General features: G+C 39.4%; 8 protein-coding genes across 13 annotated transcripts; 3 read left to right on the forward strand and 5 right to left on the reverse strand.

Moving 5' to 3' along the window:
• Positions 1-340: 340 nt before the first annotated feature.
• On the reverse strand, positions 341-5,705 carry LOC105385047 (histone chaperone asf1). The gene is made up of 4 exons (XM_038116178.2): positions 5,628-5,705; positions 4,543-5,180; positions 2,943-3,095; positions 341-1,406 (listed from the first exon to the last, which is right to left on the reverse strand). Exons 2-3 carry the CDS (start codon positions 5,039-5,041, stop codon positions 2,944-2,946), a joined length of 651 nt encoding a protein of 216 aa, XP_037972106.1. The 5' UTR covers positions 5,042-5,180; positions 5,628-5,705; the 3' UTR covers positions 341-1,406; position 2,943.
• Positions 5,706-6,390: 685 nt separating this feature from the next.
• On the forward strand, positions 6,391-25,508 carry LOC105385048. The gene is made up of 13 exons (XM_048624277.1): positions 6,391-6,586; positions 8,551-8,693; positions 9,171-9,406; positions 10,291-10,461; positions 14,202-14,732; positions 14,944-15,755; positions 16,226-16,349; positions 17,836-17,927; positions 18,137-18,215; positions 20,143-20,260; positions 24,423-24,498; positions 24,904-25,033; positions 25,316-25,508. Exons 2-13 carry the CDS (start codon positions 8,580-8,582, stop codon positions 25,506-25,508), a joined length of 2,676 nt encoding a protein of 891 aa, XP_048480234.1. The 5' UTR covers positions 6,391-6,586; positions 8,551-8,579.
• A 955-nt stretch (positions 25,509-26,463) lies between these two features.
• Positions 26,464-28,589, reverse strand: LOC125489165. The gene is made up of 2 exons (XM_048624037.1): positions 27,903-28,589; positions 26,464-26,709 (listed from the first exon to the last, which is right to left on the reverse strand). Exons 1-2 carry the CDS (start codon positions 28,007-28,009, stop codon positions 26,493-26,495), a joined length of 324 nt encoding a protein of 107 aa, XP_048479994.1. The 5' UTR covers positions 28,010-28,589; the 3' UTR covers positions 26,464-26,492.
• A 7,152-nt stretch (positions 28,590-35,741) lies between these two features.
• Positions 35,742-72,531, reverse strand: LOC105385020 (monocarboxylate transporter 13). Of its 4 annotated transcripts, XM_048623858.1 has the most exons (10): positions 72,085-72,531; positions 54,343-54,648; positions 47,177-47,287; positions 46,358-46,501; positions 45,092-45,218; positions 44,590-44,687; positions 43,818-43,899; positions 43,127-43,253; positions 36,169-37,366; positions 35,742-36,050 (listed from the first exon to the last, which is right to left on the reverse strand). In XM_048623858.1, exons 2-9 carry the CDS (start codon positions 54,488-54,490, stop codon positions 36,212-36,214), a joined length of 1,992 nt encoding a protein of 663 aa, XP_048479815.1. In that variant the 5' UTR covers positions 54,491-54,648; positions 72,085-72,531; the 3' UTR covers positions 35,742-36,050; positions 36,169-36,211. The 4 variants fall into 4 exon arrangements, with proteins under 4 accessions (XP_048479815.1, XP_048479814.1, XP_048479817.1 ...); XM_048623857.1 differs by having other exon boundaries at positions 35,742-37,366; XM_048623859.1 differs by lacking the exons at positions 35,742-36,050; positions 36,169-37,366 and adding an exon at positions 39,115-40,812 and having other exon boundaries at positions 72,085-72,529.
• A 3,535-nt stretch (positions 72,532-76,066) lies between these two features.
• On the reverse strand, positions 76,067-80,526 carry LOC105384862 (ecdysone oxidase). The gene is made up of 5 exons (XM_011555153.3): positions 80,504-80,526; positions 79,262-79,506; positions 78,728-78,861; positions 77,784-77,947; positions 76,067-77,450 (listed from the first exon to the last, which is right to left on the reverse strand). The coding sequence occupies exons 2-5, from the start codon at positions 79,503-79,505 to the stop codon at positions 76,067-76,069; spliced, it is 1,926 nt and encodes a 641-aa protein (XP_011553455.3). The 5' UTR covers position 79,506; positions 80,504-80,526.
• Positions 80,527-88,267: 7,741 nt separating this feature from the next.
• LOC105384880 (ecdysone oxidase) lies at positions 88,268-94,100 on the forward strand. Of its 2 annotated transcripts, none has more exons than XM_048624239.1 (5): positions 88,268-88,432; positions 90,142-90,324; positions 90,857-90,990; positions 92,000-92,163; positions 92,696-94,100. In XM_048624239.1, exons 2-5 carry the CDS (start codon positions 90,150-90,152, stop codon positions 94,071-94,073), a joined length of 1,851 nt encoding a protein of 616 aa, XP_048480196.1. In that variant the 5' UTR covers positions 88,268-88,432; positions 90,142-90,149; the 3' UTR covers positions 94,074-94,100. The 2 variants fall into 2 exon arrangements, with proteins under 2 accessions (XP_048480196.1, XP_048480195.1); XM_048624238.1 differs by having other exon boundaries at positions 88,270-88,422.
• Positions 94,101-95,214: 1,114 nt separating this feature from the next.
• LOC105385051 (60S ribosomal protein L4) lies at positions 95,215-105,254 on the reverse strand. 2 transcript variants are annotated; one of them, XM_048624078.1, is made up of 12 exons: positions 105,100-105,254; positions 103,890-104,070; positions 102,993-103,074; positions 101,927-102,090; positions 100,852-100,976; positions 99,867-99,965; positions 99,005-99,043; positions 98,042-98,138; positions 96,902-97,037; positions 96,283-96,442; positions 95,754-95,786; positions 95,215-95,397 (listed from the first exon to the last, which is right to left on the reverse strand). In XM_048624078.1, exons 1-12 carry the CDS (start codon positions 105,100-105,102, stop codon positions 95,242-95,244), a joined length of 1,275 nt encoding a protein of 424 aa, XP_048480035.1. In that variant the 5' UTR covers positions 105,103-105,254; the 3' UTR covers positions 95,215-95,241. The 2 variants fall into 2 exon arrangements, with proteins under 2 accessions (XP_048480035.1, XP_048480034.1); XM_048624077.1 differs by lacking the exon at positions 98,042-98,138 and having other exon boundaries at positions 98,908-99,043.
• A 356-nt stretch (positions 105,255-105,610) lies between these two features.
• Positions 105,611-106,818, forward strand: LOC105385022. Its single transcript, XM_011555328.3, has one exon. It carries the CDS (start codon positions 105,759-105,761, stop codon positions 106,731-106,733), a length of 975 nt encoding a protein of 324 aa, XP_011553630.3. The 5' UTR covers positions 105,611-105,758; the 3' UTR covers positions 106,734-106,818.
• The last annotated feature ends 7,738 nt before the right edge of the window (positions 106,819-114,556 follow it).

A 114,556-nucleotide genomic window follows, 5' to 3' on the forward strand; every position in this document is an offset into this window, starting at 1 on the left:
GGAAATTGGCCTGACCTTTTCGTTTAGAAATAAATAAAGTGCATAGGTAATTAATTTTAGGTCAATACACAAGTATTAACAAATCGAACACAGGACCTACTGCGCCATAGTCAAAGAGTAAATGACTGGTTTTGCAAATATTACATGATGTGATGTCCTCCTCATCGTGATCCGATGACGGCGACCTCAGGGGCTAGTAGGACTTCTGCGGCGGTGGGCGCGGATGTGACTCGCGAAGCCCAGCTTCGTGGCAAAGGTCCGGTTACAACGATTGCAGAATAGTTCGCCACGGCCGTAGTAGGAACAATAAAAAACTTGTTTATAGGAAAATTAAAAAAAAACATGTTCTGTTAAAATTTTAATATTATTTTACTTAATGTTACAATCAAATTTGTCTAATTCATGATATGGTATCCAGACCAGCAAGTATGTAATAAATTAACTAAATCAAATAATGAAAAAGGGTAAAAAAAGGCATGGAGAACATTCTGTTACTTAGTTTACAACCCTATGAAAAAAACATGTTAAACTTATACACAATAATACACATTAATTTAGTCTTATAAATACAGAAAACTTAATGAGTTTACACACTTAATTTGTTATCTAACACGAAACCCACCCATTAAAAAATCAAGAATCGAAGAGAATATCATCCATGCTTTTTTAACACCACATCTGTCAAGAAACCAACATAATGAGATCACTCGGATCAGATACAACTCTTACTTGAAGTGTACAGGGACATTATTATGTCATAGGATGGTTACATAAAGAACTTGATTAGGTATGCGAACTGAGAGATTTAAAACCGGGAAATGCTCTAGCGCACTCGCAGAAAGATAAACAGCAGGTTACCGGTACGGGTAGATACAGGGAACCCAGTCTCTCTATGTAAGCACCCTAAGGTATGATTGATGACATACCCATCCCATACCTAGGTACTATATTTCACTGTACACTTCATTTGACTTGTTTTAATTACTTATTGTCTTCAAGTTTACACAAAATTTATACATGCAATTTGTAAAAATAATCAATCTTTGTTATGTAAAATCGTCCTTACTTAATGTTTACAAATAAATGGCTATGATATTTGTACTGGGCTCCATTTTAGTGTCAGATTAGTCAGTCTAGGTTTTGGCTAAAATTCTAACAACTTAAAACCTTAAAAAATCAGCCAATTACAGTACAACTATTGTAGCCATTCAACATCTTAACTAAAACTTATCATTTTACAGCATGGTACAGCCAAACTTAAAGTACAAACCTACAAATGTATATATACAAAATTTTCACAACATATTCAATAGCACTTTGTCTGTTAGTCACCACTCATATCGAGTTTTGTCTTCAACATTTATCTTCAGTCATGTTTCAGCACACTAAATACTTCTGTTGCTGCTCTGTAAAAGAAAAAAAGGGAGTTAGATAAACAAACTAAAACTTATTCTTAACAACAAGACTAAGCTTCAATTTCTCCCTAGTTGGTTAGATCTAGGGTTTCGTTCCCGTGCTCGCGGGAATTCCCGTTCCCGGGAATTCCCGGGAAATTTGTCCTTCCCGAAACCGGGAAAAAAATAGCATTCCCAATTCCCGGGTTTGATTTTAAATCGATTCTATGCTATATTTTTATCTTTATTTATCAGTTTCTCCTACCTTAAAGCAAAAAAAATGATCGGTAGGCTTGTCGTCTACGATCAGATACTCGGTTTTGTTGTAAATTATTGGAAAATCATACGTGTTATTGTTTTCGCGCAGCTGCATTGCAAAGATAAATGACTCATCTACATCACCTTATTTCACCTCTTCCTGATTCAATATTTTCATCTTTATTTATCTGTTGGTCCTACCGCCTACCTAAAAGCAAACAATTGATCGGCTTTTACATATGTGACCAAAGAGTATGTAAAAGCTAACGCCAGTATGACGCCTGTCATATTTTTTTTGATGTCCCCGTTTTGTGTCTGCGTTTATTTTTTACAGAATTACTAACGTATAGAAAAAACCAAAATAAGAAGTAGGTTGAGCGATAAATCGTTGCATAAATTAATTTTTCTAAAACATTACCTCAAGTGTAATTAATTTTCTATTTTAATTAAATGTCATAATAATATTATTTTCAAACTGTTAATAATTATAATACCTTTGTTATTGTTTAATTTACAATTAAGAAAAACAAATGATTTGGCATGTAAAACAAATCATTATAATTTTAGTTGTTATTGTTGTTAATTTATCTGACTGTTGCTTTTTTCTACCTATACGTTGTACAGAACAGGTTGTGATAAAAGTATATTTGATTTAATTGTAAGTGTTTTAATAGACTTTTAATAACCAAAAATAGCAAAACCAAGCATTTAAAATAAATTCCCGTTTCCCGGGAATTCCCGGGAAATCTTGAAAAAAAATCCCGTTTCCCGGGAACAGAAAAAGGTCGGGAAAAACGAAACCCTAGTTAGATCGTAACCAAGGAAAGGTTCATCAATTAAACGTTAATTCCATATTGAATTCTTGACAGATGTGTCAAAAGTCAAGCAATAATCCCTGGTTATGCTCTAACCCACTATGGAGAAATTGGAACTAAGACGAAAATGATGTAGTGGCAAAACTTGAAACAGTTTCATTATGTTTACTATTGATCTCTATGTTGTCACTGTGAAAAAGAATTATTTCTTACTAGCTGTTCCCGCAAGCTTTGCTTTGCCTTAAAGAGTTACCCATGGGAATTCCGGGATAAAAAGTAGCCTATGTTCTTTCTCAGGGTCTAGACCATATGTATACCAAATTTCATTCAAATCCATTGAGTAGTTTTGGCGTGAAAGAGTAACAGACAAACAGACAGATACAGTTACTTTCGCATTTATAATATTAGGATTTATTTCTTATTTAGCAGGTTTTTTATTAATCACACTATAAAAAAAATGACACAAAGGTCTTACCTCAGCATTCCATGGGAGCAATGGAGTTGGAGTTGTCTCCATAGCCGCTGAAGCTGCCCTGGAACTCCATGCCGCTGATCTGACTGTCCGCATTGAAGGATGCCCCGCATGAGTCATTGTTTGGCACTATTTCTCTTTCTATGTTTCCATCGCCTGAAATTTACAGTATTTTTATTAGTCTTGAACAAATGACCTTATACAATAATCATCATGACAACCCATCACATCCCCACTGCTGGGGCACAGGTATTTATGAAGGAAGAAAGGAATCTTTAAGGCTTTGTTCACCAAGCTAGCCTAGTGAAGGTTGTGGGTTGGTGAACCCCAAATCAAGCTAGCTTGTGCTGAGAGAGTTGTCAGGTAAGTGGGCAACCGACTGTCAGATGTTATCAAGCTGTGACTAGGCTTAACAACTGCTGTCAAAACTGCCACCAGGACCCATAACTGGTCTAAGGCCATCCTTCGGTCAGTGTGAAGGAAAGGGTGTGCGGGACTTAGAAAAATTTTCGATTTTTTTTTTTACTTTTAAATTTCGGTATTTTAATAATGGGGGGTTACTTATTATGTTAATACAAACATATTATGTCAAATAAACTTTTCTCTGGAATGCGTATTTTCGACTCAATTGACACTTTACTTTTAAACCACACCAGGGACTCTGACAAATTTTTGAATGTTTTCAAATTTTTACATATTTACTCTTTTATTGATGAGATATGATTAGTTACATCATTTTATGAAATATATGTGATATAAACTTTTCTCTGAGATTAGTAGTTTGCCTGTTATAATGTTTCAAAGTGTCGCAGGACTTTTTTTGTGATGTCAATAGAGTCGAAAATATGCATTCCAGAGAAAAGTTTATTTGACATTATATGTTTGTATTGACATAATACATAACCCCCCATTATTAAAATATCAAAATTAAAACATTTAAAAAAAATCGAAAATTTTGTCAGAGTCCCTGGGTCAGTTTTACCAGTAAAGTAGAAGAACATAGAAAAAAATTCGATTTTTTTTTAATGTTTTAATTTTGATATTTTAATAATGGGGGGTTATGTATTATGTCAATACAAACATATAATGTCAAATAAACTTTTCTCTGGAATGCATATTTTCGACTCTATTGACATCACAAAAAAAGTCCTGCGACACTTTGAAACATTATAACAGGCAAACTACTAATCTCAGAGAAAAGTTTATTTCACATATATTTCATAAAATGATGTAACTAATCATATCTCATCAATAAAAGAGTAAATATGTAAAAATTTGAAAACATTCAAAAATTTGTCAGAGTCCCTGGTGTGGTTTAAAAGTAAAGTGTCAATTGAGTCGAAAATACGCATTCCAGAGAAAAGTTTATTTGACATAATATGTTTGTATTAACATAATAAGTAACCCCCCATTATTAAAATACCGAAATTTAAAAGTAGAAAAAAAAATCGAAAATTTTTCTAAGTCCCGCACACCCTTTCCTTCACTCCAACCCATCCTTCCAGCAGTATAACAAAGGATTGCACTCACAGTCGTTACATAGTGCTTATGAAACCAAAGACTAAACTATTGCACAGTAGAACAAACAAAAGACTCCACTCACCCGAGTCAGCGGCCGCGGCCGCGTCAGGCTCCGCCCAGTTAATCTTGAACCTCGTCACACGCGGCTCCGACGCCAGAATATTCCTCACCACCTTGTCAAACTGTGGCTTCGCTGGAGGATTCTCTCTCAACTCTGGCTCAGTCTCACTGTACTCGTTATTTATGAAATAACCCACTCGGACGAACTCCTGGCCGCGGTAGGAACAGGTTAGCAAGACGACAGTGACGCCTAGAGCGTCATTTTCAGGTATACGGTTCACGTCAGGCGGCGGCGCTTGGAAGACGAACATGTGTCTACCCTCAGGGATTGGACCGACGTAAATTGTGTCTAAAACCTGGTCGTGCTCTTCTGTTTCCGCTGAGCCGACGTATATCATCCTCCATTCGAGGTCTTCTTTGAGTTCTTCTATGCATTCGAAGGTTAGCTCGAATTGGAACGGGTTGAGAAACGGACTCGGGTTGTCCAGAACGACGACGTTGGTTATGTGCACCTTCGCCATATTACGACGGTTTTACGCGTTCGATGTTAATATTCACTTGTAAAACGTGTTTCTAATGAGGTTTTTGATCAGTTGAGATCGTAATATTGGGAAATGAGAACGGAAAACGCTTTTTTGAAACGGAAAATTACGGCAGCGGCTGAAAAAGTGACAATTATTTTGGCGGTTGAAAGGTCACGTGATCAAAATATAGCGACGTTCATGTTGGAGGTAACTATTGAAGACTTTTTTTTTAAAACGTAAATGGGGAAAACAAATCCCATGGCCGCTGTGGTATAGAATGCATAATTCAAGAAATATTTACGCATAAAGTGAAAAATTTAAGGAAAATCTAATATCCAAAATCTAATAATCCAAATGTTTTCGAAAAAATAAGAATATATAATTATGCCAACATGAACGTAGTAAAACTTTGCTACATTAACGACATCTTGTGGAAACAATATAAACTAAAATGTTATCTGTGAGTACGAAACTCGGTGTAACTTTCTATTCGTCCTACATGCAATATGTAGGTATTAATAACTTCACTTATTAATTCGAGATAACAATTATGATATTTAAGAATTTATTTAGTAAGACTTACCTACAGAAATCCTCACAAAGTCTCAAAATCCGATAAGTTTCACTGACGAAGACTAAACGTCAAAACTGCTTATCATTTACTAGTGATGGGTATACATAGTATACAATAGTATAGTATTAAAAGTATAAATAATTTTATCGACGTTATCGATGATTGGTGCTGTCATTGCTGTCAAAACAAAATACATCTACTACATATTTCGACTAAAAGTGGACGATTTAGACAGCGCGTTAAAGGAGCGACACTCCATCACATTTAATTTGCATTTGCATAAATAAATAAATAAATAAATAAATTTTCAGTCAGCTATACAAATGTTGTAAAAACTCAGACTTAGTATGATTACAGATTACAATGATATTTATTAAATAAACCTTTTAGTTATACGTGTAGAATCAGTTACAAATGTTACTATATTTACAATCTACATTAAGAATATGAAAACATATTACAAAGGCACATCCCTAAATATCACACAGACTATGTTATGCGACAAAAACCTCAGAATAATAATGGTCTCTCGGTTCACTCGTAAATAAATATTTGCAGTGCAAAGTTTACACTGTTAAAAAACTGTAATTTTCAGTACATGTAAGAATCTTCTCGACGAGTTTCTTTCACCATTTCTTTTCTCCTTAATAACGGGGCCTTTGTGAAATGGTGGTAAAGTTATATTATGACGTGTTATGCGACTGGAAATATCTAACTAAATCCTTATTCGTAGGAAACAAAAAAATAAAAATGTCATCATAATAACATGGCGACGACATCCGACGATGCTTTGTGTTGTGTTTCGTTCGTTTTCGTAAAATTTGTGCAATAAATAAAGACTGATTTTCGCAATATTTAGCTAAATACCGTGACAACAAACCATGCCTATCGTGTGCACAGTTTCAGCTTAACACAACGACTGTGTTACAAGTGTTTTCGGTGCAAAACGGATAATCCAAGTAGTTAAGGTAAATATTAAGTAAAAAAGTGCAGTAATCCAGTGCAAATTCTTTGCTTATTAGCCGAATTACATCACTATAGAGTGTATCCAAGTAATGCAAGCAGGTGTTTCTACTAATTGTTGTTTTTTCGTTGCGAAAACTCGTTTTAAATCGGATACTATGTCACGATGCATTCCTAAGCCTATTTCGTTCTAATAAGGATGTTGCCAGCATTGTTGGTGGTTGACTCACAGCATTAATGTGTCGCTCGATTATTTTAATTAATGCCAGCCTCATACGCGCCGTTCATTCGATGTCCAAGACCTTAAAAGTGCCCCCAGAGTTAAGGATACAAAGTCAATGACCTATACAGGTAGCTTCAGTCAATTCTTTATCATGTTATTGTAAAGTTAAGTGTGCTGCCCTCCAGCCCATCATAGGGACTGTAAATGTAAGTCCACCTATTGGTATCATACATATTTTCTTGTCTAGTTACATATTGGATTAAATGATCTTGATAAATGTTTCGAGAACAGTGTCGGCGAAGCTGATAAAGTGGATTCCTTGTTTGTTCTAACATGCGATCAGTCGTTGGACCATAAGCAGTGTATTTCTATTCAAGTAATATTGAAAGCAATGATTCCATTGCATACAATGCTGAAAGGCGGACTTTTCCAAGCATTTTTCCTACTGCTCTGCAGTATCTTTTTTACTTTATCTCACTATAATTAGAGTAGTGGTCAAGCTTATATTAGTGTTACTTTTGGTTTCTATATTGGCATAGTAGTACCCACAGTGCCCACAGCAGTGGAAAAATGGCATAAGTACCTATATGGGCACTGGTTATGTAAGGTTGGGGGATTAGAGGTAGTTAAACACACAGTTTGTTAGGATATAAGAGTATTATGAGTATATAATTAGCTATTACAGGTTTTATAATGAACTAGCTGTTCTTCTCCTTAAAAAGTTTTCCGTGCAAATTCCGGGATAAAAAGTTTTTTTTTTGTAGGCACTGTAACATGCAATCGGTCTTGACTAGTCTTGAGTGACCATAAGCAGTTGTTTGGAGTGTTAATAAGGAGGGATAAAAAGTAGCCTATGTTCTTTCTCAGGGTCTAGACCAGGGATGCACAGACCGCGGCCCGCGGACAGCAAAAATAATACTCTTGTACATTCAAAAATATTTAATTCTAAAAAAAGTACTCAATCACGTGATGACATCGAAAGCGAATATACATATTTATTGTATTATACAGAAATAAGGTGGCTAAGTCGTGGATTGACACTGGAATGATTTCTTAATTTAATAAGTAGAAGAAATTGATTTTTTTCTGGCAGAAAAGAAAAGGGATGTCTAGGAAAAATAAAATCCTGATCAATGCAGTTAAAAATTATCGACATTTAATATGACCAAGATTTACGCAACAAATCCAACAAAAGAAAATTACTGAACTTTCATTAGGTACAAAGAGTTGGGTATAAACTCTGCTCTAAAAATGTGCTACCTTATTTGGATGTACCTATATGTGAAAAAACCTTTTCAATACTAAATCGATAAAAAAATCGAAACCGCATTGCAAACGGATGTTTGGAAGCAGTTTTACGAGTAAATTTAAGCCAAATTAAAAAAATATTGTAAGCACTATGCAGCGCCACGTTTCAAAATTAATCAATTCTTTTTCAGTTTTAATATTATTATCAATTCTTTATTGTCTTTAATTACCTATACTTCTGCGGCCCGCCATCAGTTCATATTTTGTCCGAGTGGCCCCTAGTCTTGATAAGTCTGTGCATCCCTGGTCTAGACCATATTTATACCAAATTTCATTCAAATCCATTCAGTACTTTTGGCGTGAAAGAGTAATAGACAGACAGACACAGTTATTTTTGCATTTTATAATATTAGTTAGGATTATACAGTGATTCTGTCTTACTCTACAGTTATTTGGCATTCACAAATTCTTGGTAACTTAGAATAACACTTCTTTCAGTAGCTGTGAACGCATGACGAACAGCCAACATGCCTCACCACAGTGTAGACGGTCCCGTTTACTACCGGGAGATCCAGAAGAATGCATACCTGAAGCGGATACCCAACGAGAGCACCAGCAAGCTGCGTCCGCTGAGCCATAAGGTATTCTATTGTATCCACTCTATTAGAATAGCCATAAGGTATGTTGTAATGTTAAAAGATTCATTTTATTTAAAGTATATTTGTTTATAAAAAAACTCTTCAGAAGGACCCATCTACTTTCCTTATCCGTAATTTTGCCAATATTGTCCACTTTTATAAATATCTTTATTTTAATATAAAAAACTAGATATCCTCTGCTACAATTTTTTATTTCATTCTTCATGAGTACATATTTCAGATTCTTCATTTATTCATAGTAAAGATTTCCATTATTTTTATTGTTACTTGTCAACATAACGCATCTACCAACATTTCCCAAAGGCTTGGTCGCTGAGGGAAAGGCATATTATTGTTATCCAATGAAAAATATGTTCACTTTGTTCCATACAAATTCATTTTGAAATGACAATAGAATACAATATGACTGTTTGCTATGCTATGCATTTAGAAATATAAATCCACATCCTATTCCCCCAGAAAGCACCACTCAAAGCGATGTGGACACAATTCTGCGTGCACAACGGCCGGATACCCTACCTGGAACAATATCCCTCCCCCGAGTGCCAGGACGCCCTCACACACCGCCCCTTGTGGCGCGCCTGCCTCACCAACGTGAGGCATGTGACTGCCAGTGTGACTCCTCATGTGGGGAAGGAGCACGACTTCTTTATACACACTGAGGAGGGGCCCTTGAGGATGCTGGCTCCGGATTGGTGAGTTTTTTTGTACTATTCCTGGTGGTGTTCTAAGCTTGGTTTACTATGTCTGCGTTTATACTACTCCTGCCGTTATGCTACGCCTAAGAAGTAAGTAACAATGTGGAAGATGTGAAAAATATTGACAGCTAGGATAACAACAAGTATAACTGTGACTATCTGCCATTTCCACATTGTTTATTTATCCATGAGAAAGCGCCACTAAAAGCGATGTGGACACAATTCTGCGTGCACAACGGCCGGATCCCGTACCTGGAACAATATCCCTCCCCCGAGTGCCAGGACGCTCTCACACACCGCCCCTTGTGGCGCGCCTGTCTCACCAACGTGAGGCACGTGACGGCCAGTGTGACTCCTCATGTGGGGAAGGAGCATGACTTCTTTATACATACGGAGGAGGGGCCGTTGAGGATGCTGGCGCCTGATTGGTGAGTTTTTTTGTTCTATACTTGGTGGTGTACTATGGCTATTGGCTGGTGTTATATTATGCCTGCTGTTATATTACGCCTGGCGTTATACTACGCCTGGTGTTATACTACTCCTGCCGTTATACTATGCCTAAGAAGTAAGTAACAATGTGAAAGGTGCGAAAAATATTGACAGAGCTACAATAACAGTGAATATGGCTATGTATCCGCTATTTCCACATTGTTTCTTTATCCATGGGTGTTTACTACTTATAGCATCTAACATTAGTTTTATTTTATACTGCGTAAAAAGGCAGCTTAGCCTGTGATCGTCAAAAAGGCATTGTCTACAGTATCTGTAGACAATGACTTTTTGACGCTCTGGGCAGCAACCTTTTGTGTTATTCTTTGTTTTGTATTGTAGTTTTTGTTGTTATTAGTGTATCTTAAAACTGTTTCTTTAAACATCCGCAGGCACTCAATGCAAGACTGGGTGACTTCTCTCCGGAGTAAACTGGTGGAACTCCAGATGCTTCAGTCTGGGGAGAACGTTTATTGCGGGGCTCCCGCCGGGGCCGTGCCGCGGGCGGCGGCGCGGGACCCCACCTCGCCGCTGCCGCCCACGCCGCCGCACCCGCCCCACAGGTAGGTACTGTAGACACTAGGGGGCACGAGGATAGATACTAAAGAGGGAAGGTGACCACATGATAGATACTAGAGGGCACTCGACGCCATGAAGAAAGTAACTAAAGGAGGCACGGGGGCACGATTTACATAGATACTAGAGGGGACACGTGATCCCACAAATAAGTTACTAGTGGGGGCACGGGGGCACGTGACCCCAGATACTAGTGGGGGCACGTGACCCCACAAAGAAAGTAACTAGAGGGGGCATGGGGCCACGTGACCCCAGGCAGTAGTGGGGGCACGGAATCCCACTATTTAAGTAACTAGAGGGGGCACGGGAGACAGTCGCCACTATAGACACTAGGGGTCACGAGAGCCATCCGCTTTATAGACACTAGGGTGGTATATACCATAGCGGAGTCAAGAACCCTCTATAGTAAACTGGTGGAACTCCAGATGCTTCAGTCTGGAGAGAATGTATACTGCGGGGCTCCCGCCGGGGCCGTGCCGCGGGCGGCGGCGCGGGACCCCACCTCGCCGCTGCCGCCCGCGCCGCCGCACCCGCCCCACAGGTAGGTACTGTAGACACTAGGGGATAATGTAACTAGAGGGTGCACGGGGCGGCACGATCATAGATTCTAAAGGGGGCACGTGACCCCACAAAGAAAGTAAGTAGACGGGGCACGTGACCCCAGAGTAGGTAACTTGAGGGGGCACGTGACCCCAGAATAGGTAACTAGAGGGGGCACGTGACCCCAGATACTAGAGGGGGCACGTGACCCCACATGACAGATACTAGAGGGGGCACGTGACCCCACAAAGAAAGTAACTAAAGGGGGCACGTGACCCCACAAAACAGTTATAGACACTAGGGGGGCACGGGGGCACCATTTTAGACACTAGGGAGGCACGAGCAGCATAGATACATTTATGTAGATACTTAAGACACTAGGGTTGTATATAGAGGAGTCATGATCCCTCTATACTATAGTAAGCTGGTGGAGCTCCAGATGCTTCAGTCCGGAGAGAACGTATACTGCGGGGCTCCCGCCGGGGCCGTGCCGCGGGCGGCGGCGCGGGACCCCACCTCGCCGCTGCCGCCCACGCCGCCGCACCCGCCAGCCAGGTAGGTACTATAGAGACTAGAGGCACGTGAAGCGACCAAGATAGTAACTAGAGGGGGCACGTGACCCCACCACAAAGTAACAAAAGGGGGCACGTGACCCCATAAAGTAACTAAAAGGAGCGAGGGGGCACGGTTTACATAGATACTAGAGGGGGCACGTGATCCCACAAATAAGTTACTAGTGGGGGCACGGGGGCACGTGACCCCAGATACTAGTGGGGGCACGTGACCCCTAAAAGATAGTTACTAGAGGGGGCACGTGAACCCAGATACTAGTGGGGGCACGTGACCCCAGATACTAGTGGGGGCACGTGACCCTACAAAGATAGTTACTAGAGGGGGCACGTGACCTCAGATACTAGTGGGGCACGTTACCCCATTATTCAAGTAACTAGAGGGGGCACGGGAGACACTCGCCGCTATAGACACTAGGAGGCACGGGGGCACGAGCATAGATATTAAGACACTAGGTGGGTATACTATAGCGGAGCCACGATCCCTCTATAGCTAGCTGGTAGAACTCCAGATGCTTCAGTCTGGGGAGAATGTGTACTGCGGGGCTCCCGCCGGGGCCGTGCCGCGGGCGGCGGCGCGGGACCCCACCTCGCCGCTGCCGCCCACGCCGCCGCACCCGCCCCACAGGTAGGAGACTAGCACAGATACACAACTAGAGGGGGCACGTGACCCCACATAACTGATACTAGAGGGGGCACGGGGGCACGTGACCCCACCAAGAGAGTTACTAGAGGGGGCACGTGACCCCATATAGATAGTAACTAAAGGGGCACGTGACCCCACAAAGAAAGTAACTAGAGGGGGCACGTGACCCCACAAATTGAGTAACTAGATGGGGCACGGGGGCGCGTGATCCCACCAAAAGTTACTTACGGGGGCACGTGACCCCACTAATTTAGTTGCTAGAGGGGACACGTGACCCCACTAATTTAGTTACTAGAGGGGGCACGTGACCCCACAAAAAGTTACCAGAGGTGGCATGGGAGACACTCGCCGCTATAGACACTATATAAGGGGCACGGGTGCTGTCGTATTAGACACTAGGGGGGTATAATGGGAGTCATGAATCCTCAATAGCTAGCTGGTGCAACTCCAGCTCCTCCAGTCCGGGGAGAATGTGTACTGCGGGGCTCCCGCCGGGGCCGTGCCGCGGGCGGCGGCGCGGGACCCCACCTCGCCGCTGCCGCCCACGCCGCCGCACCCGCCCCACAGGTAGGGACTGTAGACACTAGGGGAACGTGACCCCATAAATAAGTAACTTAAGGGGGCACGTGACCCATAAAAAGTAATTTAAGGGGGCACGTGACTCCACAAAGTAGATACTAGAGGGGGCACGGGATCCCACAAAGCAGTTACTAGAGGGGGCACGGGGGTAGACGCCGCTATAGACACTAGGGGGGCACGTGACCCTATAGACACTAGGGGGCACGAGTATAGAAACTAGACACTAGGGGAGTCATGTTGCATAGATACCTACTAGGAGGGCAACAGCTGCAAGAGCAGTCATGAGCCCTATATAGCAAGCTGGTGGAACTCCAGCTCCTCCAGTCCGGGGAGAATGTGTACTGCGGGGCTCCCGCCGGGGCCGTGCCGCGGGCGGCGGCGCGGGACCCCACCTCGCCGCTGCCGCCCACGCCGCCGCACCCGCCCCACAGGTAGGTACTTTAGTAACTAGAGGCGGCACGGGGGCACGTGACCCCACAAGGCAGGTACTAGAGGGGGCACGTGACCCCAGATACTAGTGGGGGCACGTGACCCCACAAGAAAAGTAATTAGAAGGGGCACAGGGGCACGTGACCCCTCCACCCAGATAATAGAGGGGGCACGTGACCCCACAAAGCAGTTACTAGAGGGGGCACGGGACCCCAGATAGAAAGTAACTATAGGAGGCACGTGACCCCACAAAGCAGTTACTAGAGGGGGCACGGGGGTAGACGCCGCTATAGACACTAAGGGGGCACGATTTTAGACACTAGGGGGCACGGGGGCACGAGCATATAGATACTAGACACTAGGGGAGTCATGTTGCATAGATACCTACTAGGAGGGCAGCAGCCGCATAGACACTAGTAGGGACGTATAAGCTGGTGGAACTTCAGCTCCTCCAGTCCGGACAGAGCGTTTACTGCGGGTGCCTGCAGGGGGGTGCCGCGGGGGGGGACCACCTTGCCACCGCCCGCGCCGCCGCACCCGCCCGCCAGGTAGCAGACAGTAGGAGGCACGGGGGCACACAAAGATAGTAACTAGATCCCTCCTCTAGTTACTGGTGACCTCACAGTGTAGATACTAAAAGGGGGCACGTGACCCCACAAATAAAGTAACTAGAGGGGGCACGCGGGCACAGGTGGCACGATATGCCACAAAACAGATACTAAAGGGGGCACGGGGAGCACGTGACCGCAAAAATTAAATACTAGAGGTGGCATGTGAAACTATGGATTTTATTTCACAAATCCAACAGGTACTTGGGGGATATATGGAGGGACCAGTGGACTTTACCAGCAAAAGTACTTATTGGATAAAAGCTCAAGAGGTCGCAAATAAATTATGAAGTGTAAATTAAATTACTTATCTCATTTACTCCATTATTACTAATTAAATGTTTTCTCATTTATAGAGTACCAGGCATAGAGATAATCACACCGCCATCACAGCTCGTCCAAAACACGCAACCGCCCTCTCCCCCTGTCGCCGAAACCACAGAACCAATCGAAAACAGTCCATCCGCAGCCGAACCAGCCAATCCTGAACCAACTGAAGACGAAGAACCAGTAGACATATCAGATTGGGACTCGGCATCCAACATAGTTATGCCCAGCACTAGTCAAGAGAAAAAGCCAACAGAATCGAATCAACCGAAGAAAAGTGTAGCGAAAATTTGCGGACAAAACATATGTTTGGATGACTCCATTTTGAAAAGACGTGATAGTGATTATAGTAGTCAATCGGAAGATAGAATCGACCGATTAGACGACTCAGTCGAGGAATCAGTGGTTGAATCGATCGATTCTAATGTTGAAGATGTGTTTGTGGATGCCGATAAGAAAGAGTGTAAAAGTGATTTTAAACAGACGCTTGTAGTGAATAGTGAGACTGAAAGAGTTGAAGAGGCTAGCGATGAGAGTAGTCATCATACTACTTGTAATAGGTAAGAGATTTTTTTAAGTATTAAATCATTATCATCATTATCAGACTGTAATCGTCCACTGCTGGACACAGGCCTCTCCCAAGAAGCGCCACAACACTCTAAAATCATGCTGTCAATCTTTAAAAACTATCTTTTAGACAGTATCATTCCAAAAATTGTATGACAGTCTATAAATGTTTTCATTATTAACCTATTTATGTCATTGTTCCAGTGAATTCCAAGGGACCAATATAACAGTAATACAAGTATCAAACAAGGGACCACCACACACGGCCATACCGATAATAGGACCGGAAACGGATGTGTTCAACTTCGACATAAAGCCGCCATCTTTGACCATAGACAGCGAGCAAAATGGCGAGAAATACGTCAACATAGTTAACACAGAGACTGATAGAAATACGGATAACAAATACGGAACGGTGTTCACGACAAACGAATCCGATTACGGACACTTGAGTTTGACAACAACTGTCAATTTGACAGGGTCTGACAGCGCAGATGTCAACCCAGAAGGAATATACGAGAGGCTATGTATGGCGACGACGTCGAACGAAAAACCGTCCCCATTGCCCGTAAGAAAACTGCAAACTACTGAAAAAGCTAGAAAATCTTCGTTACCAAATCTAGAATCTAATGGGTCCACTTCGACGTATGAATACTTGTATCCGGGTTCGAACGCCCCCGCGGCGCTGAGAAACGTCAATCTGACAGCTGTCAGCGTGACGTCTGCCAGCGTGACAGCTGTCAATTCGAGCCAAAATGTGATTCAAATAAACAGTCGTGTAGAAGCATCAACCACAGAGGTTCCTAGCGCTTCTAGAATCTTAAGTCCTCGGTTAAATAATAATAATAATAGTGCGAATGTATCAGTGAATCCAGTTGGTGGGAGGAATGTGAATCCTATTGTGAGGGGTGTAAGGGCGAATGTTGAACGGTCTCACAGTCAGAACGCTTATGATGTCAGATTGAGGGATAGACTGCCTCGACAGAATAGCAACCCAAAGACCAATGGAAAAAGTGGTAAGATTTTTTACATAATACTCTCAGATCAATTTATATAGATTGGTGGTGGCGTAATGGATAAGGCCTCGTCCTCTTAATCGAGAGGTCGTGGGTTCGAATCCTGGCCTGTACCAATGAATTCTTTCAATTGTGTTTTCAATTAAGGAGTTTAAGTACAATAATACCACATGCTCTTACGGTGATGGAAAACATCGTGAGGAACATGACAAGCTTTGCTTTGTAATACCCTGACTAGGTTTCACACTAGTATTTGAAATATGAAGAAGGTCAAAGTAAATAGGAAAGATAGGATTAATTTCCAGAAGTTGTAACTACTGCCTTCATTGTATGTCAAAAGTTTAATAGTATTAGCCACTAGAGGCGCCACTTTCTATGCAACTCTACTTTTACAGTTTTACATTACGCCTAATTAATACGGATTTTCATAGTTTAATTTTTATAAGCCTTAAAATCAATTTTGTCCACAGATAAGTCAGAGCCAGCGCCCCCCAAACCACTCTGGAAGCGAGGTCTGACGGAGTTCTCCCTACTCAGCCGTCTGCGCGGGCTCGGACAGGGAAAGAGAGCAGATAGCCCCACCAGGTGTGACAGGTTAGTTATATGCTTTATAAGTCAAACAGATAAAGAAACTATACGAATATGGCAATAGGCAAGAGACATGACAGGTCAGTTAAAGACACGTTTTAACCGACTTTGGGGTAAGTAGGCGGGTTACGCGTTGGTGTGTATGTAAAAACACATGTTTTATCATATCTCCAAAAGTAGTCATCAGAATTTGACGAATGAGGTATCATTAGAAGCGTCTTTATTATGCGCTGGTTATAGGCTATGCGTCATAACATTAAAATGACTTTGAATAATCAAAGGAAGCATAGATTTATTTAGGCTAGGCCACCGTAGTGGCGTCTTATAATGTCGATGATAGACACTAGAGCTATAGACTCCAAGCCGCTGTGGAGGCGCGGTCTGACGGAGTTCTCTCTGCTCAGCCGTCTGCGCGGGCTAGGACAGGGGAAGAGGGGGGATAGCCCCACCAGACATGACAGGTTAGTTAGAAAGAGAAAGAAAGTCGCTTTATAGTGCACGCAGGTAAAGAAATTGTAGGAAAATGGCGGCCGGTATGTATAGACAGACATGACAGGTTAGTTATAGTCACGTTTTAACCGACTTTGGGGCGCTAAGAAGGTGGGTTACGCATTTGTGAGTATGTAAAAACACATGTTTCATCATATCTGCAAAAGTAGTCATCAGAATCTGACAAATTAGGTGTTTTTGGAAGCGTCTTTATAGCGCGCTGGTTATAGATTATGCGGCATAACATTTGAATTAATACCAATATGACTCCATAGACCAATCAAAGAAAGTCTTATAGTTAGTTAGGCTTTATCAATATACATACATAGGTTTGTGCACTCTTGCTCGCGTCTCTATTCTTCATATAATGTCGATGATAGACACTAGAGCTATAGACTCCAAGCCGCTCTGGAAGCGAGGTCTCACGGAGTTCTCCCTGCTCAGCCGTCTGCGCGGGCTCGGACAGGGGAAGAGGGGAGATAGCCCCACCAGGCATGTATGTATATGACATAATATATTTATTATAAAGGGAAGAAAGAAAGATAACAAAAACTTATCGACGAAACGAATTCGGTTCAGCGAAACGAGGTAAACGCAAACATACATACGTCCCTATATACCTCAGAGCCTCCTTTTTTGAAGCCGGTTAAAAATGCATACAGACAACTTACTGCCGAACAAGGAAACTAAATGCAATAGTCCAGCCAGCAACCAAACCCAAAACTCTATCTCAAACTCTGTCTAACTCAAAGAGACTCACGATAACGCTTGCAAGCCTCTTATAAACTGACAGTTCGTTTTATGAATTCGAAGGTTAGACTATGCAGTAACAGCACTATAACGTAAAAACAAAAAAAAATACTAAAACCCTGAGTTTTTGGCGCCTCTCTTGAGGTTCGACTTGCAGAGATTCTATCTATTGTTAAAACAGGTTAGAAAGTTAGAAAATGACACTTTTTATTGAAAGTACCTTATTACAATGATATCATATTTGTCCCCACAGGAGCGCGACGACAGTGGTGAAGGTAGTTCGTCGCTCGCGGCCCGACGCGCGACAAGACAACATACGTAAGCGGAGCAACTCGCTCACTAACGGTATGTACGGTATATAAAGGAAGCGCCTAAATGAAAAGATAAATAGTTTATCTTGTCTTGTTATGTGTTTTAATAATCCCGTTGTATGCGTAAAAATATGTCAATATCACATATAAACTGTGGCAAAGCTAGCTAAATCACTCAAATGGTACCTAATAGTGCGAAATGGCTCCACACTCAGCATGTGCTCATAATGTGTTTATCCGCAGGCGTCCCTCCGACGATACTGAACGTGCCTCGAGAGGTCGCCAAGTCGCTGCTGTTCTTCGACTATGAGAACCAAGTGTGGTGAGTTATCTATAGTATATGTTGTCTCATATGCATATTGTACTTACATAAGTACACTTACATTTTAACAGATAGCTTTAAGAAAATATAAGAAAATAATTTTTTATTAATGTTTTAAACCTGTGTCCTCGATATACGTAAGCTCAGAAGTCAAGCAGAAGCTATAGATCAGTGTTTTTCAACCTTTTTCATGACGCGACCCCCCTGGTATTAAAAAATATTTCGCGACCCCCTTGACCCTTCGTTTTTTATTAACATGTAGGTATGTATAAAGAGGCCAATTTTTTTTTTGGGTTTTGTTTTATTGGCTACTATATAAAAAGTCCTAAATATAGTCAAAGTAGGAGTAAGTGAGGAAACCTGCATATCTAGATCTAGCACATCTAGATATGTGAACCCACCAACTCGCAGTGGACCAGCGTGGTGGGAAATGGTCCAAGCTTAGGAAGGCAGTTTAGACCTTGGGGATATGCACAAAAGTTCCACTCGAGAGAGCCAGGTGCAGGTACTTACACCCCCACAGAGAATAGAATAGAATAGAATAGAATAGTCAAAGTATCTTATTAGTTATGTTAAATACAGAGAGTTGCAAAAAGGGTATACTTACTAAGCCGAAACCTACATGTGCAATTGTGCATCATGGTGTATTTAAGCCCGAAAATGAAATCAGAATTTTATTTCAAAACTTGCGGAAAAAATACCCTTTTTGCAACACCCTGAATAATTCAATTCTGTTTTTGAGACAAGTGGAGTATGGGGCTCTGAGGCAAGGACACTTTTAAAAACACTCGGCCGACGCATAGTTTCGAGAGGCTATGACCCCCGCTCTGGCTCGTACCTTGCTCAAAGGATATCAGTTGCTATACAAAGTGGCAATGCTGCAAGTATAATGGGTACCTTTGAGCCAGGTACGATCCAGGGAGGGCTTTTATACTAATTTTGACGACGCATAGTGCTGATTAGCTATAAATATTTAATTTTGTATTTAATTTTATAAACCTAGATTTATGACGAAGCATGTTTTGAATAAATAAATTGTAATTCATTCTGTTATTATTATCAGCCTCGGGATTCACTTTGAAAAATCTGAGAAGAGTTGTTAATTTATACGTTATTTTGAAAACCATTATATTTTAATACATTTAATATTATTACTTATTATTTTCTGCACTCATTGGAAGCAAAAATGACCTGAACCAAAAAAACAATCTAAAAACCTTCTCTAATTTAATAATTTACGGTGAGAGGCAAGATGAAGTAAGAGTAGACTCGAGCTAATTGTATTCTTCTGTATGTAGGTATTAACAAAAGATTTCTCGGGAAAACTACAGATTTCGGCCAGATTTAGTAGTAGTTTGCTATAAAAATCCATGCTCGCAAGGATGGAGTAAAATGCTTATGATCGCTGATCTATCTAATAGAAATATTAATTAAATTAATCTTTATAGTATTTTTTCACTAAAGTACCCAGTTTTTTCGACCTCTGGCGACCCCCCTACAGAAGCTTCGCGACCCCCCAGGGGGTCGCGACCCACAGGTTGAAAAACACTGCTATAGATAGATCCTGCGAAGAGGTATCATAAAAAGCTACCGATAGATGGCAGTGTGAAGTGTATTATTAGTATGAGAATCCTATATCGCGGTATCGAAATATTTCATCAACTATGACAACTCGTCAACAACTTGATTTCAACCTTTTTCAAAAATGGTCTTAAAGAAAGCGATTTTCAGATTGCCTAACTTCGCAGACTGCGTTTTAGGAAGTCATCGACGACCAGCCTAATTTGACCTGTATACTTCATTATCATTTCATTTATTCAGTACCTTAAATAACATTTCACATAAGTTGTTCGTGTCAGTACCTACAGTCCTAAAAAATCTCCCTTAAGTTATCCCCACCCAATTCTCATCCTTCATTCCCACCCAGGCTAGCGACGAGTGGTCGTCTCTGCGGCGCGGGGGACCGTGTCGCCGCGGTGGCGGGCCGCAGACCCGCGCACGCCGCCCACGCTGGCGCCCTGGTCAATAGTTGTCCGCATAGAGTGGTGAGTATATACATGTACAATTATATATAATAAAGGACCATCGTTAGAAAAGCGATGCTAAAATCAGACACGCGGGGCTAACGCACGTTTATAGCCCAAAATTAAAAATGTCGAAATTCAAAATCCCGGAATCCAGAATATGGAAAGTAAGAATGCGCTACACGGGTTCGTTATCGACATTATATCGTGATTTGCCATAAATACGGCGCTGTGATTGAGTTATCAAACAAGTTAGTTATAGATACGAGTTTATAGACGTCGATAACGAACCCGTGTATCGACTGGGATATAAAATCTATGTCGATTAGACGTAGATAAACGTCATTATATCGCGATTCGCCATAAATATGGCACTGCGATTAATATAGAGCGCAATAAACGAGTTTATCGACGTCGATAACGAACCCGGGTACTTATCGACCGCTGGGAACAAACTAAAGCTAACTAGAGACGCTACCTATATCGTGGTTCACCATAGTTACATACTGAATGACTATTATAGTCAAAAACAAATGCGGTATTAAATTTCAAACACGTAGAAACAAACTAAACTAAAGCTAGAGACGCTAAATGGCGAAATTCAAAATCCCGGAATGCAAAATATGGAAAGTGAGAATGACTACAATCAAAAACAAACCAAACGCCTCTAATCACACGGGTTCATTATCGACGTAGATAAACGTCATTATATCGCGGTTCGCCATAATTACGGCTCTGTGATTGATACGACGTAGATAACGAACCCGTGTATCGACCGCTGGTAACAAACAAAAGGTAACTAGAGACGCTAGCTATATCGTACTTCACCATAATTACAAAATGAAAGACAAAACAATAGTAAAAAACAAAACAAATGCAGTTCAATCACGTAGAAACAAACTAAACTAAAGCTAGAGACACTAGCGGCAATCTTCGGGTAGGCTAAAATGCAGTATGTAGTAATTAAAAACCTGGTATAAACAAAACAAAAGCGTAAATAACACAAACACGTGGGAACAAATACTTGCTAGAGTGTAGCGTCGAGCGGCGTCTCTGCGGCGCGGGGGACCGTGTCGCCGCGGTGGCGGGCCGCAGACCCGCGCACGCCGCCCACGCTGGCGCCCTGGTCAATAGTTGTCCGCATAGAGTGGTGAGTACACACTGAGTGCTGTTGTATTGTACCTATACTTCGCTTCAAGTAGCGTCATGGTGTAAATATTGGGACAGACGACAGGGAATGACTATTTAGGTATAATCAAAAACAAAACAAATGCCGTTCGAATACCTGTTGCCGCTACACGGGATCATTATGACAATGAATACCGCTACACGGATTCGTTATCGACAATAATTATAGGGGTAGATAAACGTAATTATATCTCGATTCGCCATAATTACGGCGCTGTGAATGGTAGAGCGCGCATTAAACGAGTCTATCAACATCGAACCCGTTAGAAGAATAACCCAAAAATAAAAAATGTCGAAAATGAATTACTATTATAGTAATTAAAAACAAAAAATTCGGAATTACTACCACTTTAGTTCGTGTAAGTAACAAATGCGGTTCAAACACTTGCTAGAGTGTAGCGTCGAGCGGCGTCTCTGCGGCGCGGGGGACCGTGTCGCCGCGGTGGCGGGCCGCAGACCCGCGCACGCCGCCCACGCTGGCGCCCTGGTCAATAGTTGTCCGCATAGAGTGGTGAGTATATGGCTAATATACATAGTAAAGGATGGTGGATAGAGAAAAGCGATTCGAAAATGAGACACACGGGGCCAACGCACGATTAAAGCCCAAAATTCAAAATGTCGAAATTTAAATCCCGGAATCCAGAATATGAAAAGTGAGAATGGCTATTTATAATGAAAAACAAAACTAACGCCGTACAAATAGCTGCTGCTGCTACACGGGTTCGTTATCGACGTAGATAAACGTCATTATATCGCGATTTGTCATAAATACGGCGCTGTGATTAATACAACGTAGATAACGAACCCGTGTATCGACCGCTGGTAACAAACTAAAGCTAACTAGAGATGCTAGCTATATCGCGGTTCGCCATAATTACAGCGCTGTGATTAGCGGAGCGCGCATTAAATGAGTTTATCAACGTCGATAACAACCGCTGGGAACAAACTAAATCTAGCTATATCGTGCTTCGCCATAATTACAAACTGAATGACTATTATAGTCAATAACAAAACAAACGCGGTTCAAACACATAATAACAAACACTTGCTAGAGTGTAGCGTCGAGCGGCGTCTCTGCGGCGCGGGGGACCGTGTCGCCGCGGTGGCGGGCCGCAGACCCGCGCACGCCGCCCACGCTGGCGCCCTGGTCAATAGTTGTCCGCATAGAGTGGTGAGTATATAACATAAATAGAGAGTGCTGTTGTATAGTATACCTACGTCACTACAAATAGCGTCAAGGAGTAAATATTGGGACGAACGACAGAAAATGACTATTTACAATCAAAAATAAAAAAAATGCCGTACGAATAGCTTTTGCCGCTACACGGGTTCGTTATCGTTAGTTATCGTCGTAGATAAACGTCATTATATCGCGGTTCGCTATAATAACAGCGCTGCGATTGGTAGAGCGCGCATTAAACGAATTTATCGACATCGATAACGAACAAACTAAAGCTAACTAGAGACGCTAGCTTTATCTTAGTTCGCCATGCATGATTACAAAGTGAATATCTTCATACTATATTCAAAAACAAAACAAACGCAATTCAAACTCGCGCTAGAGTGTAGCGTCGAGCGGCGTCTCTGCGGCGCGGGGGACCGTGTCGCCGCGGTGGCGGGCCGCAGACCCGCGCACGCCGCCCACGCTGGCGCCCTGGTCAATAGTTGTCCGCATAGAGTGGTGAGTAGATATATGTACAATTATATATAATATACTAAAGAAAAGGGATGCGAAAATGAAAGCCCGAAATTCAAAATACCGGAATCCAGAATATGGAAAGTGAAAATGACTATTTATAATCAATAACAAAACAAACGCCGTTCGAATAGCAACTGCCTCTACACGGGTTCATTATAGACAGTTATCGACATAGATAAACGTCACTATATCGCGGTTCTCTATAATAACAGCGCTGCGATTGGTAAAGCGCGCAAAACGAATTTATCGATCGCTGGAAACAAACTAAAGCTAACTAGAGACGCTAGCTATATCTTAGTTCGCCATGCATAATTACAAAATAAATGACTATTATAGTAAAAAACAAAACAAACGCGCTTCAGACACGTGTTAACAAACACTTGCTAGAGTGTAGCTAGAGCGGCGTCTCCGCGGCGCGGGGGACCGTGTCGCCGCGGTGGCGGGCCGCAGACCCGCGCACGCCGCCCACGCTGGCGCCCTGGTCAATAGTTGTCCGCATAGAGTGGTGAGTAGATAATATATATACAATTATATATAATGAAAGATGGCGAGTAGAGAAAAACGATGCGAAAAACAGACAATCGCACGCTTAAATCCCAAAATGTCGAAATATCGAAATTTCCAGAATATAAGAATGACTATTTATAATCAAAATCAAAACAAATGCAGTTTGAATAGATGCTGCTGCTACACGGGTTCGTTATCGATGTAGATAAACGTCACTATATTGCGATTTGTCATAAGTACGGCGCTATGATTAATACGACGTCAATAACGAACCCGTGTATCGACCGCTGGTAACAAACTAAAGCTAACTAGAGACGCTATCTATATCGTGGTTCGCCATAATTACAAAATATAAATGACTACTCAAAAACAAAACAAACGCGGTTCAAACACTTGCTAGAGTGTAGCTAGAGCGGCGTCTCTGCGGCGCGGGGGACCGTGTCGCCGCGGGGGGGGGGGGGGGGGGGGACCGCGCACGCCGCCCGCTGGCGCACACCTGCCGTATAGAGTGCTGAGTAACTCGTAGATTGTATACAGGCTGTTGGGTTATGGTGCTAATTGGTATGAGGTTGCAGCAGATGACGCCTCAAATCAATCAAATTCAAATATTAACTTACATTGATTTGTGGGTTGTGAAAATATGACTAAATTGCTTAGGTTCCGTCTCTGAGAAGAAGAAAGTTTTCATCATCAGCCAACTGGTGGTCATATGCTGGACAATTGGACATATTATATCTTCAAAGCATCGCCACTACACTTGTGTTTAATGTAGTATTGTTTTGGTTTCAGATTGATATACTGGTGCACCGCGTCCCTCTCGCCAAGATATACGTGTTGAGGAAAGAGAGAGAAGACGAGAATTTAGGTGAGCTAATAAAAAATATTATTATTTTCCAAAGTGTATAACACGTTTTTGAACGTACAAAATACAAAAGTGTATACCAACTAATGAAACTGACTACTTCATATGCATGACTCTACTAAATTAAGTATAAATATAATCCATATCTATGGTGCCATCCGACAAACCAGACTATTTATCAATGGTGTGACTAAAATAAAATGAATTTAATCTTGCCGACGAAAAATTCACTGATAAAATGTAACTAAGGGCTTGTACATAAAACTGCGTTGCGACGTCGCATCGCAAAAACCTGCGACAGTAATCAAGCATTTGCCCTGAAGAACTGTCTAAAATAGTCGCAGATTTTTTCGATGCGACGTCGCAACCAAAACCCACACACGTTATTCATCTATATTTCCCCCCCAGGCATAAAGCTGCTACAAGACTGCACAGTATCGTCAGTGGCGCCCGCGTCGGCGGCCGCGCGTGCCGCCGTGCCGCGCGGCTGGAGCCTCACCGAGGTCAACCACACGCCGCTTAACCTGATCAAGGTATAGTAGTTGTGTTGTAGCGACATCTAGTGACAAAAATGGCAGTTTTCTAAGTGCGCGCACGAAATTTTCTGGGATTTTTATAAAGCGACCTAAATGTGCACCTTTAACAGCGCTGTATTTATGGCCAATCGCGGTACAGTGGCGTTTACAACGTCGATAACGGACCCGTGCAGCGATTAGAGCAATTAAAAATCCGCTAGGTTACAAAAAAATGCGTCTACTAATCGAACAGTGCTATATCTACCTATACACCAAGCATAGAGATTACGGCAATATTGCTCCAGTCATGTACAAGACTGCACAGTATTGTCAGTGGCGCCCGCGTCGGCGGCCGCGCGCGCCGCCGTGCCGCGCGGCTGGGGCCTCACCGAGGTCAACCACACGCCACTTAAAGGTGTGTCCAAACACGGCGTGCAAGGTGCGCGGCAGCTACGCGCGGCATTCGCGGGACACAAATTTGCCGCGCGCCTAGTTTAAACCTTCTGCGCGGCAGTGATGCGCGGCATGTCCGAGACACGCCGCGCTCTTTATTTCGTATTCAAACTACAATGGAAGCGGCCGCGTGTGTTGTTGCTGTGCTTATTATTCGTAAATTACGTAGAAGAAGGAATAAAAGAAAGTGTATTAAAAAAAGGCAGTGTTGGATGCGACCACTCTTTCAACAAAGGACAAAGAATCTGGAAGGGATCTTTTACGAAATCAACTACCGAACGCCACAGTTTTTAAGATTATCTTTGGAAGAATTCGAACACATACATACATTGGTAGAACCATTTATTAAAAAAATGGATACTCACTGGCGAACGGCAATAACGTCGAAGGAGAGACTTGCAATAACGTTACGTTATTTGGCTACAGGAGACTCCTATTCCAGCCTACAATACACGTTTCACGTATCAAAGCAAACAATATCAACAATAATTCCAGAAGTGTGCGATGCCATAGTGAGAGCTCTTAAGGACATGGTACAGGTAAATTATTATGAACTTTATTACTTATATTATTTTTATTATTTGGTGAAATATTTTAAACTACAGATTGTTAATTTATATTTTTTATTTATTTATTTTCATAATTAAGTAATAATTAAATACAACACAATCATCATACGTCAATCACAGTTGTTCTCAACTAATTCACAATATTAATCTACATCCGTGTCCAAATCGCGAATCAATTGTGTAAGGCCAGTACCCATGTTACTAGAAGATGATGAGTCATGATCGGTAAACTGTGAAGTGAAATATCCTCGTCTGTTTTCAGCGTTATATTCTTGTGTTGATGATTGATTGAGGAGCTCCATATCAGCTTCGTATAGTATAGTATTTATTGAATGTTTGACTCTCGTAAACATAGTGGCATCATATTTTCTAAGTTCGGCTGCTATGTGCATGCCAAAAGCAACGAAAGGATCATTACTACTGTCATTTTGTTTTCGCATTACTTCTAATGCTTCTTCTATCATTTGATTTTCAGCATCATACTCTGACTCTTGATATGTCCTCTTGTTAGCGGGCATTTCTTTTCTTGGCTTCTTGGTATTTGTATCTTGGTCTCGAGTGCCTTGTTCCGAAGTTCCTGGTTCCGAAGTTCCTGGTTCTGAAGTGCCTTGTTCTGAAATGCCTTGTACCGGAATAGCTTGTTCTGTATTACCCGGCTCTGAGGGTGAGCCACAATCCTGAAACAAAATAAATAAAACGTTATTAATTTTTTTTCAGCTACCAGTGGCAGAGCAAGATTGGAAAGCAGTATCTAAAGACTTCGAGGAAAAATGGAATTTTCCGCACACTATTGGGGCGTTAGATGGAAAACACATAAATATTCAAGCTCCTTTTCGTAGCGGCACTGAATATTTTAATTATAAAAAGTTCTTTAGTATCGTGCTATTAGCATTAGTAGACGCAAACTACAATTTTATGTATGTTAACATAGGAAGCCAAGGTCGAATTTCAGATGGAGGAGTTTATAAACATTCCGAATTGTATCGAAAGGTAGAAAATAATCAACTTAATGTACCAGCGCCAGAAATTTTACAAATACCCTACATAACTAAAATACCATATGTAATATTAGGAGATCAAGCTTTTGCATTAAGCACACATTTGATGACACCATTTGCAGGAATTCATCCAAAAGGGTCAAAAGAAAGGATTTTCAACTATAGACTATCAAGAGCACGCCGAGTAGTAGAAAATGCTTTTGGAATCATGTCGGCAAAATTTAGAGTATTGAGAAGTACAATGATTTTAAGCCCAAAATCAGCCAAAACCATAGTTCTAGCTACTGTTCACTTGCATAACTTTCTTCGCAGAGACTCTTTATTAAAAAAAACAAATGATTCGACGATTGAAACAGCTTCCTTTACTCCAAATCAATTTATTACCACTCCTTCTGATATTCGTATTTTTTTGTCAAGATATTTTATGACAAACGGATCAATTGATTGGCAAGAAAGATATTAAATATATGCAATTATACCTTAGGTTAAAAATGGCCAAAATTAATAAACAGCCTCTTAGCATTATTTGATCTCATAGATTTTGCAGTATGCGGGCTGTATGTATAATATGGCCGTTACATCTAAAGTAATATTAAAAAGAGGAAAGTTTTTTTTGTTTGTTACGATTTAACTCAAAACCTACTGGACCGATTTTGATTTTTTTTTACTATTACAAAGCTACATCTTCACTGAGTTACATTAGGTTATAATTTATAAAAAACAACCAGACCACGCGGGCGAAGCCGCTGGCGGAAAGCTCTAGTCTAAGCTATAGTCTTTTTTATTATTACTATATGACGTGTAAATTGTTGAATTTATGAATAAATGATTGAAATTGAAATAATAAAAATATAAAAAAAATAGGTACTTACCACTGCATCAATAGGGTTATTCCTGTCATGTAAAAAACTAAATGCTTCATAAGCAAACCATTTAGATTTATAGGCCTTGTTTCTACCTGCAACAGAAAAAAGAACATTATAACAACTAAAACATAAGCTGATTTTGTGTCTTATTAAAGAATTGAATTACGCATTTCATACATGTTGGATAATCGCGAGGGTAACTTGAAAATTAGATTTTTTGTTTGTTGAGATATCTTAACGATTATGGTGTCAAATAAAAGGTCTAGGTCTAAAACCATTTTATCAGTTTGAATCATGTAACTCGGTCCACGCGTTTAGAGATAATTAAGAATTAGTATAGTGAAAATGTAAACAGCCAGAGATTTATTAATAAGTACCTACTGTTATAAAATGTAATAAGATTAAACTTACCACAACCGGTGACATTACTTGTTTTTTCTCTGTTTCTCTCCCTTCTATAAGAACTCAAAAGACTTTTCATTTTCAATTTTAAAGCTGCTTTTGGTTGTACGAATGTTTTTGCTATTTCATCCCATAGATCTTCTCTCACATTATTATTGTGATATTCTTTACGTCTAGTGTCCCATAATGGACTATGGGAGCCATAAATTTCAATAAGACGAATTGCTGTTTCATTATCCATTTTATTTGATAAAATACGTCCGTCCACACACAACCACTGGCGAACCAACACTAACATCGTTCGCGGCGATCGTCGCGCGCGGCAGGTAGCTCGCGGCTGCCGCGCGCGGCAATCGTCCAATCATAGCGCGGCAAGCCGCGCGCGGCAGCCGCGCTCGAATGCCGCTTTATGTTTGGACACACCTTAATCTTATCAAGGTATAGTCTATGGCTAAATTAAACGGTCTATCTACAGCTGACGCTGCTCGATCTCATAAAGGTATGATTATTGTACTGTGGCGACATCTATCTTCGAGACTCACAAGCTTAGATACCGAAGATTAACGACAGATGGCGCGAAAGCGAGCAATCAATATGTGCTGAGTTAGCGCAAAGCGTGAATCGTAAGATGGCGACTCTGTCGCTTTATATAAAAACTTTAGACACATGCTAAACGCCTTATAAATCTGTCAAATATCGTTTTAAACACCCGTTGAACAAGGTTTTAATTTTGATGGTAATAGAATAGATTTAGACAGTGTTGCTTTTATCAAGCATGTAGACTAAGGTCATATAGTAGAGCCATGTCCTGTAGTGGTCAGTATGTCAGGTATATAAAACTCCTACAAGACTGCACAGTATCGTCAGTGTCCCCGGCGTCGGCGGCCGCGCGCGCCGCCGTCCCCCGCGGCTGGAGCCTCACCGAGGTCAACCACACGTCGCTTAACTTGATCAAGGTACAGTTAGTAGTATATAGTATTATAGCGACATCTAGTGACAAAAAAGGGCAGTTGCGAGACGATTTCTAAGCGCACACGGAATTCTCAGGCATTTTTTGCAAAGCGACCTAAATGTCCACCTTTTACAGCGCGGTATTTATGGCCAATCGCGATATAGTGGCGTTAATATACGTCGATAACGGAACCATGCAGTGGGACCTGAGGGCGCTATGGAAACTTGTCTCACCATTAGAGCAATTAAAAATGCGCTAGGTAACTATAAATTCGCTTCTTTTTACTATTCGAACGGTGCTACGTCTATATACTTACCAAGCGCGTAAAGGTTCGCTATATGGCAATATTCCTCCAGTCCAGTAGTGGTCAGTGTGTCAGGTATATAAAGCTACTACAAGACTGTACAGTATCGTCAGTGTCCCCCGCGTCGGCGGCCGCGCGCCTGGGGCCTCACCGAGGTCAACCACACGCCACTTAACCTGATCAAGGTATAGTAATACTATTATAGCGACATCTAGTGACATAAAAGAGCAGTTGTGACACGGTTTCTAAGTGCGCACGGAATTTTCAAGGTTTTTTTGCAAAGACTTCTAAATATCGTGTCGCAAATGCCATTCATCTTGATCAAGGTATGTGTTATTGTATATTATGGCTTTGCAAGAGCCTTATTAAGAAAATCATCGCTCTAAAAGCGATCTCGTACTAATAAAGCGAAATGTCAATAACAGTAAGATTAAAAGAAACTGCGCGAATGGAAGCAATTTAAAGTGCCGCTAGGTGGCGACTCTGTCGCTTTATATAAAAAATGCGTTTACTGTTCACTGTTCAAACAGTATTGCGTCTACCCATGTCCTGTAGTGGACAGTGTGTCAGGTATATAAAGCTGCTACAAAACTGCACAGTATTGAGTATCGTCAGTGGCGCCCGCGTCCCGCGCGGCTGGAGCCTCACCGAGGTCAACCACACGCCGCTTAATCTAATCAAGGTATAGTTGTTGTGTTGTGGCGACATCTAGTGACATTTAGTGACAACCTATGACATTTGCGACAAGAGTTCTAAGTGCGCACGGAATGCTAAGGGATTTTTTGGAAAGCGACCTAAATATCAACCAAATGTCGCGCTTCAAAAAGAACAATCACAAAAGAGCAAGCGCTGTACACTAAAATGTGCTGAAACGCACATCTGGGCAGTGTATCCATAGCAACGTGGCGAAAAATGCGTTTACTTTTGGCTATTCGAACATCGCTAGTGTTTATACATATACCAAGCGTGGGTATTATAGCAATACCCCTATACCTAGTGACCCCTGGACTGTGTATCAGTCAGTGTGTCAGGTATATAAAACTCCTACAAGACTGCACGGTATCGTCAGTGGCGCCTGCGTCGGCGGCCGCGCGCGCCGCCGTGCCGCGCGGCTGGAGCCTCACCGAGGTCAACCACACGCCGCTTAACCTGATCAAGGTATAGTAATACTATTAGTACTAGTATAGCGACATCTAGTGGCATCGAGCGAGAAAAAAATGCAGCTGTGAGAGGATTTCTAAGTGCGCGCACAGAATGTTTACTTTTTTTTGTCATGCGACCTAAAATATCTTGTCGCAAATGCGATTTTTGAAAGCGCGCGCAGGCTCTTAGTAGTTAAGATCCTGCGAATAGATTCCGTTAGATGGCGCGGAAGCAAGCAAAAAATGTATCACTAGGTGTCGCCTTACAAAAATGCGTTTTAATTGGAACAGTGTTACGTCTACCTATATACCAAGCGTGGAGATTACGGCAATATTGCTCCATGCCAGTAGTGGACAGTGTGTCAGGTATATAAAGCTGCTACAAGACTGCACAGTATCGAGTATGAGAAATGTATTAACCCACCCTATTTTCATCCCCAGGGTGGTCAAGAAGACCTCAATCGGCTGAGCGCCGGGTGCCGCGAGGTGACCCTGCTGCTGCAGCCAGCTCCTTTCGTGAGGAAGATACGGGCCGTCATCAAGGCCAATAAACACTGATAATGTGGGACCGTTAAGTATACAGGGTGTTGCAAAAAGGGTATACTAAGCCGAAACCTACATGAGCATGGTATCATCATAAATGAGAATTTCAAAATTCGCGACAAAAAAAAGTCATTTTCCATAGAAACTATCTTGGTCACGTGACTTGTTATACTGTTTCTTTTTGTGTGCAATAAAGAGTATTTTATCTTTATCTTATCTTATCTTATCTTATCTTTTTACCCTTTTTGCAACACCTGTATAATATGGAGTGCCCATTGTCAAGTTATTGTGACTTCTAATTCCCTACAATAAGGATCATCTTTTTGTTGTTGAATTATGTGACATCACATACATATTTTATTGCAAACAGACATGGTTTTTATATAAATAATGGCTGATAAATGCAAAATTAATAATCGAAAAGACTAATCCTTTATTCATAGAGAAGTTACAGAACGTTTTAACTAATAAACTGTTTCGTCCCTCTCCGACAAAGAACAAATTGTTCTTTGACAGAGAGGGACAAAACAGTTTACTAGTTAAAACATATTGTAACTTTTCTATGAATAAGGGGGTAATATTGTGACCAATATTCTCTTGTTTAATATAGCAGAATACATTTTATACACAATAGTTTTGTGGGTAGCATGCAATGGAGTACTAGATTATAAGATGATCATAATATTTTTGATCTTTTTGTCAAGGTTAGTGTTTTGGTAGACTGACTGTTCATATGGCACCTATTGTTAACTGTCCAATTTTGTATTTTAGTAAACTTTTTCTAAGACTAGTTATACATGAAAGTACCCCAGTGTTTATATGTATAGATTATTTTACAGTGTAATGTTTTCTTAAGGTGAAAAATCTTTTGTAATTTACTTATCGAAAATAATATAGATTAGATATACACGTAGAATAGTATCTGAATTAAAAATATAATTTTATCAAAAGGATCTCCAAAAAAAGAAAGAATCTTTAAAGTATTTTAATTTTAAATCGATATTTATTGGCAAAAAGTATATTTATAAATTATTTGATTTGATTTTTGTTTGATTAAGTACCTATATGTGATATAACTGTAAATATAACTTCACAATGACCACAATTTGTTTTAAGATGCACCAATGTATAAAGACTCTCTTTTATCTCAGACGACAGCATAGGCTAAAAAAAAACGGCAATAGATTTAAATGCGTTAAGATGTTTCGTACATACAAGCCACCCTAACTTTACATGTGCAAATGTCAAAGTTGTAAAATGTAGTAAGATAAAGTCTGTTTTTTTATCTCAGATACTAACGTGACAGATTCTGAACGGTTCATCAATAAACGATTGTCCCCAATTAAGTGATGTATCGTATCCGTATCTATTCGCGGGATTGTCAGACTGTTGATAAACCGTTCAGAATATATCAATTTAGTATCTGAGATTAAAAAACTGACTTTACCAGTTAAAAAGTAACTGTGCTACCACAAAAAACTTTAAACACTGTTTAGCTGGTGTTTAGAACGAAATTTGACAGATTTTGTAGGCGTTTGACAGCGCTAAACACCAGTTAAATACTGTCTAAGTTTTTGTGGTAAGGCCCTAAGGATTGTCGGACTCTAAGATACTTTTTATCCCAAAACTCCACGGGAATACTTGAAACTAATGTGAAGTTAGATGGAAACGTTTTTTTATATTTTAGTAAACAATTAGTCAAAACTAAAATACAAAATGAAACTCAATTAGATAGGTTCTTTTTATATACTTACATATCTCAATTTTGTGATGTATTTCTACTATTGTACATTTTGTATTGATTGAATAAACGATAGTTTTAAAATACTGTTTTTAATTGTAGTTAAATCTAACTTACTTATAGGAGAAAATAAGAAACGCATGTAGGTAAAGAATAAAATAATTTTATTAAGTATACAGATTGCAATTTTCTTGGTTAGATTTACAAATTTTACAGTTTACAAGGCAACAAGGCTTGCTTTTTTAAACCATATACATTTTCGGGATATAATATGCAAGCCAGATACACTCGCGGGCAATGAAAAAGTTTCAGTGACAGCACCAAATTACTCCTACACGGAAAATGTCATGATGAAATATCGAAGTAAGTACATTTAACAGCGCATCAGAATATTACCAACTAATAATACAGGGGGAGTCTTTCATAGCTGCATATCTGGAAGTATGTTACAGAGCTCTTCATTCTGAACGACTTTTGTTATACAGGTGTTGCAAAATTGGTATACTAAGCCGAAACCTACATGTGCAGCATGGTATATCTAAGCCCGAAACTGAAATCAGAATTTGGAAATTCATGAAAAAAAAAAAAAAAACCATAGTAAAAAGTCACGTGACCAACAAAGTTTCTATGGAAAATAAAATATTTTTTTTGCAAATTTTCAAATTCAGTTTCGGGCTTAAATATACCATGCTGCACATGTAGGCTTCGGCTTAGTATACCCTTTTTGCAACACCCCGTATAATGACCTTGGTATAACAAAAAAAATGCTTCTCTATACAAAAAGTGGTTGTCACTGTGTATGGGGAGTATATATTTTTTTTCGGGAATATCCCAAGGTCATCTTAACAAAAGTTGTTCAGAATGAAAAGCTCTGTGACATACTTCCGGATGTGCACCTATGAATGACTCACCCTGTTTTAATATTGAGTTCGAATATTAAATTCAATTTTGAAAAAATTGGTGCCATTTGTGTTCGGCATTTTGTGGGGTGAACTTTTTCATGAATTAAACCAAGAATCTACACATAAAATTTTAATACGTAGTATCTACGTAATTTAAGTAAAGACTAACATAAGTAGGCATTAAAGACTATAAATATCTACACTAAATGCATGTTGCAATAAAAATTACATTCCATAACTTAAATTAAGGTCCTATTTTATAAATTATTAAGTAAAAGAGTGTTTGTTTATAAATTCCCTAACATCATGGTATTTACGGAATATAAATATATTTTATTCATAGATTTTAATAAGGCATTGCTATTTAATTTAATTATAATATATAGTTTCTAACGAAATATGTTAGTAAAAACGATGGCACATCATTTTGTAAAATTGACTTATAAGCGTAAAGTTATAGTTACCATATTATTATTCGGGACAGCGAAACATGGGAAAAAAAATTGTTTTTAAATAACATCAATTACTGGTGAGTATAATATTTAACATGATTCTTACAACTAAAATACCCAATACCCAAAATTAAACTAACAATAATAAGTACATTTACATTGAACTATTAAGTTAAAAGATTGTTTGCAAAATAAATTCGACATTTACATTTTAATTTAATTATAAATTATGTACAGTCGTCGAAATATAATAGGCCCGTTTGGACAGCTACACAAATTTGCTATTTACTCTTGATTTACTTGATGAAATACATAATATAAAAAGACACATGATCTGGCTTATTTTTTAACGGCTGAAAGAAAAAAGAACTTTTGAAGCACCAAAAGTTACTTATTGTTTAGATTTTTTATTATTTAGATTTGACATAAGCTGGAGCTGTCATCCCATACATTTTCGAGCTGTCCAAACGGGCCTATTATATTTCGACGACTGTAATTACACTTACTATTAGAACTAAAGACATTCAAATTCATTTATAACAGTGAATTTTAAGTAAACAAATATTTCATAGATCATTCGTGTAAATTAAATAATTAGGTATAGGATCAAAATAAATGAATTAGGTACCTTTTTAAAATATTTTTACCGGGATCTAAAGACAAAGTAATCTCTGAATACTTAACTATAAGATAAGTAATTAATTTAGGGCTGATTTTTCAATAGTCAGATAAAAGTTATCTGAGGAATAATTCTGATGCTGCCGCGACTGAGTGTTTATATGACAGCTACAATTTTATACCTCAGATAACACTTTTCTGACTATTCAAAAATCAGCCCTTACTACAACTTTAATTAAGTACCTATAAATGAATAAGATCCATATGAGGTATTTTGGCGAAAGTGTACAGATTATCTTGTATAACCCGTGCGAATAAAGGTAAGCGTCCCACCTTTCGGAATCCGACGCATCCCATTCAGTATTCTTTGTATAGAAACTCACACAAGTGCCGAAGGAAAAATCCTGCCTCGCTATTATCCCCAAATACAATTCAAAAGATTCAAAATTTGTCATTTGCTCGTTTTCATTAATTTACCAGACATTAACAGCATATGTCAATCATTCGTAGGACTCATGCTAGATTTTACAAAAAATCATGTAAGTACAGCAACTATTTCCATATTGCTTCTTTATCAGCACGGGTATCCAATGAAAAATGTGTTTAGTTCAAGACATGCCCAACAGATGGCGTTTTATTAATAAGTAAATTTTTTTTTGCGAATGCTGCAAAAGATAAACCATCGGTTTTATTTATTCAAATTGAAGTATCTGAAAAATCAGCTTTGCTGTTAAACCTTTCAGTAAAAAAACGGCAAAATTAGAAGGCTATTAAAATTTAAGACTTCACAAGTCTTCAACTGCTAGCTTAGGTAACCATAGACAGCTTAAATAATAAATTACATAGATAACTAGTCTATTCTTTTAATCTCGGATACTAAATTTACAAGTGCAATAATGTCAAGCAAAACATTTTTGTACCAACTTTAATTCAATTTGACATTAATTTGCACTTGTCAATTTAGTATCCGAGATAAAACAATAGACTATGACAAACCCATCCCCACACGCAAACATACTCTATGGAAGATGTCCATACAAAAATACTTACGCCTACTCAAAGTCTGTTTTTTAACCTCAGATACCAAATTGAAAGATTCTACACGGTTCATCATCAACAATCTATTGTCCTGCGATTAAGTGACGTATCGTTCTATTGACGGGATAATCGACTGTTGATGAACCGTTCAGAATCTGTCAATTTAGTAAGTACATATCTGAGATTAAAAAACAGACCTTACTTACACAAATCTATTTATATTACGCTTTATTCTGCTCTCTTCTCTGCGCTTTCGCTCTCCTCCTATGTATTATCGGCACAAAACCCCACAAAGACGCGCCTCCCACTAAAATAAACCCGAGGGTTATAAACAAACTCTTATACGACTTAGCGTATTCGAACCAAAACCCACATATAGGCGGACCTATCAACTGTAGTATCCCATTCATAAACAACGAAATACCGTACGAAGACATAAGTCTTTCCGTCCCTAACATTTCTGTCATCACTAACGCTGTAACTCCCACATTGACACCGGACGCTATGCCAAATATGGAACAGAAAGCACTTATGGCTGAATAACTTGATACTAGAGGTATAGCAGCTAAACTTAGCCCGGATATCAAAAGACCTGTTATAAAAAAGTATCTTTTTGGGGTATCTACTACGTCAGAGAGCGCTGAACCTCCTATTCGCCCGATTAGGTCTAGTGCTGATATTATAGATAGCAAGTAAGCCCCCAAAGACTTATCAAAGCCCATTTCCTGAGCGTACGAAGGTACTAGAATAATAAAGTTGGTATACGATATAGCGCACGTGCAGTTCGATATCAAAATCACCAAATATATCGGATCTTTCAGCAGATTCACATCGAAATACTTACTAGGTTCCTTTTTCCCATCCTCATCCCTATTCTTCTTGCAACAACCACAACAGTACGTTATAGGGGCTAAACTATCCGTCACAGATTTTAACGAAAACTGGGACGCGAACTCACTAGGTTTCTCAAAAGCCGACAACGTCGAACCATGAAAAGGAGTCGACATATACTGAAAACTGGAGGCAGAAGGACTTCTCTTAGGTGTCTTAGGAACCCCTAATTTCTTGCCAAACGCTTCCGTAGAATTAACCCGACTCCCTTTGCCTTCGACTACAGATTCTAGGACTAAAGACGGCGTGCTTTGTTTATTAGAAATTCTGCTAGAATTATGTTGGAGGCCGTGTTTTGACGATGACGATATCTTCCTTATTCTTTCTGAATATTGTTTCTCGTCGTTCAAGTCTGAGTTAGACTTGTTTATAAGCATGGAGGGTGATCCGTTTTGCTGTTTTTCTGGCACTAAGTCTTCTGGTTTGACTATGCGTGGCGTCTCGTCGTAGTAGGTGGTCACTTCCTCTTCGGCAAATGGCTCCAACTGGAAATTTAAAGCAGTTTTCGGATCAGTTTTGGGGCATTTGTAATTGGGTTATGTTGTAATGATGACTACATAATACTCTGGATTACAGTCGTCGAAATACAAAAGGCCCGTTTGGACAGCTACACAAATTTGATGAAATACATAAAAAGATACATAATCTGGCTTATTATTTAACGGCCGAAGGAAAAAAGAACTTTTAAAGCACCAAAAGTTACTTATTGTTTAGATTTTTTATGATTTAGGTTTGACACCAGCTGTCATCCCATACATTTTGGAGCTGTCCAAACGGGCCTGTTATATTTCGACGAATGTAGGTATTAATATTACATGGATTTTCTATCTATTTTTTTCGCAGTATATGTAGTAATATAGGCACTCACTTAAGAAACAGTACCTACCATTTCGTATAGACTTTCAAGATCTATTTGTTCTTTGCCAGAGAGTGACAAAACAGTTCAATAGCTAAAACGTCCAACAACTTTTTTATGAAAATGCAAATTTTGGTTACGGAAATAAGACAAAAAAAAACAAGAAAAATACAGTAAGTATAACTATATTTTTATTAAAATTATTTACAAAGAAATGTCAAAGTCATAACATATTAGGTAAGTAATACAATTTAGTATGTAAAATAACACAAAAAAATACACAATTGTGGGTTTTAATGTTAAAAACACGGATATAGTTAGAAAATTATTTCAATAAGTAAAAAATATATATTAATTTATTTTAATAATTTTTTGTCGACCAAGGAATGATATAGGAATGATTTTTTAAACAAAAAAAATATATCACAAGGTATTTTGGAATTTGGTGTAGTGAGCTTAGAGTACAATTTGGCAAGTTTCAGTTAGTAATAAGTATAACATTGTTTAATACTTACGATTTATCAGAAAAAATGTGTAAACATTTATCACAAAATCATGATTTTTAATTTTTTTTTCATCAGTGTTAGCGTAAAATACATAAATTACAGACTAAAGAGTTATTGATTGGTAAATAGTGTAAAAACAATTCGAAAAAAAAACACTCAATGAATTTATTAAAAAAATATTTTCTAAATTGGAAGCCTCTTTATATGGCATAAATTATGCAACAATTTGCAGGCAAATCCTCTTGTTATACAGGGTGTTTCAAAAGTTCTATAAAAGCCAAAATGAAAACAAAAAAAACTGCTGGTGATCGTAAAATTTGACATGACCAGCAAAGTTTCTAAGAACATTTTTGAACACCCTATATATTCCCTCTCTAATGCAAAAATCCATACCTCGGTAGGTATGGAAAAAATATATTTAAAAAACTTAAGCCTACATAAGGCAAAATGTTAACTATCTAATAACTATAATAATATTTTTCATAATTGAAAGTAAAAATTTTGGTAACTATATTTGTACCTTACAGTAACTTACCGTCTAAAAAATTAAGAGAGTAAAAAATAAATTCTTTATTGTGCAAAAATACGTATTAAAATTTGCAATAAGTATAGTAAATTCTATCTAATTTAAGTCTTGGCGAATACACAATCGTATTATTGCTTTGTAGATAGTTCTAATAGGCACTAACTGTTATGTACAGGCTGTTGCAAAAAGGGGATACTAAACCGAAACCAACATGTGCAGCATGGTATATCTAAGCCCGAAACTGAAATCAGAATTTCAAAATTCGCGAAAAAAAAACTATCTCCATAGTAAAAAGTCATGTGACCAACAAAGTTTCTATGGAAAATGTTTTTTTTTTTTGCAAATTTTGAAATTCTGATTTCAGTTTCGGCTGCATGCACATGTAGGTTTCGGCTTAGTATACCATTTTTGCAACACCCTGTATACAGGGAGGAATTTTATTAGTGGTCCAATCAAATTAAAAAAAGTTGCACCGAAAAATTCCACCCTGCTTCATTAAAACTCTACAATTTCTTTTTTTTGCGTACAAAAAACCTATAAGAAATGTGCGTATACAAGGGGTGGAATTTCATCGTGAGACCTCCAAAAAGAGGCCAGATATATTTAATTAAAAAAAACATTTACAAGAAAATTTATTCGTAAATGTCAATTTATTTTTATCATAGAAAAAAATTGAATCCCTGAAATTGTACCCTAAAAGGTAAAGAATGAAGTCAACATTAAAAAATATGATATAAAGTGAAAAAAATATATTGAAAAACTACAGATGGGCATAAATTTTGGTGAAACACCTACAAACATATTGCCCAACCGTATTATTATACCTGCAAAGAGCTGCCAACCTCCAATGATGGAGAGGCACTTTAAGAAGAAGAAGATGTATTATCACCCTCAAACTTTCGCTTTTACTCCATTCTTTTCCGCTTCCTTTTTCTGTCTCTTCCACTTATTTATGAACGGCATAAACAGCCAAAGAGACGCACCGCCCAAAAATATGAACCCAAATGTCACGAACATACTCACAAAATTCTTATTTCTCTCAAACCAGAGGCCACAGATCGGTGGACCAACCAGCTGCAATAAACCGTTGACAAACAGACTTATACCATACGTGGACATCAGACGTTCTACCCCTAGGATTTCTGCCATAACTAGAGTGGTTACCCCGTTGTTTATGCCAGACGCTAGGCCGAACAACGCACAGCAAACACTTATAGCCATGTAGGAAGATAAAAACGGTAACACCACTAACGTTATACCAGAGAAAATTAACCCCCCAACAAAATATACAGGTTTGGGGACAAAATTTAAGTCGCATAACGCTGAACCGCCAATTCTGCCGACTAAGTCCAAAGCGGATACTGTACTTAGGAGCAACGCTCCTCTAGCTTTGTCGAAACCTACGTTTTGAGCGTGTGAAGGCAGGAGTATAATGAAATTGGTACACGATATAGCAACAGTACTGCTGGACAAAAGGATGACCAAATACGTTGGGTCTTTCAAAAGGGTAACATCGAAGAATTTGTTAGGCTCACTTTTTTCCGTCTTCCTCTTCTTTTTAATGCAAAAACAACAGTAGTAGACATCAGCCACACTATCAGTTATTGATTTTAGAGAGAATTGGGAAGCGAACTCGTTGGGTCTCTCAAAGGCAGATAGGGTTGACCCGTGGAACTGGGTCGATACATAATTGAAGCTAGATGTTGAGAAATTCCTCCTTGGGCCAGCGTAGCTGAGTTTCCTACCGAAACCCTCTTGGGAACCTAGTTTCCCAGCTATCGAAGCTGAACTATAAGTATTCTTAGGAACAGTCCTAGTATACGACAGCTTTCTTTTAGACATGTTGTGTCTCAACTGACTTTGGGACGACAAGGTTGGTATGCAGTTTTGACTGTTATTCAGTTGGGCAGAAGATGGAATTTTATCTGGCTTCGTTTCGGCATCTCCGTTCATTTTGTCGCTAGTGTTTATTCTGGGGATTTGCTGTTCCATCGCGATGGATTCTCCTGGTTCGTCTTCATTCTCTTCTAGCAAGATGTCGTCCTGTAGATGAAAAAAAAACGAGTGATGTAGCGAAATATAACGGTTGTTATCTATCAAAAAAGTTACTGTTTAATGAACTATTTTGTCACTCGCTGTCAAAGAACAAATTGTTCTCTGTCAGAGAGTGACAAAACAGTTCATTAGCTAAGGCATCCAGTAACTTTTTTATGAATAAGGGGGGAAATATTTAGCGTTTTTGCTAGTTACATATTGGTAACATTGTTGGAAAAATTTAATGTTAGTAATATCTTGAATAGTTTATTTCAAATAGAATTAGGCAAAAGGTCAAACTGTGGTATGATATCAACCAATACTGACACTTTTGCTCTCATGATGGCCTCCTCTATTGGTCATTATCATGCCTAAATTTAAACTGTCACAAGTTACCAAAATATAACTATTAATAACAATATTATTATAATTATTTGAGGAAACTACAAAATAAGCTATCGCCAACAAAAAACGCCCAAGTGATGTGTTAATAACGAGATATTCACAACCAAAAATAACATGATAATCACTTTTATTACTAAGCAACAATAACGGATATTAATAATAACGCGTTATCTAATTCTACTCATTTTTATACATAAAAATGCGTGTATTTTTGAAAATGAAACTATTGATAGTGACATATACTTAGTGCTTTTGTTAATATTGATGTAAGAAAAGTGATTATTTATTATTTAACTTGACTTTTATGTGATGTGTGTTATTAAAAGTGTGTTAGATATGAAAAAGCATTAATTTTATTAAAAAGTGAAAAATAACTTTATTTTTTCGTAATTTTTATTTAAAAAAAACTATTTTTATCAACCAAGGACAGAGAAATTTGGGTACAGGTTGTAACTAAAATAACAGCTTCGATACAGTTTGAAAACTGATTGCCATTATGTAAGTAGAATTTGCTATCGTTATTTTAGAAACACCCTGTATATAGCACAGCACAACAAAAATGTTAAGCCAATTTAGCCGATTCAGGTAAGTAAAGAAATGATGTCAGTTACGAATTTTGCCCCATAGATGGAATATGGTGGATTTAGTTCACATTTTCAATAAATATATAAGAAAATAAATATATTTTGAAATATATCTATTTGTAACTAAGAAAACACTCGCAAAAATTAAAGATATATAAAAGTAATTAAAGTAATTTATTTACTGAAAATGTGAACATAAATATATATATTTTTTTATATAATTTTGTATGTGTAAACAAACATGCAAACTACTACAAAAACAAAACAAAAAGACAAGAAAAAATATATGTAAATGAATTTGCTTACTGTATGGCTTCGTGTGACGTTTCATTTTCAAAAAAACAACAACACTTTTTTGTACAAAAATACTTTTTTTAACGTGTCTATTTCCACATAATTATTTTGTAGATAGCAATCTAGGCCAGTTATCTAACTTAGTCTATTTATAATGATAAAAAACACAAAAAATACTGTTGGGATTTTCGAATTTAATTATTATTACTCTGTAACTGTCAGTAAAAACATGAAAAAAAACATATTCGTTGAATTTCACTTTCTAGTTATTTTTAATAAAAAAATAATTGTATAAACGCATCTACCCGCATCTCTTAAAAAATAAAAATATTAGTCAAAAACATTTAAAACACCATTCTTCCGAATACATTATGGCTGCTCTGCCTTGAGCAGCGCAAACCACGTGAAACGTATTTAAATCTATTGTGGTCTGTAACTCTCTGGTCAAAGCAAGTGAGAAATAGATTTAAATAAGTTTAAATGTACTGAATAAGTCACCCAAGATTGTTTACCTTTTTGGGTCAAGTAAAAAAATGCACTAAAGAGCGGCAGAAACTTTATCAACTAAGTTTCGGAACTGGTTCCAGAACTTAAGCCGAAGCTTAAGCAGGACCTTAAGCAGGTAACCGAAGTTCCCCGTGAACAGAGGGCCTATCACCGGCTAACGTGGCAATTCGATACTACACAAACATATGGAAAAAAAACTGCCAACGTAGTCACTTTTGGAACTAACAAAGTGACAGTGGAAGATACGTAACGTAATCGGAGGTTAGAAATCTTGCAATCGCTGCACTGGTCCCGATCGTGGCTATAAATTAACTCGTATAGAACTGGTACCTGAGGCTGGTCTTCCTCATCATCAGGCCGCTTGTACTTACTCACATGGATCAGTTACGTCAAATTTGACAGGCGACCGATGCCGCTTACAGATTGTTATATCCCATTCCACGGGTAAAGACACCTGACACAAACAAAAACTACCCTTATTCCCCGTGGAACGGGATATAATTGCTATTGTTCGGTGGTGGTAACCCCCTCACCTGGGGCTGGTCCTCCTCATCACCAGTGTGCTTGTACTTCCTCACGAGGTGCTCCTCGACCGGCTGGAACAGCAGCGCCGCCGCCCACGTGTTCAGCATGATGCCGCCCAGGATCAGCACCGCGCCTCTGCGGGGTTAACAATAAGATATACAGGGTGTTGCAAAAAGGGTAAACTAAGCCGAAACCTACGTGTGCCAAGTAACAGTGCAGCATGTTATATTCATGAAAAATAAATCAAAATGACATTTTTTTTTCGGTCTTAGATATAACATGTTGACAACACATAATTTAATTTATTTACGGTCGTGATTCCAAATTTGCCATAGTCGGTTAGATCGTAACCGGGGAATGGTTCATGAATTATACGTCATCTCCATATTAAATTCTTGATAGATGTGTCAAAAGTCAGACCAATAATCCCTGGTTATTCTCTAACCCACTATGGCAAAATTGGCACTAAAAGCCCCATAACTTTTGAACGACTGATTTGATTTTGCTAAAATATGGCTAAGAACACTCGTAATAACATTACACATCATCCTAAAACCTAAACTAAACGAAAATCGGTTCAGCAGTTTGGGAACTACGCTAACACAGACAGAAACACACAAATACACAAACACGTTAAACTTATAACATCTCTCTTTTTCCGTCGAGGGTAAAATCGGCGGCGTTTCATACGTGACTCACTTGTATCCGTAGCTCTCGAGCAGTAGCCTCAGCACGGGCGGCAGGATGATGCTGCCAAATGCCGAGCCCGACATGCAGATACCTGGGGAGGGAAATATTGACAGTTCAGTATACGAAGTTAAGAATTTTATGTAAATAAATAAGGGCTGATTTTTCAATGGTCAGATAAATGTTATTTGAGGAATAAAATTGTTGCTGTCACTGTCTAATACTTACATTTAGAAGCTACAGAATCAGAATTTTTCCTCAGATAACTTTTATCTGACTATTGAAAAATCAGCCCTAAATAAAATAGTATCCTCTAGCGAAAATTAAATAAATAATAAATAAATATGTGGGGACATCTCACACACGGCCATCCGACCCCAAGCTAGGTAGAACCTGTGTTATGGGTGTCGGACAGCTGATACATCTACACAAATACATAGATAGATACATATTGAATATATAAACGACAACCAGACACAAGGCAAACACAAATGCTCATCACACAAATGTTTGCCCTGGGCGGGATTCGAACCCGCGGCCCTCAGCTTCAGAAGCAGCTTCACTACCGCCTTAGCTACGGTGCCGTCAATTATCATCAATATTTCTGAAGATACTCTAACATAGCACTAGGCTGGGTTATAAGTAGCGAATACAACGTACAGTGGCCAACTGGCCACCCCAGCGCAAACATTTTAATGCCACCCTCTCTTTTTCTGATTGTACAGACACACGAGTGTGTAAGTCACTACCGAAAGGGGTCCGCTATCTATCCAGCAGTACGTACCATTAGCTAATCCACGTAGTCGCACGAAGTACGACGTGACGATGTAGACTGTGGGGGGGAACGCGAGCCCCGCGCCCGCGCCCACCATCGCGCCGAAACTGGAATATGGAATTAATAGATTAGTAGTGAAAGAAGAATAATAAACAAATTATAAATAAATATGTGCGGACACCTCACACACGCCCATCCGACCCCTAATTAGGCAGAGCCTGCGATATGGGTGTCAGACAGCTGATATATCGACATAAATATAGAGATAGATACATAGGTATTACGTAAATATACAACAACCAGACAAATTTAATTCAAATTCAAGTTTTTTAATCGACGTAAAATGTTACAATTATTTTTCTTCTTCTTATCGTGTCAAAGACAAACCAACAAAGTTGCTAAATAATACGCCAGGGCTACGCGATTCAAGCGAACGCGACGCCAAACTTTTGCCACGTCTTGTAGTGCGCGTCTTGCGTCTCGTGCTAGACATACTCAATACATATCTCACCTGAAGTACAAATAGCTGATGGACTCGGCCCAGCTGCTGCAGATCATGCCGAAGGCAGCAAAAGAGCCTCCGAGGAGAGTCACCGTGCGGTACGACCAGCGCACCGACAGAATGGAAGAGAGGGGACCTGTGGAAGGGGAGGGGGGTGATTAGTAAAATTGGGGGAAATTATGAATACTATACAAATTCAAGCTAAGAAAGAAATAGTGTGTCGATGGTGCTCGGCTACTAGGATTTAACTCTTTGAGACACGATTTCTAAATACCGCCGTGCTCATATAATTTAGCGCACAGACATAACAATTATGAACTCATAGATACGTTGTAATATAAGTCAATGAGAAACATAATCTGCGCTTAAAAACATAGTAGTAACTACGCGCTTAGCTAGACTTAGGCATATTTATAGCTGTTTTCAATTAAGAGGTGTACAGAAACAGAAGTCTGATCGCAAGAGCGATGGTCTAAAATTTTAATAATATCAGCATTTGGTTGGGCTCTAATCGCAGTGTCCTTCTTCAAATCGTTAAAATTTTTAATTTAATTAGTTACAGATATAATGGGTTAAACAACTCCACCCACAACTTGGGGTTGTTAGAAGAATTATGACGTGAAAAAGTTCTCCATCGCGCTCGCTTTTGAGGCTGAGCGATGTGAGTGAGCGCGACATAAAACTTTTGTCACGTCTTACTTGCGACCCGTGCTAGCCCTTCAGACACTCACCAAGACTGCTGTACAGGAAGTAGCACAGCGCCACAATCCCCGAGCTGGCGGACGCGCTCGACTCGAACACATCGTTGAATTCCTTTCCGAATCTTGCTTGGCGAATTGGTGACCCCGACATGATATTATTATGAACTGTCACGAGTAGCCTTAAGGTCTAACTAACCCAATCAATTCACCCCTAACTTGGTGACCCCAACATGATATGACCCACACGAAGCACTAAGGTCCAGTTACCTAATATGTATGCATCAGCTCCAGAAGTGCTCATTTCCTCTCCGTTACTCCAAATTGGTGACCCCGACATGTACGGTCAGCTGCATAAGTTGTTATACACTTCTGTACCTTGTCAAACTGACGAACCGTCAATGCTTCAATGATTGTATAGGCGGTTTGTTAGATTGACAAGGTTCAAATGTGTGCTTATGCAGCTGACTATATACACGCGATCCTTTTTCATTTATTTTTTTATTAGCGAGCGCGACGGAGAACTTTTGTCACGTCTTACTTGCGACCCGTGCTAGACCTCCAGGTGGCTACTTACCAAGACTGCTGTACAGGAAGTAGCACAGCGCCACAATGCCCGAGCTGGCGGACGCGCTCGACTCGAACACATCGTTGAATTCCACCAGGAGAACGCCGAACGACTTGATCGTGCCGGGTATGAGGATGTTTACTAGGGTCGCTCCTGTGGGGAAAGAATGGGTTAGATTTGATGGCTGAGATGGAATAATTGGTGAGGTTTTCTGTGGGTTACTTTGGGCAAAATTTAGCAAAATTTGCAGTTTTTGGTAGGAGGGGCTAGTGAACACGAATGCTAATACCAATATAGTGGTATCGGTATAAAGGGGGAAAAAAGAAGAAATAGGGCGAAGCACCGAATATAGGTGTAACTTCGTGTAAAGTATTTATCACGTGCATCTTGGCCCAAGATTCTTGGGTTATATAACAACATTTATATTAGCACCAGACAACCAATAAAGTACCACTATTAACACTAGAGGGTAGTCATCATAATTTATTCTCTTGTCGAATCTTGGCGATTGGTGACCCCGACATGATAATAATACGCATCTGACGCCCTTTTTCAACCCTTATCACGTGAAATTAAGGTCTATAACAATCAATACACATCCACCTACAAGTAAAGCAACCCCAGATATAACTAATAAAGCATTACGACAAGAGAGAATCCATAATTTCCTCTTGGAAAATTGGTGACCCCGACATGATAAAAACACGCTACTGACGTTGCCTTCTGATCTTTAGTCCGTAGCACTAAGGTCTATCCCAATACACCTGTACCTTGGTGACCCCCACGTGATATGAACTAGGGTTCACTGTGTAACTAAGGTCCAGTTACCTACGAGTATGCACCAGCCCCAGCGCCCGTCAGGCGGCACCATCTCCCAGTCGCGCTCCGGGGCCGGCCCGATGGTGAAGCGCCCGCCACCGCCCTCCTCGGGCAGTTTCACTGGAAAGAGAGGGAGGATTGGTTAGGTATGTTGATAAATAATTCAGTATTTGAACAGGAAAAGGAGGAACTCATCGAAGTCTATTCTGAAAGCTCAAATTCTAATTCAAGTGCTGTTAAATTTGAAAAAATACAGGAGGAAACTGTGATTTACGGAGACATACATAAAGTCGAAATTTAAACAAATCTTTTAAGATTTTTACAGAACTAAAATTTGAATTTCCGCCTTCAGAACCGACATCAATGCGCCCCTTCTTCTGCCCCTTAATTTCTTTCTGATTTAGATGAAAAATTATCAAAAGTTGGTATTCAGTGAGCATTTCCATGGTCTGTTCTAATTCTAAGGGTAGTGTCGCTTGGGCTGGCTGTAGGCTTGGGTGAAATTTCATATAGGCTGTTGTTGTTGTGGAGCGAGATAGAAGTAAAGTCGGTTTATTTATCTCAGATACTAAATTGTTACATTCTAAACGGTTCATCAACACTGATACGTCACTTAATCGCAGGACAATCGACTGTTGATGAACCGTTCAGAACCTCTCAATTTAGAATCTCAGTAGACTGTAGTAGAGTATTTTGAGGAGTTCACAGCTGTTGCAAGGTTCCTTTGGAAAGATACAGCAGAAATTGTACAAAATAATGTTTTTTGTTGTGAAGTAAAGTGATTTGCAATTTATTAGTGTATGTTGTGTGTTGTAAAAGTGCATAGATACATATATTTTTTATGTATTTATATAGTTGGTTAGATGCTGCTATACAATAGTGCATATTCCATGGTGTGCAATCAAAATCCCATTTAATTCAGAATTTAGAAATATGTTATAGTCATTAGTCATAGCTGGACACGCCTTAAGACTATTCTCATACGTAGGTATATATTATTTACGAAGTTACGATGGCGATAATGTACAAATAACAATAGTAACTACGCAGTTTCATGTCGGCAATAAAACACCAAAACAATTCAGTCAAGCGCGATGATGCGACGAAATAACTTCGTTAGTACAGTCAACGAAAGAGATATGTAGGTATCCAACCCTAGGGATAACGGAATGATCCTTAAGAATACAAAAAGGTTGGAAGGAATAAAAAATAAATAATCATAGATATACGTATTTTTTAAGTAGTCAAACTATTTCCATTATTCATCATTATTTCCTCCCTATGCTTAATTAACAGGTATCTGTTATCAGATAACAATCTTTATTCACGACGGATAATATGAGACGGTAATAGTCACCACAGTTAAAAGATAATAAACTTAACCAAATTAATTCAATAGTTACATTTCTCATAAATTAGAGATTCTTCGAATCATCTATCTTCTTTTATCAGTCAGTATATTTAAATATGAAAAGCCTAAGGAGGGTGGACACTTGTCTCTTTTGCTGCCCGTACGTACGCACATGACGGTTTCGCGTGACCCACATTAATTAGTGGGTCATATGTTTGAAGAATTAGGATCGTGTGGCTGTTGTTTTTATGAAGACTTCATGATATTATTATTATCCACATCAACTCCTATAAGTACACTCACGAGCAATGAAATAGTTGCACTCACAAAAAGCCGACACCAAACAACCCCAATTTTTTCTAACACTTCATTTAAAATTTGAACAAAACATTTTTGTGTTTAGTTGGTAATATTCTGATGCTCCATTAAATGTACTTCAATGTTGAAGAAAGCGTTATAAAGCTAGCTTTTTCCGTTTACGAGTAAATGTATGTTTTTCTCAGTGGAATCTTTTCAATGCCCGTGACTGTAATTAACAAAACTACCAACAGTACATTATATCCTACCAATATTATAAAGGCGAAAGTTTGTGAGTATGTGTATGTGTGTACGTTTGTTACTTATTCACGTCCAAACGGCTGAACCGATTGTATTGAAATTTCGTGCGAAGTTAGCTGACACCCTGGTTTAACACATAGGATACTTTGCCGCCTATTGTGCTTACTCCTTTTGTAATTTAATGTATGTTGTGTGTTTTGTTCAATAAAGTTATATTGTATTGTATTGTATACTTTTTATCGCGGAATTCCCACGGGAAAACTTTTTAAGGCGAGGCGAAGCTGGAACAGTTAGTATATTACAAGCTAATTTCTCTTTGTCTCCTAAGTACTTGGAAACAAGCAGGAACTCACAAATAATTAAGTAACAAAACTACAAACAGTAAGTATACATAAATAATCCTAGCTTATATAATATTATAAATGCGAAAGTAACTGTGTCTGTCTGTCTGTCTGTTACTCTTTCACGCCAAAACCACTGAACGGATTTGAATGAAATTTGGTATACATATGGTCTAGACCACGAGAAAGAACATAGGCTACTTTTTATCCCGAAATACCCACGGGAAAACTTTTTAAGGCGAAGCGAAGCTCGCGGGGACTACTAGTTATGTACATAAATATGTGTCAGTGTGTGACTCCTGAAATATACAGCACACTCTGGCTCGGTGCCAGCCAGCATGGAGCTGGAATAGTGAGGAAAGATTACTGAAAAAGTGGTGGGTACTGGTGCGAGTCGAAATCACGAGATCACGATGTAAAGTTAAACTTAAAAGAGAGAGAGAGAGAGAGTCTTAGAGAAAGGTCATAATAATGCTATTGCTTTAGAATTGTTTAGTACAATTGTCCACTCTTTGATGATACACATCCTTACACCCTAAGGTTGTCTTGTAAAAATCACTTTAGCCTTTAGACAATACTGTTTCTCCGTGCATTTAGGACAATCCGTTTGGTGCGATACGTATCATACGTACGATATCGATAGGTCGATGCGTACCTTTAAGAGGTTTAATTGAAAAAGGAATAAATATGTATTACTAGCTGTTCCCGCGAGCTTCGCTTCGCCTTAAATAGTTTTCCCGTGGGAATTCCGGGGTAAAAAGTAGCCTATGTTCTTTCCCAGTGTCAACTATACCATATGTATACCAAATTTCATTCAAATCCGTTCAGTAGTTTTGGCGTGAAAGAGTAACAGACAGACAGAGAGACAGACAGACACAGTTACTTTCGCATTTATAATATTAGTTAGGATAGATAAGTACCTATGTGCTACTTTTCCACTCTCTAAAATTTGGTCTAAATAGTATTTCGATCACAATTATCTCAATTACAATTATTTCGTGAATGAGCGTTCCTTAAGCGCACACACCACTACGTCTGCGAATCAGGTTAAAAATGCGGCCAAGTGGGCCACTGTGTTGAAACTAATGCGTTTTACATTCCGACTTAATCAATTTATTGCTGAGAGACAACAATGGATGGAGATTTAGGAAACAGAACTTAGTTAGCATCAAAGTTGTCTGGAAGACTACTTTAAGCGTTTATAAAAATACCTAGCTAATTAGAGTGTAGCTAGTTTGGGGTATTATGCATAAATGTATATGTTTTGTTTGAAAATAGGAAATAAACGTTTTTTTTTTTTAAGAAATTGCCTTTATTGAAAAAACGCCTTCTGTACCTTTGTGTTAGAATAAGTTATATGATTGTATACACATAAGATAATGAAAATGAACATCAAACATAATGGGTTCCCGAAGGTGTAAGAGAGGTCAAGTTTCTTTTCAAGCGACTGTACTCCCTTCCCTGGCGAGGTAGACTAAGAGCCTGTTACATAATGTCTGGATAATGTTTTACCTGTTGGATAAAACACATGCTGTCACTGTCTAAAACATAATTACAGAGAGTGACGGCATGTCTGTTATCCTACAGGTAGCCATTATCCACACAATGTGAAACAGGCCCTAAGACTAAGATGAATTGTTGTACCCACTTATAAGCGATCTTTCATTTATCACAAATAAAATACAAAGAACATCACCGTCTATTTTCCTTTCCACTTTCTGTAACGTCTTCATAGTAACTTGATATATTTACGCTATTAGTTTCAAAGGATTACAGTCTGTAACAACGCCAGCACACAAAACACACTTTTTCACGAGCATTTGTTACAAAATACTGGTCAAAGAAAACAGGGATTCTTATTGGTTTGTACTGACAGCTACACGAATGTGCGAAAAAAGGGTGCTAATAGGTTTGACATGCGTATCTTTGTGTCTGTATGAATGATTTCAAAATGAAAGGATACGCCCCGCCCGTCAGAACATTTTGTCAAAAGAAAATGACACCCGCGCGCTGGCCCTAATTCCTACAAACTACGACAGATTTATGAGATTTTAGGTATCAACGCTAGTAATATATAACTCGATAGTCTGTATTCAATTTCCTTATTCCATCGTGTTTCATCTATATCGGCATAGCAGTTAAAAAATCCAACCCCCTTATTCATAGAAAAGTTACAATACGTTTTAACTAATCTCTGTCAAAGAAGAAATTGTTCTTTGTCGGAGAGGGACAAAGTTAAAACGTTCTGTAACTTCTCTATGAATAAGGGTGCAAAACTTTCCATGTTTTTTAAATAACTATATTTTCTTTGAATTTGACAAAATTACTCGTTAAGATACCTCTCACATGCAAAAACAGATATCATAGGTGGAACTTATAACACTTCTATTAGTTAGACGTTGAGCATTTGAGTATACATCTATTTAGTATGAACTTGCTAACTTATAGCAACTTATCACATAAATGTACCATCAAGGAAATCAATTTTCCTAAGATTACTTACAAAACAATATATCGTACGCAACTCTTCACGCGAGGTAGGTTTCAAGCGGTTCTAAGCCCTGATATGACGGCTGAATGGTAGTGTTTAGTGACCCTGACTGCTATGCCGAAGGTCCCGGGTTCGATTCCCGGCCGGGGCAGATATTTGTTTAAAGACAGATATTTGTATTCGGGTCTTGTGTAGATATATCAGCTGTCCGATACCCCTATTACAGGCTCTGCCTAGCTTGGGGTCGGATGGCCGTGTGCGAGATGTCCCTACATTTAAAAAAAATATCGATTCTCCGATGATACATTTAAATACTTATAGTAAAGTAAGGCGTTCTAGTAATACAGACTAACAAAACATTCCTCGACAGTACCTACTGAAATGTCAATCGTTGGTTAAACAATCCATACTGATTGTATGTAAACACTGCTTGTTTGTTTAGTAGCGTAGGTGATAGAACATGATCTAGGTTTGGCTTGTTGCTAAACACAGCCACTTGGGCACGCAAACAGTGCCTACTAGGGCACAGACATTATTTTTTTTTATTTTTTTTTTTCTTAACCTCTAGTGTCCCACTGCTGGGCATTATTTTAATAATAATGATAATATGTGGAGACATTTTGCACACGTCCATCCGACCCCAAGGCGGAGCATGGAAAAGGGGTATCGGACAGCTGATATCTACACAGATATAAAAATACAATAATAATCAAATAGGTACTCCCAAGACCCGAATACAAATATCTGCCCCGGCCGGGAATCGAACCCGGGACCTTTGGCATAGCAGTAAGGGTCACTAACCACTACACCAATCGGCCGTCTGGTTAGGTCTCTGGCCTAGGGTTTATCACCGTTGTGAAAAGATTAGCCAGTCAGAATAGTGTCAAACGCTGACTGCCCAGTGCACCTATAGCTAACTAATTTTGACAATGATTTTCGGATTCAAAATGTATTAAATCTAATGTTGACTTCTCGATAAGGCCCCAGCATCCAGGCGCCAGGCGTATATAAAGTTAATAAGTACCTAGTTCGATGACGGAGGTGACTCTTTCCTCCATCTTCTTCTTCTTCTTAAGTCCTTTAACTCCTAGTGGAGCATAGGGCCGCAACTACAGCTTTCCACTTCTGACGATCAGAGGCAGCAGCCACAACATCTGGCCAGCTCATGTTGATCGACTTGATCTCCTGGGCTAATGTCCTTATCCAAGTTATTCTTGGGCGCCCTATCCTTCTTTTTCCTTGCGGGGCAAACACACTAGGGCCTGCTTTGTGAGGCGAGAGTCCTCCTGCCGCAACGAATGACCTATCCAGCGCCATTTTCGATCGAGGATCTCTTTCCTCCATACACGGTGGAAATTATGAATGAAACGATATCGCGAAAGAACAACTGTGGACTACAGTCTTCGAAATGCCCGTTTGGGCAGCTACACAAATTAGCTATTTACTCTTGATTTACTTGATGAAATACATAAAAAGACACATAATATGGCTTGAAAAGAACTTTTAAAGCACCAAAAGTTACTTAATGTTTAGATTTTTTATGATTTAGTTTTGACACCAGCTGTTATTCCATACATTTTGGAGCTGTTCAAAAGGGCCTGTTATATTTCGACGACTAGCGACTGTAGTTATAATCACAATATAATTTCTAATAGAAACTCACCCCGCAATTTCTTATACTTTGCCATCAAACACTATTTCAAAACACACTTTTGTACGATAAACTTTACACAGAATAAAACTGCAATTAAATTCACATGATCTCGCAATAAGAGTAGCAAAACACTGGAGAAAGTTAGCTTAGTGCATTTTACACGATAGAAGAAGAATTCACATCTACCCTCAAATTAAATTGTTTTTTTCTACGTTAAAAGGCAAAGAGTCTTCGAGACAACAGCCAAGAGACAAGAAAATAAAAGTGAAAAGATGAGTAATGAATGCAAAATTTGGCAATAAGCCATTTTTGCTACCAGTACCCAGCAATACATGAAAGAAAGTTGACGAAATGCTTTGATCCAAATCATTGGACTGCATGGTGCTATTAGTGTGGTGATATACGTTTTCCGCTGGTGGGCAAATGAGTGTTGTCTTCCATAGTACATCAATATACAGGATGTTGAAAAGGAGGTAAACTAAGACGAAAAGTGTCACCTCACCAAAGCATTACTAATTGTGGACTAACTCCCAATGGTAAAATAGTAAGAAGTTACAGGCCCGACAGTTTTAGGTATAGTTTCTATGGATAACCAAATACATCAGTATATTACCAACTAAAAACGTAATTATTTTGTATAATTTTTAAATTAAATGTTATTAATTTTTAAAAATTCGGGCCATTTGGTGAGAGGAACTTTTTCATTGCTAGAATGTGTATTTATTTATTTCCGTATATTCTAAAGCCTATTTTAAAAGACGAATCAGACAAAACACTCACCTTTCTTCGACGCCTTGACAGCCACACCATCCTCCCTGTTAACCGCTGGCACGATCAGAGCATGGTTCTCTTGAAGAAGCTTCTCCTCAGCCTCATCCACACCATCTTTCTTCTCCCCCGCGCCGCCCGCCGTTGACGTCTCCGCCATTTTGAACTATCACACAAGATGGCCGCCGGAAACAAGATGGCGCATGCCGTTTCCGGACTTGGAATGTAATGCTTTTTTGGGTATTATCTATGTCTTCATAGTGTGTTGTAGAAAATATTTGTTTGTCAGTCTTTTCGGTTTGGTTGGCGTTGTGTTTTCTGTAACAATGGAAAAGTATGTTAGTTTCGAATGTTCATCATTCGAGCAGTGGTAGCTTAGTCATGCCAGAGATGCGGGTTCGAATCCCGGCGCTGTCATGTACCAATGACTTCTTTGGGATTTAAGTACATGTATACCATCGCTCTTAGGGTGAAGGGAAACTCCGTGATGAAACCTAACCTACAGAACCTAAAATCTTGAGAATATGAACAAAGGTTCCACTCGAGAGTGGCAGGTGCAGGTACTTACACCCACACAGAAAATATAATAGAATTGATCATTCTTGATAATGTCACATGTAAATGGCCCATAAATACTGAACAAGACAAGGTGATCATGATTGAGTAGAAATGCCCTCAAGTCAACCTTGCCGACTAGTCGCAAGTCGCAATGTCCGAGTTAACGACTTTACAAGCGACTTCAAGGAATTTTATAGAAAATCCAATCACAGCTGGGAGATAAAGATAAAATACTCTTTATTGCACACAAACAGAAACAGTTTCACAAACATAGAAAATATATAAATAGTACAAACGGCGGCCTTATTACTAAAAGTAATCTCTTCCAGACAACCACATAAATAGGAAATAGACAATATGAAAATGGGTAACGTGTGAAAACAAGAGATATGAATTTATAAACTGCATATTATAAACGATATGTAAAATAATAATACTTAAAGATAAAGATAAAGAAACATTTATTCGACACATAGACAGCAACAACAACAAAAAGAAAAATACAGACTTAAAGAAACTTACTTCAATCCTACATAGTATAGTATAAAGTACTTAACTGCCGGCTATTAAAGGTAAGCATCCTCCTATCGTTATCATACATATCGAACCAAACGGATTGACATAAATTTCATCATCATCATCAGCCAATAATCATCCACTGCTGGGCATAGGCCTCTCCCAAGCAGCGTCACTACACTCGGTACTCGGCCTTCCTCATCCAACCACTACCGGCTACCCGCCTAAGATCGTCAGTCCAGCGGGCAGGAGTCATAAATGTATGGAATGGCAATGCCGATGAAGTGGACGCACTTGTGTGAATTTCTATGTAGAGAATACTGAATGCGATGCGTCCGTTGCGTACGATGCCGCTTAGGCCCGGGTCTCCTATTACGCGCCGTAGGTCGCGTCCAGCGCCACGCCGTAGGCCGCGTCACGATGCTCATACATCTACGCGCCAACGTCGGCGTGTGAGGGAGACCGCATCAGTACATTTCTATAGTGAGCATCATGACGCGGCCTACGGCGTGACGCTGGACGCGATCTACGGCGTAAATAGGAGACCCGGGCCTTACTTGCTTGCGCCGTCAATCAAAGCCCTTATTCTACTAGTAAACAATTACATAAATTTACAGCCGTTTCAAGATAATTCACTATGTAAACAAGAAACTATAGATACATAGGTAATCTTATAATGTTGTGTGTTCAACAAGATAAGACCTAGATGCTATGTCTAGTATATTATCGCTTAATCGTTGGAATTACCTATGTATGTATATACAGTAGATGTATGTAGTAGTAATAAAGATGATATTGTGCCGAGTGAAGGACTCCTATGTTCCTTATCATAAGCTGTTCATACACTATCTTGTAGTCTATTAAGTTGTTTTGCTATGTACAGTCAGCTGCATAAGTAGCTATACACTTTTGTACCTTGTCAATCTGAAACCGCCTATCAATTCATTGAAATATTGAGGGTTCGTCAGTTTGACAAGGTACAAATGTGTACAGTTACTTATGCAGCTGACTGTACATAACGTACACGAAACTAGTCTGTCCGAGTGACGTATGACCCTTATACAGGGTGTTCTAAAGGGTGACGTAGCTGGGAAGGTACCCTTTGCTTTTGTGACCACCCCTATCAAGTATCACCCCCTGTCCAGCTAAGGAACCTTTTGGGACACCCTGTACATACATCCGGCGCACCCTGGGCAGTCAGATGATGGAACTAATGAAACTTAATTACAGAGAGAAATAAAATAATACTAATTGAAGAAACCGGCCTTGGATTTAACGAGTTCATCTAAAATAATTGATTGCTAAAACGAACACTTAGCTAGATTAGATCATCATCATCATCAGCCTATAGCAGTCCACTGCTGGACGTAGGCCTCTCCCAAAGCACGCCACTGGATGCGATCTTTAGTCTTCCGCATCCAATCATAATCAGCCACCTTTCGCAAGTCGTCAGGATCTAGCCGGAGGGACACACCACGGTGTTTGCCTACTCGCGGCCTCCACTCCAGAACACGTTTACCCCATCGGTCATCGGTTCTTCGACAGATGTGACCAGCCCACTGCCACTTAAGCTTACTAACTCGGTGAGCTATGTCGGTGACTTTAGTTCTCTGTTGGATTATTTCGTTCCGGATGCGATCTTTGAGAGACTCCAAGCATAGCTCTTTCTAGATTAGGTGCTGGATGTTAATTTTCTTGAGAGTTTTAAAGTGATATGCCTAATTTTATAATGACAACCTTTGGACCAATGAATAAAGTAAGTACGAAAACTTCTAACCCAACCCAACTAATTAAAAATAACAGCTCAATGGTAAATGTGGGATGTTAATAATTGTCGAGACATTTCTTCTGCACTGACAATCCATCTACTTATAGTGCGACAAACTTATCTGTTCCGGTGAGAGTGAACTAAATTGATCCATATCTCATTACTTACTATTGAATTGTATATTGTAAAAGATTAGATGGGTTCATTAACACCGCAAGAGCGAATTAACAATACGAGCAAACTTAAAATCTTATAGAATGAAGAAATATTAGACATTTATGTGAACTCTCACCGGAACAGATAAGTTTGTGGCACTGTAGTTCGTATTATAATTAGGGAATACAATCCCGGCCTTTATTTGGGATCCCGGGATTTCGGGACTGGATAAGGCAATCCCGGGATAGTCCCGGGATTTGGGTCACAAACAAAAACACGTCTAACGAATCATCGTTAATCGAAGTTTTTAGGTTTATTGGAGACACAGTATTTATAATTTAACTTTGTCAGACCATACTTAGTTAAACAAAAAATATACTTCTTAAAAAAACATAAACAATAGGCTACTTGACTCTTTGTTAAAGTAGGTGTAATATGATTAATAATTTATCTATTAGACCAAACAAAATACTATATAATTTTTTTGTATCTTGCAAATCGCAAAACTGTGACTTAAAAGTTCTACTTTTCATAAACAGAGGAAAACGGCAATATTTGTTTATAAATTATCACATCTGTGACGTCACAAGGGTAGAATAAATAATTTGATATTTAACTAATGACAACAAAGCCATGAGAATACCCTTACATACTAATTTACCCTTTATTGTCAATCCCGAAAATCCCGGGATTGGCAAATTCTAATCCCAAAAATTTCGGGACTGGAAAATGACCGGGTATGTATTCTCTAATTATAATACGTTGCTAGTTGCTACCATAGAATAACAAGTACAATGCTAGGCTCGTTATTCTATGGTTGCTACCTTCTACTAACACCGAAATATTTGGGGGTCTCATTTATTTTATATTACCACGATAAGATATCGTCTATCTGTCGTATAATGTGTTAGAAATCACGCGAATACGAGTGTTTATGATAAAATTGGTAGTGGGTACCATCCGCTTCTACGAGACATGACTGATAATGTCGATTTACATAACGATAAAGGTTTACTATTGTAGGTATATTGTATTCGTATATACACACACATATATTATGTAGTATTCATACTTGAAGTTATAGCTTTGTATGATCTCATCCATCCATATTCCTAGCGGTGCTTAGCAACAAACAACACCCATTACTTCACATTGACTACATAACCAGGTACCTATGTATAAGTGGGTACTGTATGTAATTATTAATTCTGTATTTATATTGAACGCGCTAAGAAGATGAGAAAATTTCATACATTTTACAGCGGGTATTTTCGAATTTCATCACAATTTACGACCCATCACGTCCCCACTGCTGGGGCATGGGTCTCCTTCCAATGAAGGAAGGGTTTAGGCCTAGTCCACCACGCTGGCCTAGTGCAGGTTGGTGGACACCAACAGAAACAAGCTAGTTCTGAGAGAGTTGCCGGGTAAGTGGGCAACCCGACTGTCAGATGTTTTCAAGCCGCCCGAAGGCCTCTGACTAGGCTCAACGACTGCTGCCGAAACAGCAACCGGGACTCACGGCTTAACGTGCCGTCCGACGGATTTACGGTAAAATTGTATTTATTTGATAGTCAACAGAGCGTGTATGTATGCGGAAAACGGTTCAAGTTCAAGGTTAGAATCGGTACGTTTTTCTATGAATAATAAATAAAATAATAATAAAGATAAGTATTGGAGCTTCTGTACTTACCTATTAGAGAGAGCTTAGATGTTTTTTTATTCAAAAGGTAAAAACTCATAATAATAACTTAAGTTCCAATTTCTCCACAGTCGGTTATCTAACCGCTGTAGGTTAGAATAAAAAGAATTAAAAATTTAAAGATTGGGTATTCAATTATACGTCATCTCCATGCAAAATTCTTGACAGATATGTCAAACAAGAGACAACCACTAATACCTGGTTGTGCTCTAACCGACTAAGTAGAAATTGGCACTAAAGATTCGCATTATTTTAAATTGTATGAGCGAATTCGTAGCGTAGATAACATATTCAAACCTAGGTTCAAAAAGGGTAGCAATAAAACGAGTGACTGTAAATTACAGTTCTAAGTGTCAAAATTAATTAATTTGGGTTATAGAATTACTAAGTGAGCGACTGACTGCGAGTGACGAGAAATCAACAGAACAGCAACTTACAAACATTAATTTGAGTTACTTAAAATACAAAATGAGCAGCTTCATAATATTTGAGCGACCTAATATTTGTTTGAGTGTCAACGTTACGTCCTGCATTTTTTTCAATATTTGGCAAATGTATTTTTTATACTGAGCGGCATTTTATCTTAAATGAAGTGTTTCGAATACAAAAACCACTTTGAAAATACACTAATGAGCAGAGTATAATGAGCTCACATTTTAAAAATAAAAATAATATGAAATAACTTTATTTTATTTATTTTATTATTGAAATATAATGGTGAGGAGCGGTGGTAGCTCAGTCGGGTAAGCGCCCGCTTCTCACGCAAGAGATGCAGGTTCGAATCCCGGCGATGACATGTACCAATGAGTTCTTTTAACTTAAGTACAATGTGTACCATCGCTCGTACCGTGAAGGAAAACATCGTGAGGAAACCTGCATATCTAGATCTAGCACATCTAGATATGTTTACCCACCAACCCGCGGTGGACCAGCGTGGTGGGAAATGGTCCAAGCTTAGGAAGGCAGTTTAGACCCTGGGGATATGCACAACGGTTCCACTCGAGAGAGCCAGGTGCAGATACTTATACCCCAACAGAGAATAGAATAGAATAGAAGGGTAATTAAATAAAACAATGTACTCCGTAAAAATAAAATAATATGCATGCATTTATTTCAATCAAATGAACAAAAAATAAAATAAGACGCTTCAGTCAACTAAAAAAAACTTCTTATTAATACTAAGAAACATTGATAGGTATGAGGAGCCCTACTACTCATCGTCACTGGTAAATAAGTGCGGGCTTGGACTTAAAAATCTGTAGTTTTCATTTAAAAAGCGTATCAAAATAAAAAACATAAGCCCTCAAATAGAATATCAGTAACCAATAATCATTAATAAAGCAGCATACAAAACTTTGCTCAAAGTGAACTTTTTAGTAGTTCGCTAAGTATAACCTCACTTAGAAAAATCGAATCTATCTTAATATTGAAGTTGCCCTCTTTGTATTTCCAGTCGCTCACTTAGTAATTAAGTCGCTCGGATATTTTTTTAATATCTGAAATGGATTTATCACAATCCACTTTTTGTAAGCTCGTTCTGGATTTTATTATAAGGGCAAACATTTGTGTGATGAGCATTTGTGTTTGCCTTGTGTCTGGTTGTCGTTTGTATCTATCTATGTATTTGTGTAGATGTATCAGCTGTCCGACACCCAAAACACAGGTTCTACCTAGCTTGGTGTCGGATGGCCGTGTGTGAGATGTCCCCACATATTTATTTATTTATTCTTGAATTTATTCATTGGTACAATGGTTTTCATTAGGTTGAACTTAAAACGGTTTGACAGTAAACAAAACGCGGACAGTTTTTGCTTTGTTTTTGTAGGTTCCACACCATCTAGTTCGTACATCGGTAATCTAAGTACCATGCTGTTGCTAAGTGAGCTCGTTATTCCGGTCCCAGGTTCGACGACCGGCTAATGCGGTTTTGTGAGCGATACGATTGTGAGATGGATAAAAATCATTATCGTACCGAATGAGGATTAAGATATTTCGCATTTTCAAGGTTGGCTGTTGATTTTGATTTTAATACCGAAATAGGTAAGTATTTTGAATCCCCGACGAAAAAGATTAGTGTTGAATGTTGGGGGGTTTTTAACGTTAGTTAGGTTATTATTATTATTATTTTAAACGTGCGTGGGTATTCTATTCTATTCTCTGTGGGGGTAACAGTACCTGCACCTGGCATGGAACCTTTGTGCATATCCCCAAGGTCTAAACTGCCTTCCTAAGCTTGGACCATTTTTCCCACTACGCTGGTCCACTGCGGGTTGGTGGGTTCACATATCTAGATGTGCTAAATATAGATATGCAGGTTTCCTCACGATGTTTTCCTTCACCGTAAGAGCGATGGTATACATTGTACTTAAATTCAGAAAAGAACTCATTGGTACATGTATTCCGGTCCCAGGTTCGACGACCGGCTAATGCGGTTTTGTGAGCGATACGATTGTGAGATGGATAAAAATCATTATCGTACCGAATGAGGATTAAGATATTTCGCATTTTCAAGGTTGGCTGTTGATTTTGATTTTAATACCGAAATAGGTAAGTATTTTGAATCCCCGACGAAAAAGATTAGTGTTGAATGTTGGGGGGTTTTTAACGTTAGTTAGGTTATTATTATTATTATTTTAAACGTGCGTGGGTATTCTATTCTATTCTCTGTGGGGGTAACAGTACCTGCACCTGGCATGGAACCTTTGTGCATATCCCCAAGGTCTAAACTGCCTTCCTAAGCTTGGACCATTTTTCCCACTACGCTGGTCCACTGCGGGTTGGTGGGTTCACATATCTAGATGTGCTAAATATAGATATGCAGGTTTCCTCACGATGTTTTCCTTCACCGTAAGAGCGATGGTATACATTGTACTTAAATTCAGAAAAGAACTCATTGGTACATGTCAGCGCCGGGATTCTGATTCAGATTCTGGCGTGAGAAGCGGGCGCTTACCCGATTGAGCTACCACCGCTCGTCTGAGCTACCACCGCTTGAACATTGGTATTACTGTGGTATTACTAAGCCGACAGGGGATGAATGTCATTCTGAGCAACTTTTCTTCATCAGTTCTACTTACGAGTTTGGAAAATGGCGAAAATAAATCGCTTCTCTATAGAAACTTTGTCTGTCACGTGACTTTTCATTATCTATTAAATTCTTTATTGCACAACGATACAATTTACGTGTACCTAATTAGCATTTTCTTCCAGTTAACCTTTGGTGTTGTGCAGTTTTCATTTCACTATGGACAAGCAAACATTTTACTCGAATTTCTAAAACTTGTACACCAAAATTTATTCAGAACGATCCCCTGAGTCACAACTTGTCAGCTTAGTATACCCATTTTGCAAGTGTTGCAAAAAGGGTATAAACCTACATGTGCAGCATGTTATATCAAAGCCCAACAATGAGATCAATATTTCAAAATTCGTGAAAATAAATTTTCATTTTCCATAGAAACTTTGTTGGTCACGTGGACTTTTTACTATGGAGAATATTATTTTTTTCGCGAATTTTGAAATTCTTAATACCATTTTTGCAACATCCTGTATACCTACGGTACGAAGAACGATGCGAACATGTGGAGTAGGATTATACACAATCGCATCAGAACTAAATGCGAAGATCAGCTCGAGGAAAGTCAGTTTGGTTTCCGCGCTGGCATGGGTACGAGAGAGGCTCAATTCGCACTCAACGTGCTAGTTCAAAAGTGTAGGGAAATACAGCAAACTGTGTTTCTTTGCTTTATAGACTACGAGAAAGCTTTCGACCGTGTACAACACGAGGTACTTATTAAACAACTCGTAGCTATCGGCCTAGACAGCAAAGACATACGCATCATCAGCAACCTATACTGGAGGCAATCAGCAACGGTATTGGTGGATGGAGAGGAAACAGGTGCCGTTGGTATTCAACGAGGTGTCCGTCAAGGATGCATCTTGTCCCCGTTGCTCTTCAATCTATACTCCGAAACAATCATACGAGAAGCACTGGAAGACGTGGAAGCAGGAGTCGTCGTCAACGGGCGCGTGGTCAACAACCTGCGTTACGCGGACGACACTGTCCTATTAGCATCCACCCAAGAAGGTCTCCAACAGATTGTAGACAGAGTTTACGAGTGCAGCAGAAGAGTTGGGTTGAACATGAATGTGTCCAAGACGAAGTTTATGGTAGTCGCGAATGAGCCCAAAACGACGACAGACTTACGCATAGGAGCGAACATCATTGAAAGAGTCGACAAATACAAGTATCTTGGGTCATGGCTGACGGACTCATGGGGGAGTGATACTGAAATACGAGTGCGTATCGAAATTGCCCGAGCGTCATTCATGAATCTGAAAAAAGTTCTGTGTTGTCGACAACTTTCTATAAAACTCCGTACCAAGATTCTGAAGTGCTACGTGTGGCCCATCGTCCTTTATGGGTGCGAGTCATGGACCATAAAGGAAAACTTCAAGAAAAAACTTGAAGCTTTCGAGATGTGGTGTTACCGACGCATGCTTCGAATCAGTTGGACCGATAAAGTCACCAATGTCGAAGTTTTGAAACGAATGCATAAGCAAGTGGAACTCGTGCGTACCATTAAGCAGCGCAAAGTAGCCTACTTAGGACACGTTTTGCGTAATAAACGATACCAGCTGCTACATACCATAATAATGGGCAAAGTGGAAGGAAAGAGAAGGCCTGGAAGGAGAAAATTGACGTGGCTGTGCAACATCAAAGAGTGGACCGGTGTAAAAACCGTGGAAGAATTATTTAAAACAGCCAGGAATAGAGAGCGCTGCAAAGAGCTGACTGCCAACCTTCAATGATGGAGAGGCACTATAAGAAGAAGTATACCTACCCATTTTGCAAGACCCTGTATATTTCGCTCAGGTACAAGACAATTTGTCACAGTATTTCTGGGCCTTGACGACCGCGCCGGCGTACCATATAAGTACATTTACATGCCTCACAATTATTGATAAGGTTTTTCCTTGACACGAAAGCAGCTAACGGTTACTTTGCTCTAGCTAGACATCTAGACGACATATAAATTTATTTGTAGACTAGCTGTTCCCGCGAGCTTCGCTTCGCCTTAACAAGTTTCTCCGTGGGAATTCCGGGATAAAAAATAGCCTATGTTCTTTCCCAGGGTTTCCTAGACCGTATGCATACCAAATTTCATTCAAATTCGTTCATTAGTTTTGGCGTGAAAGAGTAATAGACATACAGACCGACAGACACAGTTATTATTAATATTAGTTAGGATTTCTGCTTAGGACCAGTGTAATCTAGTGCAAGTGGCTAGGCTAGACGTGGATGTGAAAATTTTAGGATAACCTAAGCAACGCTACGGGGAGCTACGCTACCATAGGCAGACACACACACAGACAGATACACGGACACGTTAAACTTACAACACCCCTCTTTTTCCGCCGTGGGTTAAAACACCGCATGTGCCGCTGAATTCTTCATTCAACGAATTGAAAGATGACCGACAACTAAGATGCGTGTACGCATAATGATCATTGAAAATTACTATGAAATTTGTATCATCACGAGCCGACCTTATGCCGTACACGTAAGGTTCAATTTCACTCGACAAACTGAACATTCAACTTTGCTTTCGACCAATTGTGTGGTCTTACAAACGGTTCGCCTGTTCCGAATTGAGTGTTTTCTAACATGCTTTTGAAACTATTGCTTCTTTATAAATCGCTTCAAGCGATAAGGCCGCCTATTGAGTCATTTAATTTTTTCTTCCTGGCAACCTTTGGGTGGAGCAATAGGCAATACAATAACTGAAAGAATATTATTATGAGGAAGATGTACAAAATAATATCGTTGCAAATATATTCACATGATTAAGTACATCAATTTAAAAAGTTGAGTGCCCATAACAAAGAAACCTATCACCTATAAGACCTATCGCCTGTAAGAGATCGCTCTCAGCGATAAGGCCGCCTATTGTACATTAGTTCTAGTCTACATATAAGTATGTATGTTTTTTGTATGTCTGATTTATGTGGTGTTCAATAAAGCAATATTCTATTCTATTCTATCACCTAATTCAACAGGAAAAAATACATAAATAAATAAATTGTAAAAAGAATTGTATTTCTCAGAATAAGCAATTAAAACGAGATTACTCAAGCACGTTGTTTATTAGGCACAAAGTCTTGTAAACAGAATCGCACCGGAAAAACATGTGATGGCAGTGACACACCCACACACTGACTCACTACACTCACACTCATTTACAATCAGAATTTATGTCCAAAGAGTTTTATCTATGTAAAATTAATTGTTCATCCTAACTAATATTATAAATGCGAAAGTAACTGTGTCTGTCTGTCTGTTACTCTTTCACGCCAAAACTACAAAACGGATTTAAATGAAATTTGGTACACATATGGTTGAAACCCTGAGAAAGAACATAGGCTACTTTTTATCCCGGAATTCCCACGGGAAAGCTTTTTAAGGCGAAGCGAAGCTCGCGGAAACAGCTAGTACAACATACAGGGTGACCTTAGGTTAAAAGTAAACATCCGAAAGAGAGTGACATAACTTGTTATTCTAAACAACTTTTAAGACTTTAAAAACTCATGTACAGTTCTCCCATATTAATAATGCGCATGCAAATCTTCGCAAACTGTCGTATTCCCGGAAACACCCGAATCAGTGCCTTAAACAAAGCACTTGCATTTTGATCCTTGTTCGAAAGAAATAGTAGTCAATATCATGTGACACATAATCGAAAACAATTTGGGCGGTCGGTGGCTGTCACCGATCAGTCAAGGGTCTCAAGGTCAAGATCAATATTACTTTTGTGGAATTATAAAGAGCTGCAATTACACATCGTTCTTGTTATTTTTTTCAAATGTGAATTTAATTTCAATTTTAATTATTTTTGACGATGCCATATTATGAGGCACATTTAAGAATAAAATATGCGTCACATTGATAGACTTCACTTTGCCAATAAAGCCACACCCAAAAGACCAAGTTTGTAATTGTAATATTATTGTGAATGATCAGCGCTGTAAATACTTTTGAACTGAGATTTTAATGTAAACATTTTTATTAATGTGAAATAATCAGTGCTGTAAATACTTTTGAACTGAGATTTCAATTTTTTTATATAAACCTGTGTTTGAAATCCATTTCTCCTTATAATATAAACCTTGTGTTATTCAAACCTTCTTTCATCCATCTTTACATCAGCTTCAGTAAGACACTTGAAAAGTACCTACTGTAACATTTTCGAAGTAAATTTTAATATTATGGAATATTATGAATTATCGAATCAAATTTCGTTACTGATAAATCAATTATCTCTTTTAGCACCAATTACATAATTCTACTAAAATTTCATGAAGAAAATGCACTTAACCACTCTAAATACATAATAGTTTTCTAACGCTCGGGAATACGACCGTTGCCGAACAATGACGAAGATTTCTATGTGCATTATCAATTTTGGGGAACTGTACCTATTTTTTATTTCTTTATTGAAATTTTGGTCGGCACATGGTTTTTACTATAATATGAAGAGTAGATTATTATTTTCATTTGATAAGAATGACGACTTGAGTCACTAAGTCACTATTTGCAACCCAATTTCTGTATGAATTACCTACCTACCTATTCAGTAATCACCAGAGCTGGTTTTTTATCATCATAAAATAGTTTATCAACTCCTATTTACTCTTTACTTAACTTAACCACACTTAACCCGAATATTTTAACGTATTGATAATTAAATGGTGAGGCTTATCTACCTACTAGTGCTATTTTTAATATAGGTACCTAACATAGGTAATTATACTGTTATCGGGCACTGTCGCTTTGGTATCAAACTAAATCTAGGTGAAAAAAATTGGTATCTTGGTAAGTATAACAGTACCTACCTAATTAATACCTTATCTCGCAAAAATCTACTTTGATATTGATGTTACAGTGAATCCTATGTATGTGTAGATGTATATAAGAAATATTTTAACTCAGGGGTCCCCTTTGAAAAATATGATCTTTGTATAGGTATACCTAATGGACCCACGGCTTAGAAGGGTGGCCTGTAGTGGCTGGATGAGAAAAGTGGAGGACAGAGCATTGTCGTATAGCAGGCTGAGGATGATGATAGGTACCTAATGGCACATAAATAATTATGTAAAATTCTCACAAAAATGAATAAGTTCTCAATTTATCTGTGGGTTTTTAATGCTCATCTTGGGTTTCAGGATCCTGAATATTTATTTAATCCTTTATTGCACAAATATAAAAATAAGTGTACAAAGGGTGGACTTAATGCAACAAGCATTTTCTATCAGTCAAGCCACAGGAGGTGCAAGAAAATTTTAAATATAAGGTGTGCAAAAAGAAAACAATACTACAATATGTAGTACTTCACTATACATATTATTATGTGAGTAGCTCTAACCTTTAATTTTTATTCAATAACTAAAAAAACATTTATTTCAGAAAAACTGTGACCAACTGTGCTATGGAGAGAGCTATGCTTGGGGTTTCTCTGATGGATCGTATCAGAAATGAGGTTATCCGTCAGAGGACTAAGGTTACCGACATAGCTGTCAAAATATGCAAGCTGAAGTGGCAGTGGGCTGGTCATATCTGCCGAAGAACCGATAACCGTTGGGGTAGACGAGTTCTCGAGTGGAGACCACGAACAGGCAAACGCAGCGTGGGACGCCCTCCTGCCCGCTGGACTGACGACCTTAGGCGGGTGGCGGGTAGTGGTTGGATGAGGAAGGCCGAGGACCGAGTGTTGTGGCGCTCCTTGGGAGAGGCCTATGTCCAGTAGTGGATGATTATTGGCTGATGATGATGATGTGACCAACACTTCAAGCCCACTCACAAGCCAAAAAAAATATTATTAATTGCAATTTTTTCTCATAGGAAATTCTTAATTTGTAATCATTAGTTGGACAAGCTCCAAGTTTCAAAACTGAAATATGTGTGAGCTAAATATAATACACACATGGGGAAACCTAACCAATCTCTGCAGACACTCACTGTGATAGTTTCAGCTTTTTCCAGGGTTTGTCACTGCCACAGACCTATATATCTATCTATCTATCTATATATAGCTAATAAGCCACCCAAGCTCACGCCAGACAGCCAGTAGACAACCTAGGTTGCTCATGACTTCCCGGAGGGACCCCATAGATCCGAGGGTTTTTGATCATAGTGTCTCCTCGCCACTAGAATCCACAAATGCACTAATTTCTATGAGAACCGGGTATGCCAAAATTTGTATAGGAATTATTATACATATTTGACGCTGATAATGGCAGCTAGCCGGAACTAAATGTATGAACCAAAAGTGGTTCTACCTTTTTTGGCATAAGATTTATTTGCCTAATCTCGTATTGCATAGTAACGTTTGGTCAATGTCTCGTTACGCCGAAAATCGTATAGCATAAATCTCGTTTAGTAAAAAGTTATTTCGCATAACATTGTTTAGCCTAATAATGGTATTGCCAAATCATGAATAGCCTAATAATGCTATGGCATAGGTTTATACAAAGTAATAATATTCGTTTGGCTTTAACTTTGACGGAGCGTCTCCCTACATAGCGCAAACTGGTGCCTTCCCAACTAACACCGTAGCGTTAAAAAAACTCTCATATAACTTGTATAATGGTTCCATTCGAAAATTAAAGTGTTAAGACATAGCTGTATAAGAGTGTAGGAGAGTGCTCTAACTCACTTATAACCACGAAAGAGGCCCACGATTTTGAGAGTAAAGGCTTTAGAAAGTCTGTAAAACGGTGTCATTGAAGTGTTTAAGTTATAGAAAGCCTGTAGTACGGTGTCATTGAAGTGCTAAAGTTACTATAGAAGAGCGTTTAATCCCTCTCAGCTAGAACTTTTACCGGTATAGTTGTAGTTGTAGAATGGTTATTTGACTCCCTGACTCTTATTTGTTTGGTAAAAAAGGGTTAAGTGAGTATGTTACCGTTTTTCGAATACACTTTTACCATACAAGTTGTATGTCTTTGAAAATAATAGTGTCAACAGCAATCATACGCGATAGTATTAGAGTGACAGTATTGATCATTACTAAATAACAGTAAATATAATACCTATATTAACTTGACTTAACATGTTTTGTGAATTGAAAATAATATGCCATTGAAATTTTACTGTAATGTATACCATATTTCCCACCTCAATTTTAATGCGCTCCGAATTTATTAAGGATTTCAAATGAAACATAAGTAAATATAAAATAGACGACTTAATTTTGTATTTTTTTTTATCCTTGCTGTATGTCCATTAGTTTCATAAATCGATTATAAATCGATTGGCATGACTGGAATGACAAAATTCACATAAATAAGTAAGTATTTTAAAGCAAAATATTGTTTATCACAGCAATTTATAGGTTAGGTCGACAATGCAAATGGCGAACTTACATTTAAGACATATAGACTCACCTAAGCCATCTATTACACTTTTTGAAATAGAACACCCTTAGCCAAGGGTATTATGCAGTCTTAGTCGATCCGCACAGTCTTGCTTAACACCGTTACTTTTACAGTCTACTTGCATAACGCAATAAGCGTATGTTAAGTTAACCTTAAATATTAAAACTGCATTGTTGAGTTTTCCAACACTGTAAGAATCTTGTCTTACTGCACTCTTGACAAAATCTCTTTTATAACCAATTCCTGCAGCCTAAATTCAATATGACACCTAAAGGTTTATATGAGTATTAAAGGAAACCACTTAACAACCATAAGTGTTAACAGGTGTCAGTGAGCACTCTTGTATAGCTTTAGGTTCTAGAAACAGTTTAAACCTATAACATCTTAATTATAATTGCTTTGACTAATACCATTTTAACACTTAAACCTGCTGTTAACACTAATTTCATTTGTTAACTCATCTTTATCGCTTTATGTTAGAACTGAGATAATTATAACACAGTTATACAGGTTAAAGTTATAAAAATAGCTGTAACTGAGGGTAAAATGTTTGTTGGGTTGTATTGTTTCTGCTGTTTGGAAAACGCTCCGCTTTGGTTTTGATGAAAATGTGCACCTAACACGCTCCTCCTCGCTTTGCTCGTCGTCGCACCTATTTTTAGGTTTCGATCTCATGGGGTTTGTAATAATTATATTGGTCTTTAACTTTCGATTTTTTGATCATACAATATCGTGATTTTCGGGATGTAGGAGAAAAATACCACAATTTGTACATTTACTACATACTTAATATATTATTTATTAAGAAAACATTAGGAGAAACAAGATTATACATAGGTATAGACGAACATAAATTTGAGCAAACGAAACTTAGGTGTTTAAAGATTGTGCCTAAAGAGTTTTAGACGAAACGAGCCTTATGCCACATAAGTCTTGGCAAAGTGATGGTTCGGCCAAAAAAGTTTAGACCATACGAGTTATGCGAAATGAGTTTTGGTCAATAAAGATTATGCAAGATGAGCGGAACCCACCAAAAGTTTATCATATGATCAGAATTTTGACACATGCAGCACTCGGGGAATCTAGTCATATAGATCTGTGGGTTTACCAGTCAGATCAGGGTCAGCAGCTGAGATTCCAGGTGTGCCAATCAGTCATTATAACCTACAGTTTATAAAACAAGATGGTGTCACATACAATAACAAACCAAAAACTGTCCATATTTGGTTTACTGTCAAACCCTTTTAAGTTCAACCTAATGACAACCATTGAACCAATCAATAGTCACAAAACTTATAAACAAACTAATTCAAAATAAGAGCTCAGTGTCAGAAATGGGGTGTTATTTGTTCCATCTTGTTTGTATATTTTTAATCTAAGTTTGCATTAGTCAGTGGTGTGAATGCTTTATTAGATTGTGTCTGTTTTAAGTTATTAGCTGATATTAGCCTTCAAAGATAAGTCAATGTAAATGAGCAAAATAATGCCTGTAATTACATATTTAGTACCTTATTTTAACCACTCAATGGTAATTATAATTATACCTCAATGTTTGAATGTTTTTAATAAAAGGTAGAACTAAGAAAATGGATTCTAAAAATAAATGTAATGGACTTCTGACAATGTGTATTGTATAGTTCATTCTACATTGTATAGTCAACTGAACAGCACAAAAAGTTTAATCCTAAAAGACACTGATGAATGAGATACATCATCATCAGCCTATAGCAGTCAACTGCTGGATGTAGGCCTCTCCCAAAGCATGCCACTGGGTGCGATCTATAGCTTTAATGATATAGGTAAATATTGAATAATATGTATTTAATTGATACAGTCATATACCCACTATTTTATGTGCTATAACTCATCTTTAGATCATGAAAGTGTTTGCATTGTTGTGGGATTTTGAATTGTGTTTATTAACCCCTCACATCCCGAGATATCCGAGACAATTAAAAATCTATTAGGTATGTCTGGTTTACCAATGGGTTACCAGGACGTAAGTGGATAATCCTAACTTATATTATAAATGCGAAAGTAACTGTGTCTGTCTGTCTGCCTGTCTGTCTGTTACTCTTTCACGCCAAAACTACTGAACGGATTTGAATGAAATTTGGTATACATACGGTCTAGACCCTGGGAAAGAACATAGGCTACTTTTTATCCCGGAATTCCCACGGGAAAACTTTTTAAGGCGAAGCGAAGCGCGCGGGAACAGCTAGTCTATTATAAAATTTATAGATTATCCCCATACATACACACTCTATGCTGCAAACACAATAAATGTGCTAAATGAACTTAGTTGATTTGTTAAATAAAGTATTGTAACTGCATAATTAAATATTTTATGCTGATCAACTTTAATTTACTCATGCAGCAATAACCTAAAAATTTGCTCAGTTATAACTTATATCTAACTGTAATTAGATATAAATTCTAGTCTTATTTATCAGTCCCATGTAACCTAGGTTAAACGTGCTTGTTCTACACAAGAATTTTAATTACTTGTAGCAATTTAACAAAACAACTGATGCATGTAATTTGAGGCAGGATATGGTCATCCGACGCCGTGACACAGCTAGATACCGAACCAATATCTGAAACAAAGACTTGTACTTACCGATATGTTTCAGGTTAAAATTTCACAAGAAAAACTTTGTAACACCACAAAAATCCACAGCTATCAAAATTGTTACTCCTTCAAACCACTCCCGCTAGTCCGTTCCATTCACAGTTGGGGATTGAGACACTGTATTTATCTTGTAGCACACACAACCCGACGGCCTCATAACTTTACAATGAATGAATCTTGTTTGGAACCTCCAATGATGAATCGTGACTGACATGCCAGTACATTGACCGCCTCCTATCTATGATCAACATTTAAAACACGGCTAATGAGTGATAATAACATGTTTATCACCGAGCGTACGGATAAAGTCTGGTAAAATCACGTTTTGTAATGTAAATTAACAAATGTCGCAACATACAATCCATCAGCTGTTTTCAAAAATATTAAAGTCAAAATAAAATGTTGCTGCCATTTTAGTTTTAAGTTTTTTTTTCTCTATGATACTAGTGATGTAATAGTTAGTATAATAATTACGATTATACTAAAAAAATGATTATCCGTCACTACTATAATTACTAAAAAGAAACTATAATTTCTGGGACCTCAAACTGCGTTACCTGTGCTATAGTAACTCTTCCGAAGAAGGAAAATGAATAACTTTATAAATTGGTCGTCCAAATAAAGTACGTAATTTGATTTAGGTATCAGAAATTACGTTAGGTTAGCAGCGCCCTCATTTATTTTCAGGACTTAATATTTCAGCAATCCCATGATATTTGAAATGACTTTACTTCCATGTAATAAACGCACCCTGTCAGACAGACAGTGGCGTGGCGGCAAAGGAAAATTTGAATTTCTGTCTGTCTGACTGTAATTCGTCATTGGACTGTAACTATACAGGGGTCCTAGTTAAATTAATTTTAGGTTTAACTAAATAGTTTTTTAGCAGACTAGGTACTTAACATTTTTTTTTTAATAATAATGGTAACTCCGTTGTTTAATCATCAGCGATTGTTACGAAATAAAGTACTTTAACTTACTAAAAATCTTCAATCTTAAATTATTGTGTGATAATTACAAAGAAAACAACGAATAAGTACTATAGGTACATATAGTACATAATATATTTGTGTACAAAATCATTTCACAATTTGTAAAATTGTAAAGTGTATGTGTAACATAATTAAGTATGCTATATACTCATAGATTTTACCTAAACTAATTATGCACATTACAATGTATAGTACTTTTTTTAGTATTTAACCTAAAATATATGGATAGCTTTCACTTCACACACTGTAGTTTAGAAGATAAATAAGTAAGTTTTAATGGTGGCATGACCAAAAAACGCACATAGGTATTGAAAGCATTTAATATGCATTTTAAAGTTTTTTAAGAACTTAGAAATACTAACAATATAGTTAAGTATACCTAATTAAATATATTTGTGCTACAGCTCCACAATTTAACAATAAAATTCTTAAGTAAAAATATTTTACCCTCTACTAACATGCACTTTTATAAACTAGACATAATATAAGGCACTGAGAATATTCAGTCTTTTTATAATTTGTGATATCATAAAATACCTAATGAATAGTATCTATCTACTTTATTAAGAGCTATGATGGAAAAACAAAATGTTATTGCATGGGTTAAGTATTTAAATCTTATAAAGTTATAAGTTATTATACCATGTCTTAGAAACATGTTTTTAAAACGAAATCATAATCATACCCTCTATACTATTTTGTGTAGGTAGGTACATATAAATGTTTTGTAGAAATTTATTTTTACCTTTATAGTTAGTAAACTTTTATAGTACCTATAACAGTTAGACTAAAATAATATTTAATAGGAAAAAAAATTACCTGCTTCTTAAAACAAAAAATATAAACTTAATATTGCAAATTAACACAGTACTTTTACGATTTGAGGGCAGTATACAACAACATTAATTTGAAATCTTTTGCTGTCACTTTTTGACTTTACTGTCAAAGAATCAGCAATAGAATATAATAGAAAAGCTTAATTTAATTTAGGTGCATGCTACCCTTTACAGTTTTACACTATTATAAAAACCATAGTTCAGGTTTAAAATGTCATTCAAAACAAAACTTAATTATATTCTCTTATTCAGGAACTATACCCCCCTCATACAGATACACTTATTGTAAACTAGCAGTTCCCGCGCGCTTCGCTTCGCCTTAAAAAGTTTTCCCGTGGGAATTCCGGGATAAAAAGTAGCCTATCTTCTTTCCCAGGGTCTAGACCGTATGTATACCAAATTTCATTCAAATCTGTTCAGTAGTTTTGGCGTGAAAGAGTAACAGACAGACAGACAGACAGACAGACAGACAGACAGACAGACACAGTTACTTTCGCATTTATAATATTAGTTAGGATTAGGATAACATTCTTTTATCAGATGGTAAATACAAACAATATAAATTTTTTAGTCTGCAGATACAGTAACAGTGTCAACATTGATTTAAACAGTCAGCAATATTAAAAATTTGTCTATGGTCGAGTCTAATAAAACTTTGTAAAGACCGGCCAAACGAACACCAACGAACGGGTTTCGTTGACCTTAGTTGCTGCAATCACCCCTGTATTATGTATGATCAATATCCATCGTTGGGCGTTCGTTGGGTGTTGGTTGGGCCGGTCTGTACGGAGCTTAACATGAAGAAATATAAAACATATGCATGATTATTATATAGCAGGTTTTAAGGTCTTCATTTTCCCTCGGCCTGCAAATTGCCCACAAATATGGTTGACATACAGATACCGACGACTGAAGCTTCTCTTGCACGTCTTACAAGAAAACTTGCGAATCTTCAGATGCCTCTCCTTTATGTGCTGACGTAAACTCTTTTTCAACATCTCCTTCTTACAATAATCACATATAGCCTTAGAATATTGCGAAGTATCTTTCTCATTACAGCCCTTAAGGTACTTTTGCATTTTACGCACTATTCCCACATTACCGTCTACGGTTTTGACATTATCACATTTTTTAATGCTTAAAACATTGTTGTTTATCTTTGTGAGTTGCACGCAGATGTTCGTGTCCAGAACACGCTCAAACCACGTCTCATGCACGGGTTTTTTAACAAACTGCGGTTCATTCTCAATCAAGTAATCATGCATCCGTCTTACATGCTGTTTCAGACATCTTTCTTCAGCGTACACCACGTCGCAAGCCAGACAACGGTACTGCTTCAGCTTAGGATGGTAAATCAAAGAGTCATCGTGAATTTTCAAATGGTGAATCAAGTTACGCTTGTCTACAAACTCGCGGTCACAGTAGTCACAAATGAAGGTCTTTTTGTACTTTTTCGTGTGTTTGCTGAGGTGCCGCTCGTATACATCGGATCTGTAGAACTCTTTGTAGCAGAATTTGCAAGAAAATCGCGCCTGGATAGCCCGGTGGTGGTACAAATGGCATTTAAACTTGTAGGAGCCACCCTTGATGGTTTTGTCACATAACTTGCAGTAATGCTTGTTTTTATCACCTACAGACGGCTCGGTGTAAGGCACTGATAGTTTTTCGGTCATATCTGTGTGTTATGAAACTAAATTATAAAAGGTAAACAAGATAAATAAAGAAAAACAAAGCAAAATAAAAACAAAACGCCTCGCTTGATCGTCACTTCATGACATTTTATTTTTTTTGTTCACTCACTCACAGAGTAACAAACATTATTTGCTATATCGATGTTACCACTAATAAAAATATTTGTGTACAAAAAAGAATCGAATGAAATCGAATCAATGCAATCTTTGGGTTATTGTTTTATTTACATACAAACATGCTTTCCTTCATGTACGCCCAGTTAGTAGTTCTAAATACAATAGGCAATTTCCTCTGTTTAAAAGCCTGGTATCAACTTTGCATCCAAGAAGATAAATATTGGCGATTCTTGTCTATTCCATTCATATGGCACAAGTGGCAGGTGTGCGCAAAGTGGATACCCAGCATTAACTAAGCAGAACAGAATAAGTATCTCAGCATGTTTCTAGATCTTTATACAGAAATATCTTGAAGATAGTCAGCTTTGATAATATCAGCCGCTTTCTCCGCTAGCGCCATCGTAGTAGCAAGGACATTTCCCCCCGCTGACACTGGTATGACACTCGCGTCCACCACTCGTAGGCCATCCACATCGCGCACGCGTAACCTGTCGTCCACCACCGACCCTGACCCCTCTGTGCCCATCCCGCAAGTGCCAGTAGGACTGTACAGCGTCGCTGCAGTGCTCAAAGCGTAACACCGCCAGTACTCGTCAGAGCCAAACTTATACTGGGCACATTGCCTCAAATTCGGCTCGACAATCCTTGCGCCAGACTCTTTGTAAATAGGAGTGTCTTTGAGCTTCGCTACAAGTTTGAGAGCTTCTGTAGCTCGAGTCAGATCCTCTTCCACACTGAATATACCCGTAAAGATTCTTGGTGGATCTTTAGGGTCTAAACTTCTAAGGGTGACGTTTCCGGAAGATTTGGGGTTGTTCAAAAGTATTTGCGAGAAGACAATGTCTTGTAATGCGTTGGCGAAGGTGATGGAGTTGGTAAAGCTGGCTTCCAAGTTGAAGTTCAAGTTCAACCCAAGAACGGCGAACGGGGATGCTGCACCGAATATCAGAGGAAGATGAGTTATGTCTGGACACTGGGACTGATTATCGAGGCTAATCCATCCGTTTACAAGTGGCAGAGGAAACGTATTGAGGTTTAATGCTACCTGAGCCACTTGCGTTGCGCTCAGAACTCCGCCTTTGCCTGTCATGAACAGTGGTATATCATTGACTTCTTTCAAATTCAGGCCCACTGGTAAATCTGACACAACTTCTAGACCAAACTGGGTCAACTGTTCCTTAGGCCCAATCCCTGAGAGCATTAGCAACTGGGGGGACTTGTAAGACCCAGCTGAAGATATCACCTCCTTGTTTGCGTAGAAAACCTGCGTCTTGCCAGACTCTCTAATCACTTCCACTCCAACGGCTCTGGTCCCGTTAAAAACGATTTTACTGGCCAGAGTATTCTTGAGGAGGTAAAAGTTCTTCCTGTCTTTAATTGGGAGGAGGTAGCTAGAAGCTGTGCTGGATCTAAAGCCTTCGGTATCGACAGTGAGTTGCGCGGGACCATAGCCGAGTTTATTTGGGTTGTTAGCGTCATTAAGTCTCTCGTATCCTAGTTGATTGAGGCCGGTGAGCATGTCATCTTCAGAGCCGGTAAAGCCGGTGGCTGGTCCGTGGGTTGTGAGGACTATGGGTCCGTTCTGGCTGTGGTGCACGTTGTCAGAGCTGTTGATGATGTCGGGGACCTGCAGGTCTTCCACCTTCAGGTAGTACGGGTAGAGGTCGTCGAAGCTCCAGCCAGGGACACCGAAGTCATTGCATGTGACATTTTTCCTTCTGCAAAGAAATTAGTTATTATTATTTTTTGTAATTAACTAGGTATAGCTGAACTATAATTAAGGTACACCTACAGAAGCCATACGAAGTTTCAATCTAGTATATTATATTCCCAGTGGGGGCTATTAGAATAGTACCAACCTGCACTTGGCTCTCTTGAATGGAACCTTTGTACCTACAAGTTAAGGTCACAGCTAGCAGCTTCCTTCCTATAAGCTTGGACCATTTCCCACCACGCTGGGCCACTGCGCGTTGGTAAACCTACCCCACGATATTTTCCTTCACCGCCTACCCTAGTCACACCAACACACTAAAAAGAAACACATAACAAACCTGCCATAAGTCAAATAGCTCATAGACGAGCCGCCTCCCAGCATCTTCCCCTGCGTCATGATGAGGTGCTGGTCCTTCTGGGCCTGGCTGGAGTAGCCGTCATCTTCTGCCACGAACGCCCAGTCCACGTCCGTGTATGTCATCAGCATGAAGACTGCTGGCACCTGCGGATGGATGGGAGTAAAATTTATAGCATATACTTACTTACAATTATTATATTCATGTTACGGTCACGTCACGTCTGAACGTTCGTATCGTTAGTAATCTAGCTCTATTCTATTAATATGAAAGAGGGCGATGTCTGTTGTGGGACGCGACATGTGTGCACTTTTGCGCAGTCACACGCAGTTTTTACTGCAGCAACCGCTGGTGCCGCAGCGGAGGCAGCGGCAAGGCAGAAATGTGGCAAATACCGTGCACTCATGACCTCATACGCATTCGTTCCTCTGGCATTGGAGACAACTGGGGTCTGGGGAACACAGGGCAGGGCATTCATAAAAGAGTTAGGGCGTCGTCTTAGGGATCGAGGCCATGACAATCGCTCTGGGGCGTACTTGATGCAGAGGATCTCCCTCGCAGTGCAGCGTGGTGATGCTGCCAGCGTGATGGGAACCTTTGGGTGGGGTGCGTCCCGGGCTATTTGTATAATATTAAATTATGTTTATCTATGCCTTTAATATCATTTGTATTCTATTAATTTATGTAACAATAGGTGAGATAAATAATTTAAACACTAAGACAAATCATGCATTATTTAGGTCTCCTTGGGGTGCAAAGTGAGGAGATCGAGTGAAATGTTTCATAACTGCGCCATTGGCGCTAGGCCGCTATTCGTTTAGGTAGGTATCTATTCGAAAACGACGTGTGATCGGTGGAGAATGAAACCTGATGTTGGCAGCTATTCTTACATGATTCGTTAGAGCAAGGATTAGACAGAAACTCACAAGACTACTAAGCGGTGGATCCCCCCCAGCTTCCACCAGTAACACCGACCAATCAGAGAGCTCAGTGAGTCTGCGTGCCAGCACGCAGCCCGCCGTCCCTCCACCCACTACGATGAAGTCAAAGTTTTCGCCACCTGCAGGACCAGAATTATTATACCGTTAGGTACAGCCTGGGACTAGAAAACCTGACCCATTGCTAGCATTGAGAGGGGTCAGTTTACTTTGGGACCATTTGGGAAACCTACTTTTTTGAGAAGCGCTTGAAGCATTGGACTAAAGGGGTGAAGACCTGTTGATCACAAACCTGCAGTGGACCTGTGTGGTCTAAATGGTCTAAGCTTAACCTTAATATATACCTAAGAGGATAAGTATCAAATATTAGTCAATATAGGATATGCCAGAGATCCAATTAATTCTCTGGAATGTAAAGCTTTCAGCATATCCCCCGTTGACTAATATAAACCCCAGCAGGCACTAACACCTCCACAGAGAATAGCATAGAATGCCGCCAATTTAACGTAAACTCCTCTTCACCTTTCAAGTCAGAATTCTTCGGCCAATCCACCACAACACCACCAAGACTGTCAGTGAAGACGCTCAGAGCGGTCGTGAGCGTCATCAGAGCTTGTTGCACCACCGGGTCGGTCAGCTGATTGGGCAGGGCGCCCGCTATTCCGGATCCGATTCCTGATATGCCGGATCCGATGCCTGATATGCCGGCTCCGATGCCGGAAGCGCCGCCGGAGCCGATACCGCCAATGGTGTCGATGAGACTCATTCTGTTTGGAAAGAAAGCTTGTGTAAAGTGCGTGAAGGAACTTTAAGAAAGGAAGCTAAAAACTTACATTTAGTGAAGTACTAGTATACATTTATAATAAAGGCTTACTTTACTATGGATATTAGGTATCGCCGCGTTTATCAGCGCTGGTTCGGCAAAGTAGTTATGAAAAAGAAAGCGCTTTTCCAGCTTTCTTTATTAATACAAATATATGATCTAAGGCTGCAAACAGGCTGTGGCAAATGTGCGTTTATTTAGGTACTTATTTGATGTCGATTCTGAAGGCGTAAATTCTAATTTTAATGCTGTCAAAAACAAAAAATGTTTGTTTAAAATTCGACTCTATAACTGTTCCCTGAAATCTCATTTTATACTAGCATTTTTTTTTGTTTGACAGCGTTAAAATTAGAATTTCTGCCTTCAGAATCGACATCATTTAGTAACTAGGAAGGTTTTCATCAGATCAGATCAGAGCCCTATTTCTAGGGCTATAATTTGCCAGCTTCTCCCTAGGGATGAAATGTTTTAATTACTTTTCGCAAGGCAACCGAGCATCTTTAGAGGGCGCGAGCGTAGAAAAACTTGACAAATAATCCTCTTACTAGTTACTTAAGTAAGTAAATTAGGGAGTCAATTAGGTAATATGAACTTCTTTAGACCTAACTAATTAAGATTTTTTAAAATTTGTTAGTTAATATTTTTGCATCAATAGGAACTTTGTCTACGTGACTTTTTACTGTTGGGACATGGGGGAGTAGGTTGTCTTTTAAATAATTATCTACCATTATATAAGTTGTGTTTTTTAAGCTGCGTACACACCGACCCAACGAACGCCCAACGATGGATATTTATCATACATAATAGGCAGATTGCAGCAACGAAAGTCAACGAAACCCGGCCGTTCGTTGGCGTTCGTTTGGCCGGTCTGTACGCAGCTTTAGCCTCTTGATATTACAAATGGTTAGAGGATATAAAACTGCATAAGTATAGGTACTTACGTGAACGTTCTAGTTGATAATAAAAATAATTCTGAGTGTTTTAATAATATATACCAAGCTATTCATGACGGTGATAAGAAATTTAAATTAAAAAAATATACAATGCCTCTTTTTTAAACAAATTAATCCGAAACTAAACTATGCAACTGATAACACTAGCGTGTCCCGCGATTTCGTCTTTCCTTAAAGGTGGCCATAAAAAATTCTCAATAGGTAGTTAGGCATTTCCTTTTTCATTAATACCTACTCTGAAAGTAAGCAAGAATTGCCTGAAAATAAGGATTTTCGTCCCTAGGGAAAAATGATTTCTTGCTACTAGCATTAAATACCTATTCAAGATTTTTTTAATAAGGATGTGCGAATTTTTGTACGTTATAATAGGACGCGGCATAGCATACAAGAAAAACCCCTCTTTGTGGCAATCAAATCGAAATTAATGTGAGTAATAAGTAAGGGCCAAATTCACGAGTTAGGTATACATAGAAATATAAGTTTCATTAAACTATGATTTCATTATACACGGTTACCGATAGAAACCCAACTTATATTATATTATATTCTGGAAGACTCTAAATCGGTTGCGAGCAGAGGTAGGCTGCTGCAAGGACAATCTCTGTAAGTGGGGCTATACCGTTGGTACCAACCTATGCGACTGTGGTACCGCCCCCCAGACTATGGATGGAGCATTTTCTCTCCTGTCCCCTGTGCCCTTCCACCTGCACACGGGAAGACTTACTCCAGGCCAACCAAAATGCTATCAAAGTTGGTTCTTTTTGGTCTGGACAAATATAAAAAATCGCATTTCACTGACACGAAAGAAGAAGAAGATTCCCTGTTTTCGAACTTATGAAGTTCGAAAACAGGGAATAATGACAATAAAAGGTATATTAAGCCGAATCACGTGACTAACAAAGTTTCTATGGAAAGGAAAACTTTATTTCGCGAATTTTCAAAAGTCATTGATAAAAGACAGGATGATGGGATGGTTCACCTTTTCGGGTTAGTACTTATCTAATTATCTATATCTATGCGGGCGAGGCCGTAGGCTGGTCAAGGAGCGCACAACACTCTGCCTTCTGCCTTCCTCATCCACATAATAAGTGTATTGTCAAGTCCAGGCTGGAGGGCGTCCCAAACTCTGTGATCACGTATTCATGGTCGCCACCCTTTATTGGACTCCCTATCCTACAGGGAGGCAACGATGTTTAATCGCCATACCATCCTGAGGAAACCTGCACATCTAGATTCTAGACGTGTATCCTAAGTGCATTGTACGTATCCCAGAACGGCGATATGGTTCGCAACCTATCACGTGAGTACATGTGCTGTGAAAAGTGGGTGGCTCGCTTGTGAGCCACCTCTGACTACCCCTTCGGGGATTACAGTCGTGAGTGCATATGTATGTATGTATATGTACCATCCATTAGTTTCCGCTTTCGACGTGATAGAGTCTACCTGTTTGTTCAGGTGTCACCAGGTGGTGCCAATTAAATAATATTTGCAAATTAGTTTCCATGTTTTAAACAGTATGTATAATCTCTCTATAGAAATAATACTGAATACTTATTACATTAAATACATAATTAGGTACCTAACCTATCCATAAACTGTTAGCAATATTGGGGTAGGCAAGCAGAAAGTGTGAATTATAAAAGTGCATGGTCTTGTGTTCCTCAGCTAGTAATTTGTAATTTTTATACCGACTTCAAATAAAGGAGACTTCCCAATTCATATGTACTGTATCTAAGTATGAATTAATTTAACAATGATAGATAGATAGATAGATAGAGTACTCTTTATTTGTACACCAAGAAATTATTAACAATTTTACATAGACACTTAACTAGGGTACAAAAGGCGGTCTTATCGCTTATAGCGATCTCTTCCAGACAACCTTTGGATGGATGGACTAGAGATATAAAAGGGGTACAGTGTACTTACTCACGGAATATAGTATAATTTAAGTTATTATTATCTAACTACACACTAAATATAAGCAAAAAATAAATAAAAATATACACACAAGTACATACGCCTACTACATGTATTATAATACACAATTATATACAATATAATACATATATAAATATATACAAACACATATATACATATACATACATACATACATCATATACATACACATACATATTATACCTACATAAGTACATGATTTATTTAATGATCTGATAACAGCTAAACAGTTGATTTAAGGTAGTGTTCCTTCACCATTCTCTTAAAGGTAAAAAAATGATGTTTTAGTTAAAAGCTTTACCTTAACCACAAAAACTTAGACAACAGATCTGTCAAATGCCTTAAAATCTGTCAAAATCCGTTCTAAACCCGTTAAACATGGTAAATAAGTACCTACCTATTGTAGTTAAGTTTTATGTTACGAGATGTTCTAAAGTTTGCTGGTGGAGGACCATTTTAATCTGCCACTAAAAACCAATGGTAAAAGGATTGGCCAGTCAGAAACAACTATTTTTTCAATTATATTCTCTGTGGGGGTGTAAGTACCTGCACCTGGCTATCTCGAATGGGACCTTTGTACATATCCCCAAGGTGGAGGCCATTGGTAGGTTCAAAAGCCTAGATCGAGTACTTATTGCATATTTCCTCCCTTAAGTTCCCCCATCTTAAACCCTTTTAGGAACATCCTATATCACCAATTACCACAATAGATGTTTCCAGTAAGTGGGTGAATTTCCCGCGGCCAAAAATTGCGTGGCATCAATGAAATCGGTACTAAAAAACCAAGTTATAATTTTCTAATATTTTTTTCCGGTTAAGTGAAATAGTTATCTATGTGTAGCACTAAATATTTTATTAATAGGATTAATGGATATTTTTAAAAAAAATATTAAACCTCCAAATCTTTCATTGCCGTGTCTGTCCCCACGTTACCTCGTTTTGTATTATTCTTCATTGATGAAAAAATATTGAGTATTGATAGTTAAACTTAGTTTCATTTGATACATTAATAGTTAAAGTATTGTCACGGAATACATTTATTGAAATATATAAAGAATATAACGATCGGTAAGTGAAAATTCATGTGTCCCAGAACTTCTGTTCATCGCCGTGCCCTAAACATGATCAAGGATATTGTTTTACCTATGAACTTGGGTGCCCCCCTCAGTGCGCTAATCGTTTCTTACAAGTGTCGCCTAACTGCTCGACGTGGAAGGAGGTACATCGGTGTCCTCGTTTTTGCGCTATAGTAAAAATCAGTAAAAATTTTGGGGACTGGACATTTTTTCTTTCATTGCCGTGGATAGATATAACTTCTATAAAATTAAGTTTGTCTTCTAGAGTAAGCATTCAAAAGAAAGCTTTTAGAAAATATTTACCTTATAAAGTGTTTATTTCTTCGAATAGTTAATACTTTTTTAGTTATTTATAGTTAATGCCTTGGTTTTCATCGCCATGCTTTCATTTCCGTGGCTTCCGTGGCCAATATTTGCTATGGCAATGAAAAAAAAGCCACGGGAATGAAAAAAAATTCATTGCCATGTCTTGTAATATAATTTGTATTCATTGCCGTGGTTAGGTTATTCATTTCCGTGGCCAGGTTATTCATTTCCGTGACTTATGTTTTCATCGCCGTGGTATTGTATGATTAGGCAAAGTAACATATTATTATCTTTACCATCTTTTACCTGTAATACAGGTAATACCGATCACTGACATTACCTACAGGACGAGTCAAATTACCTCTTTTTGCAGTGCGTTAAAACGGGTGCGTACCGCGATGTATAAAAACGAAATATATAATATTACATTAATAATAACAATCACAACATAATTATAATGAACGTTACGTATAAATAAGATCGGTGGTAGCTCAGTCGGGTAAGCGCCCGCTTCCCACGCCAATGATGCGGGTGCGAATTCCGGCGCTGACATGTACCAATGTGTTCCTTTGAATTGAAATTCAATGTATACCATCGCTCTTACGGTGAAGGAAAACATCGTGAAGAATCCTGCATATCTACCTATATATTTAGCACATCTAGATAATATGTGAACCCACCAACCCGCTGTGGACCAGCGTGGTGGGAAATGGTCCAAGCTTAGAAAGGCAGCTTAGACCTTGGGGATATGCACATTGCACAAAGGTCCCATTCGAGAGAGCCAGGTGCAGGTACTTACACCTCCCACAGATAGTAGAATAGAATATAATAGAACATACATCTCTGCAGGAACTCAGCTGGATGCTGCTTGCAACGTGTAGGCCTCCGTATGAACTTGGGCAAGACAAAAGTCATGTAGAATGTTCACATTCATAAAACCGGAGCCGATGATCGTTCGTGAGACAACTATCGAAGTTGTGCAAAATATGACTACCTGAGGCAGTCTATCGGCTAGGCAGAAGCAACTTCGACAAGGAGGCTGAAAGGCGCATCCAACAGTCTTCAACCATTGCGCCCTGCCAGTTATGGCATATGGTGCAGAGACGTGAACACTGATGGTGGGACTGGTCCACCGATTTAAAGTCACTCAGCGTGCTATGGAGAGAGCTATGCTTGGGGTTTCTCTAATGGATGGTATCAGAAAAGAGGTTATACGTCAGAGGACTAAGGTTACCAACATAGCTGTCAAAATTTGCAAGCTTAGGCAGGTAGCCGGTAGTGGCTGGATTCGGAAGACCAAGGACCGAGTGTTGTGGCGCTCCTTGGGAGAGGCCTATGTCCAGCATTGGATGACTATAGGCTGATGATGATAATATGTACATTTCATATTATTATACGGCGGTGGTATCTCAGTCGGATAAGCGCCCGCTTCTCACGCAAGAGATGCGGGTTCGAATCCCGGCGCTGACATGTACCAATGAGTTCTTTTAACTTAAGTACCATCGCTTTGACGGTCGAATGGCGTAGTGGTTAGTGACCCTGACTGCTATGCCGAAGGTCCCGGGTTCGATTCCCGGCTGGGGCAGATATTAGTTTAAAGACAAATATTTGTACTCGGGTCTTGGGTGGTGATATTTATATTTAATATGTATCTATCTATGTATTTGTGTAGATATATCAGCTGTTCGATACCCATAACACAGGCTCTGCCTAGCTTGGGGTCGGATGTCCGTGTGTGATATGTCCCCACATATTATATTGTTATTATGTTGTGTCTTTACCATCACGGGACCATGGGGTCCCGGGCATTTGGAAGGCGTGCATGCATGGGGCCGAAGCCAACACGTAGAGGCCCGTTTGACAACATTAATCTATATGAAATGTGACACCAATCGACGATTTTCCCTGTGAAAACTATAGAAGTATACCCAAGGAAAATCCCCGGTTAGTGCAGGACTATTGTAGGATATGGACAAAACTAATACAGGGTTATGGAAGGGAGTGCTAAATGGACTGGGTAACTGGGACTATGGAAGGACTATGGCCCCTGCCTGACCTATATGTTTCACACACGGATAAAAAGGCAGGGGGTGACTCGCACACACATTAAATGGGCCCCCCAAAACAGTCGCTAGCACATAACAGTGACGTAGCAACAAGGGGGGCAACATGGCATGAGGTGCTGAGGGTGGAGAGGTATACCAAGGCTCTCAGAGCAATCGCGGATGCCGGTCAAGAACCCTACAAGCACTTACTGGATATACATCCTTCGAGCATTTCTGCTCTAGCGGTACACCACTCAAGCCAGCCAATGAAGGCAAGCAAGAGGTGGGAGATCCTGTTCCTCGTCAGTGTTCACTCTGGACAACCAATAAAGGCAAGCCAGATATGAGGAACAGGGGTTCTCCCCGGCATCGAGTGGGTGGGGTCGCTAATGCCCAACAGCTCGCCACAAGCTGCCCGGCCGCTTATATTTTGGTGCTTGGTGTTTTACTGGTGTTGTGTAATTCAGCACAGATTATGTCATATTATAGTATATTTTATGAATTTTACATAAAATGAACAGTATACAAATCGGATATTATACCTTATGAAAATATAGATGTTATAGGTAAGGTTTATTATATGTTGTGAACGTTATTAGTGTGAAATGAAACATTTTGTTTTATACGTCGCAATACGGACCCCACAATGCTACTTAGAGAATTCCATACTATATTCTTATTTTTTTATACATACTGTCGTTCTTTCTTTCGTTCCAATATCTATCCAAATATTTCTGCCATACATACCTGTCTAAGATTGCGTTTCCCTCGCAGTCTTTTTTTTTTAAATTGCAGTGGATTGATTCTTTCATTTCCATTGTATACAGTTCTTTCATTGCCGTGGAAGTTTGTTTCATTGCCGTGGGCCTTTGTTTCATTGCCGTGGACGCTTGTTTCATTGCCGTGAACGCATGTTTCATCGCCGTGGCACGAAATTTTTAATCATCCGTATCTCGTTAAGTTTTTAACTTATCTGCTACCCATTTAGTAAGAACACTAACATTAACAAAAACTTTAGTAAAAGCGTTTTTCTAATATAAAAAACCTTAAGATAAAAAAGTCCACGGAAATGAAGATTTTTTAGGACTTGTTGAAATCCACCCAAGTATGTTTTGCCTATACCTACTGTAGCTATAATTAAAATCTGTATTGACAATACAACAATTAATTTAATGTGAAGTCAATATTATAATTATACTAGCTGTAGCCCGCGAGTTGCGCATCATTTTAAAAGGTTTTATCAGAGGAATATATAATATGTTTAACCTATTCCATTTTCGCAACACCGTGTAATTTCACCAAATTGTTATACCTAAGTAGGTACGTAATGTATCTACCAACCTAAGGGCCGATTTTTCAATAGTCAGATAAAAGTTTTTTTTTATAATCTCATTTATTTTATAAGCCAGATAAAAGTTATCTGAGGAATAATTCTCATGTTGTCGCTTCTGAATGTTTGTATTAGACAGTGACAGCAACAATTTTATTCCTCAGATAAGAATTATCTAAGCATTGAAAAATCAGCCCTTAGTAGTACCTACTACCTACTTGTACGGAAAAGAGGGATGAAATGTAATGCATTTCGTCCCCATAGAAAATTGCTGTCTTGACATTGTGTTAAATTACAAAGCGGCAAACCTCGGGTTAAGTAAATTACATTTCTTGAACTCAACATAATCATCATCATCATCATCAGCCTTCTATCGCCCACTGTTGGGTATAGGCCTCCTTATTTGTACGCCAATTCTTCCGCCCTGTGCCGCTCTGATCCACTGCTTCCCCGCAACCTTGCAGATGTCATCGGACCATCTAGCAGGTGGTCTGTCAACAGCTCTTCATCTGGGTCTAGGCCACCATTCTGTGACCGCCTTTGTCTACCTTCCGTCCTCCTGACGAGCCAAGTGTCCCGCCCACTCCTTCACTTCTTGAACTAGTGTATAGGTATATAATTGACCGAATGGTGTAGTGGTTATATAGGGACCCTGATTGCTCTGCCGAAGGTCCCGGGTTCTATACCCTGCCTGGACAGTTATTTGTTTAGACAGACGTTCGAGTCTTCATGGATCTGTGTAGACATATGATATGAGCTGTCCGATATTCATATTCATATTCATATTCATTTATTGATAAATAAGCATTACAGGTCATTAGAATTAACATTAAATTAAATTAATTATAACAATATTATAGTATTAATAATTTCAAATAATTATGTTTAAATGAATACACAGGATCTGCCTAGTTTGGGTTCGGAAGGCTGTGTGGGAGATGTCCCCATTTATAAATAAGTTATATTCAGGACATACCTGAAACGTACATCGTGAAATCAAGAAGCCACAGACAAACACACATTCACATTTATAGTATCGATAACCATTTCACACTTCAACATAAAATAATTATAAGTAAAAGTGTTAAGTAGTTAATCGAATCAAAATAAAATTAATAAGGAACTTATTTTTACTTTAACATTCGGTTGGGTGAGCGGTGAAACAGATACTTATCGGAACAAAATACTTGGGTTGGTACTAGTGTGTATACTTTTCATTGTAATTTTTATCATAGACTTTATTTTCACTAACTTTTCTACAGTAAATATACAGTAGGTGTATACTAACGGACTCAGTAGGTAGGTAGGTAGGTTAGTACATAAAACTAAGTATTTGTACCAGGGGTGCTCAAATTAAAGACAATTTGAGCACCCTGGTACAACTAAGTACTTACAATGTTTTTGGTGGCAAAGGCAAATCCTATTTTTTTTTCGTTCAAACGGAAAATACTCATAAATTCTATACATTAGCGTCTTTCTATCTGGTTTATGTAAGTACCTAATGTAATCTCTCCTACCTGTGTTAAATAAATAAAGATTTATGCCTAACTAAAGATTTTAAACTCAGTGAAAGATAAAGAAACATTATTACATAAGTAAATGAGCCATTAGTTGGCGCATCTTGTTATCCAACGGACGAAAGGCCTCTGAGAAGAGGGGATATTGTCCGATTTTGGCGAGGGAGCTAATGAGTTCGAGGAATTAAACAAGCCCTAATCAAAATCTGTGCTCTCAATAAAAACGAATAAAACGAAACAAGAACCAAAAAACATCAAATTGATAAGTAAGTACGGACTTTGATCAACCATCCATATCTATCTCTTTAATTTACTTATACCTTTTTTAAGTCGAAGACCAAGTCGCTTTGTATACTGACCCCCTGAGTCACACCCGCTTCGGTTTCTTATTCCTACTTTTATTATTTTAACACCCTGTATATGTAATATATGTATGCATTAGGGCATGCAATACCGGAACTATTTTCAATACCGGTATTGAGTTCCGGTATTGCAACTCAATACCGGGATCCCGGTATTAATACCGGTATTAGATTTCCTTGTTATAAATGGCATATATTGTGATTAAAGGTCGTATATAGGTCAAAATAAAACGAGAAAAAGCAATGAAATTCAGTTTTTTGTAATAGATTTTTACGAGAATTGAGTATTAGTTGAAATTTTACAATATTTTTTTTTTTACATCCAGTGTCCGTTTACGCATGGACAACAGTAGATATCAAACGGCCGAAAACTGCATCAAACGGTTGGAAACAAGTGCGCTTTCACAGAACATAGGAATACTATATCTTAATCGCTTTATTATAGCCTAAAAAAGTCCGATTCCGGTATTACTTCAATACCGGTATTAACTTTCAATACCGGTATTGAAAAAAGCGTGAATTTTGCTCCTAATACCGGTATTACGAATACCGGTATTGCGGTATTGCATGCCCTAGTATGCATCTACCAAGATAATAAACAAGTTTTTTATAGTTTTCGTGTCTAATTAAAGAACTAGGTTTCCTATTATTAGCTAAACACTTCAAATAAAATAATAGAACTAGTTAGTTAGTTAGTACTTATGTAAGTACCTAGCTAAGCATACCTACCTACAAAACTGGTATAGTAAAAGCCGAAAGGGGGGATAAAAGTAATCGTTAGTCGACCCCTTTCGACTTACTGTATTATTTTTGCAGCACTGTACCTATACCTATACATAATTAAAGTCTGTTTTTTAATCTCAGATATATCCTACAAAATTGACAGACTCTGATCGGTATACCAACAGTAGTTAACTATTGGCGGGACGTGTCAATTTAGTATCTGAAATAAAAAAAAACAGATTTTACTATTAAATTCTACTATTTTACTATTAAAGTACCTACCTACCTATATACATTTTATTTCTCAGACACAACAATGGGCCTACTCGGTGCCGTAAGCGGCGTCCAGGGCGCGCTGGGCAACGTGACCAACCCTGTCCTGGACGCGGGGGTCCAAGCCAGCCTCATGACGCTGACGGCAGCCCTAGGAGTCGTCACGTCTGGACTCAGTGAGGCTGCGTTTGATTGGCCCAAGACTTCGCCGCTTTCTGGTAAGATGGCTTTTAGAGAGAAGACATGTAACAGTCTCCCCAATACTTTACCACTTTCTGGTAAGATGACTTTTGAATGAGGGTGCGACCTCAGGTTGCGGCGAGACGCTGTCTCTAATAATGGGACACCCTGTATGCGAGTGATATTATTGATATCAAATCGTGCCACCATGCTATATTTTTCTCCTCCCCCACCTGAAAAAGATACTTAATTAATGCTATATCTCATCGAGGCCTAAGGAAAGAAAAGTCGCGGGAACCAACAGATTAATACCTAACTATGGAAGTGTCAGCGCCAGACTCAAGTGGAGTAAAAGCAGAAGAACCGAATAAATAGATGGATATATATCCCTGACCCCTCTCAGAGTGACAATGCTACCTCAGAAGGGTCAGTGTTCTTTGCTCGAGACTGCACAGACTAGTTATACCTGGGCCCTGGGCTAATAGTATGGGGCGCATTGAAGACGTGACATAAGTTTAGCATCGCGCTCACTCACATTAGCCCTTCTGACAGTATCATTCTGGTCTTCAGGTGGCGAGAGGTTTGACTTCATAGTGGTGGGTGGCGGCGCGGCGGGCTGCGTGCTCGCTCGCAGACTCACCGAGCTCTCTGATTGGTCGGTGCTGCTGGTGGAGGCCGGGGGGGATCCACCGCTTAGTAGTGTTGTAAGTTCTGGGCCTGGATTCTCAACCACTCGCCTTTCGAGTCTAGTGTTAGAATTCATAAGACGATACGTCGCGCAACTGACAGGCGACTTGAAAGACGGGTGGTCGAGAATTGCCCCGCTGGATTTATCTTCAAGGCATATTTAGACCTATGATGTAGAGAGACCCAGACATTATGAGTGCTACTGCAAGGCATAAACGAAAGGCCTCTTCGACTGAAGTAACATAATCTGTTCCTGGAGCACGCTGGGCAGTCAGCGACTGATGTTAGTCTGATTGGCCAATTTTCTCACCACGGTGACAGATACTATAGTCTATAATAGCTCTTTTTTTGTCGCCCCCACGATAATAAGGGCTAATGATTGGTATGGTACTTATGGCTTTAACTATAAAGTTAGAAGTCAGTTGTTGGTGAATGATGACCGTATGTTACAGTTAAGGAATTCAAAACTGTGGCTGTGCTGACCCTGAGCCAACTATCGAACGATGCAGACACTTGTTTAAATATTGATATTTTCATCGGTATTTCAAATTTAGCTAAAAGATAATAGAATTAGCAGGCTTGTTGAACAAGCCCGCCAGTCTCTGAGAATTCAGAAATATTTGTAAATTGGTTACCCTATAGGAATTAATAGTAGTTAACTAGTTAGCTGCCTAACATCTGACATGCCACTAACGATATAGATGTAGGTACCAACACTTTCGCGTTTATACAGGGTGTTGCAAAAACGATATACCGAAATGAGGTGGACTCAGGGGGCCATGCTGAACAACTATTCTTTTATGACTTTTGGAAACCTCTTTCGGCTTACAATAAATCTTTTGAAAAACCCTGCATAACTATAGATAGATAGAGTACCTACCTAACTACTCTTTATTTGTAATAAAGTACACCAAGAAATAATCAACAATTTTGTATAAACTTAATTAGGGTACAAAAGGTCTTATCGCTTATATAGTGATCTCTTCCAGACAACCTTTAACATTATCATAATGATGAATCCCCCAGATCCCAGGAGCCTTCATGCTGCTAACATACAGCGAGCAGGACTGGGCGTACCGGGCTGAAGACGACGGCTACTCCGCGCAGGCGCAGAAGCTCAAACACGTGGTGCTGCATCAGGGGAAGATGCTGGGCGGTGGCTCGTCGAGCAGCTTCTTGGTTTATGGGAGGTTCGTTGTGGGAATTGTCTATAGATCCAAAGATCACAGATGTTTTATGATCTATATCTTGTATTAAGTATATTATCATCTAGTTATAAAGCTATACAGGTTGTTGCAAAAAGAGTATACTATACCCCTGAGTCACCCCATTTCGGCTTAGTTCTTATACCCTTTTACAACACCCTATAGATGTCCTGCATTAAAAGGTAATAGATGCCCTGCCTTCATTGGATGGGGACCCGTGCCCCAGCAGTGGGGGCGTGATAGTGGGTTGTGATGATGATGATGTGATGTCCTGCTTTAAATTGTAGCCCTCAATAACTTTGTATACTGAAAAAAAAATCTACTCCCGATAATAATAGTCACGTGACCAACAAAAAGTTCGATCGAGTTATAGTTAATGTATTAAAATTAGCCCCTGATCCCCTTTCGGTTTAACCCTTTTAACTCCTTTTGTATATCAAACCATATATTTTTACAATAATCGATAGAGGTAGGTACCTGAGCACATTCCTTGACGAAGGCTATATCTTCTTTACAGAAGTAAAAACCTCTCATGCGGCGACTGGGACGTCCCGGGCTGGGGCTTCGACGACCTCTACCCGTACTACCTGAAGGTGGAAGACCTGCAGGTGCCCGACATCATCAACAGCCCCGACAACGTGCACCACAGCCAGAGCGGACCCATAATCCTCACCACCCACGGACCAGAAACTGGCTTTACTGAAACTGAAGATGTCATGCTAACGGGGTTTAGCCAACTGGGATACGAAAGACTTAATGACGCTAACAACCCTAATACTCTAGGCTTTGGTCCCGCGCAACTAAATTCTGATGAAAAAGGCTTTAGGACCAGCACAGCTATAAACTATCTCCTCCCAATTAAAGACAGGAATAACTTTTACCTCCTCAAGAATACTTTAGCCAGTAAGATTGTTTTTAACGGGACCAGAGCTGTTGGAGTGGAAGTGATTAGAGAGTCAGGCGAGACACAGGTTTTCTACGCGAATAAGGAGGTGATATCCTCAGCTGGATCTTACAGGACCCCGCAGTTGCTAATGCTTTCTGGTATCGGGCCTAAGGCTCATCTAACAGACCTAGGAATAGAGGTTCTGGCAGATTTGCCAGTAGGCTTGAACCTGAAGGAATTGGCTGATATACCATTGTTTATGACAGGAAATCAGGGGCTTCTAAGCGCCACACAACTGGCTTCAGCCACTTTGAATCTTGACTCATTTCCTTTGCCAGTCGTGGATGGCTGGTTCAGTCTAAACAACAACTGCCAATGCCCAGACTTCCGTATCTACCCTCTTACTTTTGGTGCCGCATCACCTTTCTCCACAGTCGGTTGCAATCTACTCTTCAACTTGGAAACCAGCGCTTGCAATGCCCTTACGCTTGCCAACACAGTAAAAGATGTTGTCTTCCATCAGATATTACTCGGCAGTCCCAAATCTTCTGGCAACGTCACCTTAAGGAGTTTAGACCCGAAGGATCCTCCACGAGTCTTCACTGGTTTCTTTAGCTCAGACGAAGATTTAACGCGCATGGCTGAAGGCGTAAAGCGCATAGCTAGACTCAAAGACACGCCAACTTACAAAAACTACGGCGCAGAAATCGTAGACTTGGAGCTACAACAATGTAAAGATTACGAGTTTGGTACTACAGATTTCTGGCGTTGTTACAGTCTAAATACTGTAGCGTCTCTGTACGGGCCTACTGGTACTTGCAGAATGTCAGTGGAAGGGGCTGAGGGAGTGGTAGACGATCGGTTGCGGGTGCTCAACGTCCAGGGTCTAAGGATTGTTGACGCGAGTGTCATAAACAACTTGATGGGCGGAGAGGCGCATGGGAAGACGTTGGCTGTTGCGGAGAAGGCAGCTGATATTATTAAGCAAGATTACGGGGTTTTGACATGAATATGATAGAGGAAAATTTTAATAAAATTATAAGTAACATAAACTTACTGTTATTTGCCTTTCCTTGCTTGGTAGTGAAGTGGTCGCAGGTTGCATGTACTTATATCATCCCAGTCTTGGGAATCATTTGAGTAGTGTTCAACGCATGAGAAAACAGATATAAGTATGTTACCTATTTGTTAGTTGATATACACTCGCAGATAAAGAAACAACATGTAAATGGCGGTCGCGGTCTTTACATAAAAAGTTTTTGGCATCCCTACTACGAAAGCTACTACGTAGGACCATCCGCTAGCTCATTTGTTTCTTTATCCACAAACACCTATTTATTACCACCGGTTTAAGAGCGGTGGTAGCTCAGTCGGGTAAGCGCCCGCTTCTCACGCCAGAGATGCGGGTTCGAATCCCGGCGCTGACATGTACCAATGAGTTCTTTTCTGAATTTAAGTACAATGTATACCATCGCTCTTACGGTGAAGGAAAACATCGTGAGGAAACCTACATATCTAGATTTAGCACATCTAGATATGTGAACCCACCAACCCGCAGTGGACCAGCGTGGTGGGAAATGGTCCAAGCTTAGGAAGGCAGTTTAGACCTTGGGGATATGCACAAAGGTTCCATTCGAGAGAGCCAGGTGCAGGTACTGACACCCCCACAGAGAATAGAATAGAATAGAATACCACCGGTTTATACCTGCACCAACTGTCCTCAAATCTCACGCCAAGCTCGGCGATAAACTAAGCTTACTTTTAACTAATATCCTACAAAAGTATAACTTTTGAAAGGCTACGTTCCCAGTAGGTTAACTATTAGCCCGTTACTAGGCGCGCGTAACGCTAATAAGGCTAGTTAGCGCAAAAATAGCAAACTTTGAACATTCGGCATACTAAACCGATATCATCATCATCATCAGCCTATAGCTGTCCACTGCTGGACGTAGGCCTCTCCCAAATAGATATGACGCAACTCAATCGGCGATAAACTGTTTACCTACTGAGATGGACCCTAACCTATTTTAGCAATACCAACATAATTATTATGTACCTACTTGAATTAATTAACCCTCCAACAGTATTTGTCCATAAATTAAACTAACTTCTTAGGTTCCACTAGCTACACAAAATAAAACCACAAAACATGTCCTTTATAAAATATATTGTCCCTTCTACTTCTTGGCCACCGGTTTTTTGGCGACCTTGGCGACCTTTCCTGCGGCCTTCTTCTTAGGGGGGGGCGGGGGGGTCTTCTTCACCGCCTTCTTGGGCTTCTTCGCTAAGGCCAGCTTAACGGACTTGGCGCGGTTCACTCGCAGCTTCTCCGCCTGGGGACGGGAAAAATGTCGGTTAATATTGTTTAGAAATCGCTACGAAACTATGGATATGTCTATGCTTCGACTTGGTATCTATCTATCTATCATGGCGAGCTGATTTTCCGCATTTAGCCTCTGAGGTGGCATTATGTGTGAAATACCTATGGGGTGACTAGCTATTAAGCCACCAAGCGACTTGGTATTATAAACTTGTAATTCTTAGAAAATTATCAGCACTGAATCATTAGGAGCTGATGAAAATATTATTGGCCCGGGCATTATAGTGCCAAAATCGTACCCGTAATCGGTAGTTATTAAAACAGGAATTGAATACGTTTTTACAATAAATACTAAGCTTTTCTACATACCTTGACAGCGGGGTCGCTAGCGGGCAGCTTGATCTGTGAAACAAAATGGCGGCTTTAAATATTGTGTTCTAGAATATTTCCGAGTGGTTCTAACAATAGGAATAAGTATAATCAGAATGTGTCAACGTGTAAAGTAATCATGGTTATTCATAACCCAATGCTCTGAAAAGAGGATATCATCACTTGGTGTACTATGGCTTACTAATATCGCGGGATAAGTGGGATAACTATTTAAGGAAACGAAACGGCAAGTCCTTGTTCCTTTAACAAACATAGCGTTGGACACCCTCGAGGCAGCTGGAAGAACCACTAGAGACAAAGGGAGCCTCTCTCCGTATGAACTGTACATTACATGTCAGGCAGTAAGACAACAGTCAGCGACTGATAACTAATCTGACTTACTATTTTTCTCACAACATCGACAGTAACAAACTCCCTAGGTCCAAGCTCTTCAGTTTTTCACCGAAATGCTAAAAACCTACACATCTAAAAGACCCACATTATTTCTCCCCAAAAAAACACAACTCACGCCACGCTTCTCAGCCAGCTCCAACGCACGGATGTTGTTCCTCCTCTGCTGGTCCAAGACCGCCTTCCTTCGGAGGACAGCCGAGAACGGGTTGAGCCTCAGCATAGCCTTGCTGTTGGTAAGCGGGTTCAGCTTCCTGGTCGCACGGGTCACGCGCTTGCTGTAATAGAAACGAGGGTTAGAGACGGAGGTCAGATGGGGATAGGGTGGTTGAGTGGTGGGGGTAGTCAGAATGTGTCAACGTGTAAAGTAATCACGGTTGGTTCATAACCCAATGCTCTGAAAAGAGGATATCATCATTTTGGTTTTTCGTTTCGGTTGTCATTATTGATACACATGTATTTTATGTAAAGATAGCTGAGTTTTCTAGGGGAAACCTCAGGCAAACATATTTTATAATACCACCTTAAAGACTGTGGTAGGTTGAGGATGACTTAGGATGTTAATGTAAGGTAATCATTACTGCTTTTTGAAGTTATGACAAATATTAGTGAAGTTCTACCAACTGGGAATCCTAAATAACACCATAACTTATAATTCTTTTCGCCCTAAACTCAACGAAACAAAATCCAAAGCCACCAAAAACCGGTCCTTCGACCCTGACATTTGTTCTACTCACTTGGGGGCACGGAGGACCTTGCGGATCTCGTCAGACTTGAGCAGACGGCTGAGGTCGGTGTTGGCCATCTTGGGCTGGGGAAGGTTGAAGTTCTTCTTCTCCTTGGAGGGTGTCTTCCATGAGCCGAACAGGGCATCTGTTTGGGGAGACATACTGTTAGATGTTGATGGAGGCTTATTGAAAAGATTGATGTGGAAATGGCAAGAGTTATCAGAAGGGCTAGCACGTGGCGCTATTAAGACGTGACAAAGGTTCTCCGTCGCGCTCGCTCTTGAGACTGCCCGATGTGAGTGAGCGCAGTGCTTTTGTGACGTCTTAAATGCGCCCCGTGCTAGCCTTTCTGATGTTACTTAAGGTGCCAAGTAGCCGCAGACGTGGTTGCAGTAGATCGCGTGTCGCAACGTCACATTCGCGCCCACCGCCGCAGAAGTCCTACTAGCCCCTGAGGTCGCCGTCATCGGATCACGATGAGGAGGACATCACATCACTACTGGTTTTTATGTACATATTTGTATGTGATTCGTTAAGCGGTTAGCTACAAGACACTTAAATACACGTCTATAGAAATCAGGATTTGCGACACGACGTCTGCACCAATCAACAGTCAATTGGCACAATTAGGCGTTTGCTGAGGATGTTTGTATTCCACAAGTCGACACACCGGCCGTCAGATTAACGTCCGATGTTTCCTAAGGGAACGTTTCTATACCCCGAATATTCGTAACCCGACTCTGTACGGGACATAGTGGGTAAGGCTTATAGGGGATAGTCTTAATGCTATATAATTTTATAATGGAGATTCGATGCTCCGGTGACCTTACGCAAAGGTCATTGGTGTAGTTGAAGACGGAGTTGGATGGCTGAAGACGGAGTGTTATGGATGGCATCCAGCAATGGACGATTACTGCCTGATCCTTATTTTTGTGACTAAATTAAGTTAAGTACTCGTAAGCTTGCGCTTTTAGTGCCGTTAATGTACACCAGAGTGGATTCATGTTTGATAGAGCAACTGTATGTTATACAGGGTGTTTTAAAATTAATATAGAAGTCTAAAGTGAATGTTTCAGCTCGTCATTCCGAACCATTTTTGTCCTAGGACTGATCAAATTGACTGACGAAATTATGATGATGTGGACTAACCGAGGCGGTCGAAAGCGGACTGGGTCCAGATGACGAAGCGGCCGACGTGTCCGCCGGGCGCCAGCTTCAGCAGGTTCAGCTTCTCCACGCTCAGCATCTCCGCGCGGGGATGCCGCTTGTACCACATAAGAGGCTCTTTACATACCTACGTAGTAGCTACCCTGTTGCTGTCCTATGTTCTATAAGAGTGCACCACTGACGCGGCTCTTTACATACCTACCTACTGCCTACCCTGGCTCTGTCCTGTGGTACCCCGGTTGTATAAGTGTCTACAAGAGTGCGGGACGCCATCCCGACCTCAGCAACTGGCTAGTCACTCTACTAAGCTTCGGAGCGCTGCTGCTTTCGTTCGTTTGTTTCTCTTCAGTATACAGTCACTCTCCTGCTGTAGCTACACGGGTTTCGTTATCGACGTAGATAAACGTCACTATATCGCGATTCGCCACTAATATGGCGCTATGATGGATGAAATGCGCCGTAAACTAGTTTATCGGAGTCGATAACGAACCCGTGTAGCGGCTGCAGCCCTGGCTTCTGAGTTTGACCAAAGCTTATAAGGCTTCTGTACAAGAGTGCGCCACGCCATCCCGTCCTCAGCACTGCCGCTACACGGGTTCGTTATCGAGATCGATAACTCATTTAATGTGCTTCCCACCCATAATAGCGCCGTATTTATGGCGTATCTCGATACAGTGACGTTTATCTACGTCGCTAAGGAACCCGTGTAGCGGCAGCAGGAGTGTTACTCTATACTGAAGGAAAACAAACGATGAAGAGCTGTCGTGCAATCGGCACGTTTAATACAACGAGATAGAGTCCTGTGCTGAGTCTGACGAAAGCTAACTAATAAGGCTTTAGTTACTAACCGAGGCGGTCGAAAGCGGACTGCGTCCAGATGACGAAGCGGCCGACGTGTCCGCCGGGCGCCAGCTTCAGCAGGTTCAGCTTCTCCACGCTCAGCATCTCCACGCCGGGGATGTTGCGGAACGCGCGGGTCAGGCCCTGGGGAGGTAACGAGGAGATATAACAACAGAAAGCCGTGGTGGCTAACAGATAAGCACTCATTCGTGAGGCTGTGGGTTCGAATCCTGCCATGAAGGGAGGAAGAAAAACATCGTTAGGAAACCTGCTCATCTAAATTCTAAATGTGTACTCTAAGTAGACTGTACTAATTTAAAAATCGCGTGCGATCTCGATCGTCGAGCTCGCGACCTATCACTTGAGTACAAAGGTAAAGCGGAAAGCGTGGAATAAAGTTGTGAGCATAGTCGTATGTATGTCACTTGTATCTATGCGTTAGTATATAAGTTATTAAACTACCACTATTTCTGTTCTTGTTGTGTATTTCTATCTTATCGACATATCTTATTTAATAATGCGCATTTTCTTGCAAAGAAAAAGGTGAGCCTGATTGTCTTAGTTTTACTAATATGTTTGTAGTAGCAACTCTGCACCCGTGCACACTACAGAGTGTGCCCAGAACGCCATGTCGCTCCGTCGCTGTAGCACCGCATTCGCAGTAACACTCAAAGCCATGGAAAAGACAACTGAATGTGGACATTAGGTGCAAATAAAAGCTAAAGGGATATTGATGTTAAATTTAACATAAAACTCAGGGTGAGATGCTAAAACTGAGATAAAATATCTCTATTTACGGCAGCACATGCTGAGCATGGCACTTTTAGCATAAATTTTCTTTCATAATTCATATACATTAAAAATAAGCGTTTCTCTATCTGTTAAAGCTGTTGCAGCAATAAATTATTTTCATTGTTTCCTTCTTTTTAACTTATATGTATGTGTGTGTGGTGTGTGTGTGTGTTACCTGGTCCTTGTGGTAGACGATGAGGGGTCCCTTGCGCTGGACGCGGCGGCGGTTGCGCATCTTGCCCTTGCCGGCGCGCAGGCGCTGTGACTTGTACACCTGGGAGACGAGATGGTATGTTAGTGGACGTTTTGGATACCAGTTAGGCCTTGGTCTCCTATTTGCGCCGTAGTTCGCGTCCAGCGTCACGCCGTAGGCCGCGTCACAATGCTCACTATAGAAATGTACTGATGCGGTCTCCCTCACACGCCGACGTTGGCGCGTAGATGTCATGAGCATCGTGACGCGGCCTACGGCGTGACGCCGGACGCAACCTACGACGAGAAATAGGAGACCCCGGCCTTACTGTTGAACGATGTACATAGTGTGAAATTAAGGCTAAAAGCATTTTCAACAAGTCAACGCACAGGAAGTGCTAAAATCAAAATTACTGGAGTGATGGTGATGTTGACTGATCAAAATACATTGTAATACCTACTTAATAAATTAACGACACTAAAGACTCTCACGTCTCAGCGTCTTAAAATAGCAACAGATGTTGAGATGTGGTTGATATTTATTTTGTATTCTTAATTCTATATCAGAATAGAAATGGTCCTTTCCTGACTGTTGTTCAAGAAAGTTAATCTCTCCCGATGAACAAGCGAACCCGCAACAGATTGGCTGTTGAAAGTGCAGAATCGGGATTTGACGAGTCTCTACCTACTGATATTTTCGTGTAGTGCTGATCTGATATTAAACGCGTTTACTAAATAAATTATACACTATGGATGCCCTTTCAATTATAAATATTATAAAGCGCGGCATATCTATTCAATTAATGCAAGTCATGCCATTTTTTGACACCGGAACCTAATCAGCAACAATTTTATAGATGTTATAGCACATAATTGAAACATTGACGGTTTGCTAGTTTGACAATGTACAAAAGTGTACAGCTATTTATGATGCTGACTGTACCATGAGAGAACAGTAAACCCCTCACCTTGAGCACGTCAGACCAGGCCTTGATGCGGCGCAGGAAGATGACGGCCTGCTTGGTCTTGTTGATCTCCTGCACCTTGTCGGAGACCACGAGGGGCAGCTCGGGGATCTTCTCGATGATGTGACCTGCGGGGCGGGGAGGTTAGAGGTCATTGTCCGAAGATGTTGTCAAGTAGGGAGATTTCTCATAGTTAAGTGGCTTGTGGAGATTAGAGCACATTGCATAGTTAACAATGGAGAAACCCTGAATGACGTACCAACTGTACTTTATACGTCCGGCGCAACCTGGGCAGTCAGCGACTGACGCTAATCTGACAGAGTAATCCTTTCACCAGTGTTCATCGAGAGTTGCTCTAGTGTTTGTCACTGACACGCTTTAAAATTTTATAATCCTTGAAACTCTGTAATACCATGTCAAGATGTTATTATAAATAATGATGATTGATGATGAGTGATAACCGATTTTGGTCATGGGCCTTAGTTAGGGCAAATCCGCAAAGAGTGACTCGTAAAATGATTGAACAAATAGTTACATTTGTTCAATCATTTTACTATTAAAATTATTAATTGTATTCCACAAGTCGACACACAATAGTTATATAACTGCCGTGTTTCCTACGGGAATTGTTAATATGCCCCATAAATGTACCGGGAAGACTATGGAAGTACAACCAGGAAGAGTTTGGGGTCTAGATATGTCACTCAGTGTCTCATAGCTAGAAGTATCTTCCAAGCATAATTTCGAGTAAAGAACCGATAAAAGATCAATCAAAAGTATTACATAAACATGGAAACCTGTAAAACTTATGGATGCAATAAACAATTGAGTATTGGATAAACAATCTGCGGAGTGTTGCAGTCTTTAGAAAGGTTTGTTTTTGCTGATGATTACTACAACACCATGTGCCACATAATGGTTCGGAGTGGTAAGTGACCTTCACAGCTATTCGATGTCAGGTTTTGATCACCGGCTGAGGCCTTTCTATACCTTTCTGTATAGACGACAGATATTTGTTCTCGGCTCTGCAGTTTAAACCTTTGTATGCTTTGTTACATGCAAGATTCAAGGCGCTAACCTCTAGCCTGCACAAGCGCGGGCACGCCGGCAGCGGCGACCGCAGCAGCGACGGCGGCGCGGCGCTGGCGTAGGTTCACGCGACGGTGCCAGCGGCGCCACGGCTTGGTGGGCGCGAACATGCGGCCCCCGCGACACATGTTGCCGAAGGCTCCCTGGCCGGATCTGCGGAAGGGTGGGGGGTTAGTGCGTGTGTGGGGGTGGGGATTTGTAATTTACTTGAGGTGATTGTTATAGATGAGTGGAGACCATGAACACCTTAGATATCTATTTATCATGGTGTGTACATTATCTGCATTTAGCATCTGAGGTTGGCCATTATTGCTATGGGTTATAGCTGTTCAGCCATCACGCCAGAAAGTCAGTAGACGACCTTGGATACTTAGGAATTTCCAGAGACATAAATGTATGCCCAGTCTGCTGATGACCACCACTAAAGCGATTAATCCTTATAGCATTGATGACAAATAAAAGGCATAGCTTCCATAACATTGAAAGACCTGCGGTTAGCAAATTAGCTACCAGATTATCATCATCAGCCATAATCATGCACTGCTGAACATATTCCTCTCCTATTGATGGTGTTAATAATAATAATAATGTATTCCGTTCCGTCGAAACATCAGCCTCAGGGTAACACTGACGTCTGCGAATTGGGAAATTGCTGTACCCCGCCGTAGTGAACTCACTTCGATTGATGCGAAAAGAGTAAGGTTGCGGGGATCTTTAGCCTCTAAATGTTCTGGTTGATTTGGACTCCATTAACAAACTTGATTGACTAGTGTTCTGTCTACCAAATGCTAATATTGTCTATCAGGTCATAAAATAACATAATTAACACAACTGAACAGATTTTTTCGGCTGGCTCTTTTGGCCACTGAAGAGAGGCTTATGTTCTGCAGTGTAATATTATGGACTGATGATGATGATACTGCATACTGATGAGAAGGTTGAAACCTCATATGTATATTGACAAAAAATAACACAGGAAGTTTGTTGTTGGTCATCAATATCATGTTTTCTACTCCGTAACCTTATTCTAGTAGCTGATGATGATGAGGACTCACCTGTGGGTACCACCACCACGGACACGAGGAATACGCGCGACAGCTCGTCCGGTACCCCATGACTCGGCACTGGTCTGGTGACCTGTGGGACAGAACAAGCGTTAACTAGACTGCTAAATTGGCCAAGGCTACTCAAGTTGTTTTGTTGATTTTCATACTTAATTCAAGGGTTCAAAGTAAGCTAGGATTCTTTATCGAGGGTTAAGTGAGTAAGGGATTGGGCGCACTGAAAGTCTGATATAGCTGTTAGTGTTATTCCAAGAGCCAAATAACTGGCAAACATAGTGATGTAGTGTGGGATCACTGTTCAGCCATCTGGGCTAATGACCTTGGACAGATAGCTGGTAATGGATGGATGTGAATACTATATTGCTATAAGACTTATTAAGGTCTATTTTTTCCATAAGCTTGAAAACACCAACACAAGTCAATGTTGTAAGATAATAATTATAGGACAGTTGAATAACATTTGTAGTAGCAACTCTGCACCCGTGCACACTACAGAGTGTGCCCAGAACGCCATGTCGCTCCGTCGCTGTAGCACCGCATTCGCAGTAACACTCAAAGCCATGGAAAAGACTACTGAATGTGGACATTTGGTGCAGAAATAAGATACCTAAGTAAAAACGTGATACAGTAATTTGACTTCATAGAATGGACAAGGTCTTCACATGTTGTATTTCTTATTTTTTTACTGACCAGGAAACAAAGTTGTGAAACCCATTTCATATTTTAGTTTTTTTTGGAGTAGCATTGTTAACTTAAGTTTGGTATTGATAAATGTAAACCCCACTTACAAGCAAGGATATTCTACTTTAGTTTAAGTTTTAGGGTCTCATTTTACCCTTTCATCAAAAATAACAATTAAAACCGAAGAACAAAAAAAAAGAACCTTACCAGCCTCCTTGCTCACGGAGTAAGGCTGCCTCGAGTTCTTGGACATGGAGACGTGGACATCGTTGACAAGGTCCGGGCGGATCGGGGCCTTGAACACGAACGGGAGGGGCAGAGCCGCTCCGGCCACCGACTCACTCTTCTCTGAGTACACCGACACGAGCGGTCGGGCTACTGATAAACTCTGGAATTTGGTGAATATTTTGTTTTAACTTGTGCGGAGGCTAGTCAGATTGAAATGCTGTAAAAAGTGTGTAGATGCTGTTGTACAACGTCATTCATTAGACTTCATCTTTCATTGTGAAGTATCTTGTAAAGAATGTTTTCAAAACAAGACAACAAAACATTCCAAGTACACAATAAATGTGAATTTTTAAGGAGTGTCCATAATTAATCCCTATTGTCATGGCTTAAACTGTCTCAAGTTTACAGTAAAAGTGAATATAAATTTGTTTTCCTCAAGTCGACACACAGTAGTTACAAAACCACCGTGTTTCCTACGGGAATACTTGTTTTACCCCTTGATTGTACCGGGAAGACTATAATAGTGCAACCAGGAAGAGTTTGGGGACCTAGATAATGTTTATATTGCTAAGGTATCATAAGTCAATACAATAGGCAGACAATGCAATAGGTCTTTGTTCTCAGAATTTGGTAGTTATGATTAATTTGTTCCGATAAAACCTTTGAACAACGTTAAACAAGAGAATATTGTTAAGTATAGATCCAAAAGTTTAATTTTCACATGCATGTGAAGTAAACCTAACCTCAAAATGTTATCATACACAAATTTGACCATGGCCTCAAAAGTATTGAGTGCTTTCGCCGTGGATACATCCTTAAAGGTTGTGCGACAGTAAATTACATCAAAAAAGGCTTAAAAGGCTTAGGTAATGGAGCAAATAATGAATAACAAAACAATTTCCGCCGTGCGTTCTCCAACCACATTATCGAGCACTAAGGATGTTGCTTTGAACGTAATCCTGGGTCGTGGATAACGATTATTAGCGTTTCGGAATACCGCAAATCCACTGAATAACACTGAAATATCACAAATAGTCCACTGATCCTCAATATTTCCGTAAAATAAGAACAAACACGTGGGAAGCCATGATGACCAATTTTGAGGTGAGATTTACACTTTCACTGCAGTTTAGATATCACTGGGAATTATGTATCGGTAAAGAAACATAATTAACAACCTGAAACTTACCATTTCGCTATACGAGCGAAGATATTTCTCCTAAAAAACACTATAGGCGGCGGTAAAGACCATCCGCCATGCCACGGAGAAATGAAAAGACCGGAAACACAAATTTTTGACAGCAGTTCTCAAAGACAGTTGCCAGAATGAAAAATACCTCGCCTGCCAATAAAATAAACTGCGTTTTTTGTCTTAAAATGATCATAAAATAAAAAGACACGGACTAAAGCAATATATTTGTGCGAATATAAACAAAAAAAACTGTTCATATAGGTTAAAAACCGAGTGAAATGGTCAAAATTATTATTTTCATGCATTTGTGCTTTACTTTCATAGAGCAACATTTTTTATTTTTGTTTTTTTATTGGTGTGGATTTCGGATTTTTCAGCCAAACACACGTTTTATCTACAGAACAGCTACAATATTTGCAGCGAGGCTGTTATTATTCTGAGATATTTGGTTAGATTTTAATCAGAATAATAACTTTTTCGCATATTTTTTTGCACATAGTGATGTTGACTTGTTGAGTCATGACAAGAAATTGAATAGAATTTATTATTAATTTCACTATGGGATTTATAAGTAAACAGTAAACATACATACGAAATACCGAGCGTATACCATCTTTTAAGTGCTAGTATCTAGGACCGATTTACCGCAGGCAATAATGGATCCCAAAGATAAAACTAATGATCTCTCAGAAATCCCAGGTTGCAGTCATGGAAATGCGACTCCAAGGAATGAAAACAAAAAGGAGCATGATGATGATGAGTCTGTCCGATCTCGAGAAATTGCTACACAGTTGCTGGATGAAACTGTTGACTGCCAAGCCACGACTACATCCAGGCATGATGCCATAGCATTGTTATCGCTTGCTCTAGGAAAGGAGGTGTCCGTCAAGCTCAATGTCAACAACCCTAAAATGCCTGTGCTGATTATAAATAGTGGCTCTTTAAGTGAAAGTAATGAGACTATTATGATACAAGACCAGGAAACATGTTCCGATTTGCTTTCTCGCTCATCAGTGAGGCTTTATCAGCCTCCAACTCTCTTCATTCAAGCGTTACGTAAACTGACGAACCAACAGGCAATCCTCGGTATGAATGCAGAGACATACATAGACCATTTAGGACAGCTACTTGGAGTCAGCAACAGCAGAATACGGCGCAGCATGGAGAAAAGCCCAGAGTTGTCAGCACCAGATTCCCTGACCAGTGCTCCACCATCTTATTCATTCGTTTTGAGGCAAATGGCGGCACGGGCCAGGAGACCACGGCTCATGGGGACTTTTATTCCATCCCCATCTTTCATAACCCATACTCCTCCTCCGAATTACGCTAATGCTTTCGATATCTATGTTGATAACCCACCGCCTCCCCCTGTGAGGGTTTATACGTACGGCTTCACACCACAGTTGGTTATATGTCCAGACTGTGGGTACACTGGCATGACAGTGATCAAAGCAAAAATAACGCTGTGCACGCATTTGAGTGCAATGATACTTTGTCTTTTTTGCTGTTGGCTGTGTGTTCCGCTTCCTTACTTTTTGAGATCGTGCAAAGAAGTCGAACATTATTGTTTTCAATGCAACAACTACCTGGGCATATATTGTCCGACTAATCCTGAAAGTTCTGTGCGTTAATTATCTTTTTTAAAAGGACGGAAGTTCCATTACAAGGCTAAGTAAAGCGTGATTAAAGTTTATTTGTAACATTCAGTATCACACAGGTATTGTCGTGAACCGCCATAATTATGGCGATCACGAATTGTCATGATACTATTCAATCATAGGTAATATTTAAGAGATGTAATATGAGGTTGTGATTCTTGTAGAATAGGCACAGGAAATCGTACCCTGCCGGACCGTCTCATATGGTAACGTTGTGCTCATACTATAAGAAATGAAATTAAAATAAATACGAATATGCCAACTCTCACCGGGTGAATCAAATCGGTGCACTGTGGTAACACAGCCTATATTAAAACATTACACGCCAATCACATACATCCACTCTCATTGCCATTGCATTACACTAAAGCTTCAGACTGCATAATATATGTCAATAGCATTCTCACTTGCCCCGCCTCTTGGCTGAAGGCCGTAATACACGTACCTGCACTACGATGCACACGCGTATACGTTTACTATCATCAACTCATGCCCCGCGTCTTCGCTAAGGGACGTAATACGAGTACCTGCACCTCAATGCACACCCGCACACGTTTACTATCATCAACTCATGCCCCGCGTCTTCGCTAAGGGACGTAATACGAGTACCTGCACCTCAATGCACACCCGCACACGTTTACTATCATCAACTCATGCCCCGCGTCTTCGCTAAGGGCCGTAATACGAGTACCTGCACCTCAATGCACACCCGCATACGATTACTGTCATTAGCTCATGCCTCGCGTCTTCGCTAAAGGCCGTAGTACGCGTACCTGCATCGCAATGCACACGTGCATACGTTTATCATTCTTTCATCATCTATCACTCTCTCATATCATGTTTCGTCACTATTAATGATTTATAAACATTAAATGTCGGTTCTGTAGATACCGACGAAGGGCCTCCAACCACCCCTTATAGCCCTCCCTGACCACACAGTATATTCTCTTCTCCCTCTAGTTAAACATTTACCCAAGTCACAGTAGTCCACCCTTATTTGGGTTACGACTTCAAATTACCGTATGCTTAACGACATACCAACATTAGCATAATCAATGTCAATAGCAATCACAATTCAAACACCAAGAAAATAAAGTATAAAATGGTTTCCACTTACATTAGGTTACGATGAATCCAGCGCGACGTCCGTCCGCTCCGGCTGCTCACAGAAAAAGTGGCGCTCCACCACACTCGTCGAGTCGCCCCGTATTCACTTCTACCCACTAGTTACCGATATAAATTTTAGGCTCGTCTACACTATTGAAAATTCTACTCGATTTAAGTGAAGTCGAAATATGATTCGCGATCTTTCGCGACACTCCCGGCAATAAGAAAGTGAAATAATAGGTAATATAAAGGAGTCCATAAATAATGCAATTACATATTATGATTATTAATCAACAATTTAATGATACAACTCGGCACAGGGTTAATTAATTATTTTACAAATACATCAGATTAAATAATTGATTTGTCCATTCTTTCATAATTTGTCTTGCGCGTACTGCTGATGCTCGTTTCGGTCTGGCTGCAACAACCAGTTCTTCTGGCTTGTCCCCATCCGATAGTCTGTCATTGTTAGTTTTATGTAAGTCTGGCGTCGCATTTTGGCTATCACTACACATTATTTCCGAATCCATGACTTCGTCATTTTGTACTCGTATATTATCTGAATCTGGTCGTGTGTTTGAGTGTGTTACTTGTTTTGGTTCTGAAACTATCTCATTTTCATCCCTAAACTCCAAAGGGTATAAATGAGATATCGATCTCGTGAATATCTCACCTGTTGGTAGAGTCACTCTCGCTACTCTTATTTCTCCATCTGAACCTTTTCTTATTTCAGTTATCTTTCCAACTTTCCAAAACGCTCTGTTTTGTTCTCCTCTTATCTGGACTATATCACCAATTTTCGGAACTCTCGCTACAGCAATCCTTGACTGTTTATGTTCATCTTTTCTTTCTCGTAAACTGGTTAGATACTGTGATGTAAACATATCAACAAATTCTTTGAGTATAATCTGTCCACGTTTCCATCCTTCTACTAATCCTTCCTTGGTGACTGTTACCCTTTCAAAAAGTTCCACATCAGATATGTCTGTGGTTATAGGCCCACCAACCTTTAGAAAGTCTGATGGCGTTAGTACTTCTTCTAATTCTTCCCCCACTGTAGTAAGAGGGCGCGTATTAACAATTGCTTCAACTTCTTTCATAATTGTTACCAGTTGGTTATTATTCAGCAAATGCTTGTCTAAAGTCCTTTTAAGACAATTTTTCACAATGCCAATGAGTCTCTCGTAGAATCCTCCAAACCAAGGTGCAAGTTCTGGTATGAATCGCCATACAATTTTATTCTCTATACAATAATCCGATACTAACACTTCTGATGCTAATTTAAATTGTAATGCATTGTCAGAAATTATCACGTGTGGAAGGCCTCTTGTTGCCACAAATCTACGTATTGCCAAGACACATTCATCAGCTGTTAAGTCTTGAACGACTTCCATATGTATCGCTCGAACTGACAAACACGTAAAGAGGCAAATCCAACGTTTTTCTACACGTGCGTCTTCTACTTTTAGAGGCCCAAAGTAGTCAATACCGGTAAACGTAAAAGGTTTTGAGTAATTAACTCGCTCGGCAGGTAATGGAGCCATCATTGGCATTTTGTATGGTCCACCGCTGTATTTTCTGCATTGCACACAATTTCTTAATACACTTTTTACCTTAGAACGTCCTTGTAATATCCAGTACTTATTTCTTGTCATAGCTAGTGTATGACTTACTCCGATATGGTAATTATTTTTATGCGTGTCTTCTATAACCTTTACTGTAAATTCAGAATTCTTAGGAAGAAGTAATGGATACTTTTTATCTTCTATCCAATTTGTGTTTTGTAGTCTGCCTTTACAGCGTAGGAGTCCATTTTTATCCTTAAACAATTTGAGAGACTTGTAGAGGTCCGTAGATATACCTTTCATCTCTTTGGGGAAATGTTCTGTCTGTATTTTGATTATTGTTGTTATATCATTGTCTGTTGTTACATTTTCCATTCTTGACACTTCGCATTGCTCTTCTCTTTCTGCTATTTCATGTTCGTTTTGAGATGTTTTAGTTAACTCATTTTCCTCTTGTTCTTCAATTCTCTGAGAGAGACCATCCCCAGCCAAAAGACTTTGAATAGTGTCTGGTTGCTGTGATTGATTTGGCCATGTCTTGGGGTGAGCTTTTAGAAATGCTGGGCCTGACAGCCAATATGTGTTATTGTTGCTAGGCCTTGTGGCAACATCTGCAGGATTCATATCAGAAGGCACATATCGGGTGTCAAGATTCTGAATTTGATTTATTTCGTTTATTCTGCGTGCCACGAATGGAGGCAATAGTTTGTTGGAATTTAACCAGCTTAACACAATTTTGCTGTCAGTCCATAAATATTTCTTATGAATATGAATGTTTGTAAACTTTGAAACGTAGGTAATCAATCTACTCCCAATAAGAGCACCCAGTAATTCTAATCTAGGTATCTGAAGATCTGTTTGATCTTTTATTGGCGCCACTCTTGATTTTCCTATGACGAAACTTACTAATCCTTCTCTAGTATCCTCTTCATATCGTCTTATATACACTACTGCTGCATATGCTTGATTAGATGCATCAGCAAAACAATGTATTTCATTAATAATTTTCAGTCCGTTTGGTTTTAAGTAAAACCGAGGTATAATGCTGTCACCCACTTTTCTTAACTCTGTCAATATTAATTTCCAAGTTTCTTGTAGATTGATTGGTATAACTTCGTCCCATTTCACTTTTAATCTCCACAAGTCTTGCAATAGCAATTTAGCGGGTAGTGTAACTGGTGCTGCAAATCCACAAGGATCATAAATGGATGCCGTAATCTTTAGGATTTCTCTTTTAGTGTAAATATTTTTTGACTCTATTGAGCTTTGTTTTATCCGAAGATTATCGTTTTCCGTGTCCCATTCTATACCTAAAACTCTTATGGTTACTGGTGTTGTGTCGTGATCTTCTTGAGGTGTTCTTTCCATAAACTCTTTGGAGTTAGATTTCCATTCACGAAGATTCATTGAAATTTCTCCAAATGACTCTTTCAGTAATTTGTACAACACAAGCGCCTCTTCTACGGTCTGTGTTCCAGTTACAAGGTTGTCGACATAAATATCACTAGCGATATTTTGTTTGTGCTCATTTAAGTGTAATTTAGTTAAATGGTGTCTTATTGTGGCATTCAACAAAAAAGGACTTGAAATTACGCCGAAGGGTACTCTACAAAATCTGAAGTGTTCTAAATTGTCTGAAGATACTCCTTTTTTCAAATCCTTTAGCCAAAGAAATCTGGTTACGTCTCTGTCACTGTCTTGTAATCCTATCTGTAGAAACGCCTTTTCTACATCTGCAACAATCCCTATTTCATTTTCTCTGAATCTAATTAGTATGCCAGTTAAATCCTCTAACATCAACGGTCCTCTAAAGAGACAGTCGTTGAGACTAAAGTTGTCTTTAGTTTTAGCGGATGCATCGTAGACTATCCTGAGCTTAGTGGTCTTCTCCTTCTGTATCACACAGTGATGTGGTAGATAGTGTACTGGGTGGTCCTTCGGAAGGTCATGATTATCAACTCTTTCAATTATGCCCTTTCGCAACTGATCTTTCAACACATCGTCGTACGCTTGTATTGTTTCTTCATCAAGTCTTTTGATTAAGTTAGTCAGTCTCCCATATGCTAGGCCAAAGTTAATCGGAAAATTTGTTGGAGGATATTCAATCCAGGGCCATTTTACGTTATATCGATTTTTCTCATAGATAGTTGATTCATTAAATGTCTTAACTGCTTCTTCATCTCTAGATGATTTTGGTGAATCAACAATACCAATTGATTCTAATTCCCATAGTTTTCTAAGAGTATCGTTACGGAGTGGTAAATCGGGTTCATAAAAATGACTATCTGTATCCATACTTGACTGAAAATAGGTAAGTACTGACAGTTCATCTTTATTGTTAGTTGTCATTGGACTTCTTCCTGAACATATCCATCCGAACTCTGAGTTCACTAAATGTAAGTTTGTGGCCACCTTTATCATTTCATTTTTCATGAATGAATAGTAATAATCATTTCCTAACAGAATATCTACTTGGTCCTTTCGAGATCCATCGTCTGCCAAAATCACACCTTGATTCTGGTTAACATAGTCAAGTCCCTTAGCAAACTCGTAAATGCAAGGTACACTATGTGTTATGTGTGGCACTGCATTCGCGTAAATATTTAATTTCTTATTAGTACGAGTTACCATTTGAAGATTAACCAACGGGCTTTCTATTTCGTTCGGTGTTTTGGCTCCAAATGTGAAGACTGATAAACGATGTTCTTCGATGACCGGCAAACCTAAACTTTGTACTACTGAACTGGAGACATAGCTGCGTTGGCTGCCACAGTCTAATAAAATGCGACAGTTAATGTAGTTTTTCGTATCTCCGACTTTGTTTACACGAACCGTTCCTGTTTGCAAAATAGTCGTTCCTTTAGATATGTTAACATTCAAGGAGTTTGTATTTGTACTTTGTTTTTGGTCTTTAGTCTGATTTGGACACAGAGCTCGGTGATGAACTCCAAACTTCTTACAATAAAAGCATTCTCTTTTGTTGTCACAGTCACTTATGATATGCTTATTGCTAAAGCAAGCATAGCACCTGTTCTTTAGTTTTAGTATTCGTTCTTCGATAGTTTTTACTTGAGTGCATTCATCACTGAAATGATCTCGCCCGCAAAATATACAAGATGGTTTATATCTTTTAAAAGGTCGATTTGTGTTCATGTCTTTGTTTATTGTATTGTATCGTCGTTTAGGAATATGTCTAATACGTATTTTATTATCTACATAAGTGTTACTTTCCTTTGTACTGTCATACGGAAACTTCCTTTTATAATTTTGATTTCTATCTTGACTATCAGTTCTGACATGTAGTGCTTCTATCGTAATTTTCTCATCCGTTGAGTCTTCTTTAGATACCCCTCTTTTAAATCTATTTGATATTTCCCTGGCTGTAATGATAAGTTCTAAATTTTTTCTTATGCTTTCTATTGAATCTCCGTCTGGACCAGTTTTCATGCGAAGTTCATAAATCAAATCTTCCGGAAATTTCTCCATAATCATAACTCTCAGATGATTGTGATTGACATCTTCTCCTAAAGACTGTAATACCCTCAAGTGTTTTTCTATCTCATTTAGAACGTTACGACATTCCTGTACCGACCGTCCTGACGTTTGTATTCTATAGAGTGCAACGTAATGCGCATCAATAATAGCACCTGGTTTCCCATAACGTTCCTTGAGAGTATCTACAGCTATGGCATAATTCAAATTCGTGCTATCGAGTCCCTCAATTGCGTGTTTGGCCTCTCCGTCTAATACAGACTGCAAGTAAAGCAATTTATCAACGTTGTTAATGTTCCTGCTATCGATATTTGACACGAACTGATCCCAAAATTGGTGCCATTTGAGAACGTTACCATCGAATCGCGTTAATTCCATTCTCGGCAGTCGAGTACTTGTTTGGATATAGTCTGCAGAAGTCGATGCAATTCCATTACCTTGTTTCGGTAACTGAGCTCTTATTTCAATTTCGGCTACAAGTTCCTCTGCTTCTAATTGAATGGCTGTATAGCGAGACATCTCGTCTGCAGATGGTTCAGTTACTATTTTATAGTAATTGTACATTTCAGACACAAATCTATCATTTGTAGTTTTTAATTTTTGTCCTATTATGCGGACTTCTTCATGGGAGACTGTGTTCTCTTTTAATTTCATTATTGCTTCTCGACCAGATAGTAAAAGTGACTCCACCGAATCATTAATCATTTTTAACCGAGTTCGTATGATTGCGTCCATGTTGAATGTGTTAATATACCATACGGTATTGCGATCACCAGACTAACAGACAGACTATTGGTTCAAACTGCAACAACGAACAAAAAATATAACTATATCTTCAGCCACTTCATACAAGAAGAAGTACTATTAAGCCAAGGTTATAACTGCATCAGTATAAAAGCGTGCTAATGTAAACCTATATAAACTTTTATAAAATCACTGCCGATTTTTTTTTTTTTTTTTTTGTAAGCATTGACATATATATTACTGCGTTTGGTAAGCATTGACATATATATTAGTACTTAAATGTCTATTTTACACTATACGTAGTATCGGTAAATCCGTTTAACAGTTATATAAGTATGATTTATGTTATGATATATGATACTGTTTTTACCAATAAGTATACCATTATAACATTATTCAGTAGTTCATATGAAAATATTCAAAAGTCCAGGAAGCCGATTCCCAACCACTGGCCCTTCGTTTCTAGTGTTAGAATTCATTGCAAATTGGTTTCTATTTATAGGGCGTTACGTCGCGCCACTGATAGTAGACATTAAAGACCAGTAGTCGAGAATCTGGCCGTTGTTTTATTTTAGTAGCTTATTGCTTATCAATAAGAATGAGTATACTTTGAATTCCGGTTTAATTCTTGCAACAATGTAATGAAACACATTAACACTGGCGCCACTTGACCTGGGTAGATTTCATGATATTGTTCTTTTACTATAACTAGTCACTTTGTTTGAAATGTGTCCGAAAATTTATTATGTATTTTAGTAGTGTAAGATAAATATTTTGCAAGAGACAAGTGTTCGTGACCAGACTATTTCATTGATAAGCGACTAGAATGCCTATATTTTAAACTACAATAATGTAGTGTAAATTAAATAAAAAGGCTGCATAAAC

The sequence above is a fragment of the Plutella xylostella genome, chromosome 11 (genome assembly GCF_932276165.1).
Source record: "Plutella xylostella chromosome 11, ilPluXylo3.1, whole genome shotgun sequence".
NCBI classification, from domain to species: domain Eukaryota; kingdom Metazoa; phylum Arthropoda; class Insecta; order Lepidoptera; family Plutellidae; genus Plutella; species Plutella xylostella.

Coding starts and splice junctions, on each gene's coding strand:
- LOC125489165 (XM_048624037.1), bottom strand. CDS start 28,009: ATGTTCTTTTTTCTGTTGCAGGTAGAAACAAGGCCTATAAATCTAAAT. Junction 26,710..27,902: donor ATAACCCTATTGATGCAGTG/GTAAGTACCTAT, acceptor ATTTTGTTTCAG/GATTGTGGCTCACCCTCAGA.
- LOC105385047 (XM_038116178.2), bottom strand. CDS start 5,041: ATGGCGAAGGTGCACATAACCAACGTCGTCGTTCTGGACAACCCGAGT. Junction 3,096..4,542: donor GGCCGCGGCCGCTGACTCGG/GTGAGTGGAGTC, acceptor TGTAAATTTCAG/GCGATGGAAACATAGAAAGA.
- LOC105385051 (XM_048624078.1), bottom strand. Junction 99,966..100,851: donor CCTGGTCTGACGTGCTCAAG/GTGAGGGGTTTA, acceptor CTCGTCTCCCAG/GTGTACAAGTCACAGCGCCT. Junction 95,787..96,282: donor AGCTGGCTGAGAAGCGTGGC/GTGAGTTGTGTT, acceptor TTTGTTTCACAG/ATCAAGCTGCCCGCTAGCGA.
- LOC105385022 (XM_011555328.3), top strand. CDS start 105,759: ATGGATCCCAAAGATAAAACTAATGATCTCTCAGAAATCCCAGGTTGC.
- LOC105385020 (XM_048623858.1), bottom strand. CDS start 54,490: ATGGCGGAGACGTCAACGGCGGGCGGCGCGGGGGAGAAGAAAGATGGT. Junction 46,502..47,176: donor GGGCTGGTGCATACTCGTAG/GTAACTGGACCT, acceptor CTTTCCCCACAG/GAGCGACCCTAGTAAACATC. Junction 43,900..44,589: donor ACTACGTGGATTAGCTAATG/GTACGTACTGCT, acceptor TTCCCTCCCCAG/GTATCTGCATGTCGGGCTCG.
- LOC105385048 (XM_048624277.1), top strand. CDS start 8,580: ATGCCTCACCACAGTGTAGACGGTCCCGTTTACTACCGGGAGATCCAG. Junction 8,694..9,170: donor TGCGTCCGCTGAGCCATAAG/GTATTCTATTGT, acceptor CTATTCCCCCAG/AAAGCACCACTCAAAGCGAT. Junction 16,350..17,835: donor AGCCCCACCAGGTGTGACAG/GTTAGTTATATG, acceptor TTGTCCCCACAG/GAGCGCGACGACAGTGGTGA.
- LOC105384880 (XM_048624239.1), top strand. CDS start 90,150: ATGGGCCTACTCGGTGCCGTAAGCGGCGTCCAGGGCGCGCTGGGCAAC. Junction 90,325..90,856: donor CAAGACTTCGCCGCTTTCTG/GTAAGATGGCTT, acceptor TCTGGTCTTCAG/GTGGCGAGAGGTTTGACTTC. Junction 92,164..92,695: donor AGCTTCTTGGTTTATGGGAG/GTTCGTTGTGGG, acceptor TCTTCTTTACAG/AAGTAAAAACCTCTCATGCG.
- LOC105384862 (XM_011555153.3), bottom strand. CDS start 79,505: ATGAGTCTCATCGACACCATTGGCGGTATCGGCTCCGGCGGCGCTTCC. Junction 77,948..78,727: donor ATCCACCGCTTAGTAGTCTT/GTGAGTTTCTGT, acceptor ATCCATCCGCAG/GTGCCAGCAGTCTTCATGCT. Junction 77,451..77,783: donor AGCTATTTGACTTATGGCAG/GTTTGTTATGTG, acceptor ATTTCTTTGCAG/AAGGAAAAATGTCACATGCA.